At 44.9% G+C, this 144,179-nt stretch overlaps 2 protein-coding genes across 3 annotated transcripts; one reads left to right on the top strand and one right to left on the bottom strand.

Moving 5' to 3' along the window:
* Nucleotides 1-22,933: 22,933 nt before the first annotated feature.
* Nucleotides 22,934-108,949, bottom strand: LOC109894937 (zinc finger SWIM domain-containing protein 6-like). Of its 2 annotated transcripts, XM_031829746.1 has the most exons (15): nucleotides 108,176-108,949; nucleotides 57,171-57,527; nucleotides 56,598-56,746; nucleotides 55,397-55,547; nucleotides 51,327-51,506; nucleotides 50,042-50,212; nucleotides 48,429-48,575; nucleotides 48,064-48,210; nucleotides 45,711-45,971; nucleotides 41,554-41,689; nucleotides 33,468-33,625; nucleotides 33,212-33,375; nucleotides 33,024-33,105; nucleotides 28,124-28,979; nucleotides 22,934-27,981 (listed from the first exon to the last, which is right to left on the bottom strand). In XM_031829746.1, the coding sequence occupies exons 1-15, from the start codon at nucleotides 108,600-108,602 to the stop codon at nucleotides 27,972-27,974; spliced, it is 3,396 nt and encodes a 1,131-aa protein (XP_031685606.1). In that variant the 5' UTR covers nucleotides 108,603-108,949; the 3' UTR covers nucleotides 22,934-27,971. The 2 variants fall into 2 exon arrangements, with proteins under 2 accessions (XP_031685606.1, XP_031685605.1); XM_031829745.1 differs by having other exon boundaries at nucleotides 22,934-28,979; nucleotides 108,176-108,948.
* Nucleotides 108,950-112,671: 3,722 nt separating this feature from the next.
* LOC109895152 (small integral membrane protein 15-like) lies at nucleotides 112,672-114,309 on the top strand. Its single transcript, XM_020488810.2, has 2 exons — nucleotides 112,672-112,802; nucleotides 113,632-114,309. Exon 2 carries the CDS (start codon nucleotides 113,664-113,666, stop codon nucleotides 113,886-113,888), a length of 225 nt encoding a protein of 74 aa, XP_020344399.1. The 5' UTR covers nucleotides 112,672-112,802; nucleotides 113,632-113,663; the 3' UTR covers nucleotides 113,889-114,309.
* Nucleotides 114,310-144,179: the final 29,870 nt, after the last annotated feature.

Below are 144,179 nucleotides of genomic sequence, written 5' to 3'. Positions count from 1 at the left end.
CTCCTCCTCTCTCTCCTCTATTTAATACCCCACTTTATGTTCTCCTCCTCTCTCTCCTCTATTCAATACCCCACTTTATGTTCTCCTCCTCTCTCTCCTCTATTCAATAACCCACTTTATGTTCTCCTCCTCTCTCTCCTCTATTCAATACCCACTTTATGTTCTCCTCCTCTCTCCTCTATTCAGTACCCCCACTTTATGTTCTCCTCCTCTCTCCTCTATTCAATACCCCACTTTATGTTCTCCTCCTCTCTCTCCTCTATTCAATACCCCACTTTATGGGGTACTTTTCTTTCCCCTTCCCTCTCTCATTCTACTTGTCCTTTCTTCCCCCTTCCTTCTCTCATCCTACTTGTCCTTTCTTCCCCCTTCCTTCTCTCATCCTACTTGTCCTTTCTTCCCCCTTCCCTCTCTCAATCTACTTGTCCTTTCTTCCCTCTTCCTTCTCTCATTCTACTTGTCCTTTCTTCCCCCTTCCTTCTCTCATCCTACTTGTCCTTTCTTCCCCCTTCCTTCTCTCATCCTACTTGTCCTTTCTTTCCCCTTCCCTCTCTCATCCTACTTGTCCTTTTTTTCCCCCTTCCTTCTCTCATCCTACTTGTCCTTTCTTCCCCCTTCCTTCTCTCATCCTACTTGTCCTTTCTTCCCCCTTCCCTCTCTCATTCTACTTGTCCTTTCTTCCCCCTTCCCTCTCTCATTCTACTTGTCCTTTTCTTTTGCCCTTCCCTCTCTCATTATACTTGTCCTTTCTTCCCCCTTCCTTCTCTCATCCTACTTGTCCTTTCTCCCCCCTTCCCTCTCTCATTCTACTTGTCCTTTCTTCCCCCTTCCTTCTCTCATTCTACTTGTCCTTTCTTCCCCCTTCTCTCTCTCATTCTACTTGTCCTTTCTTCCCCCTTCCTTCTCTCATCCTACTTGTCCTTTCTTCCCCCTTCCCTCTCTCATTCTACTTGTCCTTTCTTCCCCCTTCTCTCTCTCATTCTACTTGTCCTTTCTTCCCCCTTCCCTCTCTCATTATACTTGTCCTTTCTTTCCCCTTCCTTCTCTCATCCTACTTGTCCTTTCTTCCCCCTTCCCTCTCTCATTCTACTTGTCCTTTCTTCCCCCTTCCTTCTCTCATCCTACTTGTCCTTTTCTTCCCCCTTCCCTCTCTCATTATACTTGTCCTTTCTTCCCCCTTCCTTCTCTCATCCTACTTGTCCTTTCTTCCCCCTTCCCTCTCTCATTCTACTTGTCATTTCTTCCCCCTTCCTTCTCTCATTCTACTTGTCCTTTCTTCCCCCTTCCTTCTCTCATTCTACTTGTCCTTTCTTCCCCCTTCTCTTCCCCCTTCCTTCTCTCATCCTACTTGTCCTTTCTCCCCCCTTCCCTCTCTCATCCTACTTGTCCTTTCTTTCCCCTTCCTTCTCTCATCCTACTTGTCCTTTCTTCCCCCTTCCCTCTCTCATTCTACTTGTCCTTTCTTTCCCCTTCCTTCTCTCATCCTACTTGTCCTTTCTTCCCCCTTCCCTCTCTCATTCTACTTGTCCTTTCTTCCCCCTTCCCTCTCTCATTCTACTTGTCCTTTCTTCCCCCTTCCCTCTCTCATTATACTTGTCCTTTCTTTCCCCTTCCTTCTCTCATCCTACTTGTCCTTTCTTCCCCCTTCCCTCTCTCATTATACTTGTCCTTTCTTCCCCCTTCCTTCTCTCATCCTACTTGTCCTTTCTTCCCCCTTCCCTCTCTCATTCTACTTGTCATTTCTTCCCCCTTCCCTCTCTCATTCTACTTGTCCTTTCTTCCCCCTTCCTTCTCTCATCCTACTTGTCCTTTTCTTCCCCCTTCCCTCTCTCATTATACTTGTCCTTTCTTCCCCCTTCCTTCTCTCATCCTACTTGTCCTTTCTTCCCCCTTCCCTCTCTCAATCTACTTGTCATTTCTTCCCCCTTCCTTCTCTCATCCTACTTGTCCTTTCTTCCCCCTTCCCTCTCTCATTCTACTTGTCCTTTCTTCCCCCTTCCTTCTCTCATCCTACTTGTCCTTTCTTCCCCCTTCCCTCTCTCATTCTACTTGTCCTTTCTTCCCCCTTCTCTCTCTCATTCTACTTGTCCTTTCTTCCCCCTTCCCTCTCTCATTATACGTGTCCTTTCTTTCCCCTTCCTTCTCTCATCCTACTTGTCCTTTCTTCCCCCTTCCCTCTCTCATTCTACTTGTCCTTTCTTCCCCCTTCCTTCTCTCATCCTACTTGTCCTTTCTCCCCCCTTCCCTCTCTCATTCTACTTGTCCTTTCTTCCCCTTTCCTTCTCTCAATCTACTTGTCCTTTCTTCCCCTTCTCTCTCTCATTCTACTTGTCCTTTCTTCCCCCTTCCTTCTCTCATCCTACTTGTCCTTTCTTCCCCCTTCCCTCTCTCATTCTACTTGTCCTTTCTTCCCCCTTCCTTCTCTCATCCTACTTGTCCTTTCTTCCCCCTTCCTTCTCTCATCCTACTTGTCCTTTCTTCCCCCTTCCCTCTCTCATACTACTTGTCCTTTCTTCCCCCTTCTCTCTCTCATTCTACTTGTCCTTTCTTCCCCCTTCCCTCTCTTATTATACTTGTCCTTTCTTTCCCCTTCCTTCTCTCATCCTACTTGTCCTTTCTTCCCCCTTCCCTCTCTCATTCTACTTGTCCTTTCTTCCCCCTTCCTTCTCTCATCCTACTTGTCCTTTTCTTCCCCCTTCCCTCTCTCATTATACTTGTCCTTTCTTCCCCCTTCCTTCTCTCATCCTACTTGTCCTTTCTTCCCCCTTCCCTCTCTCATTCTACTTGTCATCCCTCCCCCCTTCCTTCTCTCATCCTACTTGTCCTTTCTTCCCCCTTCCTTCTCTCATTCTACTTGTCCTTTCTTCCCCCTTCTCTTCCCCCTTCCTTCTCTCATCCTACTTGTCCTTTCTCCCCCCTTCCCTCTCTCATCCTACTTGTCCTTTCTTCACCCCTTCCCTCTCTCATTCTACTTGTCCTTTCTTCCCCCTTCCTTCTCTCATCCTACTTGTCCTTTCTTCCCCCTTCCTTCTCTCATCCTACTTGTCCTTTCTTCCCCCTTCCCTCTCTCATTCTACTTGTCCTTTCTTCCCCCTTCTCTCTCTCATTCTACTTGTCCTTTCTTCCCCCTTCCCTCTCTCATTATACTTGTCCTTTCTTTCCCCTTCCTTCTCTCATCCTACTTGTCCTTTCTTCCCCCTTCCCTCTCTCATTCTACTTGTCCTTTCTTCCCCCTTCCTTCTCTCATTCTACTTGTCCTTTTCTTCCCCCTTCCCTCTCTCATTATACTTGTCCTTTCTTCCCCCTTCCTTCTCTCATCCTACTTGTCCTTTCTTCCCCCTTCCCTCTCTCATTCTACTTGTCATTTCTTCCCCCTTCCTTCTCTCATCCTACTTGTCCTTTCTTCCCCCTTCCCTCTCTCATTCTACTTGTCCTTTCTTCCCCCTTCCTTCTCTCATCCTACTTGTCCTTTCTCCCCCCTTCCCTCTCTCATTCTACTTGTCCTTTCTTCCCCCTTCCTTCTCTCATTCTACTTGTCCTTTCTTCCCCCTTCTCTCTCTCATTCTACTTGTCCTTTCTTCCCCCTTCCTTCTCTCATCCTACTTGTCCTTTCTTCCCCCTTCCCTCTCTCATTCTACTTGTCCTTTCTTCCCCCTTCCTTCTCTCATCCTACTTGTCCTTTTCTTCCCCCTTCCCTCTCTCATTATACTTGTCCTTTCTTCCCCCTTCCTTCTCTCATCCAACTTGTCCTTTCTTCCCCCTTCCCTCTCTCATTCTACTTGTCATTTCTTCCCCCTTCCTTCTCTCATCCTACTTGTCCTTTCTTCCCCCTTCCCTCTCTCATTCTACTTGTCCTTTCTTCCCCCTTCCTTCTCTCATCCTACTTGTCCTTTCTCCCCCCTTCCCTCTCTCATTCTACTTGTCCTTTCTTCCCCTTTCCTTCTCTCAATCTACTTGTCCTTTCTTCCCCCTTCTCTCTCTCATTCTACTTGTCCTTTCTTCCCCCTTCCTTCTCTCATCCTACTTGTCCTTTCTTCCCCCTTCCCTCTCTCATTCTACTTGTCCTTTCTTCCCCCTTCCTTCTCTCATCCTACTTGTCCTTTCTTCCCCCTTCCTTCTCTCATCCTACTTGTCCTTTCTTCCCCCTTCCCTCTCTCATTCTACTTGTCCTTTCTTCCCCCTTCTCTCTCTCATTCTACTTGTCCTTTCTTCCCCCTTCCCTCTCTTATTATACTTGTCCTTTCTTTCCCCTTCCTTCTCTCATCCTACTTGTCCTTTCTTCCCCCTTCCCTCTCTCATTCTACTTGTCCTTTCTTCCCCCTTCCTTCTCTCATCCTACTTGTCCTTTTCTTCCCCCTTCCCTCTCTCATTATACTTGTCCTTTCTTCCCCCTTCCTTCTCTCATCCTACTTGTCCTTTCTTCCCCCTTCCCTCTCTCATTCTACTTGTCATTTCTTCCCCCTTCCTTCTCTCATCCTACTTGTCCTTTCTTCCCCTTCCTTCTCTCATTCTACTTGTCCTTTCTTCCCCCTTCTCTTCCCCCTTCCTTCTCTCATCCTACTTGTCCTTTCTCCCCCTTCCCTCTCTCATCCTACTTGTCCTTTCTTCACCCCTTCCCTCTCTCATTCTACTTGTCCTTTCTTCCCCCTTCCTTCTCTCATCCTACTTGTCCTTTCTTCCCCCTTCCTTCTCTCATCCTACTTGTCCTTTCTTCCCCCTTCCCTCTCTCATTCTACTTGTCCTTTCTTCCCCCTTCTCTCTCTCATTCTACTTGTCCTTTCTTCCCCCTTCCCTCTCTCATTATACTTGTCCTTTCTTTCCCCTTCCTTCTCTCATCCTACTTGTCCTTTCTTCCCCCTTCCTTCTCTCATCCTACTTGTCCTTTCTTCCCCCTTCCCTCTCTCATTCTACTTGTCATTTCTTCCCCCTTCCTTCTCTCATCCTACTTGTCCTTTCTTCCCCCTTCCTTCTCTCATTCTACTTGTCCTTTCTTCCCCCTTCTCTTCCCCCTTCCTTCTCTCATCCTACTTGTCCTTTCTCCCCCCTTCCCTCTCTCATCCTACTTGTCCTTTCTTCACCCCTTCCCTCTCTCATTCTACTTGTCCTTTCTTCCCCCTTCCTTCTCTCATTCTACTTGTCCTTTTCTTCCCCCTTCCCTCTCTCATTATACTTGTCCTTTCTTCCCCCTTCCTTCTCTCATCCTACTTGTCCTTTCTTCCCCCTTCCCTCTCTCATTCTACTTGTCATTTCTTCCCCCTTCCTTCTCTCATCCTACTTGTCCTTTCTTCCCCCTTCCCTCTCTCATTCTACTTGTCCTTTCTTCCCCCTTCCTTCTCTCATCCTACTTGTCCTTTCTCCCCCCTTCCCTCTCTCATTCTACTTGTCCTTTCTTCCCCCTTCCTTCTCTCATTCTACTTGTCCTTTCTTCCCCCTTCTCTCTCTCATTCTACTTGTCCTTTCTTCCCCCTTCCTTCTCTCATCCTACTTGTCCTTTCTTCCCCCTTCCCTCTCTCATTCTACTTGTCCTTTCTTCCCCCTTCCTTCTCTCATCCTACTTGTCCTTTTCTTCCCCCTTCCCTCTCTCATTATACTTGTCCTTTCTTCCCCCTTCCTTCTCTCATCCAACTTGTCCTTTCTTCCCCCTTCCCTCTCTCATTCTACTTGTCATTTCTTCCCCCTTCCTTCTCTCATCCTACTCGTCCTTTCTTCCCCCTTCCCTCTCTCATTCTACTTGTCCTTTCTTCCCCCTTCCTTCTCTCATCCTACTTGTCCTTTCTCCCCCCTTCCCTCTCTCATTCTACTTGTCCTTTCTTCCCCTTTCCTTCTCTCAATCTACTTGTCCTTTCTTCCCCCTTCTTTCTCTCATTCTACTTGTCCTTTCTTCCCCCTTCCTTCTCTCATCCTACTTGTCCTTTCTTCCCCCTTCCCTCTCTCATTCTACTTGTCCTTTCTTCCCCCTTCCTTCTCTCATCCTACTTGTCCTTTCTTCCCCCTTCCTTCTCTCATCTTACTTGTCCTTTCTTCCCCCTTCCCTCTCTCATTCTACTTGTCCTTTCTTCCCCCTTCTCTCTCTCATTCTACTTGTCCTTTCTTCCCCCTTCCCTCTCTCATTATACTTGTCCTTTCTTTCCCCTTCCTTCTCTCATCCTACTTGTCCTTTCTTCCCCCTTCCCTCTCTCATTCTACTTGTCCTTTCTTCCCCCTTCCTTCTCTCATCCTACTTGTCCTTTTCTTCCCCCTTCCCTCTCTCATTATACTTGTCCTTTCTTCCCCCTTCCTTCTCTCATCCTACTTGTCCTTTCTTCCCCCTTCCCTCTCTCATTCTACTTGTCATTTCTTCCCCCTTCCTTCTCTCATCCTACTTGTCCTTTCTTCCCCCTTCCTTCTCTCATTCTACTTGTCCTTTCTTCCCCCTTCTCTTCCCCCTTCCTTCTCTCATCCTACTTGTCCTTTCTCCCCCCTTCCCTCTCTCATCCTACTTGTCCTTTCTTCACCCCTTCCCTCTCTCATTCTACTTGTCCTTTCTTCCCCCTTCCTTCTCTCATCCTACTTGTCCTTTCTTCCCCCTTCCTTCTCTCATCCTACTTGTCCTTTCTTCCCCCTTCCCTCTCTCATTCTACTTGTCCTTTCTTCCCCCTTCTCTCTCTCATTCTACTTGTCCTTTCTTCCCCCTTCCCTCTCTCATTATACTTGTCCTTTCTTTCCCCTTCCTTCTCTCATCCTACTTGTCCTTTCTTCCCCCTTCCCTCTCTCATTCTACTTGTCATTTCTTCCCCCTTCCTTCTCTCATCCTACTTGTCCTTTCTTCCCCCTTCCCTCTCTCATTCTACTTGTCCTTTCTTCCCCCTTCCTTCTCTCATCCTACTTGTCCTTTCTCCCCCCTTCCCTCTCTCATTCTACTTGTCCTTTCTTCCCCCTTCCTTCTCTCATTCTACTTGTCCTTTCTTCCCCCTTCTCTCTCTCATTCTACTTGTCCTTTCTTCCCCCTTCCTTCTCTCATCCTACTTGTCCTTTCTTCCCCCTTCCCTCTCTCATTCTACTTGTCCTTTCTTCCCCCTTCCTTCTCTCATCCTACTTGTCCTTTTCTTCCCCCTTGCCTCTCTCATTATACTTGTCCTTTCTTCCCCCTTCCTTCTCTCATCCAACTTGTCCTTTCTTCCCCCTTCCCTCTCTCATTCTACTTGTCATTTCTTCCCCCTTCCTTCTCTCATCCTACTCGTCCTTTCTTCCCCCTTCCCTCTCTCATTCTACTTGTCCTTTCTTCCCCCTTCCTTCTCTCATCCTACTTGTCCTTTCTCCCCCCTTCCCTCTCTCATTCTACTTGTCCTTTCTTCCCCTTTCCTTCTCTCAATCTACTTGTCCTTTCTTCCCCCTTCTTTCTCTCATTCTACTTGTCCTTTCTTCCCCCTTCCTTCTCTCATCCTACTTGTCCTTTCTTCCCCCTTCCCTCTCTCATTCTACTTGTCCTTTCTTCCCCCTTCCTTCTCTCATCCTACTTGTCCTTTCTTCCCCCTTCCTTCTCTCATCTTACTTGTCCTTTCTTCCCCTTCCCTCTCTCATTCTACTTGTCCTTTCTTCCCCCTTCTCTCTCTCATTCTACTTGTCCTTTCTTCCCCCTTCCCTCTCTCATTATACTTGTCCTTTCTTTCCCCTTCCTTCTCTCATCCTACTTGTCCTTTCTTCCCCCTTCCCTCTCTCATTCTACTTGTCCTTTCTTCCCCCTTCCTTCTCTCATCCTACTTGTCCTTTTCTTCCCCCTTCCCTCTCTCATTATACTTGTCCTTTCTTCCCCCTTCCTTCTCTCATCCTACTTGTCCTTTCTTCCCCCTTCCCTCTCTCATTCTACTTGTCATTTCTTCCCCCTTCCTTCTCTCATCCTACTTGTCCTTTCTTCCCCCTTCCTTCTCTCATTCTACTTGTCCTTTCTTCCCCCTTCTCTTCCCCCTTCCTTCTCTCATCCTACTTGTCCTTTCTCCCCCCTTCCTTCTCTCATCCTACTTGTCCTTTCTTCCCCCTTCCTTCTCTCATCCTACTTGTCCTTTCTTCCCCCTTCCCTCTCTCATTCTACTTGTCCTTTCTTCCCCCTTCTCTCTCTCATTCTACTTGTCCTTTCTTCCCCCTTCCCTCTCTCATTATACTTGTCCTTTCTTTCCCCTTCCTTCTCTCATCCTACTTGTCCTTTCTTCCCCCTTCCCTCTCTCATTCTACTTGTCCTTTCTTCCCCCTTCCTTCTCTCATCCTACTTGTCCTTTTCTTCCCCTTCCCTCTCTCATTATACTTGTCCTTTCTTCCCCCTTCCTTCTCTCATCCTACTTGTCCTTTCTTCCCCCTTCCCTCTCTCATTCTACTTGTCATTTCTTCCCCCTTCCTTCTCTCATCCTACTTGTCCTTTCTTCCCCCTTCCCTCTCTCATTCTACTTGTCCTTTCTTCCCCCTTCCTTCTCTCATCCTACTTGTCCTTTCTCCCCCCTTCCCTCTCTCATTCTACTTGTCCTTTCTTCCCCCTTCCTTCTCTCATTCTACTTGTCCTTTCTTCCCCCTTCTCTCTCTCATTCTACTTGTCCTTTCTTCCCCCTTCCTTCTCTCATCCTACTTGTCCTTTCTTCCCCCTTCCCTCTCTCATTCTACTTGTCCTTTCTTCCCCCTTCCTTCTCTCATCCTACTTGTCCTTTCTTCCCCCTTCCTTCTCTCATCCTACTTGTCCTTTCTTCCCCCTTCCCTCTCTCATTCTACTTGTCCTTTCTTCCCCCTTCTCTCTCTCATTCTACTTGTCCTTTCTTCCCCCTTCCCTCTCTCATTATACTTGTCCTTTCTTTCCCCTTCCTTCTCTCATCCTACTTGTCCTTTCTTCCCCCTTCCCTCTCTCATTCTACTTGTCCTTTCTTCCCCCTTCCTTCTCTCATCCTACTTGTCCTTTTCTTCCCCCTTCCCTCTCTCATTATACTTGTCCTTTCTTCCCCCTTCCTTCTCTCATCCTACTTGTCCTTTCTTCCCCCTTCCCTCTCTCATTCTACTTGTCATTTCTTCCCCCTTCCTTCTCTCATCCTACTTGTCCTTTCTTCCCCCTTCCCTCCCCCATTCTACTTGTCCTTTCTTCCCCCTTCTCTTCCCCCTTCCTTCTCTCATCCTACTTGTCCTTTCTTCCCCCTTCCCTCTCTCATTCTACTTGTCCTTTTCTTTCCATCTCCCACCTAGGATTGAATTAGTACGTTTGGATATCTTCCTGTAGAAGACCTGGCCCAGAGACAACCTAAAGTAATAAATCTGGAACTGGCATCGGGCGCACTCACACACGTACACTGGCACAAGCTTGCATCGACACACTCATTCACACACTCATTCACACAAACACATGGTCACCTTATCTCTCAGTGAAAATAAAAGGAGAGGAGAAGAGGATAGGGAAGTTTAAAAATAGGGATGAGTGATAGAGAATCAATGAGAATTAAAGGGAGGAGTAGAAGAAATTAAATGTAGTATCTACATATAGGGTGTGTTCATAAATTCACTCTGGAGTGCCAGAGTGCGCTCAGAGTGCGCTCTGGGCCTTCATAAATTCAGAGCATTGTTCATAAATTCAGAGCATTGTTCATTAATTGAGAGGTTTTGCTCTCGGGGCATTCAGAGCACACTGGATGCTCTGGCCGAGGAGTAGGGTTGATCAAAGCGTTCTGACCTCACAACGGCAGTCAAGCACCCAAGCTAACTGGCTAAAGTTGGCTAGCTTGCTATCTAGCTACTTCCAGACTCAAATGAGAGAACAAATGAGAGTTACATTCTTATGCTGTGGCTAAATGAAACATTATTCTTTTGTTTCCTCACAGTCAATAAATGTCCATTAATTGAATGACAGGCTGAAAGTACAGGAAATATTCAGCCACCATTAAAAAACATGTTCCCTCATTAAAAGCCTTCTTCAGGGTGCCTGGTCCAATCACAACCCTCCATACTGAGTGAGTGACTTCCATAGGGACACAGTGGCAGCTTGTTAAGGGGAACAGTTTTTAACAGTGGGGGGAAATGGTGTGTAACTCCTGTCACTGGTTCTGCATAAAAGAGAAGCAAGGGACTAGCCTGGGGACATCTGCATTTGCGGGTGGGGGAAGGGAATGGGGTAGTGATGAAATTTGCATCCCTTTGACTCCGTATCTCTGTACAGCAGAGAAAGAGAAGACGGTGACTGGTAGGGAGGCACAGCATGTCAGCGGTATAGGATATCCAAATTTGGGTTAGTACATAGTGTGAAAAGCGTGTGAACCATGCAAGTTCTAAATTCTTTACTACGTGTCATATCTGTAGAACAGCAACAGACCCATGCATTTCATACAAATAACTATAGTATTCAATCAACTAATTCGTTGTATTTACATAGCTAACACTTTTCACATCTTCATTTGCCACAAAGTACTGACTGAGCAGCGTAGGCCAGCACGCTCAAAAGAGCTAGCAACAGGTGACAGTTAAGTCCTACCGGTGTTAATGTCCCTACCACCTAACACCAGTAGTTTTGTCTTTACACAGAAATGCAAAGATGTTCAGTCCCCAGATGATATAGCACAAGGAAATATTGTTAATGACCATGGTTTGTTATTCTGTAGTCTTCATGACTATTCTACATTGTGCGGAAATCTTGCTGACTGAAAATACATGCTCTTGTTTATTTCTCACTCTATCCCTCTCTTTCCTTCCTGTGTTTCTGTTAATTGGACACAGAAAGCCTGCTGCAGAGGAGAGAAGGCTGGCTAACCGCAGAGCCGATCTCAGTTTCTTATTTAGCCTTGTTGTCACACATGAAATGTAAATTATATCTCCAGCTCACGTTACGAACACCTGCTCTTTCCATGACATTGACTGACCAGGGGAAAGCTACGATCCCTTATTGATACCACTTGATAAACCCACTTCAATCAGTGTAGATGAAGTGGAGTAGACAGGTTAAAGAAGGATTCTTAAGCCTTGAGACATGGATTATGTACTATGTGTGCCATTCAGAAAGTGAATGAGCAAGACAAAAGATTTAATAGCCTTTTTTTCCCACCTTTATTTAACCAGGTAGGCCAGTTGAGAACAAGTTCTCATTTACAACTGTGACCTGGCCAAGATAAAGCAAAGCAGTGTGACACAAACAACAACACAGAGTTACACATGTAATAAACAAGCGTACAGTCAATAACACAATAGAAAAAAAGAGTCTATATACAGTGTGCAAATGGTGTGAGGAGGTAGGCAATAAATAGGCCATAGTATCGAAGTAATTACAATTTAGCAGATTAACACTGGAGTGATAAATGAGCAGATGACGTGCAAGTAAAGATACTGGTGTGCAAAATAGCAAAAATAGCAAAAAAGTAAATAAAAACAATTATGGGATGAGGTAGGTAGATTGGGTGGGCTATTTACAGATGGACTATGTACAGCTGCAGCGATCGGTTAGCTGCTCAGATAGCTGATGTTTAAAGTTAGTGAGGGAAATATAAGTCTCCAGCTTCAGCGATTTTTGCAATTCGTTCCAGTCACTGGCAGCAGAGAACTGGAAAGAAAGGCGGCCAAATGAGGTGTTGGCTTTGGGGATGACCAGTGAGATATCCCTGCTGGAGCGCGTGCTATGGGTGGGTGTTGTTATCTTGACCAGTGAGCTGAGATAAGGCAGCGCTTTACCCAGCATAGACTTATAGATGACCTGGAGCCAGTGGGTCTGGCGACGAATATGTAGCGAGGGCCAGCCGACTAGCGCATACAGGCCGCAGTGGTGGGTGGTATAAGGGGATTTGGTAACAAAACGGATGGCACTGTGATAGACTGCATCCAGTTTGCTGAGTAGAGTATTGGAAGCTATTTTATAGATGACATCGCCAAGGTCGAGGATCGGTAGGATAGTCAGTTTTACGAGGGTAAGTTTGGCGGCATGAGTGAAGGAGGCTTTGTTAAGAAATAGAAAGCCAATTCCAGATTTGATTTTGGATTGGAGATGTTTAATATGAGTCTGGAAGGAGAGTTTTACAGTCTAGCCAGACCTCTAGGTATTTGTAGTTGTCCACATATTCTAAGTCTGAAGCGTCCAGGGTGTTGATGCTAGTCGGCTAGGCGGGTTGAAAAGCATGCGTTTGGTTTTACTAGCGTTTAAGAGCAGTTGGAGGCCACAGAAGAAGAGTTGTATGGCATTGAAGCTCGTTTGGAGGTTAGTTAACACAGTGTCCAAAGAAGGGCCAGATGTATACAGAATGGTGTCGTCTGTGTAGAGTTGGATCAGGGAATCCCCCCAGCAAGAGCGACATCATTGATATATACAGAGAAAAGAGTCGGCCCGAGAATTGAACCCTGTGGTACCCCCATAGAGACTGCCAGAGTTCCAGACAACAGGCACACTGAACTCTGTCTGCACGTAGTTGGTGAACCATGCGAGGCAGTCATTTGAGAAACAAAGGCTATTGAGTCTGCCGATAAGAATACGGTGATTGAGTCGAAAGCCTTGGCCAGGTCGATGAAGACGGCTTGAGCGTGGCTGAGGTGCACCCGTGACCAGCTCGGAAACCGGATTGCACAGCGGAGAAGGTACGGTGGGATTTGAAATGGTCGGTGATCTGTTTATTAACTTGGCTTTCAAAGACTTTAGAGAGGCAGGGCAGGATGCATATAGGTCTGCAACAGTTTGGGTCTAGAGTGTCACCCCCTTTGAAGAGGGGGATGACCGCGGCAGCTTTCGATTTTTTAGGGATCTTGGACGATACGAAAGAGAGGTTGAACAGACTGGTAATAGGGGTTGCAACAATGACCGCGGACAGTTTTAGAAAGAGAGGGTCCAGATTGTCTAGCCCAGCTGATTTGTACGGGTCCAGGTTTTGCAGCTCTTTCAGAACATCTGCTATCTGGATTTGGGTGAAGAAGAAGCTGGGGAGTCTCGGGCAAGTAGCTGCGAGGGGGCGGAGCTGTTGGCTGGGGTTGGGGTAGCCAGAAGGAAAGCATGGCCAGCCGTAGAGAAAAGATTATTGAAATGTTGATTATCATGGATTTATCGGTGTTTACCGTGTTACCTAGCCTCAGTGCAGTGGGCAGCTGGGAGGAGGTGCTCTTGTTCTCCATGGACTTAGTGTCCCAAACTTTTTAGAGCTAGAGGATGCAAATTTCTGCTTGAAAAGGATAGTCTTTGCTTTCCTGACTGACTGTGTGTATTGGTTCCTGACTTCCCTGAACAGTTGCATATTGCAGGGCCTATTTGATGCTATTGCAGTCCGCCACAAGATGTTTTTGTGCTGGTCAAGGGCAGTCAGGTCTGGAGTGAACCAAGGGCTATATCTGTTCTTAGTTCTACATTTTTTGAAAGGGGCATGCTTATTTAAGATGGTGAGGAAATTACTTTTAAAGAATAACCAGGCATCCTCGACTGACAGGATGAGGTCAATATACTTCCTGGATACCCGGGCCAGGTCGATTAGAAAGGCCTGCTCGCAGAAGTGTTTTAGGGAGCGTTTGACAGTGATGAGGGGTGGTCGTTTGACCGCGGATCCATAGCGGATACAGGCAATGAGGCAGTGCTGAGATCCTGATTGAAAGCAGAGGTGTATTTGGAGGGCAAGTTGGTCAGGATAATATCTATAAGGGTGCCCATGTTTACGGATTTAGGGTTGTACCTGGTGGGTTCCTTGATGATTTGTGTGAGATTGAGGACATCTAGCTTAGATTGTAGGACTGCCAGGGTGTTAAGCATATCCCAGTTTAGGTCACCTAACAGAACAAAACTCTGAAGATGGATGAGGGGCAATCAATTCACATATGGTGTCCAGGACACAGCTGGGAGCTGAGGGGGGTCGATAACAGTAACAGTGAGAGACTTATTTCTGGAGAGATTCATTTTTAAAATTAGAAGTTCAAACTCTTTGGGCATAGACCTGGAAAGTATGACAGAACTTTGCAGGCTATCTCTGCAGTAGATTGCAACTCCTCCCCCGTTGGCAGTTCTATCTTGATGGAAAATGTTGTCGTTGGGTATGGAAATCTCCAAATGTTTGGTGGCATTCCTAGGCCAGGATTCAGACACGGCAAGGACATCAGGGTTGGCGGAGTGTGCTAAAGCAGTGAGTAAAACAAACTTAGGGAGGAGGCTTCTGATGTTAACATGAAACCAAGGCTTTTTCGATTACAGAATTCAACAAATGAGAGTGCCTGGGGACACGCAGGGCCTGGGTTAACCTCCACATCACCCGAGGAACAGAGGAATAGGATGAGGGTACGGCTAAAGGCTATCAAAACTGGTTGTCTAGTGCGTTGGGGACAGAGAATAAAAGGTGCCGATTTCTGGGTGTGGTAGAATAGATTCAGGGCATAATATGCAGACAGGGGTATGGTGTGGTGCGGGTACAGCGGAGGTAAGCCCAGGCACTGAGTGACGATAAGAGAGGTTGCATCTCTGGACGTGCTGGTTATACTGGATGAGACAGATAAACAAAAAAATAAACAAAATGGAGTACCGTGATAAATGAACAGTCCAGCAGGCATCAGCTATGTAGCCAAGTGATCATATGGTCCAGTGAACAGCAATAGATAGAGCAGGGACACCCTAGAGCACTATTTACATTTGAATGCTTAACAGGACAGGAAAATTGTCAAATTCACTCACTTATCAAGAGAACATCCCTGGTCATCCTTACTGACTCTGATCTGGCGGACTCACTTATTAACACAAATGCTTTGTTTGTAAAGATGTTGGAGTGTTCCCCTGGCTATCCGTATATAAAAGTAAACAAGATAATGTTGCCGTCTGGTTTGCTTAATATAAGGAATTTGAAATGATTTATACTTTTGATACTTAAGTATATTTTAGCAGTTACATTTACTTTTGACACTTAAGTATATTTAAAACCAAATCGTTTTAGACTTTTACTCAAGTAGTATTTTACTGGGTGACTTTCACTTTTACACTCAAGTATGACAATTGGGTACTTTTTCCACCACTGGGTAGGAGGGTCCAGGCGCACCAGTTTGTGGCAAGAACTGCAACACTGCTGGGTTTTCACGCTCAACAGTTCCCGTGTGTATCTAGAGTGGTCCGACACCAAAAGGACATCCACCACCCAAAGGACACAACTTTGGAAAGCATTGGATTCAACACGGGCCAGCATCGCTGTGGAAAGCTTTCAACACCTTGTAGAGTCCTTGGTCTGACGATTTGAGGCTGTTCTGAGGGCAAATGGGGTGCAACTCAATATTAGGAAGGTGTTCTTCATGTTTGGTATACTCAGTGTATTTTCCACTGTGTTATTTATCATGCCTTTGGCCAATCACCATACTACTCAGTTTATTATTCACTGTGTTATTTATCATGCCTTTGGCCAATCACCATACTACTCAGTGTATTTTCCACTGTGTTATTTATCATGCCTTTGGCCAATCACCATACCCTGAATACATGTACAAAGTCTGACTTCTCTTACCTACACTATTACAAAAAAATGGTTCCTAATGGGTTCTTCGGCTGTCCCCATAGAAACCCTTTTTGGTTCCATATAGAACCCTCTGTGGAAAGGGTTCTACATGGAACCCAAAGGGGATTTACCTAGAACCAAAAGGGTTATTCAAAGGGTTCTCCTATGGGGACAGCCGAAGAACACTTTCAGGTTCTAGATATCACCTCTGCAACTCAGCGTATGTATCACATTGTTTGAAAACACGTTGTTTGAGAAAGAACACATTTTCTAATGAAAATCCATCTAGTCAATAACTGAACACAGCGTAACTTCTATACATTTTCTTTTTAAACATTCTTTACTGTGGTCCTTTACTGTGAACAGTAGGACTGGTAGAGCCAAGTGGCAGAAAGGCATTGAGAAGAGTGTTTTTACTCTATTTATCCCTTTCCATATAACACGATTTCCTCTTGTTAAAATGACCATCCTGGGGATGTTGAAACTGCACTTGGTTGCCCTGTTACTATGCATAACCATTCTGACTAGCTCTAATGGAACAGATTTGACCTTTGTGACCCCTTGATTGTGAAAGTATAAAAATAAATGCTACGTGTAACACTGTTCTGTCAAGTTTATAGGCCTCTAAATGTTATCCTGGCTTTTTACAAGGTTTATTTGTCAAATGAATAAAAAGATGAGTCTGTTGTGTTTCCATGGGGTATAACTTATGGACAACTTTCTCACTGTGTCATGCGCTTTAACTCTCTGTCCTGGAGGACATATTCATTTGGTACCCTTAAATAAAGTCCTTTATATAAAGCTGGAGTTAAATAATGAGAGCTGCTCCCGCCCTGAAGTCCCCCCTTCGGCTTGAAATTAACTTCTCGCTTTTATTAATGTCCCCTTATCGCTCATCGCGCTCACTGACCCGTCTCGCCCCTTCCCACTCAACCAGAGAGAGCGCTCTAGCAAGTGGTCGCTCTCTGCAAATGTAATTGAGGGCAATTTTCAAATTAAATTTTCAAAACCCTCCTCGATCTCCGTGAGGCAGGTGGCGGGAGGGGAGTGGAGAGTGGGGAGCGGATGTCTTGATCGGGTTTTGTGGGCAGGTACCCCGGGTCGAAGAGGTGGAATGATGAACGAGGGGCATTAATCTCCATGACAGGGAGAGGAGTTAGCGCCAGTGATAGCACGGCTAACGGCTTTAATTAGCATTTAATCAGACGCCCCGGGGCCGTTGGAGGGGAGAGGAGAAGATCAAACTGTAGCAGCCATAGAAGAGGAGAAAGAAGACAGTCCCACTGGTGACCAAACTGCTGGCAGCACTGCTCGCTAGCATATCACGAAGAGGCCTATGATCTCTCCTCATGTATGGTGGTTTAGATGAGTACAATGACTAGGTAACTATTCTCTTGTGCCATAAAGATCCCGACCTAATATAAAGGTCTATCAAATTTAAACAGCCAGAGAAGAGGAGGAGGTCCCACTGGTGATCAGAACAATACGCACTGCTGCGGAGTAGCCCTAGTGAGCATGCACACTTGCTTTTCATAGGTTGTTGTAATGCTGTCCTTGGGTAGGTTCCTGGTTTAAATCTGGCTCAAAGAACCATGAAAAACTGATGCCACCATGAAACCATCGACACCTCTTTCGGAGTCCCCCGATTAACAGGTCTTCATATATAGTCATTGTACAAGGGGCCACTCATTTCCAGAGAGGATAGACTCAAAGACATGCATCAAGACTCACCACATACCTTTTCCCATTCTAATGTAGTATCCTTGATTTCACCCTGACACTTGTGACAAGATGCATTAGGTATGTCTGTGTCTGGAAAATGTTTCTAGTGTAGAACTAATGGTTCTCCCCACTAGACATGTAGGATTAGGGTGATATCTGAAAGTGATTTGGCGGATGAGTGAGTGAGTGAGTGAGTGAGAGAGAGAGACGTGTGAGTTGATGGTAATGGGGATGAAAAGGGCTTTTGGCACAATGTCATTAGAGGTATACAGTGAGACCTGTCTGTTCAGGCTGCCGTCCTGTTACTGAACAGGCTGCCGTCCTGTTACTGAACAGGGTCCTATGCTATGGTCAGTACCACGTACACACATAGACACAAGAACACAGCTAACTGACAAGCCATTTTCTCTCAACGCCGTCAATGTTACAACACAACAAATGGACAGGTCAACTTCTCTTTGTTTGTAAAGTGTACACTGGGAGTCGGGAAGCACGTTCAGGGAGTGAATCATTTAACAAACTAACATGGACAAAACAAAAAACACGAGCAATGCACAGACATGAAACACTGAAAAGGAAACAATGCCTGGGGACGGACCTAAAGAGAGTGACACATATAGGGAAGGTAATCAGGGAAGTGATGGAGTCCAGGTGAGTCTGATGAGGCGCTGGTGCGTGTAACGATGGTGACAGGTGTGCGTAATAATGAGCAGCCTGGTGACCTAGAGCGCCAGGGAGAGAGTATACGTGACAATGTTATTTTCATCAGGAAGATATACATTCTGAGTATCCATGTGCACTGCCAACAAATTAACCTAATTACAGTACCAACACACACACACACAGAGTAGGCCTACATTCGGAAAGTATTCAGAGACCTTCACCTTTTCCACATTGTTATGTTACAACTTTATTCAAAAATTGATTCAATTTACACCCAATACCCCATAATGACAAAGCGCAAACAGGTTTTTAGAAATGTACCTTATTTACCTAAGTATTCAGACCCTTTGCTATGAGACTCGAAATTGAGTTCAGGTGCATCCTGTTTCAATTGATCATCCTTGAGATGTTTCTACAACTTGATTGGAGTCCATATGTGTTAAATTCAATTGATAGGACATGATTTGGAAAGGTCCCACAGTTGACAGTACATATCAGAGCAAAAACCAAGCCATGAGGTTGAAGGATTTGTCCGTAGAGCTCCGAGACAGGATGGTGTCGAGGCACAGATCTGGGGAAGGGTACCAAAACATTTCTGCAGCATTGAAGGTCCCCAAGAACACAGTGGCCTCCATCATTCTTAAATGGAAGAAGTTTGGAACCACCAAGACTCTTCCTAGAGCTGGCCGCCCGGCCAAACTGAGCAATCGAGGGAGAAGGGCCTTGGTCAGGGAGGTGACCAAGAACCCGATGGTCACTCTGACAGAGCTCCAGAGTTCCTCTGTGGAGATGGGAGAACCTTCCAGAAGGACAACCATCTCTGCAGCACTCTACTAATCAGACCTTTATTGTAGTGGCCAGGCAGAAGCCACTCCTCAGTAAAAGGCACATGACAGCCCGCTTGGACTTTGCCAAAAAAGGTACCTAAAATGACTCTGATGAAACTAAGATTGCACTCTTTGGCATGAATGCCAAGCGTCACATCTGGAGGAAACCAGGCACCGCTCATCACCTGGCTAATACCATCCCAAGCATGGTGGTGGCAGCATCATTATAAAAATATACAGCAGAAAATATAAAAAAAACTATCGGCCTATATCGAATCTTCCATTCCTCTCAAAAATTTTAGAGAAGGCTGTTGCGCAGCAACTCACTGCCTTCCTGAAGACAAACAATGTATACGAAATGCTTCAGTCTGGTTTTAGACCCCATCATAGCACTGAGACGGCACTTGTGAAGGTGGTAAATGACATTTTAATGGCATCGGACCGAGGCTCTGCATCTGTCCTCGTGCTCCTAGACCTTAGTGCTGCTTTTGATACCATCGATCACCACATTCTTTTGGAGAGATTGGAAACCCAAATTGGTCTACACGGACATGTTCTGGCCTGGTTTAGATCTTATCTGTCGGAAAGATATCAGTTTGTCTCTGTGAATGGTTTGTCCTCTGACAAATCAACTGTAAATTTCGGTGTTCCTCAAGGTTCCGTTTTAGGACCACTATTGTTTTCACTATATATTTTACCTCTTGGGGATGTTATTCGAAAACATAATGTAAACTTTCACTGCTATGCGGATGACACACAGCTGTACATTTCAATGAAACATGGTGAAGCCCCAAAATTGCCCTCGCTAGAAGCATGTGTTTCAGACATAAGGAAGTGGATGGCTGCAAACTTTCTACTATTAAACTCGGACAAAACAGAGATGCTTGTTCTAGGTCCCAAGAAACAAAGAGATCTTCTGTTGAATCTGACAATTAATCTTAATGGTTGTACAGTCGTCTCAAATAAAACTGTGAAGGACCTCGGCGTTACTCTGGACCCTGATCTCTCTTTTGAAGAACATATCAAGACCATTTCGAGGACAGCTTTTTTCCATCTACGTAACATTGCAAAAATCTGAAACTTTCTGTCCAAAAATGGTGCAGAAAAATTAATCCATGCTTTTGTCACTTCTAGGTTAGACTACTGCAATGCTCTATTTTCCGGCTACCCGGATAAAGCACTAAATAAACTTCAGTTAGTGCTAAATACGGCTGCTAGAATCCTGACTAGAACCAAAAAATTTGATCATATTACTCCAGTGCTAGCCTCTCTACACTGGCTTCCTGTCAAAGCAAGGGCTGATTTCAAGGTTTTACTGCTAACCTACAAAGCATTACATGGGCTTGCTCCTACCTATCTCTCTGATTTGGTCCTGCCGTACATACCTACACGTACGCTACGGTCACAAGACGCAGGCCTCCTAATTGTCCCTAGAATTTCTAAGCAAACAGCTTGAGGCAGGGCTTTCTCCTATAGAGCTCCATTTTTATGGAATGGTCTGCCTACCCATGTCAGAGACGCAAACTCGGTCTCAACCTTTAAGTCTTTACTGAAGACTCATCTCTTCAGTGGGTCATATGATTGAGTGTAGTCTGGCCCAGGAGTGGGAAGGTGAACGGAAAGGCTCTGGAGCAACGAACCGCCCTTGCTGTCTCTGCCTGGCCTGTTCCCCTCTTTCCACTGGGATTCTCTGCCTCTAACCCTATTACAGGGGCTGAGTCACTGGCTTGCTGGGGCTCTCTCATGCCGTCCCTGGAGGGGGTGCGTCACCTGAGTGGGTTGATTCACTGTTGTGGTCATCCTGTCTGGGTTGGCGCCCCCCCCTTGGGTTGTGCCGTGGCGGAGATCTTTTTGGGCTATACTCAGCCTTGTCTCAGGATGGTAAGTTGGTGGTTGAAGATATCCCTCTAGTGGTGTGGGGGCTGTGCTTTGGCAAAGTGGGTGGGGTTATATCCTTCCTGTTTGGCCCTGTCCGGGGGTGTCCTCGGATGGGGCCACAGTGTCTCCTGACCCCTCCTGTCTCAGCCTCCAGTATTTATGCTGCAGTAGTTTATGTGTCGGGGGGCTGGGGTCAGTTTGTTATATCTGGAGTACTTCTGTCCTATTCGGTGTCCTGTGTGAATCTAAGTGTGCGTTCTCTAATTCTCTCCTTCTCTCTTTCTTTCTTTCTCTCTCTCGGAGGACCTGAGCCCTAGGACCATGCCCCAGGACTACCTGACATGACGACTCCTTGCTGTCCCCAGTCCACCTGGCCATGCTGCTGTTCCAGTTTCAACTGACCTGAGCCCTAGGACCATGCCCCAGGACTACCTGACATGATGACTCCTTGCTGTCCCCAGTCCACCTGGCCATGCTGCTGCTCCAGTTTCAACTTCCACCTGACTGTGCTGCTGCTCCAGTTTCAACTGTTCTGCCTTATTATTATTCGACCATGCTGGTCATTTATGAACATTTGAACATCTTGGCCATGTTCTGTTATAATCTCCACCCGGCACAGCCAGAAGAGGACTGGCCACCCCACATAGCCTGGTTCCTCTCTAGGTTTCTTCCTAGGTATTGGCCTTTCTAGGGAGTTTTTCCTAGCCACCGCTTCTACACCTGCATTGCTTGCTGTTTGGGGTTTTAGGCTGGGTTTCTGTACAGCACTTTGAGATATCAGCTGATGTACGAAGGGCTATATAAATAAATTTGATTTGATTTGATTTGATCATTAATTGGGGATGTTTTTCAGTGGCGGGGACTGGGAGACTAGTCAGAATCAAGGGAAAGAGGAACGGAGCAGAGTACAGAGAGATCCTTGATGAAAACTTGCTCCAGAACACTCAGGACCTCAGACTGGGGTGAAGGTTCACCTTCCAACAGGACAACGACGCTAAACACACAGCCAAGACACCGAAGGAGTGGCATCGGCCAAAGTCTCTGAATGTCCTTGAGTGGCCCAGCCAGAGCCCAGACATGAACCATATCAAACATTTCTGTAGAGATCTGAAAATAGTTGTGCAGCGACGCTCCCCATCCAACCTAATAGAACTTGAGAGGATCTGCAGAGAATGGTAGTAACTCCCCAAATACAGGTGTGCCAAGCTTGCAGCATCATACCCAAGAAGACTCAAGGCTGTAATCGCTGCCAAAGGTGCTTCAACAACACTGTGTCATGCCTTGGTCGTTGTGTTTTGTGTTTTCGTTATGTGTTTGGTCAGGCCAGGGTGTGACAGGGGTTTATGTTATTGTATTTCGTATTGGGGTTTGTAGTATTTGGGATCGCGGCTGATTAGGGGTGTTGTATAGGCTTGGCTGCCTGAGGCGGTTCTCAATCAGCAGTCAGGTGATTCTCGTTGCCTCTGATTGGGAACCATATTTAGGTAGCCTGAGTTTCGCTTTGTCTTTCGTGGGTGATTGTTCCTGTCTCTGTGTAGTGTTCACCAGATAGGCTGTATTAGGTTTCACGTTCCGTTTGTTGTTTTTGGTATTTATAGTTATTTCATGTACCGTCATTTCTTCATTAAAGACATGAGTAACCACCACGCTGCATTTCGGTCCGACTCTCTTTCTACAAACGAAGAACGCCGTTACACACTGAGTAAAAGGTCTGAATACTTCAACTGTTTTTGCTTTGTCATTATTGATGAGGGGAAAAATGACTTAATCCATTTTAGAATAAGGCTGTATCGTACCAATGTGGAAAAAGTGAAGGGGTCTGAATACTTTCCGAATGCACTGGTTACACACACACACACACACACACACACACACACACACACACACACACACACACACACACACACACACACACAGCTTGTGCTGCTGTGTTGCTGTACCCACCTCTGTGTGTTTATGCCTTATTACTGTTCATACACAGACAGTTTCAGTGTTTGTGTCAATATTTAATGAGTGACGGGAGTCTGGGGACCCCACGGCTGTCAGGAGTCTGTCTGGAAGTACCACCTGTTCCCAAATCCCCAAACACACACACACACTAACTAATAAACCATGTTCTCTCAACACTGTGGGGAATTGGGGATGCTGTGGCAACATTGTCCATGCTACATACCTGTAAACAGGTGTGTGGTATAGACTGGTCCAAATTTGATTCACAAACTATGGATGTCATTGAATTCTATTGTGATAGAGTTGAAAACTGCATACAGAACAACTGGATCCAGTGAGTGATTCTTAGTGATTTTCCTGATTGAGCTGCACTCGCTGGTCTGTTTCTATGCCGACCATCCTTTCGAGCCACCTTGTGTATCAGAATGAGATGTACTGTAACCACATGAATACAAAACCAAGGAGCCCAAAATGTACCTTTAAAAAAAAAAACTTTAATTAAAACAAACAAAAAAAGATTATAAAACAGTGATTTTAGTTACATAAATAAATTGATATCGGTGTATCAAATCTTAATTTCATAAGCATGTATACATGGATCATTATAATAAATAAAGTGGGAAAATAGAAGATTCCATTTCCTACACGAACAGAAGAAAAAAAACAGCTGGAGAGAAAGAGGAGGACCATTCATTAGAGGACGAGACACACAGGACAAAGTTTTCCACCAATCACACGAGGAAATGCTTCGTTAAAAGCACAGTGTTTACAGAGCCATTCAGTTACTAATTAAGGACACTGGGACCAAGGTGCTTGGCTTTTACTTCTTGGAACATGTTTGGTTGTTAGAACTCCTGTTTGGTTACTTCAAAACAAGGCAAGAGAGAAGGCTGTTTATTCTTTAAAGAACAAAAGAGAAAGCACTTCAACAAAAACCTGAAAAATAAAGAAACAAGACAAGTTATTAGTACAATAGCCGGACCTCGTACAGGAAGACACACACACTGGTCTGGTCTGTGGCGTGTTCAGATGCAAGCGGACATTTCAGCAGACCACAACTGACTGACCTAGCTTTCACACCACTGATTAGCCAGATATAACTCTAAAGTCTGGGATTACCAGATAAGGAAGAGAACCAGCAGACCCCGTGGCCTTCGAGGACCAGAGTTATACACAACTGGATGTTGGTCATTTCTCATCAGCTGATCAATGTTATGATGCCACGTAATGAAAAATCAATGCTCGGGTTATCATATGACATTTCAATGGAATACTGTACATCAGTCAAATACATACATCTGTTCATTGTGAAAAGTAACCCGTGAGAGAACAAGATAATATTTTCACTGTGCTCCAATACCTTGAATAGACACCAAATCAAACTGTTGATAGCAGTTCAATAATCTGAACCAATGTCTTAGTACTGACACTACCCTTGTGAGGCTACAGTAACCCTCCATTAGCAAGGCCAACGTGATGTGTTCTGTGGTAAAAAAAATAAATTGAAAGAAAAAACACTAAGAGAAAAAATAGCAAGCTACAGCGGCTTCAAGTATTTCACATTACATAGAATACTCTGTATAAATGAGTTAACATATACTTTTGAATCCTCCATATTCAGACTTACACTATCGTAGATATACACAGTACAATACATGCTTGCTCGTATCATTGTTTCCTGTACTCATTCCTTCTTCCTTTTTCCTGTTAGTTTTAGAGAAATCCCTGAGAACGTCTTTTGACAGTTGCTGAAGGTTATACACATAGAATAGGCCTATTAAAACTGTATTATAATGGAATTCTAATTATCCTATGGTTCCACATGCACAGAAGTATTGACACTGGCCCATTCTGGAGCTACACTCACCAATTCTACAGATGTGGGATCCTAATTTGAGCCTGTTTGCTTCAGCAGGAAAATAATCCTGCAGCAACAGGAAATTTGAACTATGTATAAAATAAATGTACATTTTTGTAGGGGTTGATACGTTTTTCATAAGGGAAAATCAAGTCAGAAATTGTGGAAAAGTGGAAATTAAACCACTTTAAACCTCAAAATACAAGTAAAACATTTCCTGTATTCCAGGTGATCCAATTAAGATCCTACATCTGTACAACTAGAACCCTGGTAACTTTGGCACTGTAATTAGTTACCCAGCCTGTATTCTTGTGAACACAGAAACAGCCAGGTCACCAGGTTAGTTTTGTGAATACATAAACAGTCAGGTAACCCGACTAGTCTTGTGAAGGTTAGTCTTGTGAATACATAAACAGTCAGGTAACCCGGCTAGTCTTGTGAAGGTTAGTCTTGTGAAGGTTAGTCTTGTGAATACAGAAACAGTCAGGTAACCCGGCTAGTCTTGTGAAGGTTAGTCTTGTGAATACATAAACAGTCAGGTAACCCGGCTAGTCTTGTGAAGGCTAGTCTTGTGAAGGTTAGTCTTGTGAATACAGAAACAGTCAGGTAACCCGGCTAGTCTTGTGAAGGTTAGTCTTGTGAATACATAAACAGTCAGGTAACCCGGCTAGTCTTGTGAAGGTTAGTCTTGTGAAGGTTAGTCTTGTGAATACATAAACAGTCAGGTAACCCGGCTAGTCTTGTGAAGGTTGGTCTTGTGAATACAGAAACAGTCAGGTAACCCGGCTAGTCTTGTGAAGGTTAGTCTTGTGAAGGTTAGTCTTGTGAATACAGAAACAGTCAGGTAACCAGGCTAGTCTTGTGAAGGTTAGTCTTGTGAATACAGAAACAGTCAGGTAACCCGGCTAGTCTTGTGAAGGTTAGTCTTGTGAAGGTTAGTCTTGTGAAGGTTAGTCTTGTGAATACAGAAACAGTCAGGTAACCAGGCTAGTCTTGTGAATACATAAACAGTCAGGTAACCCGGCTAGTCTTGTGAAGGTTAGTCTTGTGAAGGTTAGTCTTGTGAATACAGAAACAGTCAGGTAACCCGGCTAGTCTTGTGAAGGTTAGTCTTGTGAATACATAAACAGTCAGGTAACCCGGCTAGTCTTGTGAATACATAAACAGTCAGGTAACCCGGCTAGTCTTGTGAAGGTTAGTCTTGTGAAGGTTAGTCTTGTGAATACATAAACAGTCAGGTAACCCGGCTAGTCTTGTGAAGGTTAGTCTTGTGAATACAGAAACAGTCAGGTAACCCGGCTAGTCTTGTGAAGGTTAGTCTTGTGAAGGTTAGTCTTGTGAAGGTTAGTCTTGTGAATACAGAAACAGTCAGGTAACCAGGCTAGTCTTGTGAAGGTTAGTCTTGTGAATACATAAACAGTCAGGTAACCCGGCTAGTCTTGTGAAGGTTAGTCTTGTGAAGGTTAGTCTTGTGAATACAGAAACAGTCAGGTAACCCGGCTAGTCTTGTGAAGGTTAGTCTTGTGAATACATAAACAGTCAGGTAACCCGGCTAGTCTTGTGAATACATAAACAGTCAGGTAACCCGGCTAGTCTTGTGAAGGTTAGTCTTGTGAAGGTTAGTCTTGTGAATACATAAACAGTCAGGTAACCCGGCTAGTCTTGTGAAGGTTAGTCTTGTGAATACAGAAACAGTCAGGTAACCCGGCTAGTCTTGTGAAAGTTAGTCTTGTGAATACATAAACAGTCAGGTAACCAGGCTAGTCTTGTGAAGGTTAGTCTTGTGAATACAGAAACAGTCAGGTAACCCGGCTAGTCTTGTGAAGGTTAGTCTTGTGAAGGTTAGTCTTGTGAAGGTTAGTCTTGTGAATACAGAAACAGTCAGGTAACCAGGCTAGTCTCCAGCAACTGTTCATACTAATAATACTTGAGCCAGTAACTAACCCACAATTACAGGTTTGTTGGTTTTAAGTACATTGTGCACTGTAAAAAAAAAAAATATATATATATATATCCTGTTGTTTTTACGGTAACTTACTGGCAGCCAGTTAGTTACCTGTAAGTTACTGTAAAAAAGCTTACCATAAATTCCAAAGAAACTTTTGTTTAACGGTACATTACTCTAAACTTTACTGTAAACATGATTTGTTGTTACAGTGTGGGATATTTCTGGCATAATACATCAAATGCTGGTACTCTTGATAATACTCCATATCCTCATCTTATGGCCCATGTGCCATTACTGTAGTCCTGCATTGTTGTCCTTAATCTAACACAGATAGTTATGATTACTGCATCTGAAACAACACCAGTCTGTTAAGACTATTTTTCCAAAACTATAATCTAACTAATACCTATGACACAGAGAAAACACAAGTGACGAGTCAACAGAAATACTAAATGGTGGTTTTCTCATGGAGCCGAGCTGTACAATGCTTCCAATAGTCAGGTCTGTGTGGTTTTAAAGCCATAGTGTCTCTTTGAGGCTGCCAATGTGTTTTTACACAAGCGCTTTCGCACAAGGGACTTTAAGCCACTTGACATATACTCAGTATAAAACCAAGATATAAAACAGGGGGATGCTAATAATAATAAACGTTTCTGTTATCTGCTTTTTCCTCTCGCACACACATGGAAAAACACACGCAACATTCACAACGTGACATTTCCTCTTCTGAAAATAAAACACACATAGTACTGTACACAGTAATAACAATAATGGTAATCATGTTTATAACAATAACAGCAAGAATGATAATACTGTGTGGCTCTGGAAATAGTTTTTTCCTTCTTCTTTTGCTTTGTCCTCCAACTCTTTACTTGTCCATGTTTAAGTCCAAAGAAGTTCAAAAGGCAGACTCAAGTTAATATAAAAGTACTAGCGGCCGACCCTGGTCAGCCGAACCTCCCCCCCGGGACCGACCCTGGTCAGCCGAACCTCCCCCCCGGGACCGACCCTGGTCAGCCGAACCTCCCCCCCGGGGCCGACCCTGGTCAGCCGAACCTCCCCCTCGGGGCCGACCCTGGTCAGCCGAACCTCCCCCTCGGGGCCGACCCTGGCCAGCCGAACCTCCCCCTCGGGGCCGACCCTGGCCAGCCGAACCTCCCCCTCGGGGCCGACCCTGGTCAGCCGAACCTCCCCCTCGGGGCCGACCCTGGTCAGCCGAACCTCCCCCTAGGGGCCGACCCTGGTCAGCCGAACCTCCCCCTAGGAGCCGACCCTGGTCAGCCGAACCTCCCCCTCGGGGCCGACCCTGGTCAGCCGAACCTCCCCCTCGGGGCCGACCCTGGTCAGCCGAACCTCCCCCTCGGGGCCGACCCTGGTCAGCCGAACCTCCCCCTCGGGGCCGACCCTGGCCAGCCGAACCTCCCCCTAGGGGCCGACCCTGGCCAGCCGAACCTCCCCCTCGGGGCCGACCCTGGTCAGCCGAACCTCCCCCTCGGGGCCGACCCTGGTCAGCCGAACCTCCCCCTAGGAGCCGACCCTGGTCAGCCGAACCTGTCCCTAGGGGCCGACCCTGGTCAGCCGAACCTGTCCCTAGGGGCCGACCCTGGTCAGCCGAACCTGTCCCTAGGGGCCGACCCTGGTCAGCCGAACCTGTCCCTAGGGGCCGACCCTGGTCAGCCGAACCTGTCCCTAGGGGCCGACCCTGGTCAGCCGAACCTATCCCTAGGGGCCGACCCTGGTCAGCCGAACCTATCCCTAGGGGCCGACCCTGGTCAGCCGAACCTAGCCGAACCTGTCCCTAGGGGCCGACCCTGGTCAGCCGAACCTGTCCCTAGGGGCCGACCCTGGTCAGCCGAACCTCTCCCTCACCAGCATCATGAGTTTCTTCTTTCCCTTATAGATCTGTTTGAGGTTGTCTATGAACTGTGTGAACTGGATGTGTCCATCTTGGGCCATGAGGAACGTCTCCCGGGTCTTCCCCAGGAACTCTATAAACTCGCTGTAGTGGCGTGGGCTGATGTGCGTGAGGCGAGAGTGCGTGGTGTTGATGTAGGCCCCGATGGTAGCATCCAGCAGCTGCCTGAGAGGAGCTTTGTCCAGTGACATCAGCTTCCCAGAGTTCCTACGGCTGTGCAGTGCGGACACCAGCCCCGGCGTGGTTAGTGTGCACCGCCGCAAAATATCCGACAGCACCGTGGCACACTTCACACTCTTCACCACCAGGGGGATGACGGCGGCCAGCTCGTTCTTTCCCAGCGAGTGACTCAGAGCGCAGGCCCACAGCACGTCGTTGATGGCTGGGTGGGTATCCTGGTTGTAGCTGAGGTTTAGATGAGCCATGGCTAGCGTGGCTAGCTTGTACGCCCTCATAGGGTACCCCCTGTGCTCCATGTACCTGGCTATCGTGAACAGCTGTGTGTAGCTCATCCCCGTGGCGGCCGCGTCCAGAACGATCTGGTAGGCCGTCTCGAAGGCTATGTGGTCCTTCTCGCAGAGCGTGAGGGCGGAGAGGGCACAGTTCTGGGGGTCCTTCATGGCACACTGCAGGGCCAGGGTCCGGGCGGAGGAGGCCAGGTTCTCCTGCTGGTGACAGTCCAGGTGCAGCCGGACGATGGTGGTGTTGGACATGACGGTGGTGGCCACGATGCTGGTGGCCTCGGTCGGGGTGAAGAGGGTGAACCAACTCTGCATGATGCTGTCCAACGCATACACCCCTGACACACACACACACACACACACCACACACACACACAAGAACGAGAAGTCAAAGAGTTAGCAGAGTCATTTGAATAACAATATTTATTTTGAAGCCCTCATACTGAACTAAATATATACTTAACTAAATATGAACTAAATACAGTGAGCTCCAAAAGTATTGGGACAGTGACACATTTTATGTTGATTTGGCTCTGTACTCCAGCACTTTGGATTTGAAATAATAAAAAGGGGGTTCTACTAAACTAATATACGGAATTGTTTTAAGATGGCCATATCAAGGATCATTTAGCTGAAATTTAAGACCCCTTAAGGGGTTTATTTGATGAAACATTGAATTTGGCATCACCGCTATTAACAGATTCACTACATGGAACAAGATAGTCCCCCCAAAAAATCTAAAGGAAGTTTGTTCTGAAGTGACTGTCCTATATCTGAGTGAGATACAGTATAAGAAAGATCAGGAAACATTTTACACTTAAATGTATATATATTAGTATATATATATATACTAAATATATATATAAATACACAGTGCCTTGCGAAAGTATTCGGCCCCCTTGAGCTTTGCGACCTTTTGCCACATTTCAGGCTTCAAACATAAAGATATAAAACTGTATTTTTTTGTGAAGAATCAACAACAAGTGGGACACAATCATGAAGTGGAACGACATTTATTGGATATTTCAAACTTTTTTAACAGATCAAAAACTGAAAAATTGGGCGTGCAAAATTATTCAGCCCCCTTAAGTTAATACTTTGTAGCGCCACCTTTTGCTGCGATTACAGCTGTAAGTCGCTTGGGGTATGTCTCTATCAGTTTTGCACATCGAGAGACTGACATTTTTTCCCATTCCTCCTTGCAAAACAGCTCGAGCTCAGTGAGGTTGGATGGAGAGCATTTGTGAACAGCAGTTTTCAGTTCTTTCCACAGATTCTTGATAGGGTTCAGGTCTGGACTTTGACTTGGCCATTCTAACACCTGGATATGTTTATTTTTTAACCATTCCATTGTAGATTTTGCTTTATGTTTTGGATCATTGTCTTGTTGGAAGACAAATCTCCGTCCCAGTCTCAGGTCTTTTGCAGACTCCATCAGGTTTTCTTCCAGAATGGTCCTGTATTTGGCTCCATCCATCTTCCCATCAATTTTAACCATCTTCCCTGTCCCTGCTGAAGAAAAGCAGGCTCAAACCATGATGCTGCCACCACCATGTTTGACAGTGGGGATGGTGTGTTCAGGGTGATGAGCTGTGTTGCTTTTACGCCAAACATAACGTTTTGCATTGTTGCCAAAAAGTTCAATTTTGGTTTCATCTGACCAGAGCACCTTCTTCCACATGTTTGGTGTGTCTCCCAGGTGGCTTGTGGCAAACTTTAAACAACACTTTTTATGGATATCTTTAAGAAATGGCTTTCTTCTTGCCACTCTTCCATAAAGGCCAGATTTGTGCAATATACGACTGAGTCTCCCACCTCAGCTGTAGATCTCTGCAGTTCATCCAGAGTGATCATGGGCCTCTTGGCTGCATCTCTGATCAGTCTTCTCCTTGTATGAGCTGAAAGTTTAGAGGGACGGCCAGGTCTTGGTAGATTTGCAGTGGTCTGATACTCCTTCCATTTCAATATTATCGCTTGCACAGTGCTCCTTGGGATGTTTAAAGCTTGGGAAATCGTTTTATATCCAAATCCGGCTTTAAACTTCTTCACAACAGTATCTCAGACCTGCCTGGTGTGTTCCTTGTTCTTCATGATGCTCTCTGCACTTTTAACGGACCTCTGAGACCATCACAGTGCAGGTGCATTTATACGGAGACTTGATTACACATAGGTGGATTGTATTTATCATCATTAGTCATTTAGGTCAAGATTGGATTATTCAGAGATCCTCACTGAACTTCTGGAGAGAGTTTGCTGCACTGAAAGTAAAGGGGCTGAATAATTTTGCACGCCCACTTTTTCAGTTTTTGATTTGTCAAAAAAGTTTTAAATATCCAATAAATGTCGTTCCACTTCATGATTGTGTCCCACTTGTTGTTGATTCTTCACAAAAAAATACCGTTTTATATCTTTATGTTTGAAGCCTGAAATGTGGCAAAAGGTCGCAAAGTTCAAGGGGGCCGAATACTTTCGCAAGGCACTGTATATATATAGTTTCAACTGTTCTGCCTTATTATTATTGGTACATGCTGGTCATTTATGAACATTTGAACATCTTGGCCATGTTCTGTTATAATCTCCACCCGGCACAGCCAGAAGAGGACTGGCCACCCCACATAGCCTGGTTTCTCTCTAGGTTTCATCCTAGGTTTTGGCCTTTCTAGGGAGTTTTTCCTAGCCACCGTGCTTCTACACCTGCATTGCTTGCTGTTTGGGGTTTTAGGCTGGGTTTCTGTACAGCACTTTGAGATATCAGCTGATGTACGAAGTGCAAAATATAAATAATTTTGATTTGAATTTTTATTTTTTATACATTTAACCCCTTATTTTAGGCACTAAACTATATCCATATACACATAATTTTTTACAACTGATACCGGGGACCTTTAGATGAGTCTTGTGAGCTTGTAGAGCAAAACAACCAACATGTACGTGTTCTTGAGAGACTCACCTTCCCTCCGAGGGGTCATATTAGTGTGTACTCAAACACTACAGACATAAGTTGGCAGATTGGCTGTACCGACTTCAGACCAGTCCCAAGACGCTTGTGGGGGGTCGTAGAGCAAAACACCAAGTTCGCGAGAGTCTCATCTTTGTTTGTAGGCCAAACCGTTTGGATACTACAGACTTTATGTGAGAAGACAGATTTTCAGGATGTCTCATGGTCTGACAAACACCGCTCTAGCTCTGTCACCTTTCACCACAGATGTCTCATGGTCTGACGAACACCGCTCTAGCTCTGTCACCTTTCACCACAGATGTCTCATGGTCTGACGAACACCGCTCTAGCTCTGCCACCTTTCACCAGATGTCTCATGGTCTGACAAACACCGTTCTAGCTCTGCCACCTTTCACCACAGATGTCTCATGGTCTGACGAACACCGTTCTAGCTCTGCCACCTTTCACCACAGATGTCTCATGGTCTGACGAACACCGCTCTAGCTCTGCCACCTTTCACCACAGATGTCTCATGATCTGACGAACACCGCTCTAGCTCTGCCACCTTTCACCACAGATGTCTCATGGTCTGACGAACACCGCTCTAGCTCTGCCACCTTTCACCACAGATGTCTCGTGGTCTGACAAACACCGCTCTAGCTCTGCCACCTTTCACCACAGATGTGGAAGGGCAATATCGGCGGATGCAGTAGATTGAGCCCATGCAAAATAGCAGATATCTCTAGCTTAAACGGGTGTTCATGAGGATTTTTGTATTATGTTAATTCAGCTTTAATTTGGGGGTATTTTTATCCATATTGGGTGAACCGTTTAGAAATGAAAGCACTTTTTGTACATAGTCCCCCCATTTTAGGGGACCAAAACTAAATGGGACAATTTCACATGGGTATTAAAAAAAGTATCATATTTGGTCCCATAATCATAGCACACAATTGTGACTCTACAAATTTGTCAGATGCATTTGCGGTTTGTTTTGGTTGTGTTTCAGATAATGTTTTACGCCCAATAGAAATTAATGGTAAATAATGTATTGTGTCATTTTGGAGTCACTTTTATTGTAAATAAGAATAGAACATGTTTCTGAACACTTCTACATTAATGTGGATGTTACCATGATTACGGATAATCCTGAATTAATTGTGAATAATGATGAGGGAGAAAGTTAGAGGCATAAATATCATACCCCCAAGACATGCTAACCTCTCACCATTACAATAACAGGGGAGGTTAGCATTTTTGGGGGGGTATGATATTTATGCCTCTAACTTTTCATACATTCGTTTAGTAGAACCCCCCTTGTATTATTTCACATCCAAAGTGCTGGCGTAGAGAGCCAAAACAATCCGACATGTGTCACTGTCCTGATCATTCTGGAGCTCACGCTTTGTGGTATATCATAGGAAGGGAAACGTTGTACACTTACCTACTTCAGTGGCACAGGTAACTAACCACCGTACCATCTCCCTCCTCCTCCAGTTCAACGTAGACAGGGTTATCCTCATCACCTGTGAATGAGAGACAGTTAGGGATGGTAGAGAGGTGTAAGTGTGTGTGTGTGTGTGTGTGTGTGTGTGTGTGTGTGTGTGTGTGTGTGTGTGTGTGTGTGTGTACCTGCAGCCCCAGCTCCAGTGAGACTTTGAGCAGTGTGATGTCTGGCAGGCTGTCCATCAGAGTAGCGATCTTGAAGGCATCCTGGCCCAGTTTAAAGATGTGAGATGAGGAATGGATGTTCTTCTGGATGGACTCTAGTACAGTCTCCAGCTTACGACTATCACCTGGACCAACAGAACAACCACATACAGTACAATGACAAAGGGACCAAAATGTATGTATGTATGTATGTATATGTGTGTGTGTGTGTGTGTACCTTTGGCTGCAGTGAGCATGGTGGAGGCCAGTTCACACTGCTGGGACTCTATGTGGGTGAGTGTGAACCAGCGAGGGTAACGGTTAGGGACCACAGACACCATGTGATGGGGTCGCGACAGGTCACCTGACGAGGCTGTGGACTCCAACACAGGCAACCTGAGGAGCACAGAAAAACCACAAGGCTGATTTGGATCACACACACACAAACACAAGCACAAAGTATAATCAGCAAGATTGTGTCAGTGTTCTGGAGTACATTAAAGGTTATGGCATACTGCAATTTACTTCCAACCAAGTCCTTCACCACAGAACTGAAGCAACAGTAGCATAATGACTGTTTTCTTGACTTGAATTACTGGTAATTAACTTCTTGGATATAGGGGGCGCTCTTTTAATTTATGGATAAAAAAACGTGCCTGTTTTAAGCGCAATATTTTGTCACGAAAAGATGCTCGACTATGCATATAATTGGCAGCTTTGGAAAGAAAACACTCTACGGTTTCCAAAACGGCAAAGATATTATCTGTGAGTGCCACAGAACTCATGCTACAGGCGAAACCAAGATGAAACTTCAACCAGGAAATGGGCAGAATTTTTGAAGCTCTGTTTTCCATTGTCTCCTTATATGGCTGTGAATGCGCCGGGAATGAGCCTGCCCTTTCTATCGTTTCTCCAAGGTGTCTGCAGCATTGTGACGTATTTGTAGGCATATCATTGGAAGATTGGCCATAAGACACTACATTTACCAGGGGTCCGCCCGGTGTCCTTTGTCTAAATTGGTGCGTAATCTACAAGCTGCACGCAGTCATCCAGTGATTGAGAGGAGAGAGGAGGCTTTCAACGAACGATATATCATGAAGAGATATGTGAAAAACACCTTGAGGATTGATTCTAAACAACGTTTACCATGTTTCAGTCGATATTATGGAGTTAATTTGGAAAAAAGTTCGGCGTTTTGAAGACTGAATTTTCGTTTTTTTTTGGTAGCCAAACATGACGCACCAAACGGAGCAATTTCTCCTAAACAAATAATCTTTCAGGAAAAACTGAGCATTTGCTATCTAACTGAGTCTCCTCATTGAAAACATCTGAAGTTCTTCAAAGGTAATGATTTTATTTGAATGATTTTCTGGTTTTTGTGAAAATGTTGCCTGCTAATGCTAACGCTAAATGCTACGCTAGCTGCGCCAGCTGTTACACAAATGCTTGTTTTGCTATGGTTGAGAAGCATATTTTGAAAATCTAAGATGACAGTGTTGTTAACAAAAGGCTAAGCTTGAGAGCTAGCATATTAACTTCATTTCATTTACGATTTTCATGAATAGTTAACGTTGTGTTATGCTAATGAGCTGCGGGGATAATTACACTCCTGGATACAGGTTTTTTTCGTAGCTAAACGTGACGCACCAAACGGAGCGATTTCTCCTAAACAAATAATCTTTCAGGAAAAACTGAGCATTTGCTATCTAACTGAGAGTCTCCTCATTGAAAACATCTGAAGTTCTTCAAAGGTAATGATTTTATTTGAATGATTTTCTGGTTTTTGTGAAAATGTTGCCTGCTAATGCTAATGCTAAATGCTACGCTAGCTGCGCTAGCTGTTACACAAATGCTTGTTTTGCTATGGTTGAGAAGCATATTTTGAAAATCTGAGATGACAGTGTTGTTAACAAAAGGCTAAGCTTGAGAGCTAGCATATTAATTTCATTTCATTTGCGATTTTAATGAATAGTTAACGTTGCGTTATGCTAATGAGCTTGAGGCTGTATTCACGATCCCGGATCCGGGATGGTTCGACGCAAGAAGTTAAGAACATAGGCCTGCTATACCTGCTGGCCAAAATATATCACAATATTTTTCTTATTTTTGATGGCATTTTCTGTTTCTGAATAATAAAAGTCTAAATATGTTATGAGTAGTGCATGACCCTAGGATGCCAGTAAATTAATTATAAGTTGTTTTAATGTCTTTCTCTATTCTGATGGTTTAATACTCAACCAAACTGACAGTTAAGTAGTCCAATTTGTAGAACTTTTCATTTACTTAGCACTTTATACAAATACCGTTTTAGACAGTATTGTAAAGATCCATACCAGTATGTGGATCCATACCAGTGTACATTAAAAGACGATGCATCACGCAGCCCTAGTGTAAACAGGCTTTATAGGTCTTACGCATCTGCAGACAGACAGACATTGAAGTATACAATATTCTTGTCTTTATGTGTGCTACTGTGGGCAGCTCATCTCAGTTTCAAACCTCATCTTCCAGCCCAGTTGCAAAGGTCTCTTGCTGCCTTGGAAAGAGAAGAGAACCTGGGCAGATCTCAACCAATCACAAAGCTAATTGAGTCCATGGGGAAATGAGCGGATTCACCTTCCAGCCCTCTATGCCTGGACACACATCAAACCCATACGCACCCACCCACACACACCCACCCACCCACCCACCCACATAAAAGCAACGTTACAAGACTATGCTAAATGGCAGTTTGATTTCAGAGAAAAGGGCCAGAGACACTATTGCTACGTGAGGAATACCTCCAAGTCTGGTTCTAATGTTGATTATTAGCTGAAGTATGTCAGGCCCAGACAAGGTAAACGCCTGGCCAACAGTCTGACTAGATAAAGGTGAGAGAAAGCAAGACGAGACTTGGTGTGAAATGGAGACGTGCCGATGCCAAAGAGACAAGGGGTTCGTTCCAAACACATCTAAAGATCTGCTTAAACACTGGGGGATTCTGGACCTTTGTGGGGTGGAACTAAGCAAAATGTCTCTCCCTAAAGATGGAACCCTCGTCAACATTCCTACCTTTGTGTGCCTTACAGAGACCCACTGGTGGGGACTGATTGTTTGCCACCAATTCTCCTTATAGGACACATCACTGCACTCTATACTCCTCTGTAAACTGGTCATCTCTGTATACACGTCGCAAGAACCACTGGTTGATGCTTATTTATAAAAACCCTTTTAGGCCTCATTCCCCCCTATCTGAGATATCTACTGCAGCCCTCAACCTCCACATACAACACCCGTTCTGACAGTCACATTCTGTTAAAGGTCCCCAAAGCACACACATCCCTGGGTCGCTCATCTTTTCAGTTCGCTGAAGCTAGCGACTGGAACGAGCTGCAACAAACACTCAACCTGGACAGTTTCATCTCAATCTCTTCATTCAAAGACTCAGTCATGGACACTCTTACTGACAGTTGTGGCTGCTTTGTGTGATGTTTTGTTGTCTCTACCTTCTTGCCCTTTGTGCTGTTGTCTGTGCCCAACAATGTTAGTACCCTGTTTTGTGCTGCTACCATGTTGTTATTGTGTTGATACCATGCTGTGTTGTCATGTGTTGCTGCCTTGCTATGTTGTTGTCTTAGGTCTCTCTTTGTAGTGTTGAGTTGTCTCTCTTGTTGTGATGTGTGTTTTGTCCTATATTTATATTGTATTTATTTATTTTAATCCCAGGCCCCGTCCCCGCAGGAGGCCTTTTGCCTTTGGTAGGCAGTCATTGTAAATAAGAATTTGTTCTTAACTGACTTGCCAAGTTAAATAAAGGTTCAATAATTTAAAAAATATATATTGTTGTTCAATGCAATGACACAGAAGCGGCATCATCTATTCCACATCAAAACGAATCCATTGCTAGTGTAAAGTACGTCACACTGCTCACTTCCTCCCATACCTAGAGCAAACTCGGGACCTCTGCCTTGTTAGCACACATGACCGCCCTCCTGATGCGTTTACCAGTCGGCGTCCGACGAAAAGCTAGCTATTCACTGGCACAAGTGGGAACACGCATACTTTCATGAAGACACTTAGCCTTGACTTGAATCCATTTAACAGTGAGCCATAACACACCATCAGTCCCAAGCGACTGATGAGGGCAGCTGTGGTGTCAGATTGGTCCTGTGGCACTATAGCGCCCTGTCACAGCAGGGCAGGATGCTTTGATAGAGAGAGAGGGGGAGAGGAACATATATTGTCCCGAAGCCACTCACGCGTTGTCTTGGCTGTGTGCTTAGGGTCGTTGTCCTGTTGGAATGTGAACCTTCACCCCAGTCTGAGGTCCTGAGCGCTCTGGAGCAGGTTTTCATCAAGGATCGCTCTGTACTTTGCCCCGTTCATCTTTCCCTCGATCCTGACTAGTCTCCAAGTCCCTGCCGGTGAAAAATACCCCAACAGCATGATGCTGCCACCACCATTCCATCTCTGCAAGCGGGCTGTCATGTGCCTTTTACTGAGGAGTGGCTTCCGTCTGGCCTGATTGGTGGAGTGCTGCAGAGATGGTTGTCCTTCTGCAAGGTTCTCCCACCTCCATAGAGGAACTCTGCTGCTCTGTCAGTGACCATAGGGTTCTTGGTAACCTCCCTGACCAAGGTCCTTCTCCCCCGATTGCTCAGTTTGGCCAGGCGGACAGCTCTAGGAAGAGTCTTGGTGGTTCCAAACTTCTTCCATTTAAGAATGATGGAGGCCACTGTGTTCTTGCTGACCTTCATTGCTGCAAACATTCTTTGTTACCTTTCCCCATATCTGTGCCGACAATCCTGTCTCAGAGCTCTACGGACAAATCCTTCGACCCATAAGGTCGTGGGACCTTATGTAGACAGGTGTGTGCCTTTCCAAATCATGTCCAATCACTTGAATTTACCACTGTTGGACTCCAATCAAGTTGTAGAAACATCAAGGATGATCAGTGGAAACAGGATAAATCTGAATTCAATATAGAGTCTCATAGCAAAGGGTCTGAATACTTTCTGTTTTTTACATTTGCAACAATAAAAAAAAAACTGTTTTTGCTTTGTCATTATGGGGTATTGTGATGTCCTTATGGGGTATTGTGTGTAGGTAGATTGTGATGTCATTATGGGGTATTGTGTGTAGGTAGATTGTGATGTCCTTATGGGGTATTGTGATGTCATTATGGGGTATTGTGATGTCCTTATGGGGTATTGTGATGTCATTATGGGGTATTGTGATGTCCTTATGGGGTATTGTGATGTCATTATGGGGTATTGTGATGTCATTATGGGGTATTGTGATGTCATTATGGGGTATTGTGTGTAGGTAGATTGTGATGTCATTATGGGGTATTGTGATGTCATTATGGGGTATTGTGATGTCATTATGGGGTATTGTGTGTAGGTAGATTGTGATGTCATTATGGGTTATTGTGATGTCATTATGGGGTATTGTGTGTAGGTAGATTGTGATGTCATTATGGGTTATTGTGATGTCATTATGGGGTATTGTGTGTAGGTAGATTGTGATGTCATTATGGGGTATTGTGTGTAGGTAGATTGTGATGTCATTATGGGATATTGTGTGCAGGTAGATTGTGATGTCATTATGGGGTATTGTGTGTAGGTAGGTTGTGATGTCATTATGGGGTATTGTGATGTCATTATGGGATATTGTGTGTAGGTAGATTGTGATGTCATTATGGGATATTGTGTGTAGGTAGGTTGTGATGTCATTATGGGGTATTGTGATGTCATTATGGGATATTGTGTGTAGGTAGATTGTGATGTCATTATGGGATATTGTGTGTAGGTAGATTGTGATGTCATTATGGGGTATTGTGTGTAGGTAGATTGTGATGTCATTATGGGATATTGTGTGTAGGTAGATTGTGATGTCATTATGGGGTATTGTGTGTAGGTAGGTTGTGATGTCATTATGGGGTATTGTGATGTCATTATGGGATATTGTGTGTAGGTAGATTGTGATGTCATTATGGGATATTGTGTGTAGGTAGGTTGTGATGTCATTATGGGGTATTGTGATGTCATTATGGGATATTGTGTGTAGGTAGGTTGTGATGTCATTATGGGGTATTGTGATGTCATTATGGGATATTGTGTGTAGGTAGATTGTGATGTCATTATGGGTTATTGTGATGTCATTATGGGGTATTGTGTGTAGGTAGATTGTGATGTCATTATGGGTTATTGTGATGTCATTATGGGGTATTGTGTGTAGGTAGATTGTGATGTCATTATGGGTTATTGTGATGTCATTATGGGGTATTGTGTGTAGGTAGATTGTGATGTCATTATGGGGTATTGTGTGTAGGTAGATTGTGATGTCATTATGGGGTATTGTGTGTAGGTAGATTGTGATGTCATTATGGGGTATTGTGTGTAGGTAGATTGTGATGTCATTATGGGGTATTGTGATGTCATTATGGGGTATTGTGATGTCATTATGGGATATTGTGTGTAGGTAGATTGTGATGTCATTATGGGTTATTGTGATGTCATTATGGGTTATTGTGATGTCATTATGGGGTATTGTGTGTAGGTAGATTGTGATGTCATTATGGGGTATTGTGTGTAGGTAGATTGTGATGTCATTATGGGGTATTGTGATGTCATTATGGGGTATTGTGTGTAGGTAGGTTGTGATGTCATTATGGGGTATTGTGTGTAGGTAGATTGTGATGTCATTATGGGATATTGTGATGTCATTATGGGATATTGTGTGTAGGTAGATTGTGATGTCATTATGGGGTATTGTGATGTCATTATGGGGTATTGTGTGTAGGTAGATTGTGATGTCATTATGGGGTATTGTGATGTCATTATGGGGTATTGTGATGTCATTATGGGGTATTGTGTGTAGGTAGATTGTGATGTCATTATGGGGTATTGTGTGTAGGTAGATTGTGATGTCATTATGGGGTATTGTGATGTCATTATGGGGTATTGTGATGTCATTATGGGGTATTGTGTGTAGGTAGATTGTGATGTCATTATGGGGTATTGTGTGTAGGTAGATTGTGATGTCATTATGGGGTATTGTGATGTCATTATGGGGTATTGTGATGTCATTATGGGATATTGTGATGTCATTATGGGGTATTGTGATGTCATTATGGGGTATTGTGATGTCATTATGGGGTATTGTGATGTCATTATGGGGTATTGTGTGTAGGTAGATTGATGAGGAAAAACATGTATTTAATCTATTTTAGAATAAGGCTGTAACGTAACAACATGTGGAGAAATGGAAGGGGTCCGAATACTTTCAGAATGCAAAATAGATAGAAGTGAAAGAGAGCAACTATATATCCAGTTCTTTCATAGTCTGGTCCTGGTTTCTGGTGAACATCAGTGAGACTACTGAACTCTTTACCTCCTGGTTTTCACCCTCAGACAAAGTAAACACTTCACAAACGTCATTTCACTTCCCCAATCTATCCATCACAGGAGCCGCTGGAAGACCTCTTCTCAAGACATCTTCCTGATATACAAAAGCTCCCCAAGCCACCGCAGACTAGCAGTGGAGGCTACATGGAACAGTCATTTCACACTAGCTGGATACCAATCTTCATAAATTCAGGTGATATTCCAACACCCCTGCACTAGTAAAATCAGCAGGGTGTGTGTTCAGTACATACACACTACTTCCTTGAGCTGAATAGAACTCCTTAGCACTAAGCAGTGGTTTGAATAAGGAGAGGCTGTGTAAGTCTATCAGAGTGTTCTAATGGGTTGATAAAAGCCAGTCCTTTTACCTGGCCTCTATATTTAACCAGCAGCCCCTGTCCCGTGGGAGTGGGAAGGTATACGCTGCTATCATATTAAACCAGCACCACATTGAACACATTTATTATGTGACAGACAGACAGACACCCAGGTCCCTGGAGTAGCTAGACGTGGCCACAATATTCAACCTCACCCTCTCTTTCCACAGGGCTGGGTGGGGAGAGAGGCGGGTTGGGAGGGCGGGATGCGAGGCCTGACTACGGTATAGTTTGGGCACTACTCAAGCCAAAGTTTTTCGACTTGCATATTTCAGTGCCCAATGATACGTGACGTAGCTCTCATTCATTGACAATCATTACGCGTCACCAGTGATAGCAGTGTTCACAAAGCATCTCAATGAGAAGCCAATGGCAGAGAGGTTTTGGTGTTAGCCATGTAGCTGTCCTGACACTGTTGACCAGGTGTGTGAGAGCCATCTCATAACACAGTCATTCAAATCTCGTTAACATCATTCATATTCACTGATCCAGCTCCCCCTTCCCAAAAACAATATCAAAACAGAGCCACTCCGCAACTAATAATAAAAGAGAGCCTCACCGCATGGCTCTGAGTGCAATCTTGTACGCCAGTTCAGCGTCGTGAGGTAGGAGAGAGGTGAAGAGGTAGCGGGTGAAGGTGTGCATGGGAACACTCTCTCTGTGGACAATCTCTCCGTGGCCGCTGTACGGCCCACCTGGAGGTACAAGGAGAGAAGAACAACACGGGACAGAAGACACGTGGTTCAGACAGGAAGTCAGGGTGAAACAGTTCACTGATGGAACAAAGACAGAAATATCAGTTGCAAAAACAGGAAATGCATTTAATTTAACATTGGTGGAGTTAAGGAGAATGTTTTAATTTCTAAATTGTAATTACTTCGCCATGGCCTATTTATTGCCTTACCTCCCTAATCTTACCTCTTTTGCACAAACTGTATGTAGATTTGTTTTCCCTATTGACTGTATGTTTGTTTATCCCATGTGTAACTCTGTGTTGTTGTTTGTGTCGCACTGCTTTGCTTTATCTTGGCCAGATCGCAGTTGTAAATGAGAAATTGTTCTCAACTGGCTTACCTGGTTAAATAAAGGTGAAATATATATACAGTATATCACAAAAGTGAGTACACCCCTCACATTTTTGTAAATATTTGAGTATATATCTTTTCATGTGACAACACTGAAGAAATGACACTTTGCTACAATGTAAATTAGTGAGTGTACATCTTGTATAACAGTGTAAATTTGCCGTCCCCTCAAAATACCTCAACACACAGCCATTAATGTCTAAACCGCTGGCAACAAAAGTGAGTACACCCCTAAGTGAAAATGTCCAAATTGGGCCCAATTAGCCATTTTCCCTCCCCGGTGTCATATGACTCATTAATGTTACAAGGTCTCAGGTGTGAATGGGGAGCAGGTGTGTTAAATTTGGTGTCCTCGCTCTCACACTCCCTCATACTGACTGGTCACTGGAAGTTCAACATGGCACCTCATGGCAAAGAACTCTCTGAGGATCTGAAAAAAAGAATTGTTGCTCTGCATAAAGATGGCCTGGGCTATTAGAAGATTGCCAAGACCCTAAAACTGAGCTGCAGCACGGTGGCGAAGACCATACAGCGGTTTAACTGGACAGGTTCCACTCAGAACAGGCCTCGCCATGGTCAACCAAAGAAGTTGAGTGCACGTGTTCAGCGTCATATCCAGAGGTTGTCTTTGGGAAATAGATGTATGAGTGCTGCCAGCATTGCTGCAGAGGTTGAAGGGGTGGGGGGTCAGCCTGTCAGTGCTCAGACCATACGCCGTACACTGCATCAAATTGGTCTGCATGGCTGTCGTCCCAGAAGCAAGCCTCTTCTAAAGATGATGCACAAGAAAGCCCCAAAACAGTTTGCTGAAGACAAGCAGACTAAGGACATGTATTACTGGAACCATGTCCTGTGGTCTGATGAGACCAAGATAAACTTATTTGGTTCAGATGGTGTCAAGCGTGTGTGGCGGCAACCAGGTGAGGAGTACAAAGACAAGTGTGTCTTGCCTACAGTCCAGCATGGTGGTGGGAGTGTCATGATCTGGGGCTGCATGAGTGCTGCCGGCACTGGGGAGCTACAGTTCATTGAGGGAACCATGAATGCCAACATGTGCTGTGACATACTGAAGCAGAGCATGATCCCCTCCCTTCGGAGACTGGGCCGCAGGGCAGTATTCCAACATGATAACGACCCCAAACACACCTCCAAGACGACCACTGCCGTGCTAAAGAAGCTGAGGGTAAAGGTGATGGACTGGCCAAGCATGTCTCCAGACCTAAACCCTATTGAGCATCTGTGGGGTATCCTCAAACGGAAGGTGGAGGAGTGCAAGGTCTCTAACATCCACCAGCTCCGTGATGTCGCCATGGAGGAGTGGAAGAGGACTCCAGTGAAAACCTGTGAAGCTCTGGAGAACTTCATGCCCAAGAGGGTTAAGGCAGTGCTGGAAAATGATGGTGGCCACACAAAATATTGACACTTTGGGCCCAATTTGGACATTTTCACTTAGGGGTGTACTCACTTTTGTTGCCAGCGGTTTAGACATTAATGGCTGTGTGTTGAGTTATTTTGAGGGGACGGCAAATTTACACTGTTATACAAGCTGTACACTCACTAATTTACATTGTAGCAAAGTGTCATTTCTTCAGTGTTGTCACATGAAAAGATATATACTCAAATATTTACAAAAATGTGAGGGGTGTACTCACTTTTGTGATATACTGTATATACACTGCTCAAAAAAATAAAAGGGAACACTTAAACAACACAATGTAACTCCAAGTCAATCACACTTCTGTGAAATCAAACTGTCCACTTAGGAAGCAACACTGATTGACAATACATTTCACATGCTGTTGTGCAAATGGAATAGACAACAGGTGGAAATTATAGGCAATTAGCAAGACACCCCCAATAAAGGAGTGGTTCTGCAGGTGGTGACCACAGACCACTTCTTAGTTCCTATGCTTCCTGGCTGATGTTTTGGTCACTTTTGAATGCTGGCGGTGCTTTCACTCTAGTGGTAGCATGAGACGGAGTCTACAACCCACAAATCAAATCAAATCAAATCAAATTTATTTATATAGCCCTTCGTACATCAGCTGATATCTCAAAGTGCTGTACAGAAACCCAGCCTAAAACCCCAAACAGCAAGCAATGCAGGTGGAGAAGCACAGTGGCTAGGAAAAACTCCCTAGAAAGGCCAATACCTAGGAAGTGGCTCAGGTAGTGCAGCTCATCCAGGATGGCACATCAATGCGAGCTGTGGCAAGAAGGTTTGCTGTGTCTGTCAGTGTAGTGTCCAGAGCATGGAGGCGCTACCAGGAGACAGAGCAGTACATCAGGAGATGTGGAGGAGGCCGTAGGAGGGCAACAACCCAGCAGCAGGACCGCTACCTCCGCCTTTGTGCAAGGAGGAGCAGGAGGAGCACTGCCAGAGCCCTGCAAAATGACCTCCAGCAGGCCACAAACAGAAACCGACTCCATGAGGGTGGTATGAGGGCCCGACGTCCACAGGTGGGGGTTGTGCTTATACAGCCCAACACCGTGCAGGACGTTTGGCATTTGCCTAAGAAGACCAAGATTTGCTAATTCTCCCCTGGCGCCCTGTGCTCTTCACAGATAAAAGCAGGTTCACACTGAGCACATGTGACAGACGTGACAGAGTCTGGAGACGCCATAGAGAACGTTCTGCCTGCAACATCCTCCAGCATGACCGGTTTGGCGGTGGGTCAGTCATGGTGTGGGGTGGCATTTCTTTGGGGGGCCGCACAGCCCTCCATGTGCTCGCCAGAGGTAGCCTGACTGCCATTAGGTACCGAGATGAGATCCTCAGACCCCTTGTGAGACCATATGCTGGTGCAGTTGGCCCTGGGTTCCTCCTAATGCAAGACAATGCTAGACCTCATGTGGCTGGAGTGTGTCAGCAGTTCCTGCAAGAGGAAGGCATTGATGCTATGGACTGGCCCGCCTGTACCCCAGACCTGAATCCAATTGAGCACATCTGGGACATCATGTCTCTCTCCATCCACCAACGCCACGTTGCACCACAGACTGTCCAGGAGTTGGCGGATGCTTTAGTCCAGGTCTGGGAGGAGATCCCTCAGGAGACCATCCGCCACCTCATCAGGAGCATGCCCAGGTCATACAGGCACGTGGAGGCCACACACACTACTGAGCCTCATTTTGACTTGTTTTAAGGACATTACATCAAAGTCGGATCAGCCTGTAGTGTGGTTTTCCACTTTAATTTTGAGTGTGACTCCAAATCCAGACCTCCATGGGTTGATACATTTGATTTCCATTGATCATTTTTGTGTGATTTTGTTGTCAGCACATTCAACCATGTAAAGAAAAAAGTATTTAATAAGAATATTATTAAGAATATAGAAACTATGGAGAGAGACTTGGAGAAAGGGAAGGATAAGCTATGGAGAGACTAGGAGAGAAGAGAGGAGAGAGAGGAGAGAGACTAGGACTGGAGAGAAGGAAGGAGAAACTATGGAGAGAGGGAAGGAGAAACTATGGAGAGAGGAAAGGAGAGAATAGGAGAGAGGAAATGACAGACTAGGAGAGAGAGGAAAGAAAGAGAAAAAGCCCTTTCTGCTTTCACAGCTACAGTAACACACATATCCAAAGCAACCCTATGGAAGATTATTGTACACTTTAACCAATAGTGTGTCCTCACTCTCTAACAGGAAGACGGCTTGCTTGCGGAAGATCTTGACCAGCATGTCATCCAGCTCCACTTCCTGCAGCTTGGATAATAGCTGCTCTTCGTTGCGACACACCTTCTCCTGGGCATACAGCCCGTCAGGCATCACCCTCTGCTGGCCTAAGCCAATCAGAGCAGTCTCTACGGCCAGCGCCACGTACGATTCCCCCTCGCCTAGCAAACGCTGCACTGGAAACCGCTGCAGCTCCGCATGACTCACCACGCTGGAACAGTCTGAGAGAGAAGAGAAAGAGAAAAACAAGAGAAAGAGGGGAGAGAGAGGTCAATGTTCAATAGTCAGTGTATCTGTTCTTTGAGGTTTGGAGGCTCCCTCCTATTCCACACCACTGAGGGTCAGGCCGTCCCAAATAGAACCCTATTCCACACCACTGAGGGTCAGGCCATCCCAAATAGAACCCTATTCCACACCACTGAGGGTCAGGCCGTCCCAAATAGAACCCTATTCCACACCACTGAGGGTCAGGCCGTCCCAAGAGAACCCTATTTCACACCACTGAGGGTCAGGATGTCCCAAATAGAACCCTATTCCACACCACTGAGGGTCAGGCCGTCCCAAATAGAACCCTATTTCACACCACTGAGGGTCAGGCTGTCCCAAATAGAACCCTATTCCACACCACTGAGGGTCAGGCCATCCCAAATAGAACCCTATTCCACACCACTGAGGGTCAGGATGTCCCAAATAGAACCCCATTTCACACCACTGAGGGTCAGGCTGTCCCAAATAGAACCCTATTTCACACCACTGAGGGTCAGGCTGTCCCAAATAGAACCCTATTTCACACAACTGAGGGTCAGGCTGTCCCAAATAGAACCCTATTTCACACCACTGAGGGTCAGGACGTCCCAAATAGAACCATATTTCACACCACTGAGGGTCAGGCCGTCCCAAATAGAACCCTATTTCACACCACTGAGGGTCAGGCTGTCCCAAATAGAACCCTATTTCACACCACTGAGGGTCAGGCTGTCCCAAATAGAACCCTATTTCACACCACTGAGGGTCAGGACGTCCCAAATAGAACCATATTTCACACCACTGAGGGTCAGGCCGTCCCAAATAGAACCCTATTCCACACCACTGAGGGTCAGGCTGTCCCAAATAGAACCATATTTCACACCACTGAGGGTCAGGCCGTCCCAAATAGAACCCTATTTCACACCACTGAGGGTCAGGCTGTCCCAAATAGAACCCTATTTCACACCACTGAGGGTCAGGCTGTCCCAAATAGAACCCTATTTCACACCACTGAGGGTCAGGACGTCCCAAATAGAACCATATTTCACACCACTGAGGGTCAGGCCGTCCCAAATAGAACCCTATTTCACACCACTGAGGGTCAGGCTGTCCCAAATAGAACCCTATTTCACACCACTGAGGGTCAGGCTGTCCCAAATAGAACCCTATTTCACACCACTGAGGGTCAGGACGTCCCAAATAGAACCATATTTCACACCACTGAGGGTCAGGCCGTCCCAAATAGAACCCTATTCCACACCACTGAGGGTCAGGCTGTCCCAAATAGAACCATATTTCACACCACTGAGGGTCAGGCCGTCCCAAATAGAACCCTATTTCACACCACTGAGGGTCAGGACGTCCCAAATAGAACCATATTTCACACCACTGAGGGTCAGGCTGTCCCAAATAGAACCATATTTCACACCACTGAGGGTCAGGCCGTCCCAAATAGAACCCTATTTCACAACACTGAGGGTCAGGCTGTCCCAAATAGAACCCTATTTCACACCACTGAGGGTCAGGCTGTCCCAAATAGAACCCTATTTCACACCACTGAGGGTCAGGACGTCCCAAATAGAACCATATTTCACACCACTGAGGGTCAGGCCGTCCCAAATAGAACCCTATTCCACACCACTGAGGGTCAGGCTGTCCCAAATAGAACCATATTTCACACCACTGAGGGTCAGGCCGTCCCAAATAGAACCCTATTTCACACCACTGAGGGTCAGGCCGTCCCAAATAGAACCCTATTCCACACCACTAAGGGTCAGGCTGTCCCAAATAGAACCATATTCCATATATAGTGCACTACCTTTGACCACAGTATTTGGGACAGGCCCGAGATCTCCAGATACTTTTTTTTCCATATCACTGGGCCAAGCTTAGGGTATGCCTTGACTATGTTTGACTAGGAGAGGAGAAAAGAGAAAGACAAGAGGAATGTGAGTGAATGGTGAGGGGTGAGAGGTGGAGGAAAGGGACCATCTGAGTGAGGGAGATGAGAAGAAAAAATTCAAAGAAAAGTAGAGAGAGAGAAGACTAGATGAATATGTTTAGTACCTGAAAGGTCAAGGCATGTGTTGGCCCCTTCCTCTGCCCCCCGTCCCGTCTCAGTGAGGGTGCTGAACAGGGTGCCGATGGGATCCAGAGGGTGACCCACCCAGCCCTCCATGTTGGTTATGGAGGTGATACCTTTATGGAGCAGCTCTGTCACGAACAGGACAACACATGTAAACTACCGCTCACAACCCTATTAGGCTGCAGCAACGTCCCAATTAACAACACTGTGTGCCTCAACTATTTATTGTAGAAATGTTTTCAGCAGGTAAAAGTCCCATTAAATTGGTGGACAACACTTTAGTACTTAATGGCGGTATAGAACGGTGGTATAATATTCATATTCGGTCACTTAAGGGCAGTCTGACCTTTCTTATGTCTGCGGAAATGCTCCAGCTGCCTCTGCTGCTGCCGCCGTAGTGTATTCACCACGGCAATGGCCAATCGCAACGCTTCACGGGGGTAACCATGGGAACGCAGGGCGTCCACCCGAGCACACGCCGTCGGAACGTGTTCTGAGAGCGAAAGAGACAGATACTACGTGTCTATACATTCTATAAAGCTTTTGGCTTGTGACCACTCATATTGGCAAAGGGCAACAGACACACACACGCACACACACAGACTGTCACAACGTCCACACACACACAGTCACAACGTCCACACACACACAGTCACAATGTCCACACACACACACAGTCACAACGTCCACACACGCACACACAGTCACAACGTCCACACGCACCGTCACAACGTCCAACCACACCGTCACAACGTCCAACCACACACCGTCACAACGTCAACACACACACCGTCACAACGTCCACACACACACACAGAGAGAAACACCGTCCACACACACAGAGAGAAACACCGTCCACACACACAGAGAAACACCGTCCACACACACAGAGAAACACCGTCCACACACACAGAGAAACACCGTCCACACACACAGAGAGAAACACCGTCCACACACACAGAGAGAAACACCGTCCACACACACAGAGAGAAACACCGTCCACACACACTCACACTGTCCACACACACCGTCCACACACACAGAAACACCGTCCAGACACACACAGAAAAACCGTCCACACACGCAACCTTCCATACACACACACACACAACCCGACAATGCACACACAACCCGACAATGCACACACACACCGACAGTCCAAACACACACACACACCGACAGTCCAAACACACACACACACCGACAGTCCAAACACACACACACCGACAGTCCAAACACACACACACCGACAGTCCAAACACACACACACCGACAGTCCAAACACACACACACACCGACAGTCCAAACACACACACACCGACAGTCCAAACACACACACCGACAGTCCAAACACACACACCGACAGTCCACCCCCCCCCCCTACCATCCACCCACACACACACACCGCACCCCCCCATCCACCCACACACACACCGCACCCCCCCGTCCACCCACACACACACACACCTCCCACACACACAGCCCCGCCCCTCCGCCCCCCCACACACACCACACTGCCCCCACACACCCCGCCCCCACACATACACCCCGCCCCCCCACACACATATATATACATACATACACCCCGCCCCCACACCCCCCTCCACACACACCGCCCCCACACACAGACACAACCCCCCACACACACAGCCCCCCCCACACACACACATACACACAGCCGCCCCCCCCACACACACATACATACATACATACACCCCGCCCCCCCACACACACCCCGCCCCTGCCCCACACAGACACTGCCCCCACACCCCACACACATACATACACCCCGCCCCCCCCCACACATCGCCCCCACACCCACCCCACACAGACACCGCCCCCACACACACTGCCCCCCCACACAAACACCACCACCCCACTCAAACACCACCCACACTGTCCTCTTTACACACCCATCATCCCGATACACACCCCCCAAAAAAACACACACACACTCACCGTGCCACATGGGCCATCCGCGTGTGTCGAAGAGCGAGCCATCCTGGTTGTCGTGGTAACAATAGTTGGCATAGAGGCCACTGGCGATAATGTGCTGCAGGTGACGGTCCTGCCAATGGAGGTCACAGGCCTCGATGGCCCGCGTGAACACCGTCCTGTGGGGACGCAACTCTGACAGGAGAGAAACTAGCATTAGATTGAGTGGAGGGAGGGAGAGAGAGAAACTAGCATTAGAATGATGGGAGGGAGGGAGAGAGAAACTAGCATTAGGTTGAAGGGAGGGAGGGAGAGAGAAACTAGCATTAGATTGAGGGGAGGGAGGGAGAAACTAGCATTAGATTGAGGGGAGGGAGGGAGAGAGAGAGAGAAATTAGCATTAGATTGAGGGGAGGGAGGGAGAGAGAGAGATAAACTAGCATTAGATTGAAGGGAGGGAGGGAGAAACTAGCATTAGATTGAGTGGAGGGAGGGAGAGGGAAACTAGCAATAGATTGAGGGGAGGGAGGGAGGGAGGGAGGGAGAGGGAAACTAGCATTAGATTGAGGGGAGGGAGAAACTAGCATTAGATTGAGGGGAGGGAGAAACTAGCATTAGATTGAGGGGAGGGAGAAACTAGCATTAGATTGAGGGGAGGGAGAAACTAGCATTAGATTGAGGGGAGGGAGAAACTAGCATTAGATTGAGGGGAGGGAGAAACTAGCATTAGATTGAGGGGAGGGAGGGAGGAAGGAACTAGCATTAGATTGAGGGGAGGGAGGGAGGGAGGGAGGGAGGGAGGGAGGGAGGGAGGGAGGGAGGGAGGGAGGGAGGGAGGGAGGGAGGGAGGGAGGGAGGGAGGGAGAAACTAGCATTAGATTGAGGGGAGGGAGGGAGAGAGAAATTAGCATTAGATTGAGGGGAGGGAGGGAGAGAGAGAGAAATTAGCATTAGATTGAGGGGAGGGAGGGAGAGAGAGAGAAACTAGCATTAGATTGAGGGGAGGGAGGGAGAGAGAGAGAAACTAGCATTAGATTGAGGGGAGGGAGGGAGAGAGAGAGAAAAATTAGCATTAGATTGAGGGGAGGGAGGGAGAGAGAGAGAAACTAGCATTAGATTGAGGGGAGGGAGGGAGAGAGAGAGAAACTAGCATTAGATTGAGGGGAGGGAGGGAGAGAGAGAGAAACTAGCATTAGATTGAGGGGAGGGAGGGAGAGAGTTCAAACATTAGCTGCAGGCTAACAACAGAGAGAGAGAGAAACACAGGGGAGGAGGAGAGAACGAAAGAGAAAAGAGACCTGTCTCGCACCTTGGTTGCCATGGGCACCCTGAGGCAGGGAGTGGGTGAGGTTGGGCAGATCGTTGCCATGGTTACCGTCCTCCCAGGGACACACGTCCACGCTGTTCCACCTCCTCAGCTGTTTTAGCCACCAACACTTCTGCTCCGTCTTACAGTGGGGGTTTAGCACGATGCACATCCACAGAGCACCTGTACACACACACACACACAAACAAAAATGTGTCCAGCGTTGTTATTTAGCAACACTAAAGAAATGGGTTTTAAAGTTCATCCAACTTTTCAAAGTCTAGGGTTTAGAAAGTTATCCGATCAATTCTTTCACTCCAAACAATTTGAAGGTAGTCGCATACTTAGTAGATGCAGTCTTGAACTGACACACAATACAATTGTTCACGCACTGTCACAGACACACATCAATACTAGCTAGGTAAACAGGAACAAACTAAAGACTAAAAGTGAAGAAGTCTCAGAGGATATCACAACACATTCAGGGATATATAGGACGATGGTGTCACAAAGAAAAACCAAAAACACATGCACGTGTACACACCCACAGCTATTACAACTACAATTGGACATTAGGCAACGATTGATGGACGAAAGGGGGAGAAAAATGTTGAGAAACGCGGAGAGGGACAAGGAGAGAGCGAGAGAGAGAAAAAAGAAATGGAGATGAAGTAGAGAAGGAATGAAGGAAGGCTTTGTGTCTGGAGGAGACGAGTAACGGCCCTGAGGTGGAGGGGAAGACAAAAGAAGAAAGCAGCCGAGAGGCAGCATTTGCCACACATCAAGCAGTCAGAGAAGGACTCTGGGAGAGACTGATGTCTGGACTTCAAAGCATCGTTACACTTCCAAAAACACAAACTAAAGCAGCCAAACTTCCACAATGTGGGTGTGTGTTCATGTGTCTGACGAAGCCATCCCTAAAAAGCAGAGAACAAGGCCAGAAGCAAAAGAGACAACTAAAACAAAACAACAAAGGCTGGAGATAAAACAGCAGTTATTGTAATGGTAACAGACCAGTGGGATTCTGAGTTCTGACTGTCCGTCTAGTGATTAGGAGTAAACAACCAGTAATCCATTCAAAGACCGACGCTTAGTCTCTGCACCTACCCGCTGGGGCGGTCCTCATTCACACATGAGCAGGAGAGCAGAACCAACATAACACAGGCTACACATGTGTGTGTGTGATCTGCACTAACGCGAGTACTTCCTATCCACAGTAGTATGGTGGATAGCATGTGTCGGTGACAGTGGCATAGATTCATAATAAAAACAACAGCATGCAAGGAAGATCGTTTGTTGTACAGTACATACAATTTGCCTCCAGGACAGACTGAATTCTTCAGGGCATTCTTCAGGGCATTCAAGTTGTTGAAAACGTCAAGCTGACGCAACGGCATCACGCAGTTGCTGCAGGTTGGACGACGGTGCATCCATGCTGCGAACAGCCCGTTCCATCTCATCCCAACGATGCGAACAGCCCGTTCCATCTCATCCCAACGATGCGAACAGCCCGTTCCATCTCATCCCAACGATGCGAACAGCCCGTTCCATCTCATCCCAACGATGCGAACAGCCCGTTCCATCTCATCCCAACGATGCGAACAGCCCGTTCCATCTCATCCCAACGATGCGAACAGCCCTTTCCATCTCATCCCAACGATGCGAACAGCACGTTCCATCTCATCCCAACGATGCGAACAGCCCGTTCCATCTCATCCCAACGATGCGAACAGCCCGTTCCATCTCATCCCAACGATGCGAACAGCCCGTTCCATCTCATCCCAACGATGCGAACAGCCCGTTCCATCTCATCCCAACGATGCGAACAGCCCGTTCCATCTCATCCCAACGATGCGAACAGCCCGTTCCATCTCATCCCAACGATGCGAACAGCCCGTTCCATCTCATCCCAACGATGCGAACAGCCCGTTCCATCTCATCCCAACGATGCGAACAGCCCGTTCCATCTCAAATCAAATCAAATTTATTTATATAGCCCTTCGTACATGAGCTGATATCTCAAAGTGCTGTACAGAAACCCAGCCTAAAACCCCAAACAGCAAGCAATGCAGGTGTAGAAGCACGGTGGCTAGGAAAAACTCCCTAGAAAGGCCAATACCTAGGAAGAAACCTAGAGAGGAACCAGGCTATGTGGGGTGGCCAGTCCTCTTCCCAACGATGCGAACAGCCTGTTCCATCTCATCCAAAAGATGCTCTATTGGGTTGAGGTCTGGGGACTGACCAGGCCACTCATGTAAAATGAACTCGACGTCATGTTCCAGGCAACGTTTTTCCCCTCCTCAATTGTCCAGTGTTGGTGATCGCTTGCCCACTGGAGACGCTTCTTCCTGTTTTAGCTGATAGGAGTGGGACCCGGTGTGGTCGTCAGCTGCAATAGCCCATCCGTGACAAGGACCGATATGTTGTGTGTGTTCTGAGATGCCATTCTGCACACCACTGTTGTACTGCGCCATTATTTGCCTGTTAGCTTGCACGATTCTTGTCATCATCTTCAACCTCTCATCAAAAAGCAGTTTTTGTCCACAGGACTGCCGCTGACTGGATGTTTTTCGTTTGTTGCACCATTCTCTGTAAACACTAGACACTGTTGTGCGTGAAAAGCCCAGGAGGCCAGACATTTCTGAGATACCTGAACAGGTGCGCCTGGCACCAACGATCATACCACTCTCAAAGTCACTTAGGTCCCTCGTTTTGCCCATTCTAACATTCAATCAAACCGTAACTGAATGCCTCGATATCCGTCTGCCTGCTTTATATAGCAAGCTAAGGCCATGTGGCTCACTGTCTGTAGGAGCGATCCATTTTCGTAAACGGGGTTGTGTACCTAATAAATTGTCCAGTGAGTATGTGTGTACTCACCGGCCAGGAAACACCCGTGCTCAGGTCTTTTCATCGCAGGTCTGACCAATCGGATTCCACGCTTCAAAATTGCTTCGATCACGTGGACTGGGATATGTTCCGGATAGCCTCAGACAACATTGATGTATACGCTGACTCGGTGAGCGAGTTTATTAGCAAGTGCATCGGTGATGTTGTATCCACGGTGACTATTAAAACCTTACCTAACTAGAAACCGTGGCAGCATTCGTGCAAAACAAAGCGCGAGCTGCTACTTTTAATCATGGCAAGGTGACCGGAAACATGACCGAATACAAACAGTGTAGCTATTCCCTCTGCAAGGCAATCAAACGAGCTAAGCGTCAGAATAAAGACAAAGTAGAGTCGCAATTCAACGGCTCAAACAAGAGACGCATGTGGCAGGGTCTACAGTTAATCATGGATTACAAAAAGTAAACCAGCCCCGTCGCGGACATCAACGTCTTGCTTCCAGACAAATTAAACAACTTCTTTGCTCGCTTTGAGGACAATACAGTGTCACTGACACGGCCCGCGACCAAAACCTGTGGGCTCTCCTTCACCGCAGCCAACGTGAGTAAAACCCTGCCGGCCCAGACGGCATCCCTAGCCTCGTCCTCAGAGCATGCGCGGACCAGCTGGCTGGTGTGTTTACGGACATATTCTGCAGTCTGCTGTGCCCACATGCTTCAAGAGGGCCACCATTGTTCCTGTACCCAAGAAAGCTAAGGTAACGGAGCTAAACGACTATCGACCCGTAGCATTCACTTCCGTCATCATGAAGTTCTTTGAGACTAGTTAAGGATCATATCACCTCCACCCTACCGGCCACCCTAGACCCACTGCAATTTGCTTACCGCCCCAATAGGCCCACAGATGACACAATCACAATCACATTGCACACTGCCCTATCCCATCTGGACAAGAGGAATACCTATGTAAGAATGCTTTTCATCGACTACAGCTCAGCATTTAACACCATAGTACCCTCCAAACTCATCATTAAACTTGAGACCCTGGGTCTCGACGCCACCGTGTGCAACTGGGTCCTGGACTTCCTGACGTGCAACTAGATGCACAAGCATTTCGCTACACTCGCATTAACATCTGCTAACCATGTGTACGTGAACAATAACATTTGATTTGAATGAACTAAATCTGAATTAATTCTGCTGCCCATTAGTGTGTGTGCTCACCTAGTTCATCCCAGAGCTGTCTGTACTTGTCGGTCATGGTGGTGCCCTGCTGTCTCCACAGTGCCAGGCGAGGGTCGGCCATGAACTGTTCTGTGATCAGTGTTAACATCCTGGCACCGTTGGAGTCACGCATACGAAGCATCTCCCTCACCTATGGGACAAGGAGGACAGCATCCGTGTGTGTAAAGGAATCAAAGAGCTTAAAGCAGGCAGATATTAAAACCAGGGGGGGGCAGGGGTGTTAATGGTCAGCCAGTCTTTACATAACGTTCAAGACATTAGTGCTAACAAAATATTTCCCATTAGCGCTAGGGTTTAGGCTGTGTCCCGAATGGCACCCTATCCCTATGTAATGCACTACTTCTGACCAGAGTCCATAACATATTCATTATGTAATGCACTACTTCTGACCAGAGTCCATAACATATTCATTATGTAATGCACTACTTCTGACCAGAGTCCATAACATATTCATTATGTAATGCACTACTTCTGACCAGAGTCCATAACATATTCATTATGTAATGCACTACTTCTGACCAGAGTCCATAACATATTCATTATGTAATGCACTACTTCTGACCAGAGTCCATAACATATTCATTATGTAATGCACTACTTCTGACCAGAGTCCATAACATATTCATTATGTAATGCTCTACTTCTGACCAGAGTCCATAACATATTCATTATGTAATGCACTACTTCTGACCAGAGTCCATAACATATTCATTATGTAATGCACTACTTCTGACCAGAGTACATAACATATTAATTATGTAATGCACTACTTCTGACCAGATGGGTCCAGATCAAAAGTAGGGAATTGAGTTTCAGGCTAAATATTTGACATTAGGTTAAATCTACACTAGAAGAGCAGATGACAATGCAGAAGTTGACACAGCATTTAGTCTTCTCTACACAAGAGGAGTGTAAGTGTACATCAAGGACTAAAAACAATGTCAAATCTCAACAATGGCACTGTTTAATGTACATGCCAACTGCCATGGTAATGGGCCTTCAGACTAAGAGGCTTTGATATGCAGCATTTTCATGTTAATGAGTTTGTATATGAAAGGAGTTGTGTTTCAGCTAGTAATACTAGTCGTTTTAAAGTTGTACATAGAGAAGCTGTGAGGAGGAGACTGAAAATACCAGACTGAAAATATTCAGTATCTAAAGGAGGAGAGGGGGGGGTTACCTTACTGAACAGCAGGTTGAGTTGTTTCCCAGAGCCGTGGTATCCTCCCTGAGAGAGGAAGAGTTTCACCTGCTCCTGGACCTGTTCCTCATCCAAGTGCCAACAGTTCTCATCATCTACACTGGCTCCTGCCGTGGGATCTGGGGCCCCTGCACACAGAGATACGACACAATTTATTAATTTAATAAATAACTCTAAAATAATATATCTACTCCAGGCAACTTGTGGAGCTGGGTAAACCTGAGAGAGGAGTCATATTCCTCTGTATATTATTTCTATTGTCTTCCTCTCTGCCTTGTTGGGAAGGGCCTGTGAGTAACCATTTCACTGGCTACATCGGTTGTTCACCAAGCATGTGACATATACAATCTGATTATATCCCTCCCTCGACCTCTCCTTCCTTTCTAAGGTAAATAAAACCCAGGTCTATAGTGTTGTTTAGAGATGGACAGAGTGTTTTGTTTGCAGGCAGCATCAGACTAATGAGCAGCATTGAGCTGCCTTTACCTTTAGCTCACAATCAATGTCCTCAGTGGGGCCAAAGTGCACACACACACACACACACACACACACCGTGGACCTGGTTGATCTCGGAGTTAGTTGACAGTATCTCATCAGCCAGTTTCTGTGCGGTGGGCAACACCTCCGTATGATGCACTGATATCAGGTACTGGACAAACTTCTGCAGCTGATCTCGACTCATCTGGAACAGTGTCTCTGAGATGGGCAGGTGCAGTTTGACCTGATCGGGCTTCCGTACGCGGTACAGGGCCAGCGCTACAACGTGGGCGCAGTAGAAGATGTCCTTGTTGCCGCAGCTACAGGTTACTGCGGTGATCTTACAGCGGTCGAAGCTGACGCTCACGCTGCAGATTATCTCAGGCTGAGAGGACGTGGCCGGGTCTGTTACCGTACCACTCAGATGAAACCCTGGGAAGGAAACAAAAAGAGTGAGTTTTAACAAGCCTTTATTGTACAAGCCTTCAACGTGGCATTGACTATAAAATAAAAGTGAAGGAGGGAGAGAAAGAGGAGGGAGGGAGGATATAGAGGGAGAGAAAGGAGGGAGGGAGGATAGAGTGAGGAGGGAGGGAGAGAAAGAGGAAGGATAGATGGAGAGAAAGAGGAGAGGGATAGAAAGAGGAGAGAGGGAGGATATAGAGGGAGAGAGAGGAGAGAGGGAGGATATATACATACACAAAAACATCAGGCATGGGAGATGTATATTAAATCAAACAATTCATTACAAAGCCATGTCCTCTCAATAAAGGCATGCCATGTGTAAAGGTAGACCTTCATAAACCTTATGAAAGAGGTGCAAAGATATATTCCATATACCCCTAACATCAAATTATGACCACATTGAATACAGAGCAAAGTCCTGTGGCACGGAATCAAATCAACGGAAACAGAGACTGCAGGTTGGGTCAGCAATGATAGCAAGACAGATACTGTGTGTTAGAGTGAATAATAGAGCTGGCTCATTTTAATAGTGTTTGATCTCCTGAGCTCTGCATTTCCAGAGGCGGGGGGTTACTATGCATCTATGAATATGCATGAGGAGGGCGTGGCTGCAAGTGCCAGTCTAGAACACACACTGATGAGCATATGAAAGAGACCCAGCCAGCGTGAGACCATGCATTTATTAATATTGGGGAGGGGCCAGGGAGACAGAGTGTGTTATTAATTAATTTATGCGCTGAGGAGAGAGTTCGAGAGATAAAGATGAAAACGTATCGGGGCCAAGTGGAGACATGCATGTATAAATCCACTTATCAAAGATCTGTGAGTGCTGTGATTTCAGGCGTGTATTAACAGGGATATCTAAGCTGCCACAGCTACTCGACATGGGGCCTGTGTGTGTGTGTGTGTGTGTGTGTGTCCAAAACAGGTTCAGTGTGTGTTCTCCAGCCTTTCCCAGTCCAGCTCTGATACACCCCTTTGGAAATGTAACACCTACTGTAATTTATCTTTAGCAGACCAGAAATCCACAACAGGCTGAATAGGAATAAAAAGTCAAACAAAAAGTTAAAAAGAATACAAAAACGTATGCCAATCTCTTGCAAGCAGATAAATTCCATAACATAACAAACACCAAGGTCTATCCCATTAAGACTGCTGCCGGGGCTCTTTAGTGGGTCCTCCCTCCTTTCCCTTCCCTTTCTCCATCCATCTTAGTTCTCTCCCTCTCTGTTTGACAGATGGGTCAGTAATGACCTTTCTTCTTTTTCTCCTGTACATCGGTTTGGCCACCACAAACTAGTCCCATGTGAAAAATGCACTTTTAATTGAGCTAATCGCTGAGCACAGGAATATAACTATTTACACACCCTTCTCTCCCTCTTCTTCCCATCTGCTGGTTGGTATGAAATCTTCAGTATCTCATGTGCTAGCTATTAGACTGTGTTCCCCTCCCTGCCCCCCTCAGCCCCCTCCCAAAGTGCAGCTAAGGGCTGCTGTGTGTTGGAGAGGCCAGGGCAGACATTTTTAGAACAAGGCCTGTGTGAGGTTGCCCTAGAAACACCCTCATGACCACTCTGGTGAAATCACACTTGGCTTCGAGAGAGAAACATAGAGCGTGAAAGCGCAAGAAGTAGAGAGTGTGTGTGTGTGTGTGTGTAAATGCACAAGGGCCCCCAGACCACCCATACACTTGGGGGCCCACATCAAAGCACTAGCCCAGATACTCCCTCTGCACTTTGGAAACTGCATGAGTGGTGATAAGCCAGCAAGCTCTCTTGACCAGCTACAAGCCCTCCTTCCTCACATTCAACAACATGGGGCCCCCAAAATACCAAACCCCTGCTCTCATTTCAGGGAGAAGGAGAGGCCACAGCCCCTCCAAAATTAACCCATGCAGACCCACAGGAGCAAGAATGTAGCCTTTATATATGGGGTCTTATAATAAAATTGGGTTGAGCATTCCCACATTAAGAGAACTAGTCGAGGCTGAAAGGCTGCTTGCCTAAGCACAAAAGCTCTCAGTGTACAACCATCCACTAGGATAAATTAGATTGGGGAAATATATGTGTGATGCTCAATCAAATTAAGATTCCAAGTCGATGGAGAAAATTCAGCCACAGGGGCGGTTGGCTCATTAACATTATTTGCAGAATTGGTTAGAGTGAATGTCACTTTAAATCTAATATGACACAGTCGTGTGTGTGTATCTTTTTCCTCAATTGGATTTGCTCAACTCCTGTGTCCTCTCTCCTCCGTCTTCTCTGGCCTCCTTTAAAAAAAAGGTCAAAGGTAATCGGACGAGAGGAGAGGGAAAGTGGTAGAAAATATGCTTGTATGAAATGAGACTCTCCTCCAATCGCGCGGCATCATACCAATGATGTTTACAGGGTGGAATCCAAAGTATAAAAGGTGACAACTATTTTGCTAGTAGTTGTGTATCGTAAGTGGTGTATCGTTTAAACGTTTGCATGCTTTTCTCCTTCGAAGAAAACAATAGCTGGTTCAAATGGGGTGTGGCAGATTTCAAAACTCTTCCGCAAATATTTCAGAAAGGATACACTTGTGCTTCCTCACCTAAAGGAGGCTATCGAGGAGGGGAGGACCGTCTGTTGCCTACTAATGAATTCTCCTCAACCACTTAGAGACAGAGGAGGGAAGACAGAGCAGAGAGGACGGAGGAGAGACGGCAGATTTGTCCAAATAAGAAAAGGCCTGTGTGTGAAAGAAAGAAAGATGTAGGCCTATATAGACAAGGATAGAGAGAGGACAAGAGAAGCGAGGCTTTAGCTTTGACATTTAATCACATTACCAACAGACAGACAGGGAACAGCTCAATCCAGTTCTGTACCAAAGCAAGCCAGAGCCAAGGTCCATTTCAGCTCAGTAGAAGACCACAGTAGAAGGGGAATGGATCCTATGTTAGTCAGAGGAATCCTCCAGTATATCTAAAAAAGCACAGCGCTCGTTTGGAATTCCATATGACCTGAATCAGAGGACCTGAGAGGAGATCTGACCAGCATGTGAAGAATGGTGCTCTACTGCAGGAGAGGAGAGAGGGTGGGGTGGAACCAGAGATGGGATGAATATCCCTATGGGCCCTGGTCAAAAGTAGTGCACTAGATAGGGAACAGGGCGCTATTTGGGATGGACAATTGGAGGTCTAGGGGGAAACTAAGAACCCTTTGAAAAGTGAGTGAGCAATCTGTTCAGCCCTTAGGCCTATATTAGTGATGTCATTATCTAAAACAACCTCCGAAGGGCTGGCTGTATAACTCCAGAGGAAATCTGAGAAGGAAAGATTCAGAGGTTTTAGGGTGTGGGTGTACACCTCAGTCTTACTGGGAGTGGAGGGGCTTATGTGTATTCCAGTGGTGGTTGCTGAGGGGAGGACGGCACAAATGGAATGGCATGCATTTGATACTCTTCCACTGATTCCCCTCCAGTCATTACCACGGGCCCCAATTAAGGTGCCACCAACCTGTGGTGTATTCCCATGTGAGAGAGAGCCAGAGAATGAGAGTGGTCCTATAAGGAAGCCCTCATACAGAGACCATAAACACTGATCAATACATTTACACAAGGGACGCTGCTTTAGGAGTGCTGTAGTGTGTGCGTGTGTGGTCTAGGTGAGGGTCAAGCTGGAATAGCACAGCTGAGCACCAAGGGTGGCCATGTTTGTGCTATGACCTCTCTGAAACATCAAAGGCCTTGTCCTCCACAGGAGCAGTCATACCAACCAGAGCCAGCTGTAGCCTAGAAAATTAACCCTTTTCTGATTTTTTACATTCTATGAATTTCAATTCCATTACTTCTACATGTGAATTTGACAGCAAATGTGCATATTGATCATTAGGAGTGTGTGTGTGTGTGTGTGTGTGTTTGGAGGTGTCATCCTGCGGCTACTTAAATGACAGTCGACTCTGGTCTAGCCGGGTGAAGCAGCCACGCGATCCATCAGGAATGACTTGCAATTTCCAAACTATCATGTACAAAATGGAGTCTAATTTTGTTGGATTGGACAGTCAGACCCAGTCTGTTTTACTGGCCTGTTGAGTGATTCTGGAGCTTGGCAGAGGACGGCTGTCTGACTAGCCGTGAGACATTCAACTGAATTATTTGGACAGCAGGGTTTTAGCAAGCCTCTTTGAAACCACATGCCTGCTTTGGACGCTCGGTCTATACATTCGTCACAACCATGTGAAGAGTTATGAGGGAAATTAGAGATGTATGGAAATTAGCATGTGTAATTACCAAGAAAAGTCCCTCAAGAGAGTCTCTTGGCTGAAGATGAACGCAAGTGGTTGGTGTGTGTGTGTGTGTGTGTCTGAAGATGAATGTACTGAGGATCCATTGAAAAGCCATTGTCAGCTCTTTAAAGCAGGCTAAGTGTGTTTGTAAGGACAAGCCTCTACATCAGGAGGGGGATTACAGACAGTGACACATGAGGCTAGACCTAAACAGCTACAATGTCACGAGACTGGTACAAATCCAAACAAAAGAAACACATGAAAAACATGGTTGGGTTTTGATGACGATGGCCAAGGGAAATCTGAATGTGCTTCTCACACACCTTCCAACAGAGAATCAGAGGGGAAGTAAAAAAGAGAGTGTGTGTGTTAGGGGCGACTAGTCAGGAAGTAACCTTCCCTTTGCCCCTCCCATTCCGTTGGAAAAATCAACTGACTGGCTAGACTCCCCCAAGCTCGCACACACAAAAAAATGTCCCTAAACCCTATCAAGGATAGTAAAACCAAACACACACACCTACCTGACTACTAAAGTATGCTTCCTACTCCCACAAACACAGCCCCTCTTTCTTTCTCCCTCCCCCCAACAGTCACTCAGTGCTGCCTAGCCCTAAACTGACCTGCTGTGTGTGTGCTGACGTCACACACCAGACAAGAGGCACCACTCCAGACACACACATATAACAGCCTTAGACGAGGGGAAAGCAGCATTCCAGCACTGTGTTCACAAACACACAGGAAGCACTCAGCTGTAGCAAAGGGTGAGGGATGGAGGGATTTGGCCGTGAGCCAGAGTTCCTCTGAGCTCTTCCCCTTTCTGCTCCAGCCAGCCACAGTTTGTGTAAAGTAGCCCTGCCAGTTCGGACTTAACCCCTCCCTTCCTGGAGTCACCCAGGTAATTTACCAGCATCTAGAGTGTTCCAATTCTGATTTACTGACGCCACAACCGCCACACACACAAGCAGCCCACAGTCCAAGATAACGATGGCTAAAAGCACACGCATACATTTAACAACTAGCAAAAAATATATATTTGACCTTTATTTAACTAGGCAAGTCAGTTCACTTCTTTGGGAATGGGGGGCAGTATTGAGTAGCTTGGATAATAAGGTGCCCAGAGTAAACTGCCTGCTACTCAAGCTCAAAAGCTAAAAAAAATATATAATTATTAGATTGGGATAGAAAACAATCTGAAGTTTCTAAAACGGTTTGAATGATGTCTGTGAGTATAACAGAACTCATATGGCAGGCAAGAACCTGAGAAAAAAATCCAACCAGGAAGTGGGAAATCTGAGGTTTGTAGTTTTTCAAGTCATTGCCTATCGAAAATATAGTGTCTATGGGGTCAAATTGCACTTCCTAGGGCTTCCACTAGATGTCAACGGTCGTTAGAACCTTGTTTCAGGCTTCTACTGTGAAGGGGGAGAGAATGAGAGCTGTTTGAGTCAGGTGTCTGGCAGAATGCCATGAGCTCAGTCTCGCGCATGCCCATGAGAGTTAGCTGCGTTCCTTTTCCTTTCTAAAGACAAAGGAATTGTCTGGCTGAAACATTATTGAAGATGTATGATAACATCCTAAAGATAGAAACATGTATAGAATCAACAAACTGTAATAACTTTTTTGACTTTTCATCTGAACTTTCGCCTGGACTTGCCTGCGCCTCGTGAGTTTGGATTTGTGAACTAAACGCGTGAACAAAAAGGGAGGTATTTGGACATAAATGGACTATCGAACATAACAAACATTTATTGTGGAAATGGGATTCCTGGGAGTGCATTCTGATGAAGATCAAAGGTAAATGAATATTTATAATGCTATTTCTGACTTTTCTGACACCTCTCCTTCTTTGGAAATTGGCTGTATGTTTTTCTGTGACTTGGCGCTGACCAAACATAAATCGCAAGGTGTGCTTTCGCTGTGAAGTCTATTTGAAATCTGACAGCGGTTGCATTAATTAAGGAGAAATGTATCTATAATTCCATGCATAACACTTGTGTATCTTTTATCAATGTTTATTATGAGAATTTCTGTAATTTGATGTGGCTCTCTGCACTTTCACCGGATGTTTGTTTGAGACAATGAATTTCTGAACATAACACACCAATTTCAAATGAGGTTTTTGGACATAAAGATTCACTTTATCAAACAAAACACACGTTTATTGTGTAACATGAAGTCCTGTGAGTGCTATCTGATGAAGATCATCACAGGTTAGTGATTCATTTAATTGCTATTTCTGAATTTTATGAGGGCTCTCCTTGGCTGGAAAATGGCTTTATGGTTTTCTGTGACTAGGTGCTGACCTAACATAATCGTTTGGTGTGCTTTCGCCGTAAAGCCTATTTGAAATCGGCCACTGTGGCTGGATTTACAAAAAGTTTATCTTTAAAATGTTGTGAAATACTTGCATATTTGAGGAATTTTTATTATGGGATTTCTGCTGTTTTGAATTTGGCGCCCTGCAATTTCACTGGCTGTTGGCGAGGTGGGACGCTAGCGTCCAACATATCCCAGAGGTTAAGAACAAATTCTTATTTTCAAATGATGGCCTAGGAACAGTGGGTTAACTGCCTTGTTCAGGGGCAGAACAACAGATTTTTACCTTGTCAGCTCGGGATTCAATCTTGCAACCTTTCGCTTACTAGTCCAATGCTCTAACCACTAGGCTACCTGCTGCCCCAATCCAGAATGCATGGGTGAGAGAAGGAGTGGGGATACCTTGGAACACACAAGCACGGTACCCCCTCGTCCTGTCACGCAGAGAGAAATGACACAGATAATGGCAGCTTGGAAGACAACCCCACGAACCCCAATATCTTTGTTTGGCATTTTGCATTCACTGTAGTAGTGCGTTTCCTGCTTACTGTCCTGAGAGCCCAAATCAATAAGACTCTCAAACTCCCCCACTACTCGAACATTACTCCTATCATCTCTTGGTTTGCAGTCACACAATGAATATCCATTTATGAATGACATGGTTTCAAGTGGTAGCCTATACACAATTCCTAATTCAAAAGACAAAGAAGGCTTCACAGAGGGCTCAGAAGCACAACATCCCATACACTAATTCCCTCACTGCTCCAGGAGCTGATTATCTCCCATACGAATAACAAAGGCATGTGACCACACATACGGTGCGAGACACGCGTATCACTACGCCGTCTTACCTTTACATTTAGGCGACTTCACATAGACCTACACTGAGCCCGGTTGCTCAAATGACTCCCTATTCAGTGCACTACTTTCGACCAAAGCCACTGGGGAATATGTTCAGGATAGGGTGTTATTTGAGCTCGTCTTTGTCCTTCCTGAACCTGCCTTTGTCTAGCTATGTATCCCAGAGTGGGCCGTGCGGCACTGAACCTGTACCATGTCAGAGGTAATACATCAGACATGACATCTTCTACCCCCAAACAGAGATGACAAGTGTCATTCTTCACACTAACCACACCGGACAAAGCCAGGAACAGGAGGAAGGATGGAATGGAGGGGGGATGGGGGGGGGGGGGGGGTGCTCACGTTTAATATCACTTGACACGCGTCATCTAGCATCTCTCAGCCCTCCGCTGAGGCTATGTAAAAGGCTCAGCCGTCATACACACACATCAAACAAAGACCAAAACAAACATCTCACGAGGCCAGCGCTGCTATCGACAGATACTGAGGAGGAGAAGAGAGAGAAATACAGTTCTATTTACCTGCCTGTAAATACCGTGGTCGAAACTCCTGCCTGTAGGCAATTCCTGTAAATACCGTGGTCGAAACTCCTGCCTGTAGGCAATTCCTGTAAATACCGTGGTCGAAACTCCTGCCTGTAGGCAATTCCTGTAAATACCGTGGTCAAAACTCCTGCCTGTAGGCAATTCCTGTAAATACCGTGGTCGAAACTCCTGCCTGTAGGCAATTCCTGTAAATACCGTGGTCGAAATTCCTGCCTGTAGGCAATTCCTGTAAATACCGTGGTCAAAACTCCTGCCTGTAGGCAATTCCTGTAAATACCGTGGTCGAAACTCCTGCCTGTAGGCAATTCCTGTAAATACCGTGGTCGAAACTCCTGCCTGTAGGCAATTCCTGTAAATATTGACATTGAGGTTAAGGATATTCTCTCATGGGCAGGCTATCAATGGATAGCTAACATTGTCTCTTAACACTGTAAGCATCTGACATTATACAGTACCACCTTTCTTATCTCACACAAACACATGGAGGCAAAGAGTGGGCCTACTGAATGCGTCGATGACTTGCCTAAGAGCGGTTACTAGAATAGGGAACGGAGTCCTCCAAATAGGTCTGCAGATACTTTAGGTTTCGTCTCTCCAGCTAAACGCAGACAGCTGATCTTATCAAAACCCTTTCAGAACCCTATTCCGGTGAAATGGCTCTCATTGCATGTAAATAACTACCCTTTATTGATGGATGATTGAGAGAAATTGCCCACTACTAGAGAGAAGGGAATATCTCCCCTAGAGCTCTTTGTTGACATGGGAGTAGCCATGATAATGCTGGCTGGTTGTCTAAGTGATCACCCACAGGGAGTGTTATTTGACCATCACCAGGTAGGCAGCCACAACACACCGTCTGGCAGGTCAGCCCACCAATGATTCACAAGTCTAGCTGGTGTCTATTCTATTCAATTCCATTATATTACATTAGACAACACAAGGCTATGTTATTGACTGCTTGAATCAACACTATCTGTAAATATGCTACCTCTGACTAATCATATTAATGAAATGTTTCATCTGTTGTGTGTTTGGAGATCGTCATTAGTTCCATTTGAGATGATACAGTGGATACACAGGGCAGGGATTGGGTGGGGTTGAGAGATCCCCCCCCCCCCCAGCTGATCAAGATGGCATCCATCCTTGAATTAGGTCAATGAGTTTGTCAAAATGACAGAGCGAGCGAGATCTCTGGACTAATGGGGTTATGGGAGCAGAACCAAGCAGCTGGTTTAAGCAGAGTTCATCATATTCATCACATTGGTTAGACAGCTAATTACAGATACAGGCCAATACACTTACATGTGGAAACACACACACACACTAAGGCTGGGCGAAATATGGCCTAAAAATCATGGGGGTTCAAAATATGCATCTCGATTTTTGGGCCATATATCTAAAAGGAGCTTTGTTGTACATCTAACTCTTGTCTAAGCTGGGGGGGGGGGGGGGGGGGGGGTCTGCTCAGCTAGCATATAGAATCATTTATACTGCCTTCAGAATATATTCACACCCTGAATTTGAAATGGATTCAATTGAGATGTTTTGGCCTCCGCTGGCCTACACACAATACCCCATAATGTCAAAGTGGACAGATTTTCTAGATTTTTTTTAACTAATTATTTAAAAATGCATCAATAAGTATTCAACCCCTTTGTTATGGCAAGCCTAAATTTGCTTAACAAGTCACTGTGTGCAATAATAGTGTTTAACATGATTTTTTAATGACTACCTCATCTCTGTACCCCAAACATACAATTATCTGTAATGTCCCCCAGTTGCGCAGTGAATTTCAAACACAGATTAAACCACAAAGACCAGGGATGTTTCTCAATGCATTGCAACGGGCCTCTATTGGTAGATAAACAAAAGCAGACAATGAATATCCCTTTAAGCATGGTGAAGTTATTAATTATACTTTGGATGGTGCATCAACACACCCAGTCACTACAAAGATACAGGTGTCCTTCCAACTCAGATTTCACCATGAGGCCAATGGTGACTTTAAAACAGTTAAAATTCAACAGCTGTGATGGGAGAAAACTGAGGCTGGATCAACCACATTGTAGTTACTCCACAATACTAACCTAATTGACAGAGTGAAAAGGAAGCCTGTACAGAATAAATTATTCCAAAACATGCATCCTGTTTGCAAAATGGGACTAAAGTAGTACTGAAAAAAATATGGCAAAGCAATTTTTGTCCTGAATACAAAGTGTTATGTTTGGGGCAAATATAACACATAACCAAGTATCGCTCTCCATATTTTAAAGCATAGTGGTGGCTGCATCAAGTTATGGGAATGCTTGTAATCATTAAGGACTGGTGAGTTTTTCAGGATAAAAAAATAAACAGAATAGTGCTAACCACTGTCAAAATCCTAGAGGAAAACATTGTTCAGTCGATTAATTCACCTTTCAGCAGGACAATGTACTAAAAACACAGGAAGTTTATTTTAAAGTGTCTGTCTGTCCTATTCCTGAGAGATATAAGATCAGGATTTTTTTTTTTTAATGGACACATATTTGACCCCTTTTAGGCACTACTAGGTACCAGACTACCTTCAGGTGAGTCTTGTGGGTGTTCTAGAGCAAAACAAGCAACATGTACATTCCATATAGGGGTCATAGTTTGTAGGCCAAACCGTACATACATTTTCACGAGAAGAGTGATTTTTGGGTTGTCTCATGGTCTGACACACCACTGTAGCTCTGCCACCTTTCACCGCAGATGCAGAAGGCCAAAATCGATAACTCTCGCTTAATTAGAGCTACCCCCCTACTTTTTTCAATTCCCGCCTGAAGACCTACCCAAATCTAACTGCCTGTAGCTCAGGTACAGAACCAAGGATATGCATATTATTGGTACCATTTGAAGGAAAACACTCTGAAGTTTGTGTAAATGTGAATTGAATGTAGGAGAATAACACAATAGATCTGGTTTAGATAATACAATGAAAAAAACCATACGTTTATTTTTATTGTTGTATCATCATCTTTAAAATGAACAAGATAAAACAAACATTCAGATAGGATGATGGGGACAATTTCAGTGAATTTCAGAGGGCAACAGTACTTGTGCAAAGTTTCAGAATGATAACTTCCAAAATGAGTGTGCTACATGACATTTATCATGAAGTCACCCAGGTGTCCCACACAAGTAGCCCAAATGTACCCAAGTGGCCAAATTGGTGAAGTTATACATTTTGAATGGAATAACTATATAGAAAATACCAAAATGGTATTCTAACACACACCCCCCCCCAAAAAAAAATTGGAGAAAAAAAGCATGGGGAAAAAAATATATACATTTACAAAATAACACTTTCAATATTTGGAAGACCCTCAGTCCTCTACACAATATTATGCTGCTGATGCCCGGTGCCATAGCACATCCATGCCTGCAGAAATACATTTGGGCAGATGAATCACCCTGAACACACCATCCCCACTGTCAAACATGGTGGTGGCAGCATCATGGTTTGGGCCTGCTTTTCTTCAGCAGGGACAGGGAAGATGGTTAAAATTGATGGGAAGATGGATGGAGCCAAATACAGGACCATTCTGGAAGAAAACCTGATGGAGTCTGCAGAAGACCTGAGACTGGGACGGAGATTTGTCTTCCAACAAGACAATGATCCAAAACATAAAGCAAAATCTACAATGGAATGGTTCAAAAATAAACATATCCAGGTGTTAGAATGGCCAAGTCAAAGTCCAGACCTGAATCCAATCGAGAATCAGTGGAAAGAACTGAAAACTGCTGTTCACAAATGCTCTCCATCCAACCTCACTGAGCTCGAGCTGTTTTGCAAGGAGGAATGGGAAAAAATGTCAGTCTCTCGATGTGCAAAACTGATAGAGACATACCCCAAGCGACTTACAGCTGTAATCGCAGCAAAAGGTGGCGCTACAAAGTATTAACTTAAGGGGGCTGAATAATTTTGCCCGCCCAATTTTTCAGTTTTTGATTTGTTAAAAAGGTTTTAAATATCCAAAAAATGTCGTTCCACTTCATGATTGTGTCCCACTTGTTGTTGATTCTTCACAAAAAAATACAGTTTTATATCTTTATGTTTGAAGCCTGAAATGTGGCAAAAGGTCGCAAAGTTCAAGGGGGCCGAATACTTTCGCAAGGCACTGTATATAGAGTACAGGGAACATAAGGTTGAATATATTATTATAGACCTACTAGATCTACTGTCTCATTTATATTATGACATTTCAGCTATATCTACTGGTTCTATTATATTATGACAGATCAGCTAGATCTACTGTCTTTATTATATTACAACAGACCAGCTGTATCTACTGTCTACATTTCACTTTGGCCATGGTTGTGGAACTGCCCTCCACTCAACAGCCTCAAATAGGCTATTTCATTTCATATACAGTGGGGCAAAAAAGTATTTAGTCAGCCACCAATTGTGCAAGTTCTCCCACTTAAAAAGATGAGAGGCCTGTAATTTTCATCATAGGTACACTTCAACTATGACAGACAAAATGAGAAAAAAAATCCAGAAAATCACATTGTAGGATTTTTTATGAATTTATTTGCAAAATATGGTGGAAATTAAGTATTTGGCCACCTACAAACAAGCAAGATTTCTGGCTCTCACAGACCTGTAACTTCTTCTTTAAGAGGCTCTTCTGTCCTCCACTCGTTACCTGTATTAATGGCACCTGTTTGAACTTGTTATCAGTATAAAAGACACCTGTCCACAACCTCAAACAGTCACATTCCAAACTCCACTATGGCCGAGACCAAAGAGCTGTCAAAGGACACTTGAAACAAAATTGTAGACCTGCACCAGGCTGGGAAGACTGAATCTGCAATAGGTAAGCAGCTTGGTTTGAAGAAATCAACTGTGGGAGCAATTATTAGGAAATGGAAGACATACAAGACCACTGATAATCTCCCTCGATCTGGGGCTCCACGCAAGATCTCACCCCGTGGGGTCAAAATGATCACAAGAACGGTGAGCAAAAATCCCAGAACCACACGGGGGGGACCTAGTGAATGACCTGCAGAGAGCTGGGACCAAAGTAACAAAGCCTACCATCAGTAACACACTACGCCGCCAGGGACTCAAATCCTGCAGTGCCAGACGCGTCCCCCTGCTTAAGCCAGTACATGTCCAGGCCCGTCTGAAGTTTGCTAGAGAGCATTTGGATGATCCAGAAGAAGATTGGGAGAATGTCATATGGTCAGATGAAACCAAAATATAACTTTTTGGTAAAAACTCAACTCGTCGTGTTTGGAGGACAAAGAATGCTGAGTTGCATCCAAAGCACACCATACCTACTGTGAAGCATGGGGGTGGAAACATCATGCTTTGGTGCTGCTTTTCTGTAAAGGGACCAGGACTACTGGTCCGTGTAAAGGAAAGAATGAATGGGGCCATGTATCTTTAGATTTTGAATGAAAACCTCCTTCCATCAGCAAGGGCATTGAAGATGAAACGTGGCTGGGTCTTTCAACATGACAATGATCCCAAACACACCGCCCGGGCAACGAAGGCGTGGCTTCGTAAGAAGCATTTCAAGGTCCTGGAGTGGCCTAGCCAGTCTCCAGATCTCAACCCCATAGAAAATCTTTGGAGGGAGTTGAAAGTCCGTGTTGCCCAGCAACAGCTCCAAAACATCACTGCTCTAGAGGAGATCTGCATGGAGGAATGGGCCAAAATACCAGCAACAGTGTGTGAAAACCTTGTGAAGACTTACAGAAAACGTTTGACCTCTGTCATTGCCAACAAAGGGTATATAACAAAGTATTGAGATAAACTTTTGTTATTGACCAAATACTTATTTTCCACCATAATTTGCAAAAAAAATTATTCAAAATCCTACAATGTGATTTTCTGGATTTTTTTTTTCATTTTGTCTGTCATAGTTGAAGTGTACCTATGATGAAAATTACAGGCCTCTCTCATCTTTTTAAGTGGGAGAACTTGCAAAATTGGTGGCTGACTAAATACTTGTTTGTTCCACTGTATAATATTTTATATTATTAATTTCAAACAACGGCATTAGCATGAGAAGAACTTACCAGTCAAAAACAATGTCCTCTCCATTCAAAAAATATTCCATTTGGGAATCGCTAAATGAATTGTCCTCAATCAATTTCTTCTAAAATTGTGTGTACATCTGTATATCTAGACTTAGGTTTAGCTTTCCCCGACTTAGTCGCCATACTGATTGATATACAAACAGCTGAAAATGCGCTTTACCAAAACAATGCTGTGCGCAACATGCGTGGCTCCTTCCGGTATGAATCGTCAATGGCGAATGAACCTCTTTACGCCGGAGTTTACTACATGGGTTGGTCTTCCAACACATAAACATTACATATTGCCGTTTACCTCAGCTCATTGGCTATCTACCCAGCTAGATTTCAAGACGATCAGTGGTCATTGGGTTAAAATACAGTCAATCAACGAAACAGCGGGCAAATCATTGGTGCACAATGATGTCATTACTTGTCAAATTGGTTTCTTTCAGCCCTGCGAAATGACCCATCAGGTTTGCTTGTGTTACAAACAAACCAGTTGATTGCAATGAAACCAAACATGACTGGAAAAGTCACGTTTTGTGTGTGTATTTTCCTCGAATGTGTCGTCGAAAATGGAATGAGACGGAATTCACGACACAAGCGGTTCACAAAATGTTTCGTGTTAGGCTATAAAAATGGATTTGATCAAACAAAAGACCATTCATTGTGTAACAATGAGCATTGGGACTGCAAACAGAGGAAGATCGTCAAAGGTAAACAATTTATTTTATTGCAGTTTGTGATTTTGTTACGCCTGTGCTGGTTGAAATAGTTGTTTTTTTATGGGGCTCTATCCTCAGATAATCACATTGTATTCTTTCGCAGTAAATCCTTTTTAAAATCTGACAACGCAGTTGGATTAGCAAGATTCTAGGCTTTCGAAACATGTGAGACACTTGTATTTTCATTCATGTTTAATATGACTATTTATGTAGTGATCGGGTTCGGTGCGCAGAGATGTTAAACAGATAGATTTTATTTTTATTTTTTATTATGCAATTAGATTTCCGTGGGGCTGTGGAAATTGACTCAAGAGGGCGTAAAAGGTCAAATACACAGCATTTCAAACAGTCAGCAATAATATAATGAATTCAGAGTTTGGGAAATTATACCGAGGCTGAATATAAACCTTCCACAACCTGCTTTTTTGCAATTCACACTAATTTGGCTTTCAAGTCGGCCTATAAAAATGCCCTTTTTGCTACAAATTTAACCAGAACCATGCATAATACATTCACTATTGACAAACCTCTTATAGCAGGCATTATTGAAAATGAACACAGGCCTCTTAAAACAATCTCTCAAGCACCACGTGCTAGTGAGTAGCCAGCTATGTTTTTATATTTCAAGTTTAGCCAACTTGGATCTGCTAGCTAACATGGTAGAACAGTTGAACTGTTACGAACACACCCTTCTGTCCATCTCCAACTTTTAACAGCATGTTCAATTTGTTCAGATGTTGAAATCAAGTGGCTTACCTTATTTCTCAGAATGAGAACGAGTAGCCTAGTGTACGAGTAGCCTAGTGGTTAGAGCGTTGGACTAGTAACCGGAAGGTTGCGAGTTCAAACCCCCGAGCTGACAAGGTACAAATCTGTCGTTCTGCCCCTGAACAGGCAGTTAACCCATTGTTCCCAGGCCGTCATTGAAAATAAGAATATGTTCTTAACTGACTTGCCTGGTTAAATAAAGGTAAAAAAAAAAAAAAAAAAAAAAAAAAAAAATATATATATAAATTGTGTTTTATGATTATTGCACATTTATAAAACACAGACTAGACAGCTAGTATAACATTTTTTGGCTAAAATCTTGCAGCGGTATGTGCACACGACAAACTGAACATTTATTTTCCAGAATCAATTCCAGATCAATGAATTGACAAATCTAGATACCGCCCAAGTTTAACAGGCCTTCCCTCATACCCGGATTTAAGGTATTACCAGCATAGCACACAAGGGGCTGCTAAACACACCAGAAAAGCACATGCATTACCAGAATGCTAAAAGAATTAGCACAAAGTAATAGCGAAATCACAACAACGTTAGCTAATTGCTTACTTTTTTATTTTATTTTTTATTTCACCTTTATTTAATCAGGTAGGCTAGTTGAAAACAAGTTCTCATTTGCAACTGCGACCTGGCCAAAATAAAGCAAAGCAGTTTGACACATACAACAAAAGTGTTACACATGAAACAAACAAACGTACAGTCAATAATACAGTAGAAAAAGTCTATATACAGTATGTGCAAATGAGCTAGGATAAGGGACGTAAGGCACTGGTGACCAGTGAGCTGAGATAGGGCGGGGCTTTACCTAGCAGAGACTTGTAGATGACCTGGAGCCAGGGGGTTTGGCGACGAGTATGAAGCGAGGGCCAGCCAACGAGAGCATACAGGTCGCAGTGGTAGGTGGTGTATGGGGCTTTGGTGAGAAAACGGATAGCACTGAGATAGACTGCATCCAATTTGTTGCATAGACTGTGGGGGGCTATTTTGTAAATGACATCGCCAAAGTCGAGGATCGGTAGGATGTCAGTTTTATGAGGGTGTTTGGCAGCATGAGTGAAGGATGCTTTGTTGCGAAGCCGATTCGAGATTCAATTTTGGATTGGAGATGCTTAATGTGAGTCTGGAAGGAGAGTTTACAGTCTAACCAGACACCTAGGTATCTGTAGTTGTCCACATATTCTAAATCAGAACAGTCCGGAGTAGTGATGCTGGACAGGCGGGCAGGGGCAGGCAGCAATCGATTGAAGAGCATGCATTTAGTTTTACTTGCATTTAAGAGCAGTTGGAGGCCACGGAAGGAGAGGTTTGTTAACACAGTGTCCAATGGTGTCTACGTCTGCGTAGAGGTGGATCAGAGACTCACCAGCAGCAAGAACAACATCATTGATGTATACAGAGAAAAGAGTCAGCCCAAGAATTGAACCCTGTGGCACCCCCATAGAGACTGCCAGAAGTCCGGACAACAGGCTCTCCGATTTGGCACACTGAACTCTATCAGAGAAGTAGTTGGTAAACCAGACGAGGCAGTCATTTGAGTATCCAAGGCTGTTGAGTCTGCCGATAAGAATGTGGTGATTGACAGAGTCGAAAGCCTTGGCTAGGTCGATGAATACGGCTGCACAGTACAGTCTCTTATCAATGGTGGTTATGATATCATTTAGGACCTTGAGCGTGGCTGAGGTGCACCCATGACCAGCTCTGAAACCAGATTGCATAGCGTAGAAGGTACGGTGGGATTCAAAATGGTCGGTGATCTGTTTGTTAACTTGGCTTTCAAAGAAAGGCATGGTAGGATAGATATAGGTCTGTAGCAGTCTGGGTCTAGGATGTCTCCCCCTTTGAATAGGGGGATGACCGCAGCAGCTTTCCAATCTTTGGGAATCTCAGACGATACGAGAGGGAGGTTGAACAGGCTAGTGATAGGGGTTGCAACAATTTCAGCAGATAATTTTAGAAAGAGGGTCCAAATTGTCTAGCCCGGCCGATTTGTAGGGGTCCAGATTTTGCAGCTCTTTCAGCATATCAGCTATCTGGATTTGGGTGATGGAGAAATGGGGAGGCTTGGGCGAGTTGCTGTGAGGAGTGGAGGGCTGTTGATCGGGGTAGGGGTAGCCAGGTGGAAAGCATGGCCAGCCATTGAAAAATGCTTATTGAAATTCTCAATTATCGTGGATTTATCAGTGGTGACAGTGTTTCCTAGCCTCAGTGCAGTGGGCAGCTGGGAAGAGGTGCTCTTATTCACCGTGGACTTTACAGTGTCCCATAACTTTTTGGAGTTTGTTCTACAGGATGCAAATTTCTGCTTGAAAAAGCTAGCCTTAGCTTTCCTAACTACCTGTGTATATTGGTTCCTAACTTCCCTGAAAAGTTGCATATCACGGGGACTATTCGATGCTAATGCAGAACGCCACAGGATGTTTTGTGCTGGTCAAGGGGAGTCAGGTCTGGAGAGAACCAAGGTCTATATCTGTTCCTGGTTCTACATTTTCTGAATGGGGCATGCTTATTTAAGATGGTGAGGAAGGCACTTTTAAAGAATATCCGGTATCCTCTACTGACGGGATGAGGTCAATATCCTTCCAGGATACCCAGGCCAGGTCGAATAGAAGGGCCTGCTCGCTGAAGTGTTTTAGGGAGTGTTTGACAGTGATGAGGGGTGGTCGTTTGACCGCAGACCCATTATAGACACAGGCAATGAAGCAGTGATCACTGAAATCTTGGTTGAAAACAGCAGAGGTGTATTTGGAGGGCAAGTTGGTAAGGATGATATCTATGAGGGTGCCCGTGTTTACGGATTTGGGGTTGTACCATTGTGGTTTCATTGATAATTTGTGTGAGATTGAGGGCATCAAGCTTAGATTGTAGGATGGCCGGGGTGTTAAGCATGTCCCAGTTCAGGTCACCTAACAGCACAAGCTCTGAAGATAGATGGGGTGCAATCAATTCACATATGGTGTCCAGGGCACAGCTGGGGGCAGAAGGTGGTCTATAGCAAGCGGCAACAGTGAGAGACTTGTTTCTGGGAAGGTGGATTTTTAAAAGTAGAAGCTCGAATTGTTTGGGTACAGACCTGGATAGTAAGACAGAACTCTGCCAGGCTCTCTCTGCAGTAGACTGCAACACCGCCCCCTTTGGCAGTTCTATCTTGTTGGAAAATGTTATAGTTAGGGATGGAAATTTCAGGGTTTTTGGTAGTCTTCCTAAGCCAGGATTCAGACACGGCTAGGACATCCGGGTTGGCAGAGTGTGCTAAAGCAGTGAATAAAACACACTTAGGGAGGAAGCTTCTAATGGTATCATGCCTGAAACCAAGGCTTTTACAGTTACAGAAGTCAACAAATGAGAGCACCTGGGAAGTAGGAGTGGAGCTAGGCACTGCAGGGTCTGGGTTAACCTCTACATCACCAGAAGAACAGAGGAGTAGGATAAGGGTACGGCTAAAGGCTCAAATAACTGGTAGTCTAGTATGTTCGAAACAGAGAGTAAAAGGAGCAGGTTTCTGGGCACAATAGAATAGATTCAAGGCATAATGTACAGACAAAGGTATGGTAGGATGTGAGTACATTGGAGGTAAACCTAGGCATTGAGTAATGAGAGATATATTTTCTCTAGAGACGTTTAAACCAGGTGATGTCACCGCATATGTGGGAGGTGGAACTAAATGGTTGGTTAAGGCATATTGAGCAGGGCTAGAGGCTCTACAGTGAAATAAGACAATAATCACGAACAGGACAGTAATGGACAAGGAATATTGATATTTGGGAGAGGCATGCATAGCCGGGTGATCATAGAGGTCCAGTGAGTGGTTGGGCTGGCTGGAGACACGGCGATTCAGACAGCTAGCAGGCTGGGGCTAGCAAGCTAGCAGAAGGGCCTTAGAAGGACGTCTCATTGTAGGAAAGTGTTTTAGCCGTGACGTCGACGTGCTGTGACGTCGATAGACCAGTCGTGGTGGATTAGTAGGGTTCCGAGTAGCAGAGGGGTCCACATGTCCAATTGGAAAAATAGGTATAGTGGCCCAAGAAATTGGCCGATGGATCTATTCAGCTAACAGTCCTGTATGCTCTAGACAGCTAGCTGGCCACGGCTAGCAGCTAGCAGGCGGTGGCTAGCAGATTCAGGGGACAATGCGATGTAGGGGCCAGTTGAGTACCCCCATCGAGCAGATTACGTTATAATCCAGTCGTGAAGGATCGGCGGGGTTCCGTGCCCCGTACTGGCAGTAGAAGGGGTCCAGGTATTGTAGCCCAGGAGTGGCTGATGGGCCTCTTCAGCTAGCCGGGAGAATGGGCCTAGCATGGGCTAGCTTCAGGCTAATTGGAGCTTGCTTCGGGACAGACGTTAGCCAGGAGTAGTCACTCGGGTGGCAGCTAGCTAGCTGCGATGATCCAGGTGAAAAGGTCCAGAGCTTGCGGTAGGAATCTGGGGGTATGGAGCTAAAATGAACAAACTAATTGCAGAAACAGGCAAATCCAGCTCATAAAGTTATACAAGCGTAGTTAGTAGCTACGAATGTCATTTTCGGTGTGAGTGGACATATACAAGCGAAAGTGAACAAGAGCTTCTGAAGGAAGAGCAGCATGTGTACATGGAGCAGACAGGAGAAGGAAGAGCAGCATGTGTACATGGAGCAGACAGGAGAAGGAAGAGCAGCCTGTGTACATGGAGCAGACAGGAGAAGGAAGAGCAGCATGTGTACATGGAGCAGACAGGAGAAGGAAGAGCAGCCTGTGTACATGGAGCAGACAGGAGAAGGAAGAGCAGCCTGTGTACATAATGTGACAGGTGAAATGTTCTGGGGAACTACGGTAAGCTTTATCATTTAAAATAATGTGACAGGTGAAATGTTCTGGGGAACTACGGTAAGCTTCATCATTTAAAATAATATGACAGGTGAAATGTTCTGGGGAACTACGGTAAGCTTCATCATTTAAAATAATGTGACAGGTGAAATGTTCTGGGGAACTACGGTAAGCTTCATCATTTAAAATAATGTGACAGGTGAAATGTTCTGGGGAACTACGGTAAGCTTCATCATTTAAAATAATGTGACAGGTGAAATGTTCTGGGGAACTACGGTAAGCTTCATCATTTAAAATAATGTGACAGGTGAAATGTTCTGGGGAACTACGGTAAGCTTCATCATTTAAAATAATGTGACAGGTGAAATGTTCTGGGGAACTACGGTAAGCTTCATCATTTAAAATATTGTGACAGTTGAAATGAAGAATGTGATCTTTATCTCCTGAGGTATTGCACAAGTTGCCTGCAGGTAATAACTTAAAAAAGGTAACAAAAAATATTTACATTTATTGAAAAACTGCAAATAAATAGTTGACGGTATTGAAAAACCATCCTGTGGCTAATTCCAAATACCCCAGTAAACGCTATATACGGTATACCACCCAAGCCTATTCATTGATACTCCTGTTTTAGTAGTGTCTGCTCTGTGTGCAGTTTGAGGAGTATCATTAGAAAGGGTAACTTGTCCTCTACAGTTAAATAATGTCTCTGTATCGCTCTCCATATGACCCATTCTGTTGGACCACACCTCAAATAGAGAGTTGAATCCACTTGTCCGAGAGGCACGACGACTCCCATTGTTAGGGTGGAGACATGAGCATCTCGTCATTATATATAGATCTGTAGTGGAAATGGGAAGGTGCACAGAGCACAGAAGGAGACGAGACCAAAAAAGACAACATTAGAACAAGCAGACAAACGCAAAAAAAAGGCAATAAAAACTTGATTCTGTGATAGACATTTGGACATTCGATATATCACCTAGCCATAACGCACAAGTACATACGTATGCATACATAAACACTCCCTAAACCCCAAGTTCTGACAAGTCACACAAGTCAACACAAGCAGGGAAGTTCTTAACATCAACCTTCAGCCAAAACACTTTCTCTGCCCAAAACTCTCTGATCACAAACACTCTGCATCACAGCTTTGTTTTCATTGATCAGGTTCAGTTACAACTTCCTTCCCGCCCTCTCCTCCTCCCTCCTTTCTGTTTGGTTGTTTTCGTCATCACTTTGTGTGTGTGTGTGGGGGGGGCAGGCATTTTGAAGAATCCATATATCAGGTGGGAGGTTGTTCTGCGTCGTAGTTAATAAAACTGCAGAGCAGTGAAGGCTACGAAGTCCGACAGGTTTGATTGGTTGTCATCGTCAGCGCTGTCAGTGCCGGGTTTCAAATGTTCAAAGTGGGACTCCAAAAGGTGTCCAAAAACAAATGTTGTACTGAGAATGAATATCTAATTATCAGTGTTACTGTGCAAGAACTAGGGTTACAACAGTAGGGTATATTACTGGTAACTTTCGAAGTTTACCAGTAAACTACCAGGATTTTGGTACCTTTCAAGGATTTTATCACAAGAAATCGAGTGGCCTTTTTGGGTTCTTCAGATTATCACAGGTGTCTAATTATCTCTGGCCATCTGTGTGGCATCATCACAAGTAAATATATGACAATCAAATAAGATGGGTTTAAAATACAAAAATTGAACGACAAAGCTGTAAAACATTCTCCTAAATATAAACCATAAACTTAATGAATACCATTGGTGCTTAATATATGAGGGGTTCAGCTTGAAATGTCCTTTTTTTTACTATGTCAATATGTCTTTGTTTTAAATGTTTTAGCACAAAACTGGTGCCTGTTGTGAAAAAAGTAAATAGTTGAATAAGTTGCAGAGGTAATTGAAAAATAATGACATTTTCAATAATGAGGCTATTTTGTCTATCTACCAGAAACTCATGGACAATATGGTCATATATAAAACATGTAAACTGCAGGCCTACGACATGAAGGCACGAGCACTGGTGCTCCAACTGTCAGTTGACCTTGAGGTCAGGAAGAATGTGTCAGGACTACCATAGTTACTCCTATAAACTGACAATATAATGCTTATCTATATAATGAATCCTTCCGCACGCCTACATCTGTAAATCAGACTCAGTAGCCTATCTGACAAGGATTTACAAAAAAAATTTAAATGCATGTTGTCATAGCATACCACCAGCATCTCTGTCTGTCTGGGACTAGGCCCAGCTTCTCTTCCTTTAGATGCATTTTTACATGATCATATCAAACAGTGGACTAAGCCTATAGTACTACTCATGCTACATATACATACCCGGATACATTTAGTACTCAAATCTCTGACAGCTGAACAGTGAGGTGGACAATTATTGTTTAAAAAGTAAAAAACAATAGACTATAAAGTTTGGCATATACTACACAACCCCACGCTACACAACAATATACTACACAACACCAAGCTACACAACCATATACTACACAACCCCACGCTACACAACCCAACGATACACAACCCCACGCTACACAACCCCACAACCATATACTACACAACCCCACGCTACACAACCCCACGCTACACAACAATATACTACACAAGCCCAAGCTACACAACCCCACGCTACACAACCATATACTACACAACCCAACGATACACAACCCCACGCTACACAACCCCACAACCATATACTACACAACCCCACGCTACACAACACAACCCCACACTACACAACCCCATGCTACACAACCATATACTACACAACCCCACGCTACACAACTCCATGCTACACAACCATATACTACACAACTCAACGATACACAACCATATACTACACACACTACACAACCCCATGGTACACAACCATATACTACACAACCCAATGCTACACAACAATATATTACACAACCCCACGCTACACAACCATATACTACACAACCCCGCCACAATTCTTGCAAACCCTATTACTAGCCTGTTCGACCTCTCTTTCATATCTTCTGAGGACCCCAAAGATTGGAAAGCTGCTGCTTCCCTTTGAAGAGGGGGATGACACTCGAGACCAAAACTGTTACAGACCTATATCCATCCTGCCCTGCCCTTCTAAAGTCTTCAAAAGTCAAGTGAACAAACCGATCACCGACCATTTTGAATCGCTTTGTACCTTCTCCACTATGCAATCTGGTTTCCGAGCGGGTCATGGGTGCACCTCAGCCACGCTCAAGGTCCTAAACAATATCATAAAATACAAAAATTGAACGACAAAGCTGTAAAACATTCTCCTAAATATAAACCATAAACTTAATGAATACCATTGGTGCTTAATATATGAGGGGTTCAGCTTGAAATGTAATTTTTTTTACTATGTCAATATGTCTTTGTTTTAAATGTTTTAGCACAAAACTGGTGCCTGTTGTGAAAAAAGTAAATAGTTGAATAAGTTGCAGAGGTAATTGAAAAATAATGACATTTTCAATAATGAGGCTATTTTGTCTATCTACCAGAAACTCATGGACAATATGGTCATATATAAAACATGTAAACTGCAGGCCTACGACATGAAGGCACGAGCACTGGTGCTCCAACTGTCAGTTGACCTTGAGGTCAGGAAGAATGTGTCAGGACTACCATAGTTACTCCTATAAACTGACAATATAATGCTTATCTATATAATGAATCCTTCCGCACGCCTACATCTGTAAATCAGACTCAGTAGCCTATCTGACAAGGATTTACAAAAAAATAAAAATGCATGTTGTCATAGCATACCACCAGCATCTCTGTCTGTCTGGGACTAGGCCCAGCTTCTCTTCCTTTAGATGCATTTTTACATGATCATATCAAACAGTGGACTAAGCCTATAGTACTACTCATGCTACATATACATACCCGGATACATTTAGTACTCAAATCTCTGACAGCCACGCTCAAGGTCCTAAACAATATCATAACCGCCATCGATAAAAGACAATACTGTGCAGCCATATTCATCGACCTGGATTTCAGTGTGTCAAATCGGAGGGCCTGTTGTCCGAACCTCTGGCAGTCTCTATGGGGGTGCCACAGGGTTCAATTCTTGGGCCGACTCTTTTCTCTGTATACATCAATGATGTTGCTATTGCTGCTGGTGATTCTCTGATCCACCTCTACACAGACGACACCATTCTGTATACTTCTGGCCCTTCTTTTAACTAACCTCCAGACGAGCTTCAATGCCATACAACCTCCAACTGCTCTTAAATGCAAGTAAAACTAAATGTATGCTCTTCAACCAATCGCTGCCTGGGCCCGCCAGCCGAGCATCACTACTCTGGACGGTTCTGACCTAGGTGTTTGTAGTTGTCCACATATTCTAGGTGTCTGGTTAGACTGTAAGCTCGCCTTCCAGACTCACCTTAATGACGTACCGATTCCTTTCGGTCGCGCGAGAATACAGGTTGCTCTCACGCGCAATCTGCGCCTGTGCTGTCTTTCTTTCAAGATTGATTAAACGATGCGTGTGTTTCTCTTTGTCCTGAGAATTGCGGTGAAGCTATATAGCATGCTAACGCTGTGTTCTGAACCAAGTTTGACAAGTTTAGTCGACATATAATATGTAATTTCGACGTTTTGGTGCGAACTAACTTTACTTTTTGGCTGCATTTCAACCGAAATATGTCGTGTTTGATAACCGAAAGACACAGACTTCAAAACTAAAGCTGTTTTTGGTAAGTATAAACCCTTCCAGGTCTTCTGATGGAAGAACAGCAAAGGTAAGGGAACATTTATGTGTTAAATTTGGGTTTCTGTGGAGGAGCCAAAATACTAATTCCTGAGCGCCGACTCACATTATAGCCTAGTGAACGAAATCTGTAAAGTTAAAAATAAATGTAACACAGCTGTTTTATTAAGAAGAAGTGTATCTTTCTAAGTATATGTAGAACATGTATATTTAGTCAACGTTTATGATGTGTATTTCTGTTATCTGGCAGAGTTACCATAATTTCTCCAGGCATTGTTGTAGCATTTTTTAGCCATGACCTTCTATGTAAACCGTGATTTATGGATATAATTAGCATATTATTGAAAAAAACAAATGTACTGTATAACATGTCCTATTCCTGTCATCTGATGAAGACTTTCAAAAGGTTAGTGAATTATTTTACTTTTAATCCTGCTTTTGTGATTGCATCTATTGTTCTACAAAATGGCTATGTAAATTAGCCTATCTTTGGTGGTGGTTTGACATAAATATGTGCTATGTTTTCGCCGTAAAACATTTTAGAAATCTGACTTGGTGGCTAGATGAACAAGGTGTTTATCTTTCATTTGAGCTATTGGACTTGTTAATGTGTGGAGGTTAAATATTTCTAAGAATATTTTTTGCGTTCTGTGTGCTACTGTGTCAGTTGAGCAGTGGGGGGAGGTGCCCTAGCGGGACGTGTGGTGCTAAGAAGTTAAGCATCTCCAATCCAAAATTAAATCTAGAATCGGCTTCCTATTTCACAACAAAGCATCCTTCACTCATGCTGCCAAACATACCCTCATAAAACTGACCATCCTACCGAGCCGATGTCATTTACAAAATAGCCTCCAACACTCAGACTGCATCCAATTTGCTATCTCAGTGCCATCCGCTTCATCACCTAAGCCCCATATACTACCCACCACTGCGACCTGTATGCTCTCGTTGGCTGGCCCTCGCTTCATATTCGTCGCCTAACCCACTGGCTCCAGGTCATCTACAAGTCTTTGCTAGGTAAAGACCTGCCGCCCTAGCTCACTGGTCACCATAGCAGCACCCACCCGTAGCACGCACTCCAGCAGATATATTTCACTGATCACTCATCCCCAAAGCCAACTCCTCCTTTGGCTGTCTTTCATTCTAGTTATCTGCTGCCAATGACTGGAACGAACTGCAAAAATGACTGAAGTGGAGTCATATCTTCCTCACTAACTTTAAGCATCAGCTATCAGAGCAGCTTACATATCATTGCACCAGTACACAGCCCTTCTGTAAATAGCCCACCCAACTACCTCATCCCCATATTGTTATTTTATTGCTCGTTTGCAGCCTAGTAGCTCTACTTGCACATTCATCTTCTGCACATCTATCACTCCAATGTTTAATTCCTAAATTGTAATTATTTTGCCACTATGGCCTATCTAACTCCCTAATCTTACGACATTTGCACACACTGTATATAGATTTTTACTATTGTTATTGACTGTACATTTGTTTATTCCATGTGTAACTCTGTTGTTTGTGTCGCACTGCTTTGCTTTATCTTGGCCAGGTCGCAGTTGTAAATGAGAACTTGTTCTCAACTGGCCTACCTGGTTAAATTAAATAAATAAAAATATGCTACACAGCCATGTGTTTTATGTATTTGATACCATTCCACTCATTCTGCTCCAGCCATTACAATGAGCCAGTCATCCTCAATTAAGGTGCCACTAACTTCCTGTGTGTCACAGCTATGGGTCTCTCTGAACCTTCCTTCATGTGTCAGTAATACGGTTTGATGTGTCCTGCTGCTGTTGACGAGTCTTACAGTGGGCTGTCAAACACACAGAGAAACACCGACAGGTGTCTTACGTGGTACACATCTCCCACTGATGTGCCTCCCACTGAGGCCTGGATGGGCCTCGTCACAGCATCCTCCAGTCTGACAGACAGCGATGGGGAATAAAGGCACTCCCCCTCCTGGGCAACCATCAAACTCAAGCCCCTGGTCTGGCTTGCCTCGGGAAGTGACAAGGCCCACTATTCCTGGCCATTGTGTTTCCCTACCTCTCCCACCGTCAATCGTATTTCACATGTTTCATTCCCAAAGAGTGTGTGTGTGTGTGTGTGTGTGTGTGTGTGTGTGTGTGTGTGTGTGTGCGCGCGCATGCGTTTCCAAACCTCCCCTGCTGTCAATCATATGTCACATCATATGTATTATTCTCTCTGTGTGTTAGTGTGTGGGGTCAGGGTGGGGGGGGAGACAGGTAGAACAGGCTGTGTGTGGGGTCAGGGTGGGGGGGGGGAGACAGGCACAACAGGCTGTGTGTGGGGTCAGGGTGGGGGGGGGGGACAGGTAGAACAGGCTGTGTGTGGGGTCAGGGTGGGGGGGGGGAGACAGGCACAACAGGCTGTGTGTGGGGTCAGGGTGGGGGGGGGGACAGGTAGAACAGGCTGTGTGTGGGGTCAGGGTGGGGGGGGGGAGACAGGCAAAACAGGCTGTGTGTGGGGTCAGGCAGAGCAGGCAGAACAGGCTGTGTGTGGGGTCAGGGTGGGGGGGGGGGACAGGTAGAACAGGCTGTGTGTGGGGTCAGGGTGGGGGGGGGGAGACAGGCACAACAGGCTGTGTGTGGGGTCAGGGGGGGGGGGGGGACAGGTAGAACAGGCTGTGTGTGGGGTCAGGGTGGGGGGGGGAGACAGGCAAAACAGGCTGTGTGTGGGGTCAGGCAGAGCAGGCAGAACAGGCTGTGTGTGGGGTCAGGGGAGACAGACAGAACAGGCTGTGTGTGGGGTCAGTGTGGGGGAGAGAGGCAGAACTGGCTGTGTGTGGGGTCAGGGTGGGGGGGGGGGACAGGCAGAACAGGCTGTGTGTGGGGTCAGGGGAGACAGGCAGAACAGGCTGTGTGTGGGGTCAGGGGAGACAGGCAGAACAGGCTGTGTGTGGGGGAGACAGGCAGAACAGGCTGTGTGTGGGGTCAGGGTGGGGGGAGACAGGCAGAACAGGCTGTGTGTGGGGTCAGGGTGTGTGGGGGATGGGGGAGACAGGCAGAACAGGCTGTGTGTGGGGTCAGGGTGTGTGGGGGAGACAGGCAGAACAGGCTGTGTGGGGGGTCAGGGGAGACAGGCAGAACAGGCTGTGTCTGGGGTCAGGGTAGACAGGCAGAACAGGCTGTGTGTGGGGTCAGGGGACGGTTGTCTATATTAGTTATGGTGTTGAGAGGCAGCACTGCATAAAGCATGATTTACCATGCTGTTCATACAGCTGAGTGACAATTACAGAACGCAATCAATCTGGGTCCAACCCTGCTTCTCTAGTAAGTCCCAGCCACAACGGCCCATAGGGCAGGAGCCCATCTCCTGTTTATGTAGGCTAGTGTGAGGCAGATTGTACAAGTGCACACCCTGGACAGGATGCTAGTCTGGGTCTTACCCCCAATCCATCTCCTTCATGTTGAGTCCCAAGCAGGGGCATCGCGTCCCCCACTTTTTAAATCTTCGGTACGACTTGACCCGGGATCCAATCCCGGCCCCAACCTTCCAATTGAGCCTCTCTGCCTCAATGTTAACAACAGCTAGTGGGCGAAAAAAGAACACAGTCTGGGACTAAGCACAAACACACTACCACCATGCAGACAGGTGTCTGCTACCTGCTCTTACTGAGACGGGGGGGAAAGAGACTTGTAAAACAGGTAGGAAGACCAGAGTGGCTTTGGGTGAAGCTAACTGTCCATCAGTAACGCCAAACCATCCCATATGAGTCAATCAGGGGTTTAGACTAAAGAAACAGCCCACTAGACACTAGAGGGGTTGTGTTATTTCAGATCTTTACACTACACTACACCAAACTTGTGTGATGGAGATAAGCCTCTGTAGGGGCCCCTTTTAAAATCAATTATTTTAAGGAACTCACTCCAGCTTTCACTTACTCTTGAACGTTGGAATAGTAGAAAGCACAAGGTGCAATTTCAAAATGAGGAAGTGCATCATCAGTTTTCCTCATGTCAGCCATTGCCTACCCGAGAGAGCTATCTAGAACCGATCTAGAACTTGTCAGAAATGTCCAGATCAACTGGCCCAGCAAAAAACATTTTGATAGGTTTTTTAGCCTATACATTTTGTTGTAATGTCTGAGTCAGGTATAGAATTGCAAGAAAATGAGCTTCAAAACTGCAAAACTGTTCCCTGCACCCCATGACAAAATGTGTAGAATTGCAGGAAATAAACTTTAAACCTGCTAAATTCTCTCCACCAACAAGAGGGGTGTGAACAGTTTGTGTCATGAACAGTGCTTGTGCCCCTAGAAATAGACATGGGGCGTGAGATGTTCCCCAATGTGGGAAGGTGGGCCTGAGTGAAAACGATTGGGAACCCTTGCTCTATAGGGCTGGAGCAGGACAGGGTCTGGGAGCCAGGCAACGGGAGGCTGAAGTTGAGCCATGGCTAGAGATAGCAGTCAGCCAGAGAGAGACCGGCCTGGGCTATGGCAGGGGCAAAGCAAGGGCAAGGGAGAGGTGTGTGTGTGTGTGTGTGTGTGTGTGTGTGTGTGTGTGTGTGTGTGTGTGTGTGTGTGTGTGTGTGTGTGTGTGTGTGTGTGTGTGTGTGTGTGTGTGTGTGTGTGTATGTGTGTGGGCGGGTAATTCCAGGATAACGGAATTGTGCTGACTATACTCTACTGTAATGTAATATCCAAACTTCTGAACCAATCATTGGGCCAAATGAAGGCTGGCCCCGACGCCTGCAGACTGACCAAACATCCATGGACGACATTCATTGGAGAGAAAGAGAGAAGGGAGGGAGGGGTTGTCCAGACGACAGAAGGAGAAAGTAAACAGTTATCAGCTGAACATAACAGTATGTTAGTGGAAGGGAGGACAGTAGTGCTGAACATAACAGTATGCCAGTGGAAGGGAGGACAGTAGTACTGAACATAAGGGAGGACAGTAGTGCTGAACATAACAGTATGTTAGTGGAAGGGAGGACAGTAGTACTGAACATAACAGTATGCCAGTGGAAGGGAGGGCAGTAGTGCTGAACATAACAGTATGTTAGTGGAAGGGAGGACAGTAGTACTGAACATAACAGTATGTTAGTGGAAGGGAGGACAGTAGTACTGAACATAACAGTATGTTAGTGGAAGGGAGGACAGTAGTACTGAACATAACAGTATGTTAGTGGAAGGGAGGACAGTAGTGCTGAACATAACAGTATGTTAGTGGAAGGGAGGACAGTAGTACTGAACATAACAGTATGCCAGTGGAAGGGAGGACAGTAGTGCTGAACATAACAGTATGTTAGTGGAAGGGAGGACAGTAGTGCTGAACATAACAGTATGCCCGTGGAAGGGAGGACAGTAGTGCTGAACATAACAGTATGTTAGTGGAAGGGAGGACAGTAGTGCTGAACATAACAGTATGCCAGTGGAAGGGAGGACAGTAGTACTGAACATAAGGGAGGACAGTAGTGCTGAACATAACAGTATGTTAGTGGAAGGGAGGACAGTAGTACTGAACATAACAGTATGTTAGTGGAAGGGAGGACAGTGGTACTGAACATAACAGTATGTTAGTGGAAGGGAGGACAGTAGTACTGAACATAACAGTATGTTAGTGGAAGGGAGGACAGTGGTACTGAACATAACAGTATGTTAGTGGAAGGGAGGACAGTGGTACTGAACATAACAGTATGTTAGTGGAAGGGAGGACAGTAGTACTGAACATAACAGTATGTTAGTGGAAGGGAGGACAGTGGTACTGAACATAACAGTATGTTAGTGGAAGGGAGGACAGTAGTACTGAACATAACAGTATGTTAGTGGAAGGGAGGACAGTGGTACTGAACATAACAGTATGTTAGTGGAAGGGAGGACAGTAGTACTGAACATAACAGTATGTTAGTGGAAGGGAGGACAGTGGTACTGAACATAACAGTATGTTAGTGGAAGGGAGGACAGTGGTACTGAACATAACAGTATGTTAGTGGAAGGGAGGACAGTGGTACTGAACATAACAGTATGTTAGTGGAAGGGAGGACAGTAGCAGGAGACACTATGAGCTGAACATAACAGTATGTTAGTGGAAGGGAGGACAGTAGTGCTGAACATAACAGTATGTTAGTGGAAGCGAGGACAGTAGTGCTGAACATAACAGTATGTTAGTGGAAGGGAGGACAGTGGTACTGAACATAACAGTATGTTAGTGGAAGGGAGGACAGTAGTACTGAACATAACAGTATGCTAGTGGAAGGGAGGACAGTGGTACTGAACATAACAGTATGTTAGTGGAAGGGAGGACAGTAATACTGAACATAACAGTATGCCAGTGGAAGGGATGACAGTAATACTGAACATAACAGTATGTTAGTGGAAGGGAGGACAGTAGCAGGAGACACTATGAGCTGTGCTTTGGCAAAGTGGGTGGGGTTATATCCTTCCTGTTTGGCCCTGTCCGGGGGTGTCATCGGATGGGACCACAGTGTCTCCTGACCCCTCCTGTCTCAGCCTCCAGTATTTATGCTGCAGTAGTTTGTGTCGGGGGGCTAGGGTCAGTTTGTTATATCAGGAGTACTTCTGCTGTCCTATCCGGTGTTCTGTGTGAATTTAAGTATGCTCTCTATAATTCTCTCCTTCTTTCTCTCTCTCGAAGGACCTGAGCCCTAGGACCATGCCTCAGGACTACCTGACACGATGACTCCTTGCTGTTCCCAGTCCACCTGGCCGTGCTGCTGCTCTAGTTTCAACTCTTCTGCCTGTGATTATTATTATTTGACCATGCTGGTCATTTATGAATATTTGAACATCTTGGCCATGTTCTGTTATAATCTCCACCCGGCACAGCCACAAGAGGACTGGCCACCCCACATAACCTGGTTCCTCTCTAGGTTTCATCCTAGGTTTTGGCCTTTCTAGGGAGTTTTTCCTAGCCACCGTGCTTCTACACCTGCATTGCTTGCTGTTTGGGGTTATAGGCTGGGTTTCTGTACAGCACTTTGAGATATCAGCTGAAGTACGAAGGGCTTTATAAATACATTTGATTTGTTAGTGGAAGGGAGGACAGTGGTACTGAACATAACAGTACCAGTGGAAGGGAGGACAGTAGTACTGAACATAACAGTATGCCAGTGGAAGGGAGGACAGTAGTACTGAACATAACAGTATGTCAGTGGAAGGGAGGACAGTAGTACTGAACATAACAGTATGTTAGTGGAAGGGAGGGCAGTAGTACTGAACATAACAGTATGTTAGTGGAAGGGAGGACAGAAGCAGGAGACACTATGAGCTGAACATAACAGTATGTTAGTGGAAGGGAGGACAGTAGTACTGAACATAACAGTATGCCAGTGGAAGGGAGGACAGTAGTACTGAACATAACAGTATGTTAGTGGAAGGGAGGACAGAAGCAGGAGACACTATGAGCTGAACATAACAGTATGTTAGTGGAAGGGAGGACAGTAGTACTGAACATAACAGTATGTCAGTGGAAGGGAGGACAGTAGTACTGAACATAACAGTATGCCAGTGGAAGGGACGACAGTAGTACTGAACATAACAGTATGTTAGTGGAAGGGAGGACAGTAAGCAGGAGACACTATGAGCTGAACATAACAGTATGTCAGTGGAAGGGAGGACAGTAGTACTGAACATAACAGTATGTTAGTGGAAGGGAGGACAGAAGCAGGAGACACTATGAGCTGAACATAACAGTATGTTAGTGGAAGGGAGGACAGTAGTACTGAAAATAACAGTATGCCAGTGGAAGGGAGGACAGTAGTACTGAACATAACAGTATGTTAGTGGAAGGGAGGACAGTAGTACTGAACATAACAGTATGTCAGTGGAAGGGAGGACAGTAGTACTGAACATAACAGTATGCCAGTGGAAGGGACGACAGTAGTACTGAACATAACAGTATGTTAGTGGAAGGGAGGACAGTAAGCAGGAGACACTATGAGCTGAACATAACAGTATGTCAGTGGAAGGGAGGACAGTAGTACTGAACATAACATTATGTTAGTGGAAGGGAGGACAGTAGTACTGAACATAACATTATGTTAGTGGAAGGGAGGACAGTAGTACTGAACATAAGGGAGGACAGTAGTTCTGAACATAACAGTATGTTAGTGGAAGGGAGGACAGTAGTACTGAACATACTGTTATGCCAGTGGAAGGGAGGACAGTAGTACTGAACATACTGTTATGCCAGTGGAAGGGAGGACAGTAGTACTGAACATAACAGTATGTTAGTGGAAGGGAGGACAGTAGTACTGAACATACTGTTATGCCAGTGGAAGGGAGGACAGTAGTACTGAACATACTGTTATGCCAGTGGAAGGGAGGACAGTAGTACTGAACATAACAGTATGCCAGTGGAAGGGAGGACAGTAGTACTGAACATAACAGTATGCCAGTGGAAGGGAGGACAGTAGTACTGAACATAACAGTATGCCAGTGGAAGGGAGGACAGTAGTACTGAACATAACAGTATGTTAGTGGAAGGGAGGACAGTAGTACTGAACATAACAGTATGTCAGTGGAAGGGAGGACAGTAGTACTGAACATAACAGTATGTCAGTGGAAGGGAGGACAGTAGTACTGAACATAACAGTATGTCAGTGGAAGGGAGGACAGTAGTACTGAACATAAGGGAGGACAGTAGTACTGAACATGACAGTATGTTAGTGGAAGGGAGGACAGTAGTACTGAACATAACTGTAAGTTAGTGGAAGGGAGGACAGTAGTACTGAACATACTGTTATGCCAGTGGAAGGGAGGACAGTAGTACTGAACATAACAGTATGCCAGTGGAAGGGAGGACAGTAGTACTGAACATAACAGTATGTTAGTGGAAGGGAGGACAGTAGTACTGAACATAACAGTATGCCAGTGGAAGGGAGGACAGTAGTACTGAACATAACAGTATGTTAGTGGAAGGGAGGACAGTAGTTCTGAACATAACAGTATGCCAGTGGAAGGGAGGACAGTAGTACTGAACATAACAGTATGTTAGTGGAAGGGAGGACAGTAAGCAGGAGACACTATGAGCTGAACATAACAGTATGTCAGTGGAAGGGAGGACAGTAGTACTGAACATACTGTTATGCCAGTGGAAGGGAGGACAGTAGTACTGAACATACTGTTATGCCAGTGGAAGGGAGGACAGTCGTACTGAACATAACAGTATGTTAGTGGAAGGGAGGACAGTAGTACTGAACATACTGTTATGCCAGTGGAAGGGAGGACAGTAGTACTGAACATACTGTTATGCCAGTGGAAGGGAGGACAGTAGTACTGAACATAACAGTATGCCAGTGGAAGGGAGGACAGTAGTACTGAACATAACAGTATGTCAGTGGAAGGGAGGACAGTAGTACTGAACATAAGGGAGGACAGTAGTACTGAACATGACAGTATGTTAGTGGAAGGGAGGACAGTAGTACTGAACATAACTGTAAGTTAGTGGAAGGGAGGACAGTAGTACTGAACATACTGTTATGCCAGTGGAAGGGAGGACAGTAGTACTGAACATACTGTTATGCCAGTGGAAGGGAGGACAGTAGTACTGAACATAACAGTATGCCAGTGGAAGGGAGGACAGTAGTACTGAACATAACAGTATGTTAGTGGAAGGGAGGACAGTAGTACTGAACATAACAGTATGCCAGTGGAAGGGAGGACAGTAGTACTGAACATAACAGTATGTTAGTGGAAGGGAGGACAGTAGTTCTGAACATAACAGTATGCCAGTGGAAGGGAGGACAGTAGTACTGAACATAACAGTATGTTAGTGGAAGGGAGGACAGTAAGCAGGAGACACTATGAGCTGAACATAACAGTATGTCAGTGGAAGGGAGGACAGTAGTACTGAACATACTGTTATGCCAGTGGAAGGGAGGACAGTAGTACTGAACATAACAGTATGTTAGTGGAAGGGAGGACAGTAGTACTGAACATACTGTTATGCCAGTGGAAGGGAGGACAGTAGTACTGAACATACTGTTATGCCAGTGGAAGGGAGGACAGTAGTACTGAACATAACAGTATGCCAGTGGAAGGGAGGACAGTAGTACTGAACATAACAGTATGCCAGTGGAAGGGAGGACAGTAGTACTGAACATACTGTTATGCCAGTGGAAGGGAGGACAGTAGTACTGAACATAACAGTATGCCAGTGGAAGGGAGGACAGTAGTACTGAACATAACAGTATTTTAGTGGAAGGGAGGACAGTAGTACTGAACATAACAGTATGTTAGTGGAAGGGAGGACAGTAGTACTGAACATAACAGTATGTTAGTGGAAGGGAGGACAGTAAGCAGGAGACACTATGAGCTGAACATAACAGTATGTCAGTGGAAGGGAGGACAGTAGTACTGAACATAACAGTATGTTAGTGGAAGGGAGGACAGTGGTACTGAACATACTGTTATGCCAGTGGAAGGGAGGACAGTAGTACTGAACATACTGTTATGCCAGTGGAAGGGAGGACAGTAGTACTGAACATAAGGGAGGACAGTAGTACTGAACATAACAGTATGTTAGTGGAAGGGAGGACAGTAGTACTGAACATACTGTTATGCCAGTGGAAGGGAGGACAGTAGTACTGAACATACTGTTATGCCAGTGGAAGGGAGGACAGTAGTACTGAACATAACAGTATGCCAGTGGAAGGGAGGACAGTAGTACTGAACATAACAGTATGCCAGTGGAAGGGAGGACAGTAGTACTGAACATAACAGTATGTTAGTGGAAGGGAGGACAGTAGTACTGAACATAACAGTATGTCAGTGGAAGGGAGGACAGTAGTACTGAACATAACAGTATGTCAGTGGAAGGGAGGACAGTAGTACTGAACATAAGGGAGGACAGTAGTACTGAACATGACAGTATGTTAGTGGAAGGGAGGACAGTAGTACTGAACATAACTGTAAGTTAGTGGAAGGGAGGACAGTAGTACTGAACATACTGTTATGCCAGTGGAAGGGAGGACAGTAGTACTGAACATACTGTTATGCCAGTGGAAGGGAGGACAGTAGTACTGAACATAACAGTATGCCAGTGGAAGGGAGGACAGTAGTACTGAACATAGCAGTATGTTAGTGGAAGGGAGGACAGTAGTACTGAACATAACAGTATGCCAGTGGAAGGGAGGACAGTAGTACTGAACATAACAGTATGTTAGTGGAAGGGAGGACAGTAGTTCTGAACATAACAGTATGCCAGTGGAAGGGAGGACAGTAGTACTGAACATAACAGTATGTTAGTGGAAGGGAGGACAGTAAGCAGGAGACACTATGAGCTGAACATAACAGTATGTCAGTGGAAGGGAGGACAGTAGTACTGAACATAACAGTATGTTAGTGGAAGGGATGACAGTAGTACTGAACATAACAGTATGTCAGTGGAAGGGAGGACAGTAGTACTGAACATAACAGTATGTTAGTGGAAGGGAGGACAGTAGTACTGAACATAAGGGAGGACAGTGGTACTGAACATAACAGTATGTTAGTGGAAGGGAGGACAGTAGTACTGAACATAACAGTATGTTAGTGGAAGGGAGGACAGTAGTACTGAACATAACAGTATGTCAGTGGAAGGGAGGACAGTAGTACTGAACATAACAGTATGCCAGTGGAAGGGAGGACAGTAGTACTGAACATAACAGTATGTTAGTGGAAGGGAGGACAGTGGTACTGAACATAAGGGAGGACAGTAGTACTGAACATAAGGGAGGACAGTAGTACTGAACATAACAGTATGTTAGTGGAAGGGAGGACAGTAGTACTGAACATACTGTTATGCCAGTGGAAGGGAGGACAGTAGTACTGAACATACTGTTATGCCAGTGGAAGGGAGGACAGTAGTACTGAACATAACAGTATGCCAGTGGAAGGGAGGACAGTAGTACTGAACATAACAGTATGCCAGTGGAAGGGAGGACAGTAGTACTGAACATAACAGTATGCCAGTGGAAGGGAGGACAGTAGTACTGAACATAACAGTATGTTAGTGGAAGGGAGGACAGTAGTACTGAACATACTGTTATGCCAGTGGAAGGGAGGACAGTGGTACTGAACATAACAGTATGCCAGTGGAAGGGAGGACAGTAGTACTGAACATAACAGTATGTTTGTGGAAGGGAGGACAGTAGTACTGAACATAACAGTATGCCAGTGGAAGGGAGGACAGTAGTACTGAACATAACAGTATGTTAGTGGAAGGGAGGACAGTAGTACTGAACATAACAGTATGCCAGTGGAAGGGAGGACAGTAGTACTGAACATAACAGTATGTTAGTGGAAGGGAGGACAGTAGTTCTGAACATAACAGTATGCCAGTGGAAGGGAGGACAGTAGTACTGAACATAACAGTATGCCAGTGGAAGGGAGGACAGTAGTACTGAACATAACAGCATGTTAGTGGAAGGGAGGACAGTAGTACTGAACATAACAGTATGTTAGTGGAAGGGAGGACAGTAGTACTGAACATAACATTATGTTAGTGGAAGGGAGGACAGTAGTACTGAACATAACATTATGTTAGTGGAAGGGAGGACAGTAGTACTGAACATAACAGTATGTTAGTGGAAGGGAGGACAGTAGTACTGAACATAACATTATGTTAGTGGAAGGGAGGACAGTAGTACTGAACATTACTGTTATGCCAGTGGAAGGGAGGACAGTGGTACTGAACATAACAGTATGCCAGTGGAAGGGAGGACAGTAGCAGGAGACACTATGAGCTGAACATAACAGTATGCCAGTGGAAGGGAGGACAGTAGTACTGAACATAACAGTATGCCAGTGGAAGGGAGGACAGTGGTACTGAACATAACAGTATGCCAGTGGAAGGGAGGACAGTAGTACTGAACATAACAGTATGTTAGTGGAAGGGAGGACAGTAGTACTGAACATAACAGTATGCCAGTGGAAGGGAGGACAGTAGTACTGAACATAACAGTATGCCAGTGGAAGGGAGGACAGTAGTACTGAACATAACAGTATGTTAGTGGAAGGGAGGACAGTAGTACTGAACATAACAGTATGCCAGTGGAAGGGAGGACAGTAGTACTGAACATAACAGCATGTTAGTGGAAGGGAGGACAGTAGTACTGAACATAACAGTATGTTAGTGGAAGGGAGGACAGTAGTACTGAACATAACAGTATGACTGTGGAAGGGAGGACAGTAGCAGGAGACCCAACTGTTAGTGAACTGTTAGTACTATGATTTCCCTTTGTAGCTAAGTCAATTGCAGAAATTCAGTTCACGTTTTTTCAAAATTCTGTTACCAATAACAGAAGAGTTTTAACCAATAATTAATAAACAAAAAAAACGCAGGTGTAGGCAACTACATTCAGCCAAGGGCTGATTTATGTCAGAGCAGATGCTCGACCATAATTATAATAATTTGTACACTACAAATTGAACCCCCCAAAAATAAAAGGCCAACAAATAGATTGTATTTGAAAATAACAATAATTTCATTGCTTGATTACATTGAGACACAATCACATGATGAAGAAAACACTTGTGAAAACGGTGTGTGTGTGTGTAAATTATTACTAAAAACACTTGAGATCATTTTGGCCCACCTGTCGCCTGTTGCAGATCCCTACCATAACTAATTAATAGGTGTACCTTTACTTGTTACTTCTGTGAACGTTCATTACATCCATCCTCATGAAGGAGAGAAATCAGAAAATATCTTCAAGATGTGGGTTTTGGGAAATGGAATTGACACAATACAATGTTTCTTAAACTTATAGATGGCAAATATTTTCTCCAAAATTAAATAAAAGTGTTGATATTTGTTGGCAGGGGTCTTGCCTTATTGTGTTCTGATGCATTTCTAATACCTAAGACTTTTTCTGGTAGATGTTTTGAGACTGTCACGGTCGTCATAAAGAGGAGACCAACTGGGGACCGTCGCTGGAGACCCCGGGCTGGTGACCGTCGTTTGAGGCTCCGGACTGTGAACTGATGCCGGAAGCTCTGGACTGGGTACTGTCACCGGAACCTCCAATGACGGGCCACAGTCCGGAGCCTCCAGCGGCGGTCCCCAGTCCGGGGCCTCCACAGAGGTTTGATGCCCACACAGACCCTCCCATATCGGTTTAGGTTTGCGCCCGGGAGTCCGAACCTTTTGGGGGGGGACTGTGTGGGCATCAAACCTCTCTATCTTTGTTTTCTTTATTATTTTGTCTAGGTCAGGGTGTGACAAGGGTGGTTTGTTTCGTTTTTGCATTGTCTAGGGTTTTTTGTATGTCTAGGGGTTTTTCTCGTCTAGGTGTTTATATGTCTATGGTTGCCTAGATTGATTGAGAACCAGAGGCAGCTGTTTATCGTTGTCTCTGATTGGGGACCATATTTGGGTAGCCATATTCCTTGGATAGAATAACAACCCACAAACTATGTTTAGTTGCCTGTTCTGCACTAGCCAGATTAGCTTCACGGTTAGTTTTGTTCAGTATTCGTTCTTTCATTAAATAAGTAGGTATGCTTACCACGCTGCGCCTTGGTCTCCTCATTATGACGACCATGACAGAGATCCATTTTCCATCCGTTTGACAAGAAATGAAAGCCTTTGTTCGTTCCAATTTTTCAGGATGGAAAATTGTTTAAAAATATGTCTTAATATATTTATTTGTATCTTTCATTTGACATCCAGTTTGACATGCACCTACGAACTTCACGTTGGTGCTCATTGGTCTTTTTACATGGAAATTATCATATACTGCATGAGTACGTGCAGCGTGCATGATTGTGTGTGTGAGGGAGCTAGCGTGTGGTTGAGGGGTGAAAGTGGGGGCCAGAGAGAACCAGAGCTATAGAGCCAAACGCTCAGCTGAGGCAGGACTATGGCTGGAGCCAAGGCAAGGGGCCAGGAGAGGAGGGAGGGGGCTGGGAACGAGAGGAGGCTTGGAACGGGAGGAGGCTGGGGCAGAACCAGGGGCCCCAAGCCAGTTGTGGCTCTGCAGCAGTAAAGCTATTCATTAGGCCTGTAGTCATGACACACTGAGCTCCTGAACAGGTGGAGAGAGAGAGAGAGAGAGAGTTGAAAGGGTGTGTAATTAAGGCAGAGCAGCACGTATACTGGCCTTGTTTCTAGAAAGTGTTGAGATGAGATTTGAAGACGAGGAGAGTGGTTGAGGTTTTGCCACAGGACAAGCTGCTGCTGGGAAGAAAAAAAAAATCGCTTTCCAGGCTATTATATATCCATTCAGATGAGCAAGTCACTGTGATAAAAGCATTTGTCTGTGTGTTTAATTGAGTCAGCAGTTTTTAGCCGCTGCAGGTGGACAGTCATAACTACACACTGCATATCAATGAGCTGCAGGTGGACAGTCATAACTACACAATGCATATCAATGAGCTGCAGGTGGACAGTCATAACTACACACTGCATATCAATGAGCTGCAGGTGGAAAGTCATAACTACACACTGCATATCAATGAGCTGCAGGTGGACAGTCATAACTACACACTGCATATCAATGAGATAATAGGCTATAGTGAGGGAAAGACACACACACACACCCCTCCCCTTGATTGGCATATGCAGAGGGTGCACCACAGACCCTCTCCCTCTCCTTCACAAACTAACCCCTCCACCTCTCCTTCACAAACTAACCCCTCCACCTCTCCTTCACAAACTAACCCCTCCACCTCTCCTTCACAAACTAACCCCTCCACCTCTCCTTCACAAACTAACCCCTCCAAACTAACCCCTCCACCCCCCCTTCACAAACTAACCCCTCCACCTCTCCTTCACAAACTAACCCCTCCACCTCTCCTTCACAAACTAACCCCTCCACCTCTCCTTCACAAACTAACCCCTCCACCTCTCCTTCACAAACTAACCCCTCCACCTCTCCTTCACAAACTAACCCCTCCACCTCTCCTTCACAAACTAACCCCTCCACCTCTCCTTCACAAACTAACCCCTCCACCTCTCCTTCACAAACTAACCCCTCCACCTCCCCTTCACAAACTAACCCCTCCACCTCCCCTTCACAAACTAACCCCTCCACCTCTCCTTCACAAACTAACCCCTCCACCTCTCCTTCACAAACTAACCGCTCCTTCACAAACTAACCCCTCCACCGCTCCTTCACAAACTAACCCCTCCACCTCCCCTTCACAAACCAACCCCTCCACCTCCCCTTCACAAACTAACCCCTCCACCTCCCCTTCACAAACTAACCCCTCCACCTCCCCTTCACAAACTAACCCCTCCACAAACTAACCCCTCCACCTCTCCTTCAAACTAACCCCTCCACCTCCCCTTCACAAACTAACCCCTCCAACTCCCCTTCACAAACCAACCCCTCCACCTCCCCTTCACAAACCAACCCCTCCACAAACTAACCCCTCCACCTCTCCTTCAAACTAACCCCTCCACCTCTCCTTCACAAACTAACCCCTCCACCTCTCCTTCACAAACTAACCCCTCCACCTCTCCTTCACAAACTAACCCCTCCACCTCTCCTTCACAAACTAACCCCTCCACCGCTCCTTCACAAACTAACCCCTCCACCGCTCCTTCACAAACTAACCCCTCCACCGCTCCTTCACAAACTAACCCCTCCACCGCTCCTTCACAAACTAACCCCTCCACCTCCCCTTCACAAACTAACCCCTCCACCTCCCCTTCACAAACTAACCCCTCCACAAACTAACCCCTCCACCTCTCCTTCACAAACTAACCCCTCCACCTCTCCTTCACAAACTAACCCCTCCACCTCTCCTTCACAAACTAACCCCTCCACCTCTCCTTCACAAACTAACCCCTTCCTCATTCCAACTCTCCTCCCACTCCACCCCCCCCCCCTTCCTACACAAATAAACCCCTGGTCTCCCCGCCTCTATCCCCATCGCTCCCCTGGTCCTCTTCTCTCCATGTGGGGGTTGATGGCGGAGGGAGGGTGTGGAATATAGATCATTGGGAGATGGATAGTCGACCAAGAGCTCCGCTCGATCCTGCAGGTCCCAGACCAGAGATTAACTAAATATTAACTGACACAAACACAGGGGACAGACACAGCTGCTGCTACTGCCTGTAGGACTATGGAGAATGCTTTTATCCTCCATATTCACTGGAGAGAGACGCACACATGCAAACGCAACACACCGGCAGACACACACAATACACACAGAGACATGTTAACTGCAAAGTGCACACACACCAGGGGCAAGCTGGTAATCACAGTCTCTCCTCCCCCTCCCGGCCAGGGCGAATGGAGCGAATGAAAAAAGGAATAAATCTTTATTAGGAGACATGTCCCTACTCTATCGATCGACCGCTCCCTCCCTCCCCTCTCTCTCTTTGCTTTCTTTTGTTTTTATAGGCGTGTCTGCCATCCATCCAGTCCAATAGACTCTGACTGTAAGTCAGAGAGAAGGCCATTACCCATCACTCCCTGGATTACACGTGTCTCAGTACAGAGCCCTGGGTTCTGCTGGGAGGAGGGCCTGACTGGGTTCTGCTGGGAGGAGGGCCTGACTGGGTTCTGCTGGGAGGAGGGCCTGACTGGGTTCTGCTGGGAGGAGGGCCTGACTGGGTTCTGCTGGGAGGAGGGCCTGACTGGGTTCTGCTGGGAGGAGGGCCTGACTGGGTTCTGCTGGGAGGAGGGCCTGACTGGGTTCTGCTGGGAGGAGGACCTGACTGGGTTCTGCTGGGAGGAGGACCTGACTGGGTTCTGCTGGGTGGAGGACCTGACTGGGTTCTGCTGGGTGGAGGACCTGACTGGTTTCTGCTGGGTGGAGGGCCTGACTGGGTTCTGCTGGGAGGAGGACCTGACTGGGTTCTGCTGGGAGGAGGACCTGACTGGGTTCTGCTGGGAGGAGGACCTGACTGGGTTCTGCTGGGAGGAGGACCTGACTGGGTTCTGCTGCTTAGGGGAACATCCAGGCCAGAATGGGCCACATCAGACAGACACAGCCCACATCTAGATACATGTATCAATTATGCTAATCAAGCACTCCAAATGGTAGCCTGTAACAAATATGGCCACTGGTGTCCCCCACTCCCCACCACTGAATGTTGCTTTGGATAGGAATGGTGTGGTTCAGAGAGCAAAGAGCCCCAGGTCAGGTCTGGCTCATGGTACTAGAGCAGAGTTTCCTGTGGGAGCCTCATGGACACAGGAAGTAGAAAGGCCTACAGTGTATTTCCATTCTAGATGGATGAGCATAAATAAGATATGAGCTTCTATTAACATTACAGGAGGGTAACTAGCTCCGACTTTGCTGATTGCTACTTTGAGGGAAATGTATTTACTATAACTGTGATATGTGCGTCTCCTAAATGACTCAAATGTAAATGGAGAAAAATATGAGCTTCTATTAACATGCTTACTGGAGGGAAACTGGAAGATATGAGCTTCTATTAACATGCTTACTGGAGGGAAACTGGAAGACATGAGCTTCTATTAACATGCTTACTGGAGGGAAACTGGAAGACATGAGCTTCTATTAACATGCTTACTGGAGGGAAACTGGAAGACATGAGCTTCTATTAACATGCTTACTGGAGGGAAACTGGAAGATATGAGCTTCTATTAACATGCTTACTGGAGGGAAACTGGAAGACATGAGCTTCTATTAACATGCTTACTGGAAGATATGAACTACTATTAACATGCTTACTGGAGGGAAACTGGAAGACATGAGCTTCTATTAACATGCTTACTGGAGGGAAACTGGAAGACATGAGCTTCTATTAACAGATATTCCGCCAGTTAGGATGTGTTTATTAGAAAACAGTCATGTGCCTGTGGACAGTCCCTGGAACGGAATGACACAGCTGGGGACAGTCTGACCTTTGACCTAGTCCCCGAGGGGTCAAGTGATGAGGTCAGACTGAGGCCAGCTCCGTGGAGGAGGAGAGTGAGTGAACACCTCCACCCCTTGAGTGTGTGTGAGGGGTCATCGCCAGGTAAACTGTTCATTCTGAGGGGCCAAACAAAAAAGGTGCCAAAATAAAACTAAATAGCCTCAGGGCGCCAGGCAAGTTATGAGACAAGTGTGTGTGTGTGTGTGTGTGTGTGTGAGAATGGAAACAAGATAGGATGAGAACGAAGATTGACAGGAATGCCATCCACCCTCATCTTTAGAATGCCTAGACTCTATCCAGGCTGAAACACACACACACACAGCCATATTTACAATTTTGCCTACCTTTAACAACATATCAAATTATTTCAGATTTGCATAAAATTCTCCAAACACAACAGTAACCGTTGAGCCGTAAACAACCCAAACCAGTTGTGGTTCAGATAGGGACAGGGAGAAACCTTCACACCACCCAGCCCTCCAGTGGCCCCGGTGGTCGCTCGCCATGTTTGTTTTTGGGCAGATAGAGATGTTTGTTCTCAAATCAGTAACGACAGCAGGTAGGATAACCATCAACCACTTTACTCCAGGCTTACAGACTGGGGCACGGATGGGGGCCCGAACGTACACACACAGAAACGGGATCCAGGCAGGATGGGGGCCCGAACGCACACACACAGAAACGGGATCCAGGCAGGATGGGGGCAGGGTCCAGCTTAGTGCTTATTTCAGCAGCAGCACATTGGTGCAAAGAGGAATTCATTATCAAGAAAAAGATAGAGCCAAATGCTGAGTTTGGCATTCCTCTGCTGTTATTATTGCCAAATTGAGAGAAGAGAGGATTGGTAATAAAAGTAATGAAATGAAATTGAGAACATTTAAATGGGGTCTTGTCATTGGTGCTATAGCCATCTCTCTTTGTTCCCTCCCTCTCTCCTCTGGTTTGAGACGAGAGCATATGAGCGCCATTCTGGGGAAGACCGGATTCTTGGAAAGTGTCATGACACAACCCAGCCACGGGCCAAGACTGGAGACAGGAAAACACCACAGGCTGGGGCTGAAGACTGAGGCTGGAGAATGGAACTGGAGAAGGGGGCTGTATGACTGGAGAAGGGGGCTGTATGACTGGTGGTTAGGGCTGGAAGATCCATAACAGTTGGGCCTGAGGCTATAGGGTGAGGAGCTGAGGGCTGGAACATGGAAGGTGGAGAGGGGAACAACAGCTGAGGTCTGGAAGGTGGGGAGGGGAACAGGGGCTGAGGGCTGGAAATAAATAATAATAATAATAAATAATAATTTAGCAGATGCTTTTATTCATAGCGACTTACAGTCATGTGTGCATACATTTTACTGGAAGTTGGGGAGGGGAATATGAGCTGGGAACTGGAAGCTGGAATACAGCTGAAGTATCTGTGAGCTTCTTCAGAACTAGGCTACACCCTTTGTGTATCCTCTGCCTATCCCACCTCGGTTAATGTGTTTCCATGACAAAGCAGCTGAAACGAAGCCCATCTTGTATCCAGTTAGCCATACGAATGAAACGGAGTCGTAGGATACCGGTTTTCCCTAAAACACTCCTTACCCTTGGATGGTGCTCCCAAAGATGATGGATGAATGAAGATTGTAAACGGCCTGAGTGAACTAATGAAAAGAAATAGTGCGTTCAGGTCTACTTAACTGTGTGTGTATAGACAACAATGCTATAGCAGCTGGGCCTGGTCTACTTAGTTCATTTACGATTATTGAACCAGAAAAAAGAAAATGAAAAAAAGAAACTGCGAGTGTGGTGTCTCACTTCCTCTTCAGTCTCTGGTGTGCTCATGTTCCCTTTGGAAAGACAGTTGTTTACACTAACCCAGACCCGGCCATAACCCAGACCCGGCCACGATAGGATCCCAGGGTCGGTCACATGGCATGGGGAAAAGGGAGTCCCAGGGCCCAATCCAATCACAACAAGCTAACCATGTTACTGGGTTAACAGAATGGTTAACAGAATGGTGTGGGCGTACCTTAACAGAATGGTCTGGGCGTATAACGGTCCTTAAAAATATTCATGCGAGTAGACCGCTGATTGGTCAGCTGATCCTCCTCAGCAAGATGGCATCAGATACAAGTTTGAGGTGGGGGTTTGTGGGTTGTCTCCAATTAATGCTTTGGCCACAAATATGAGTATAGGATGAGTCAACAACATTATTTGGGTATGAGTTAACAGAATATTTCACTGAACAGTTAGCATACTTTAAGAAGTGGCCATGAAGGAGATACATCTAAACAACCCTTAGGCCAGGTGGTTGTTTTAAAAGAAACTGTGCTCAGATAACTAACCTGAAATAAATAATGGAATCAACCATAAGGAAATAAAGGCTCCTCTACAACAGGAGAGTGTAGAGGCCTAGAGCTTTCTGCTTACATAGTACCCAAATCAAATCAAATGTATTTATATAGCCCTTTGTACATCAGCTGATATCTCAAAGTGCTGTACAGAAACCCAGCCTAAAACCCCAAACAGCAAGCAATGCAGGTGTAGAAGCACGGATGGAGCCACAGAGAGACTCAAAGACAACATGGTCATGCAACATTTAAGTTCCAGATCATAAATCATGCACTTCTGTGAACCAAATACCTTTCATTCAATCAATGGAGAACAAACTGGATGAACTCTATCTTATCAACAGGACCTGAAGAACTGTAATATCCTAGCCAGACTGAAGCAACTCTTCAGTAAAAAGGCACATGATAGCCCGCTTGGAGTTTTCCAAAAGGCACCTAAAGGACTCGCAAGACCATGAGAAATAAGATTCTCTGGTCTGATGAAACCAAGATGGAACTCTTTGGCCTGAATGCCAAGCGTCACATCTGGAGGAAACCTGGCACCATCCCTACGGTGAAGCATGGTGGTGGCAGCATCATGCTGTGGGGCTGTTTTTCAGCATCGGAGACTGGGAGACAAGTCAGGATCGAGGGAAAGATGAACGGCGCAAAGTACAGAGAGATCCTTGTTGAAAACCTCCTCCAGATCGCTTAGGACCTCAAACTGGGGCGAAGGTTCACCTTCCATGTGGACAATGACCCTAAGCACACAGCCAAGACAATACAGGAGTGGCTTTGGGACAAATCTCTGAATGTCCTTGAGTGGCCCAGCCAGAGCCCGGATTTGAACCTGATCGAACGTTTCTGGAGAGACCTGAAAATAGCTGTGTCATGTTAAAATAGCGTCATGTTATGGGTATGCTTGTACTTGTTAAGGATTTCAGGAGTTTCAGGATTTAAAAAAAAGTATTTTCAGGATTTAAAAAAAAGTAACTGGAGCTAAGCACAAGCTAAATCCTAGAGGAAAACCTGGTTCAGTCTGCTTTTCACCAGACACTGGAAGGTGAATTCACCTTTCAGCAGGACAATACCTTAAAACACACGGCCAAATCTCCCCTGGCGTTGCTTACCAAGAAGATGGTCAATGTTCCTGCGTGGCAGAGTCACAGTTTTGAATTAAATATTTGTGCAAATATCTTAAGAGACTTACCCAGATAGACTCAGAGCTGTCATCGCTGCCAAAGGTTATTCTAACATGTATCGACTCTGGGGTGTGAATACTTACGAAAATTAGACGTTTCGGATTTGATTTATTTATTCTATTTATTCTCTGTTTTCACTTTGTCTTTGTGTGCATTGTGTGTAGACGGGCGAGGAAAAACAAAAACAATTTCATCCATTTTTGAATAAGACTAACCTTACAAAATGTGGAAAGTGAAGGGATCTGAATACACTATCTACCTCAATTTCCTTGTACCCCTGAACATGGTACGTCCTCTATATAGCCAAGTTATCGTTACTCATTGTGTATGTAATTACTTTTATTATCACGCGCTGTTACTTTTCTATTACTTCTTTAATTTTCTTTCTCTCTGCATTGCTGGGAAAGGCCAGTAAGTCAACTTTTCACTGTTCGTAAACACCACATGTAGACTAAGCATGTGACGGATAAAAGGCTTTCATTTGACAATGCCTGAAATGTCAAAGCAGGCCCCTGAAGAACTGAAGAAGCTTTTGCTGAAGAACTGAAGCAGACAAGTGAGGTTGTGTGTTCTCAATACACACATGCTCAATGTCACTGTCTTAGTCACAGGCAGAGACATTTAAACCCATGAACGCGTACGCCAATTCTCATCCTCTCATGCACGTGAGTAGTAACCCTAAACCTAGCCGAACTCTGCTAGCCAAACCGACCTTCGCTTGAACAACGAGAAAACAGCAGTAATAGAAATCTGTCATTCATTTTGACATAGTCAAATAAAAATGTGCCTGAAAACGAGTCATCTCGTTGAATGACAACAAAGACTCTATAGAAGAATGCCTACTGTTGACCAATCACCGATGAAGGGGTGTAGACTTCAGATCCGAACTTCAGCTTGCACAAAAATGTTGTGCCCGAACAGTCAAATTTTCTTTTTTTAATTACCCAAGTCCTAACCTAACAAAAAAAGTAACATAATGTCATCATAATATAAGCACAAACTCTTCTGAACTATTAAGTATTAATAACTCACTGTTGTTTTTTCACCTGCTAATGAGTCTAGTTCCCCCCCTCACACCACCTTCCTCCATCTTTCTCTCTGGAGTGACTTACCCCGTGCTGTGCCCATGACATAGTGCCCAACGTTCAGCTCAATGCTGCTGATAAATAAAGGTGATTTATAGGCGATATGAAGTCGATGTGAAGGCCTAAATTGGGATGAAATACAAACTGATGACACTACTGCTTGTGCACTCATTATTGCTGTATAAATGCTTAAGACATGGTTTACTAGGAGGCGCACACACGTGCACACAGCAAAAGCATGAAGTCAACTACTTTCAGATAACTGCAACATGATGTCATAATCCACTCCATAGCTCATAATTAGGGCCAGGAGTTTTGGGGCACTTTGAGGCACTGTGCTTTTACAGGCTTTTCAGCATTGTCCACTAGTGTTGCTGCAGATAGGAATTCCTTACAGTGTTGTAACAATGTGCAAATAGTTACTGAGTCTGTACATAGTCAATGCCATATAGCATTTTTGTTTTGTCATGATTTGGTTGGGTCTAATTGTGTTGCTGTCCTGGGGCTCGCTCTCTCTCCATCTCTTCTACCCATTCTCTCCTTATACTGCATCCCCCATCCCTCCCCCTGGTCTATTCTTCAAACTCAGCATTGATGTACAGGGGGGTGATTAATGTCTTTGAGAAACAGATAAATAATCAGGAGAGCAGGGGGCTGGTAGTTGGCCTTAGGGGAGTAAATATGGAGCATTTTATAGCTGTTCACCGGGGAGAGGGGGAGAGTACAGACTCATTCAACTAGATTAGCTTTTACACACAACAACCTCTGCCTTCTCGCTCTGTTCATGTACTGTCTTTCATCAACACCCCAATAGTGTACACACACACACTTTGGACAAATCCTCCAGCGGTTGACAGCCCCCTCCCATGTCACCCTGCTTTTAAGCCGTTCCTCCTGTGGCAGCCTATCCCCTGGGAGAAGATTGCATCTTTTATTTATCACTTTATTTTACCTTCAAAAACTCAGGGGCGAAAATTGCAATCAGCACAACAGGCCCTCCTCCTGCTAAGGGTTCACCTGTCATCCTCCCTCTCCCTGCTAGCATGCAGAATGAGACAGACAACACACAAACTCCTCTTTCCATCCATCTCCCTCTTTTACACACACACACACACACACACACACACACCTCACCAAATCTGAACCAACACTCATTTGCTAACATGGCAACATGGCAGGCAGCACACAAATAAGCATTAATGCTAAGGAATCTGGTAAACAGCTAGGAGCTGGTGGAGGGATACTGTTGTGCACAACATATGATCCAAGACCCAAAGAGCTGGAGAAATACAGATCCTTCTGAAGGGAGAGAACCAGGGGAGGAGGGACGGGGAAAGATCCTGCATATGTAATCAAGTTTGCAGATTGCATTAGAATTCAGATGAACTGGGGAGGGTAATGAAATTAAAATGCTGAAGCGTTTCCAAGGATGGGGAGGCAGAGTGACAGCTGAGCCTATTGCACTGATGAATGCAGGAATATTATGGCTCTGGTAAAGGGAGGCAGGAGGGTTGAGGCCACAGCAGGCTAAATGCCTATATTTATTTAGACTCGATATCCTACAAATAATGCATTATGGAATAGGACGCATAACTGTACGATATTGGCAATGGCATAGCCTACACTAGCTCATGCCATCTCATAGCCTACTCATTTTCTCGTGCATGGAAAAATCTCCCACGAAAGCTGAAAAGCAGTAGGAAAAAAGCTTACATCTCACAAAAGGTGTTTGGCAAACAAAATAGAAGCGCTGTGGCTTTAAATCGCTGTCCCTCCCAACCATTCTACATATATACAATTTATCCAGTGGTGAAAAGATATAGGGGCTTTTGTTTGGTTACCCATTGGAGGTGGACAGAAAGCTGAAAAGACAAACGATCACGAAAATATGAACAAAGTGCTATGCGTTCAAATGGGAACGGCTCAGGGAAATTTTATATGCGCACTGGGCAAAAACAAAGGGAAAACTGTTCGTTACTCTGCCCCCTTCACTGGAAATGACAGAATAGCATGGAATGAATGCGGGTAGATCATGTCAATTCTCTCTCCCACATGACAGATATACCAACGTGGGTTAGCTAACTGTTATTCCCCGGCAAGCATCCTATTTCCCAGTAGCCTAGCGATAGATACTCACCGACTTGCAGTACGTTGTCCACCCAGCCGCCCTCCAGCAGAGTGACACCCCGTAGGAAAGGCAGCTGAGTCTCTTCATGATTTTCCCCGCTAGTTCCACTCTCTTCTCCTCCGGCGTTGAACGAAGAATACATGCAGATCTCCTTTTCGCTCCTCGGAAAGGACCAGTACACGATCCTTCTCTGGACGGGTTCTGGAATACGTTCGAACCGTTCCTCCACCCGTTGGAAGGGCCACTTCTCCGCGACTCTCCGCGCCGCTATGTCTAGCAGCGATTCGGGGTTGTGTGTTTTTCCCGATCCCCCTGGAGCGGACCCCGGACCGCCACACAGTACTCCTCCAGCCCGCTGCCCCTGTCTGCATGCCGGGTTGTAGCCGGGCCTGCAGCAGAGCCGCTTGGCCGGGGGCTGCTGGACTCGCTCCGCCATGATTGCACCGCTGTAACTTGCAGCACAGTCTCCCCGATCATATAAACGGGATACGGAAGAGAAAAGGGCACTCCAGCCGATTGTTTGCCGTACATGGAGAGACGACCCTTATTTGGAATAGTAGGCGGTTTCTTTTGGGTTCGGCGAAGTCCTTTGTGTTGTCAAATTAACCGAGATGGGTGGGATCCTTGGTCATCCTGGGCCGATTCCAGCGCACAAGTGTCGGTAAAAAAGGAGCTATAGGCGGAATTCACAAACGTCGGCAAATCCTTTGTGAAGCCATTCCGGAGCGAGAAGGCGGGGCCCCAGTGTGTGGTGGTGGGGGGATACTAAAAGACGAAAATACTCTGAAGTTTGTTAGTGTTTGAGTTTAAAGGCGGGGTCTTATCCAAGGGCGGTCTTATAGTTTCCCACAGGGGTTAAAGGGGCAAGAGTTGAAGCCGCATTTTTGGTATTGAAGAAGACATCTACAACCGTAGGCTCTCTCCTCTCAATAACATCACGAGTGACTGGGTTGTTTTCTTAGCAAGTTCAGAGGGCTCAACTGTCAGTGAGGGAGAGGGCGTGGGAGGAACGTAAGGATATGGACGGCTCGTCCATTCTCTAATCATTTTATCAATAAAGGCCTTATTCAATTAACAATGGCCTCTCTCTCTTTCTGTCGAATGAACAAAAGTAAATACCAAGAATGCATTCCAACATTGCATTCTAGCTCAAGGACTCACAAGCACACGCACACACGTTTGACAAAAGTGCCTTCATTTTATTTTCCAGTGTTGTAAGTTAACTGGGGTACCTTTTTATGAATGCCCATATTTATAAAGGGTTTGTGAATAGATTAACGTTATAACTAGCCTATAGGCCTAGACTTTGGTATAGGCTGATAGAATAACATGCTATGTTGAAACAATAGGCTGGTTTAGAAATGGAACAATAAATACGTATATTTATCCAGTTCATAGCAGCCTTTTCATCCATCTCACAGCTCAAGCACCAACATGACTGAGTAAAAAAAATGTTATATTACTGATTAAAGAAGGAATATTCTGTTAACAACGTACCAATACATATCATTTGTAAAGTCAACTAAGCTTAGGCCCAGAAAGGTTCACATTCCAAGTGGGCAAATCATAATTTGATCTAGTACAAACATATGGTCTCTTGCATGCTGTGATTTTTATTTTATTTTCTATTTTACAAATTTGACATGACAAAAATACATGGAAACTCATGGACTCATTCACTGAACAGGAAAGAAAAACCTTGCCGTCTAATAATGAGAATTATTAATCCCAACTAAAAGCAAACTCTCTGCTTGGTATGTGCATTTGCCTGTCTGGTTGTCCTGCATGCGTTTCAGGCGAACCCCCTCTCCTCCCCTGTGTACAGAAGCCTTTGAACTGCAGGTGTGACCAACCCCGATTTGGTTTCAATACTTCCACACAGGAAGTTCAGACAGCCTGATGCTCCTTTGTTGTGAAGTTCAACTTTTTTATTTTCTCTTTTTTATTTTCTCTTTTTTATTTTCTCATTAATTATTTTCTCATTTTCTCATTAATTTTCTTATCAGAAAACTGGTGACCAAAACTTTTGGCCATCGATTCAAATGACATTTAACACTGCCTTCTATGGTTTAAACTCAAATAAACAAACACTGATGCAGATAAAGTTACATAGGCCTGCGTTTTGAGCACTTTCCAACATTGGCCTACCCCAAACAGTTGTCAAAACAGCATGGTCTCAAGATGGTTGCCTTCAAAGAAGCACACTTGTAACCAGTGTTGGGGAGTAATGAACTACATGTAGTTCCACCAGTAAGTTAACTACATTTTGCAGCAGCTTGGTGGCAGTTTAACTCATTTCAAATCTAGGTAGTGTTTTCAGTAGTTAAATGTTTTTGCCATTTAAAGGTGTAGCTAACTACTGGAACTACACTACTTTTTTCCCCAAAATAAAATATGGGTGAAGTAGGCGATCATTTCCTTTTGCATCACATTTGCTCGAATTCTAATTGTCATTGGAAATGTAGTTGTGTTTAATAAGCTAATTTACACATTATGTTAACATGTGACCGCAAAATGATTTGTTCTTGCAATTTGTAGTCATTGACATTTCAGATCTACCCATGATAATTTTTCAGAAAGTCATTTGGAGGTAGTGAACTACTTTTTCAAAGTAACTTTACTTAAGTAAATTATATTTACCTTAAGGGTAGCTTAAATAAAAGTTGTTCCTTTTAATGTCGAAATAAACATGTCTCCAACCCCCTGATCACACAATAACAAACTGAAATATATGTGCGTCAGGGGAGGATGACTCATAATAATGTCTGGAATGGCGAGAATGAAATAGCTTCGAACACATGGGAAGCCATGTGTTTGGTGTATTAGTTACCATTCCACTGATTCCACTCCAGCCATTACCACGAGCCCGTTCTCCCAAGTTAAGGTGCCACCAACCTCCTGTGGTGTGTGTACATTGTATAATCAATTAGTGAGAGAGAGCCTCAAATATCACATAATATTTGTATATCCACTCTATTGTTGACAATAGAGCCTCCCACAATGCAGGCGATGACTGCAGCATGAAGTTGGTTAACAGCAAATGCAGAAACTTGCAGTAAATTGCAGTCAAAACTTCAAATCAAATCAAACTTTATTTGTCACATGTGGGGTAAATATAATAGTACAAAACAAATGGGGGGGGGGGGTCAATGTAAATAGTCCGGTGGCCATTTGATTAGTTGTTCAGCAGTCTTATGGCTTGGGGGTAGAAGCTGTTAAGGAGTCTTTTGGTCCTAGACTTGGCGCTCTGGTACCGCTTGCCGTGCGGTTGCAGAGAAAACAATCTATGACTTGGGTCACTGGAGTCTCTGACTATTTTATGGGCTTTCCTCTGACACCGCCTATTATATAGGTCTTGTACTGCAGGAAGCTTGGCCCCAGTGATGTACTGGGCCGTACGTACTACTCTCTGTAGCGCCTTTAGGTCAGATGCCGAGCAGTTGCCAAACCAGGCGGTGATGCAACCATGCTCTTGATGGTGCAGCTGGAGGACAATTTGAGGATCTGAGGACCCATGCCAAATCTTTTCAGTCTCCTGAGGGGGAAAAGGTTTTGTCGTGCCCTCTTCACGACTGTCTTGGTGTGTTTGGACCATGATAGATCGTTGGTGATCTTCATGCAGTCGACATTTAGGTGCAAGTCAGACAATTTTTATTCCCACAATGCAACATACTTTGAAAGTCAGTGACTAACGATGGTCACCGACTTGACAAAAGTGATCCACTCAAAAGCACCCAATAGGCCGTGTTCGATAGCATCAAATCCATGATGTATTGTTGGTAAATGGTGACTGAATGAGCTACAAATAATAATGAGTAGCGTGATTTGAGTAGTAGACGGCACAATATATATTTATATATATATTTTAAAAAATAAGGATAACCAGGGTCACACTCAGACATAATTTACAAACAAAGCGTTTGTGTTTAGTGAATCTGCCAGATCAGAGGCAGCAGGGATGACCAGGGATGTTCTCTTGATAAGTGTGAGAATTTGACAATTTTCCTGTCCTGCTAAGCATTTGTAATGTAAAGAGTACTTTTTGGTGTCTGTATGTATGGAGTAAAAAGTAGATTATTTTCTTTAGGAATGCAGTGGAGTAAAAGTTGTCAAAAATAGTGAAGTACAGATACCTCCCAAAACTACTTAACTAGTATTTTACTACTTTTTTTCTTAAGTACTTTACACAACTCTCAGTCAATAAGCAGTCGCCTGTACTATCGGCTTCAACATCGAACAATGCCAATTTTGGGACCTATAATACAATACACTTTGAAAGGTACTGACCGACGATTGTCACCAACTTGACAAAAGTGATCAGCTCAAGACCATCAAATCCATGATGCATTGTGTAAATGGTGATTGACTGACTGATCTACAATGTTGAACAAGCCCACTTTTGGTCCAGTAGTGCAACACAATGAAAAGCGGCATGACAAAAGGGATCTGCTCAAACGCACGCATGAACTTTCTTGAATTTGTCTAGTCTGAGGTCACTGGTATTCTTGTATCACAATAAAACTACAATTCCATACATGCCATGCCAGGCTGTACACGTCATAACCACTAGCAAGAACCAACTTCCTGGTGGTAGGGTGCCGGATCAGCGTGGGATAAAAACAAAAATATCTGTTAAGTGAGTATGTTAACCTAATTATACCACTGTTATATAGCCTTGATTTAAATAGTTGTCGCTGTGTTTACTGCGAAACTAGATCAAAGTTGCTAGGGCGATGAGGTTGTTTTACAATGTAAATAAGCTAGCTAGCTACCTAACGTTAGCTTAATTGATTACAGACGCTAACTGAGTTTGTTATGTAGCTAACGGTTAGTGGCTAAGCTAATGTTAGTTGTAAAGAGGCAATCTGTCTTTTGCTTCTCCAGTACTAAAGTAATGTGTATATTCAGTGCGTTGTGCATAGGCTATTTCATGCTCATGGAATAACTCTTTTGGGCGTGGAACTATCTGTGGTTGAGACTTTAAAATTACAGAGGCAGTTTGACTGTTCTTCACTCGTATACCAGTACACGGTAGGTATATAATCTAGCATACAAGACATCCAATGTAAACATAACATTGGTTAGATTTTAAATTAAAAGATGTCACCAGATTCTGAAACTGTGTGTGGCTGTAGCAACAGAGCCGAGGCTACTTCCATTTGACATTTTAAGTCATTTAGCAGAGGCTCTTATCCAGAGCAACTTACAATTAGTGCATTCATCTTAATTAAGGTAGGTGAGACCACATCATTTGTATAAAGTACATTTCCCCTCAACAATTTATCAAAGTCGGTGCTAGTAGGAAAAGATAAGTGTGTTTATTTTTGGGGGGAGTAGCAGCACCTGTTGGTGGTAAGTAAATTGTACCCAGTCAGCAGTTTAATGTTCAGCAGGGCAACAGTGTGTAGGCAATGTTTTGTTGCAAGCTTCTTGTGTTTAAATAATAAACCTTCTCCTCGTTCCAGGTTTGGGATTGGAGTTGCTGTTGGCGATCAGGATGATCGACATGCGGGCGTGGGCGGAGTACCTGGTGGAATGGGCGGCCAAGGACCCGTACGGCTTTCTGACCACTGTCATCCTGGCACTTACACCCCTCTTCATCGCCAGTGCCCTGTTGTCGTGGAAACTGGCCAAGATGATTGAAGTGCGCGACCGCGAACAGAAGAAGAAGCAGAAACGTCAGGAGAATATCGCCAAGGCCAAGAGGACCAAGAAAGACTGAGCTGTGGAGGGAGAAAGAATAGCTACAGTACACAGCTATGCTCAACACTCTCTTCACTTGCAACACCGCTCCCCCTCGCCTCCTCAACCCAGTCCAGTGCAGGACCACAGACCATCACTCCTGTCCAGTGTAGGAAGGATTGTAGGCCCTACATGGTGGCCTTAGAGCTGAGAGGGAACTGTATAGACAGAGGAGGCTCATTTCATTGGGCTATCAGCGTGTGAACCGGGATTCTGATTATGGTGGTGTTGCAGTACTTAGCATTCCATTTGTAACAACTCCATTCCAATGATTTCATAAACTACTTTGATTGTTTATCTCCATTTTAAATGACTTGTTAAATTTCTGAATCACTTGCATGTTTTTATTAAATGAAGTTCTAAATAAAATAGGCTTGTATTTCTTGCAAAACATAATTCCCCATAACTCTGCCTGTATGACGCTTAATTGAAAACGGTTGAGTTCCGACCCGACTTGATGCGCAGGCATTGTACTGCATCAAACAATGGTTTTATGTCATCAACTGTTCAGTCGGGCATAGACTGCTATATCATAGCTGATAATTAAACACCTATCCAATCGTTTTGAGATCTGGCAGGAGTCTGGTATGGACTCGGGCAGGAACTCGACCAAGATGTGTTCCAGGCAGTTGTCATGCATGGGCTTCATGTAGTCCCAAAAAATATTTGGTTAAAAGGTTTGTAGTGTCAGATGATGAGGTGTTTATCATACATGTGTAAAGACAAATGTGTCACACTGAAAATATTTATATGTATGCCATTTGGGCAAACACTTTATCCAAATCAACTTACAATAGTGTGTGCATACCTTTTTATATGGGTGGCCCCAGCGGGAATCAAACCCACCATTATGACATTGCAATCGCCATGATCTACCAACTGAGAAACACTACCACCTACTTGCCAGCACTTACATCACATCCCAGTTTGCTCAAGCCTGGTAGCTTAATTTACAATCCACAAAAAAATCATCAAATATACCTTGATTACCTACAACACAACTCCTATACAAAACCTTTACAGTTGGGGAGATCAGAAAATGTGTCTTCTACACCCCATGAATGTCACGCACTATATCAAGTATTCCCTGATTCAACACAAAAGGTTTTTCATGTAAGAGAGCTCCCATTAGTATACATCATGTCCGTTGTATTCATTACTGCAAACCGTAATAAAACGTGTTGCGGTTGGAAACCACTTATGTTAAACTTGTTTGAAATGACCGGTTTCCATTGCCAAGTATTTTGCTAAGGTGTGCACTAATGAATACGATCCAGTCCACCTTCCAGCCCCAAGTTCCCTATACTAAAGGAGAGGGATTATGAAGCTTCCTTCCTCTACCTTGCTGCTTTCAATTGACCAGTCTTTTCAGGTGGGTCACTGAACAATGGTGGCGAGGATGGAAGGAAACTTGTGAAGTTCTATTTCGTGTATATACTGTATTGTGTGTGTACCATAGTGTGCGTTAGGTACCAGTATCATGGCAAGGAAATAAGGATCCAAACATAGGCAGACATTTCTTAATAAGGTAAACAGTTCACACAACAGCAGGTTTTTAAAAGACAGAGTTCAGACTGCTTCGGGTTTTATGTTTTACACTGGAAAATCCAGTATCGCAATACTGTTGTTTTTTGTGTGTGTATATCTTGGCTGTGGGTGTCCAGGAGTCAGGCTGGAATATGTTAGCTGTTCTGACATGCTCCTCGCTGGTCTTTGGCTGGCCGAAGCTGAAGGCGGCGTGGCCCTCGGCTATGGTCTGAGTAGGCCAAGCCACCAGCCCCTCCTCGTACTCCTTAGGAAGCAGCTCTCTCTCTCCTCCACCTCCCTCGCCTTGCCTTCTGTGTGCTCCCTGTAGTTCTGGTTCCTCACCAGCTACTGTGAAGGGCGCACGCACGCACGCACGCGCGCACACACACACACACACACACACACACACACACACACACACACACACACACACACACACACACACACACACACACACACACACACACACACACACACACACACACACACACACACACACACACACACACACACACACACACACACACACACAGATTTAATATCAGAGGTAAAACCAAGGCTTTTGAACACACTCTTTTTGAGGGGATAGTTAGGAGTCCTCTAACAACTCATCTGTAAGAGCTCAACCCTGAACGTCACACATCAGCGGCAGCTAAAGCTACTATCCAGTCCATGGTGTTAGTTATGCCTTGGCAGAGCCAGAGAGCCATGGCCAGGGAGGGATGTCTGGACTTCTTACTGTTGTGTGTTGGCAGCAGAACTAGCAGGCTGTGAAGGGAGAGGGGAGACCAGGGCCAAACAGCTCTGCTTTGGGGAACGAGGCGAGCATATGCAACCGCTTTTCCAGCCTGTTAATGACATGATTTAATCCAATCAATTTATGTCAACTTGGACAGGGACAAAATTAAGCGTTAAGGAAGCGGGGGGCATAAAGTGCCAGGGGAGCGGTTTTGGCTACACCACTGTCCAGCTGTGGACGACTGCACTGGGCAGACAGTACACAGAAAATTGGAATAGAATGTTCTGGCAACACTGAGGTAGGAACGGCATTGGCAATTGGCATGGAGTATACAGAGAGGGGCTGCCTGGGTATTAGCCTTGTAGAGGCTTTCCCATAGCCTCCATGTTTGAGAATAGGAAAGTTAGCAGGCTAACCCTTTGATCCTGTTCTGTGACGTAGGCATAGCCTTTGACGTCTAGCTATGGGCCCTGGTCTAAAGTAATGCACCACATAGGGAATAGGGTGCAATTTGGGACACCACCAAAATGAGAAGTGTGACTGTTGAGCCCATAGAGATAGATAGAGGGCTCATCTTTGTATCTGTGCCATTATAGCGTCTGTGACAGCATGGGCAGCGCCATTGAGGCAATCTCCCTTTTGAAGTAGTCAATTATCTTCTTCACGATTGGCTGATCCTTCCTGATGACCCGGTTGGACATGACTCCAACAGGGTCACCAGGAGGGATCAGACAATGAAGTTGAAAGTCCCACCCAGTTGACTACATTAAAATGGTGGAAGTCCTCAATGGTGCTACCCATGCTATAACACAGCCTTTTAGCCACAAGAGGCCTCTATCATTCTCTATGATTTACTCCCACCACAACCTGTTCCATCGTCTGCCAAACAGACAGACGGACACAGAAAGACAGAGCTATTTACTCAACACCCGTCCCCCAAAATTTTGTGGCTCTGTTGAAAATTGAGAAAAAGCTAAACAAAGTGTTTCTCCTAGACTCTTCCCTCCCCATACCCAGTCCCCAAGAGCTCCCACAAACACAGCAGGGGTACGCCCTTCAATGGAGGGAGCTGTTCCTTGCTTCCTGGAGAAGGGAACAGACAGACGAGAGTTAGAGCACCCATACCACTGCACAAACAAAATGAACAGTTACCGGTCATTTACACTATAGAAGCAGCACTAGCTTGGCCACGCTAGTCTCGCCCTCATGTGGGTGCTACGTACCAACAGCCATTGTCAGTCAATCCAGCAGGGGTTGAAAGCTATGGTCAGTCGCGTCGCAATATCGCAGAAGATATGAATAAAGTTCAGCTTTCCCTAATTTTAGTCCGGCCCTGTTCAGCTCCCTCGCCCTTGCTCGGATCGCTCAACGGTCCCCTTCCCACTCCGTTCTCTCGCTTTCCTACCATTGAAAGGGAATAGCGGGCCTCCCGGGTGGCGCAGTGGTTAAGGGCGCTGTACTGCAGCGCCAGCTGTGCCATCAGAGACTCTGGGTTCGCGCCCAGGCTCTGTCGTAACCGGCCGCGACCGGGAGGTCCGTGGGGCGACGCACAATTGGCCTAGCGTCGTCCGGGTTAGGGAGGGCTTGGTCGGTAGGGATGTCCTTGTCTCATCGCGCACCAGCGACTCCTGTGGCGGGACGGGAGCAGTGCGCGCTAACCAAGGTTGCCAGGTACACTGTGTTTCCTCCGGCATATTGGTGCGGCTGGCTTCCGGGTTGGATGTGCGCTGTGTTAAGAAGCAGTGCGGCTGGTTGGGTTGTGTATCGGAGGACGCATGACCTTCGTCTCTCCCGAGCCCGTACGGGAGTTGTAGCGATGAGACAAGATAGTAGCTACTACAACAATTGGATACCACGGAATTGGGGAGAAAAAGGGGTAAAAAAAAGAAAGAAAAAAAGAAAAGAAAAAACAAGAAAGGGAATAGCTTCAGATGTTTCACCGTGCGATGCCGTGTGATGCCGTGCGATGCTACTGTGTAGTTAAAGTAACACAATATCTAACTAAATAGTAAGTGATCTAAACAGAATTTTGCCTGTTTCCTTTCTTTAGAATTCCAGTGTGATACATGACACGATAACATCTAGAATATGGCATCTCTGTGATTTACCAGTCTAAGCAGATGTAGTAATGTACACATTTAAACTACTATACAACATAAAGAAAGAGACAGTAGATCTCTTCTACTCTGATCCCTGGATTAACCTCTCTCTCTCCATCTATCGCTCCCTCCTTCTCCAAAGCAAGTCAGAGACAGTAGATCTCTTCTACTCTGATCCTTGGATTAACCTCTCTCTCTCCATCTATCGCTCCCTCCTTCTCCAAAGCAAGTCAGAGACAGTAGATCTCTTCTACTCTGATCCCTGGATTAACCTCTCTCTCTCCATCTATCGCTCCCTCCTTCTCCAAAGCAAGTCAGAGACAGTAGATCTCTTCTACTCTGATCCCTGGATTAACCTCTCTCTCTCCATCTATCGCTCCCTCCTTCTCCAAAGCAAGTCAGAGACAGTAGATCTCTTCTACTCTGATCCTTGGATTAACCTCTCTCTCTCCATCTATCGCTCCCTCCTTCTCCAAAGCAAGTCAGAGACAGTAGATCTCTTCTACTCTGATCCCTGGATTAACCTCTCTCTCTCCATCTATCGCTCCCTCCTTCTCCAAAGCAAGTCAGAGACAGTAGATCTCTTCTACTCTGATCCCTGGATTAACCTCTCTCTCTCCATCTATCGCTCCCTCCTTCTCCAAAGCAAGTCAGAGACAGTAGATCTCTTCTACTCTGATCCTTGGATTAACCTCTCTCTCTCCATCTATCGCTCCCTCCTTCTCCAAAGCAAGTCAGAGACAGTAGATCTCTTCTACTCTGATCCCTGGATTAACCTCTCTCTCTCCATCTATCGCTCCCTCCTTCTCCAAAGCAAGTCAGAGACAGTAGATCTCTTCTACTCTGATCCTTGGATTAACCTCTCTCTCTCCATCTATCGCTCCCTCCTTCTCCAAAGCAAGTCAGAGACAGTAGATCTCTTCTACTCTGATCCTTGGATTAACCTCTCTCTCTCCATCTATCGCTCCCTCCTTCTCCAAAGCAAGTCAGAGACAGTAGATCTCTTCTACTCTGATCCCTGGATTAACCTCTCTCTCTCCATCTATCGCTCCCTCCTTCTCCAAAGCAAGTCAGAGACAGTAGATCTCTTCTACTCTGATCCTTGGATTAACCTCTCTCTCTCCATCTATCGCTCCCTCCTTCTCCAAAGCAAGTCAGAGACAGTAGATCTCTTCTACTCTGATCCCTGGATTAACCTCTCTCTCTCCATCTATCGCTCCCTCCTTCTCCAAAGCAAGTCAGAGACAGAGAACTTTTCCTATCTAGTTGTCTGGAAAATGGAAACAGTTTTTGAGATTGTCAGATAGGGTGCCCTTGATACATTCATGAATACATTTCTGAATAAATAGGTGATTCATGTTTGTTCTAGTACAGTTTGTTGTTGCCTAGCACTATTGTGTAATCTGTACTACAGTGGTATTCCAAGCCCCAGATTCACAGGTCCCTTGACATAGACTGTAGCATGGAGACTAGCAGGCATCCATATAGCATACAGCTAAAGTGTCAGTAACCCACCCAGAGATGTCCCCACATTACCATCTCACTCTGAGGATATGCTGCCTTCCAGGTACTCAAACTCTGTAGCATTAACCGCCACCACCACCCACTTGGCCCAGACTATCCACCCTGAGAAAACAATGAGAGAGAGAAAGAGAGATCATTTTTAAAACATCAATACAGGAAAATAGACATGTAATCAAGTGCATAAAAAACAACCCACACAGACAAACACAATTGAGATCTCACACACATGCATGCACGTATGCGAAACGCACGCACGCACACACACACACACACGAGGGGTGACAGTATTCTGACAGGCCATGGATGATTAGCTCGTGGCCCTCAGGCCTGCTCCTCAGATCTCTCAGAGTGTGTCCAAATCTGGGCTAAGCCTTATGTAAATCAGCCCCCCTAAATGTAAATCAGCCCCCCTAACCCACCAACCACAGCCCCCCTAAATGTAAATCATCCCCCCTAACCCACCAACCACAGCCCCCCCCCTCCCCCCCTCCCCCGCCCTCACTGACACCCTCATCTAATTGCAGCCCTCTGCTAACAATGCCCTCCAAATCAACGTCAAGCCGTATAGGAGACAAGATAGGTCAGATATCACAGGCAACAGAAGAGAGATGAGCTGAGAGGCATACTAAAACCCTATGTCCCATTCTGTATTCTACAGCACTACTAGCAGGACCAACACCAATTTTTGGGGGGGGAAACTGCTGATTAAACAAGTCGAGCAGGCACAGTGACATCCAGATGAAGAGAGGGATAAAGGGATGAAGAGAAAATGATTGAGCAGTAAAGGTTCTCACAACATTCCTTAATGATGTCTGTTTCACATTCCCAGAAGTGTGTGTGTGAGAGTAAGAGTGAGAGTAAGAGTGAGAGTGAGAGTGAGAGTGAGAGGGAGAGTAAGAGTAAGAACCGTAGTCCGAATGAGACCAAGATGCAGCGTGAGGTAGGTTACTCATATTCTTTAATGATAACCAGGAAAAACAAGAAAGAGAAAACCAACGAAACGTACAGCCTTGTAGGGCTCAACAGCAACAATACAAGAACAAGATCCCACAACATAGGTGGGAAAAAAAGGCTACCTAAGTATGATTCCCAATCAGAGACAACGATAGACAGCTGCCTCTGATTGGGAACCACGCTCGGCCAAACGCAAAGAAATACAAAACATAGAATGCCCACCCAAATCACACCCTGACCAAACCAAATAGAGACATAAAAAGGCTCTCTAAGGTCAGGGCGTGACAGTGAGAGTAAGAGTGAGAGTAAGAGAGTGAGAGAGTTAGAGAATGAGAGAGAGTGAGTGAGAGTTAGAGTGAGAGTTAGAGTGAGAGTGAGAGTGAGTGAGAGTGAGAGTGAGAGTTAGAGTTTGAGAGAGGTTGGGCTCTACATTATGAATGTAGCGGCTAGAGAGAGATGATCTGTGGCGAATGCAATGCACATTTGCTGTTGTGAAGGATGAATGGATGGACAAGCTTCAAGCAACATCAATCTGTCAACATTCCATCACCATTCCACTCCAGCCGAATCCATTAGTCTTCACAGAGCTGAAGACAGTGGACATTGACAAATGGCACCACTACACAGACACACACGCTACCCACGCGCGCGCTGTTGGTCCAGGGATAACAGATAGATTAGACGTGTGGATGGATGAGGCAGTAGAGGACTATGTCCAACATACATGGCCTCTTCTCTTCATCTCCTTTCCTTCGTTTGCACGGATCTTAAGACACAGGACAGGTGAAAGCAATAAGATTCAGGCCAAGTAGGTCCATTTGTTTCACCTGTCACATTTTCCATCACATCAGTGCAGATCAAATCAAATTTTATTTGTCAAACACATGATTAGCAGATGTTAATGCGAGTGTAGCGAAACACTTGTGCTTCTAGTTCCGACAATGCAGAAATAACCAACGAGTAATCTAACCTAACAACAACTACTACCTTATACACACAAGTGTAAAGGGTTAAAGAATATGTACATAAAGATATATGAATGAGTGATGGTACAGAACAGCATAGGCAAGATGCAGTAGATGGTATCGAGTACAGTATATACATATGAGATGAGTAATGTAGGGTATGTAAACAAAGTGGCATAGTTTAAAGTGGCTAGTAATACATGTATTACATAAAGATGGCAAGATGCAGTAGATGATATAGAGTACAGTATATACAGTGGGGCAAAAAAGTATTTAGTCAGCCACCAATTGTGCAAGTTCTCCCACTTAAAAAGATGAGAGATGCCTGTAATTGTCATCATAGGTACACTTCAACTATGACAGACAAAATGAGGGAACAAAATCCAGAAAATCACATTGTAGGATTTTTAATTTATTTATTTGCAAATTATGGTGGAAAATAAGTATTTGGTCAATAACAAAAGTTTATCTCAATACTTTGTTATATACCCTTTGTTGGCAATGACAGAGGTCAAACGTTTTCTGTAAGTCTTCACAAGGTTTTCACACACTGTTGCTGATATTTTGGCCCATTCCTCCATGCAGATCTCCTCTAGAGCAGTGATGTTTTGGGGCTGTTGCTGGGCAACACGGACTTTCAACTCCCTCCAAAGATTTTCTATGGGGTTGAGATCTGAAGACTGGCGAAGCCACTCCTTCATTGCCCGGGCGGTGTGTTTGGGATCATTGTCATGCTGAAAGACCCAGCCACGTTTCATCTTCAATGCCCTTGCTGATGGAAGGAGGTTTTCACTCAAAATCTCACGATACATGGCCCCATTCATTCTTTCCTTTACACGGATCAGTCGTCCTGGTCCCGTTGCAGAAAAACAGCCCCAAAGCATGATGTTTCCAGCCCCATGCTTCACAGTAGGTATGGTGTTCTTTGGATGCAACTCAGCATTCTTTGTCCTCCAAACACGACGAGTTGAGTTTTTACCAAAAAGTTATATTTTGGTTTCATCTGACCATATGACATTCTCCCAATCTTCTTCTGGATCATCCAAATGCTCTCTAGCAAACTTCAGACGGGCCTGGACATGTACTGGCTTAAGCAGGGGGACACGTCTGGCACTGCAGGATTTGAGTCCCTGGTGGCGTAGTGTGTTACTGATGGTAGGCCTTGTTACTTTGGTCCCAGCTCTCTGCAGGTCATTCACTAGGTCCCCCCATGTGGTTCTGGGATTTTTGCTCACCGTTCATGTGATCATTTTGACCTCACGGGGTGAGATCTTGCGTGGAGCCCCAGATCGAGGGAGATTATCAGTGGTCTTGTATGTCTTCCATTTCCTAATAATTGCTCCCACAGTTGATTTCTTCAAACCAAGCTGCTTACCTATTGCAGATTCAGTCTTCCCAGCCTGGTGCACATCTACAATTTTGTTTCTGGTGTCCTTTGACAGCTCTTTGGTCTTGGCCATAGTGGAGTTTGGAGTGTGACTGTTGAGGTTGTGGACAGGTGTATTTTATACTGATAACAAGTTCAAACAGGTGCCATTAATACAGGTAACGAGTGGAGGACAGAGGAGCCTCTAAAGAAGAAGTTACAGGTCTGTGAGAGCCAGAAATCTTGCTTGTTTGTAGGTGACCAAATACTTATTTTCCACCATAATTTGCAAATAAATTCATTAAAATCCTACAATGTGATTTTCTGGATTTTCTTTCCTCATTTTGTCTGTCATAGTTGAAATGTACATATGATGACAATTACAGGCCTCATCTTTTTAAGTGGGAGAACTTGCACAATTGGTGGCTGACTAAATACTTTTTTGCCCCACTGTACATATACATATGAGATGAGTAATGTAGGGTATGTAAACATTAAATTAAGTGACATTGTTTAAAGTGGCTAGTGATACATTTTTTACATCAATTTCCATCAATTCCCATTATTAAAGTGAGCTGGAGTTGAGTCAGTATGTTGGCAGCAGCCACTCAATGTTAGTGGTGGCTGTTTAACAGTCTGATGGCCTTGAGATAGAAGCTGTTTTTCAGTCTCTCTGCCCTCGCTTTGATGCACCTGTACTGACCTCGCCTTCTGGATGATAGCGGGGTGAACAGGCAGTGGCTCGGGTGTTTGTTGTCCTTGATGATCTTTATGGCCTTCCTATGACATTGGGTGGTGTAGGTGTCCTGGAAGGCAGGTAGTTTGTCCCCGGTGATTTGTTGTGCAGACCTCACTACCCTCTGGAGAGCCTTACAGTTGTGGGCGGAGCAGTTGCCTTACCAGGCGGTGATACAGCCCAACAGGATGCTCTCAACTGTGCAGCTGTAGAAGTTTGTGAGTGCTTTGGGTGACAAGCCGAATTTCTTCAGTCTCCTGAGGTAGAAGAGGCGCTGCTGCGCCTTCTTCACAACGCTGTCTGTGTGGGTGGACCAATTCAGTTTGTTCGTGATGTGTAAGCTGAGGACCTTAAAACTTACTACCCTCTCCACTACTGTCCAGTCGATGTGGATAGGGGGGTGTTCCCTCTGCTGTTTCCTGAAGTCCACAATCATCTCCTTTGTTTTGTTGACGTTGAGTGTGAGGTTATTTTCCTGACACCACACTCCGAGGGCCCTCACCTCCTCCCTGTAGACCGTCTCGTTGTTGTTGGTAATCAAGCCTACCACTGTAGTGTCATCCGCAAACTTGATGATTGAGTTGGAGGCGTGCATGGCCACGCAGTCGTGGGTGAACAGGGAGTACAGGAGAGGGTTCAGAATGCACCTTTGTGGGGCCCCAGTGTTGAGGATCAGCGGGGTGGAGATGTTGTTACCTACCCTCACCACCTGGGGGCAGCCCGTCAGGAATTCCAGTACCCAGTTGCACAGGGCGGGGTCGAGACCCAGGGTCTCAAGTTTAATAATGAGTTTGGAGGGTACTATGGTGTTAAATGCTGAGCTGTAGTCGATGAACAGTATTCTCACATAGTTATTCCTCTTGTCCAGATGGGTTAGGGCAGTGGGCAGTGTGCAGTGTGGTTGCGATTGCGTCGTCTGTGGATCTATTGGGGCGGTAAGCAAATTGGTGTGGGTCTAGGGTGTCAGGTAGGGTGGAGGTTATATGGTCCTTGACTTGTCTCTCAAAGCACTTCATGATGACGGAAGTGAGTGCACGGGGCGGTAGTCGTTTAGCTCAGTTACCTTAGCTTTCTTGGGAACAGGAACATTGGTGGGCCTCTTGAAGCATGTGGGAACAGCAGACTGGGATAAGGATTGATTGAATATGTCCGTAAACACACCAGGCAGCTGGTCTGCGCATGCTCTGAGGAAGCGGCTGGGGATGCCGTCTGGGCCTGCAGCCTTGCGAGGGTTAACACGTTTAAATGTTTTACTCACATCGGCTGCAGTGAAGGAGAGTCCGCAGGTTTTGGTAGCCGGCCATGTCAGTGGCACTGTATTGTCCTCAAAGCGGGCAAAGAAGTTATTTAGTCTGCCTGGGAGCAAGACATCCTGGTCCGTGACGGGGCTGGTTTTCTTTTTGTAATCAGTGATTAACTGTAGACCCTGCCAAATACCTCTTGTGTCTGAGTCGTTGAATTGCAACTCTACTTTGTCTCTATACTGACGCCTAGCTTGTTTGATTGCCTTGCGGAGGGAATAGCTACACTGTTTGTATTCGGTCATGTTTCCGGTCACCTTGCCCTGGTTAAAAGCAGTGGTTCATGCTTTCAGTTTTGCGTGAATGCTGCCAGTAATCCACAGTTTCTGGTTTGGGAATGTTTTAATCCTTGCTGTGGGTACGACATCGCCGATGCACTTTCTAACGAACTGGCTCACTGAATCAGTGTGAAGAAAAGGAGACGAGGAAAGGAAGAAGACGAGGAAAGGAGGGAGATGAGGAAAGTAAAGCCCATAACGCTATTGAGATACACCCATAATAATCAGGCTAAATAGCCTACCTCTCTTTAGTTCTTCGCTATAGTCAAGACTAATGGATCATTTTAAAGGCAGAAAAAATCTCGTAGGGTAAGAGTTGAGACCCCTGGTCTAGACCCCTGGTGTACAGTAGTTACTAAGCTATATAGGACCCACTGCAGGGTAGCCTACATAGTAGCTGGGCCTATCAATTTGTTCAGCCTATGAGAATAGAGATTGTATAATTGTTCTATTTGTTTACATGCATGTCTTTATCATTCAGCTTAGAGCAGCTTCATAGAAAAACCGCCACGACCTACAATTCAAACATAAGCCTGGCATCTCTAGGCAATACCAACAAATACATTAAAACAGGTAGTAAGCTAATTATAAACAGGTCTTATCCACATTTGCATTGGGTGTGTGTGGTGGAGGATACATTTATGGTGGAATTATCCTACAGTCCCTACAAGCGTTATATTAAGCTAGCGCTTAGCTAATAAGAATGAATAGAAGCAATCACTCCCTCTTTCTCTAACACATCTACCTCTCTCTCTCTCTCTCTCCAACACCCTCCCTCTAGCATGGCTTACATGTACATTTGACATTTTACTCATTTAGCAGACACTCTTATCCAGAGTGATTTACAGGAGCAATTAGGGTTAAGTACCTTGCTCAAAGGCACATAGACAGTTTTCACCTAGTTGGCTCGGAGATTCAGTTACCGGGCCAATGCTCTTAACTGCGAGGCTACCTGCCGCCCTAGGCTTCCCTAGTGTCCCCTCGCCTTGCATTGCAGGCATGACTAAATCCTTCCACCATGGCTTTTATCCTTGGATTTGAATAACAAATATGTACATATATATTTATGAAACAAGCCCATTCCTCCCACCACACTGAAACCCGTGCCCACATGCACACACACACACACACACACATAGACACGCACACGTACGCACACACACACAGACACGCATACACACGGGAGATCCGTCCATCCGTCTGTACATCTGTCAGGGGTAAACCTCTCTCCGCTGTCTGTTTCAGGGTAAGATAAACACATTTTTTATGCACTCCATCCAATTACAGCTGCAACAGAACCCACAATCAAAACAGATCCTCCGAAATAACTATGGCTTGATTTGATTTAATAGGGTCGTCCCTTCTGAACATTGACCTTGTTGTAATACAAATACTCCTTCTAATAATACATAATACAGGCTATAATATAATAATGCACAACAATACTACCCAAACAGGCTCACAGAGGAGGAACAGTATAGGCTACACACACTGTTACATGTTTTTGTGCTTCAACAGAGAAGAGAGTTAACCCATCATCACATGAAAAATGGATCTACGCCAGTTTTAAGAAAGGAGCATTCTGAGACAATAACGTGAAAAATCCCCCACAGTATTTCTGTCAGCCATTTTCATCACAACCACCTCAGAGCGGAGCTCTCAGTCTCAACAAAGCATGCAGGCAGGCTACACACGGAGTATGCCTACCTTTAGTGAATAGACTATGTACCTTAGCCCATGGGCTGGGCAACCCTGGTCCTGGAGTGCTGCAGGCACTTCATATTTTTGATTTAACCGACCTGGTGAGTGGGGGAGGGGTGTGCGGTGCTCTTTCTCTCAGTGGGACCATATGACAGGCCTGCCTCACCCACCCTCACTAGGGGGGCACAGAGTCACCCATCACACACACACACACACACACACACACACACACACACACACACACACACACACACACACACACACACACACACACACACACACACACACACACACACACACACACACACACAGAAGGCCCAGGTTAACCTGCAGGATGGAAGGGAGGACACAGTGCTGCTCACCATGAAGGACGAACGCAGCACAGTGGAGAAGAGTGGAGAGGGGAAGGGGCCACGTACAGTCAGATGAAGTCCCTCCTCATGAATATTGATGAGCCATCTCACCTGTCTGAGCGATTCATCTGCCAGGCTGCGATGAGTCCAGGGGGAGGAGGGAGGAGCAGAAGGGAGGAGGGAGGAGGGGAACGGATGTTTGAGGGGTTACTGTGGCAGTAGGGACGGCAGCCAGTCAGTGATTCTCCTCTGTTACGAGGGATGAGCTGTGTGTGCTCGTTGAACCCTGAACAGACCCTGTTAAACTCCATCACCTGCTTTAACACACCCCTACGCCACGCACACACACACACCACACACATACACACACGCAAACACACATACACACACGCACACACGCACACACGCACACACACACCACCCACAGTCCCAGAGAGGTTCTATTGACGGGGACCTTGCCCCTTAGTAATGCCAGCCATGGCACAAAACTGGGACAGTACTCTACAGGGCCGGCTCAAGCCTTTTGGGGTAAAATATTTAGTGGCCACCCCCGACGGCAGAGAGACATTTTTTAATTTTTAAAGTAAATTTCCTGCAAAAGGGTCAATGCAGATAGTTCAATAGTAAACCAAATAGCTACCCGGATGAACTATTACCAAGCGGTGATGGAGCCAGTCAAGATGCTCTCAATGGTACAGCTGTATAACTTTTTGAGGATCTTGCGGTCAAATGCCAAATAATTTCAGCATTTCAGAGTGAGAAGAGGCCATTAATGTTGTGCCCTCTACACGACTGCGTTGGTGTGTGTGGACCATGACAGATCCTTAGTGATGTGGATGCAGAGGAACTCTCGACCCACTTCACTACAGCCCCTTTGATGTTAATGGGGGCATGCTCGGCCTTCCGTTTCCTGTAGTCAACTATCAGCTCCTTAGTCTTGCTGACGTTGGAGAGGTTATTGTCCTGACACCACACTGGCAGTTCTCTGACCTCCTCTCTTCAGGCAGTCTCATCGTTTTCGGTGATCAGGCCTACCACTGTGTCTTCAGCAAACTTAATGTGGTGTTGGAGTTGTGCGTGGCCACACAGTCGTGGGGGAACAGGGAGTAAAGGAGGGGACTAAGCACGCACCCGTTTTGAGGGTCAGCATGTGTTGTTGCCTACCACCTAGGAGTGGCCCATCAGGAAGTCCAGGATCCAGGTGCAGAGGTAGGTGTTCAGTCCCATGGTCCTTAGCTTAGTGATAAGCTTGGAGGGCACTATGGTGTTGAACGCTGAGATGTAGTCAATGAAAAGCATTCTCACAGGTGTTTCTCTTGTCCAGGTGGGAGAGTGCAGTGCGGAGTGCAATAGAGATTGCCTCATCTGTGGATCTGTTGGAGCAGTATGCAAATTGGAGTGGGTCCAGGGTGTCTGGGATGACGGTGTTGATGTGAGCCATGACTCAACCTTTCAAAGCATTTCATGGCTACAGATGTGAGTGCTATGGGGCGATATTCATTTACCCTGGCATTCTTGGTACAGGGATTATGGTGGTCTGCTTGAAACATGTAGGTATTACAGACTCTGTCAGGGAGAGGATGAAAATGTCAGTGAAGACACTTCAAATCAAATCAAATTTAAATCAAATTGTATTTGTCACATACACATGGTTAGCAGATGTTAATGCGAGTGTAGCGAAATGCTTGTGCTTCTAGTTCCGACAATGCAGTAATAACCAACAAGTAATCTAACTAACAATTCCAAAACTACTGTCTTATACACAGTGTAAGGGAATAAAGAATATGTACATAAGGATATATGAATGAGTGATGGTACAGAGCAGCATAGGCAAGATACAGTAGATGATATCGAGTACAGTATATACATATGAGATGAGTATGTAAACAAAGTGGCATAGTTAAAGTGGCTAGTGATACATGTATTACATAAGGATGCAGTCGATGATATAGAGTACAGTATATACGTATGCATATGAGATGAATAATGTAGGGTAAGTAACATTATATAAGGTAGCATTGTTTAAAGTGGCTAGTGATATATTTACATAATTTCCCATCAATTCCCATTATTAAAGTGGCTGGAGTTGAGTCAGTGTCATTGTCAGTGGGTTGGCAGCAGCCACTCAATGTTAGTGGTGGCTGTTTAACAGTCTGATGGCCTTGAGATAGAAGCTGTTTTTCAGTCTCTCGGTCCCAGCTTTGATGCACCTGTACTGACCTCGCCTTCTGGATGATAGCGGGGTGAACAGGCAGTGGCTCGGGTGGTTGATGTCCTTGATGATCTTTATGGCCTTCCTGTAACATCGGGTGGTGTAGGTGTCCTGGAGGGCAGGTAGTTTGCCCCCGGTGATGCGTTGTGCAGACCTCACTACCCTCTGGAGAGCCTTACGGTTGAGGGCGGAGCAGTTGCCGTACCAGGCGGTGATACAGCCCGCCAGGATGCTCTCGATTGTGCATCTGTAGAAGTTTGTGAGTGCTTTTGGTGACAAGCGCCTTCTTCACGATGCTGTCTGTGTGAGTGGACCAATTCAGTTTGTCTGTGATGTGTATGCCGAGGAACTTAAAACTTGCTACCCTCTCCACTACTGTTCCATCGATGTGGATAGGGGGGTGTGTTCCCTCTGCTGTTGCCAGCTGGTCAGCGCAAGCTCTGAGTACGTGTCCTGTTAATCCATCTGGCCCTGCGGCTTTGTGAATGTTAACCTGTTTAAAGGTCTTACTCACATCAACTATAGAGAGTGTGATCACACAGTTGTCTGGAACAGCTGGTGCTCTCATGCATGGTTCAGTGTTGCTTGCCTCGAAGCGAGCATAGAAGGCATATAGCTTGTCTGGTAGGATCGCATCACTGGGCAGCTCGCGGCTGGATTTCCATTTGTAATCCTTAATAGTTTGCAAGCCCTGACACATCTGACGAGCGTCAGAGCCGGCATAGTAGGATACGATCTTAGTCCTGTATTGATGCTTTGCCTGTTTGATAGCTGTTCAGAGGTCGTAGCGGGATTAATTTCCCATTCTTTGAAAGTGGCAACTCTAGCCTTTAGCTCAGTGTGGATGTTGCCTGTAATCCATCGCTTCTGTATGGGATATGTACGTATGGTCATTTTTGGGACGACATCGTTGATGCACTTATTAATTGTTAAAGGAATTAAATGACTCTATGTTTTAATATCCAATTAAATTAAACACTGTCCATTCATAAGAACTTGTAAGACCCTTATTCTATAATAATAGACAGAGCCCAGTCTCAAAATCAAACAGCAGAGTTTATTCTCGAGAGTACTGAATACTATACAGTTTTACCACAGGTTATAAACTGAAAATGACGTCCTTAGTTCCAGCCCCAACCCGTGCCATCTCCGTTCCAGTACAAAGGCTGTATCTCAAGCCTTCCCACATCCGTCTCCCTACCAATTTAATATAATTTACGAGTCAAGGTTCTCTCGTGTAGATAAGCATTCTAGCCAGTCTGATTCATTTGTACCAAGGAACAGACAGTCATTGTTCTAACACTTGACCACATTCACACACATTATATTCAGTACTGGGATCAAGAAAGAAAATTCATACATATACAGTAACATAATAGTATTCTGATTAGTACATATACAGTAACATAATAGTATTCTGATTAGTACATCCTGATTGAAATGTATACATAGTCATTATAGATAAAAATTCCCTTAACATTAATGAAGCTGGTGACTGATGTGGTAAACTCCTCAATGCCATCGAATGAATCCCAGAACATATTCCAGTCTGTGCTAGCGAAACAATCCTGTAGGTTAGCATCCGCTTCATTGGACTTATTCGTTATTGGACGCCTCACTGGTACTTCCTGTTTGAGTTTTTGCTTGTAAGCAGGAATCAGGAGGAAAGAGTCATGGTCAGATTTTCCAAATGGAGGACAAGAGAGAGCTTTGTATGCGATTCTGTGTGGGAGGTAAAGTTGATCTAGAGTTTCTTACCCAAAGCTACTGTTCTGTCCTGCCGATGCATAGACAAACAGTTAGATGTATATTATCCATGTCCTTGTTCAGCCACGACTCTGAGAAACAGGATATTTCAGTTCTTCAGGTCCTGTTGATAGGATAGTCTCGAACGGAGCTTGTCCAGTTTGTTCTCCAGTGATTGTACGTTGTACGTTCGCCAATAGAACGGAGGATAGAGGCGATTTATCTACTCGCCGACGTAGTTTCGTCAGGGTGCCCGCATGTCGGCCTCTCTTGCACTCTTGTCTCTTTCTCTTCCAAGTCTCTAAGATTAGGGCCTGATCCCAGGTAAGTAGTATGTCCTGCGCCGCAGACTAGAAGTAGAAATCTTCATCCACATTTTTGGTCAAAGGAAACAGGAGAGAGATGGAGGAAACATGTAAAATTTTTTTTGCTAAGATCAGTGTAAAAAACACTATTCCAGCGCCATTCTTTCCTGGGCATGTGCCCAGTCAGTATTGCGTGCCCGGTCAGTATTCGGCCATGGTTACTACAAGTTTAGATAGCTGGCTAGACTAATTTACCCATCTAAAAATTGTTAGCTGACATGGCTAATTCAATGAATGTGTGAAAAACTGCTGATGCACCAAATATCTGAATTGCATCTTGTGTATTCTACTATTCTAACTCTAACAGTTATTTGAGACCTCAACTGAGTTCCCAATTATTATTTTTTATTATTATTAACATCCATCCATCCATCCATCCATCCAGGCAGCACTCCAAATCTTGAATTCAAGACAAAAAAGTTGCCACCAAATGTTACATATTTTATTGTATTCTTTTTCTCCAGAAACCTTGACCAGGACCTTTCTCCTGCCTTAGCTGTGTGCTGGCTGTAGAGTGAGTAGTCCTGTCCTGTCTAAACCCTCTGTATGGCAATGGACAGCTTCATGAAGACAGAGTGACCTGATAAGTAGAAGAAATACGGGTGCCGCCCCACCTCACCCACCCAGCCTGCCAACTAGTGTAGTAGAGGTTACCCTACCTTACCCACACCTTCCCCTAAATATCCTCCCTGGAAAAGGTTGCTGCAAGGGGCAGTTGCCATGGTGACTGCTTTGCCCTGACAGGATGAGGTTTGATGGTTGTAACTAACAGTGAGTGATCAGGAAAACAAAGAAAAGCAAGGAAAAGAAGACATGGGTTTTAGAGGTAGGTCAGTTTCATGTCTGTGTTCATATTTGAACTGACAGTGTGAATGAACTACTGTAACCTCAGGCTGGTTTCACAAGGCTAGAAAATGTCAGAAAAGCACAAACACACAGACACTACTGCTTGCATACTCAACATTGGTGTATAAGTGCTTAAGACATGGTTTACAAGGAAGCACATACACATACTTTTCAGTCAGATAAATAGCCTAGATTATGATGCAACCTTCACATGTAATCTGTAGCGGTGAGCTCCACTCCGAAGCAGCCTGTAGTGTCATTGTTCACCTAATAACACACTCTAAAGGGCAGTCGGTATCATTCACCCCTCAAACCACTGCATCTTACTGTTATGTTGTTGTGGAACATCGACTATACAGCAGGTAGTGAAGCCAGTCTTGTATGGTTACTGACCTCTTTCTCTCTCTGAGCTGTAGGTTGCTTCTCCCTCCCAGCACATGATGTCCATGAAGAGAGCTGTCCACCCCTTTCTATTCTCCTCCAACCATCACACCATTCAACTAACCCCTCTCTTTCTGCTTCCTTCACCTTCCCTCTATCTGTCAGCTTGCCCCCTCACTCTCTCTCTCTCTGTACTCATCCGTGTCTTCCAACCTCTCATTTCATCCTCTATCTGTCAGTATCCCCCTCACTCTCTCTCTCTCTGTACTCATCCGTGTCTTCCAACCTCTCATTTCATCCTCTATCTGTCAGTATCCCCCTCACTCTCTCTCTCTCTGTACTCATCCGTGTCTTCCAACCTCTCATTTCATCCTCTATCTGTCAGTATCCCCCTCACTCTCTCTCTCTCTGTACTCATCCGTGTCTTCCAACCTCTCATTTCATCCTCTATCTGTCAGCTTGCCCCCTCACTCTCTCTCTCTCTCTCTGTACTCATCCGTGTCCTCCAACCTCTCATTTCATCCTCTATCTGTCAGCTTGCCCCCTCACTCTCTCTCTCTCTGTACTCATCCGTGTCCTCCAACCTCTCATTTCATCCTCTATCTGTCAGCTTGCCCCCTCACTCTCTCTCTCTCTGTACTCATCCGTGTCCTCCAACCTCTCATTTCATCCTCTATCTGTCAGCTTGCCCCCTCACTCTCTCTCTCTCTGTACTCATCTGTGTCCTCCAACCTCTCATTTCATCCTCTATCTGTCAGTATCCCCCTTCTCTCTATTTCTACCTCTCTTCCGCCACATTATCATTTCATCCTTTTTGTCAGTAATCCTCCCTCTCTCCCCCTACCGTCTCATTTCACCTTCTCTGTTAGAATTCCCTGTGTATCTCTCTCCCTCTATCTCTCTCCCTGTATCTCTCTCCCTGTATCTCGCAGCCTGTCTGTTTTAAGAGAATACTGTGAATTCAATAAGCAGAGAAGGTTTGAGGAGGGGAGGAGGCTGTCTGTCTTTTCTGTCTGACCTATTCTGACAGACAGAAGTGTAAAGCCCTATCAGTCCAGAACTAATCTAACTGAGGACAGAGTGAAGCCAGCCAGCTCCGTGCAGCACACAGCTCAACTGAAAAACAGCATCTAAATAGCCTTATTTATTTTCTCTCTCTCCACACTAAAAGTCTCTCCATCTTCCTTATTTATTTTCTCTCTCTCCACACTAAAAGTCTCTCCATCTTCCTTATTTATTTTCTCTCTCTCCACACTAAAAGTCTCTCCATCTTCCTTATTTATTTTCTCTCTCTCCACACTAAAAGTCTCTCCATCTTCCTTATTTATTTTCTCTCTCTCCACACTAAAAGTCTCTCCATCTTCCTTATTTATTTTCTCTCTCTCCACACTAAAAGTCTCTCCATCTTCCTTATTTATTTTCTCTCTCTCCACACTAAAAGTCTCTCCATCTTCCTTATTTATTTTCTCTCTCTCCACACTAAAAGTCTCTCCATCTTCCTTATTTATTTTCTCTCTCTCCACACTAAAAGTCTCTCCATCTTCCTTATTTATTTTCTCTCTCTCCACACTAAAAGTCTCTCCATCTTCCTTATTTATTTTCTCTCTCTCCACACTAAAAGTCTCTCCATCTTCCTTATTTATTTTCTCTCTCTCCACACTAAAAGTCTCTCCATCTTCCTTATTTATTTTCTCTCTCTCCACACTAAAAGTCTCTCCATCTTCCTTATTTATTTTCTCTCTCTCCACACTAAAAGTCTCTCCATCTTCCTTATTTATTTTCTCTCTCTCCACACTAAAAGTCTCTCCATCTTCCTTATTTATTTTCTCTCTCTCCACACTAAAAGTCTCTCCATCTTCCTTATTTATTTTCTCTCTCTCCACACTAAAAGTCTCTCCATCTTCAATCTCCTGTTGAAATAGTGGACTCCTGGGTTAGACTAGGAGGGTCGTCTCTAGTGGTGAAGCAATAACCATTGAGGCCAGCCTACAGCGTAGCCTACGTAGCCTACATGCTACCACATCTACTGAGTCACACTCACACAGGCCTGGCTTATATAGCTCTTTTCTGTCAATCATGTCCTTTTGGGGCAGGACCAAAGGAGAGGGCAAACCAATGAGAGAAGCTTGTCAGAACTTGCTTCACAGGAAATACACAAGGTTCAGTAAAATATATGAACTCCAATTTACTTCTATGGTCATAATGTAGGCTTACTCCTAATGCATTTGTAATACAGCCAAGTTATTAACTCTGAGCCAGTTCCTATAAAAGAACACTTATGGCCTGGCGAATGTGTGTCCATATCACTGCTAGATGAAATGTAGTTTATGAAAGATCAATAAGGAAGGTTGGTCTGAATGCTCATTTAACTTCATCCAGTAAGGATAACATAACACTTTTGTTTCCTATTCTAAGGGCATAGTGGGTGTGAATAGAAACGTATCACTGTCAGCATAGCCTCCTGTTCCTTCTCCTCTTTTCTGTTTTTTTAAATATATTTTTTTATAAATAATCTTTATTTAACCAGGTAGGCTAGTGGAGAACAAGTTACCATTTGCAACTGCGACCTGTCCAAGATAAAGCATAGCAATTCGACACATACAACAACACAGAGTTACACCTGGAATAAACAAAACACACAGTCAATAATACAGCAGAACAAAAGAAAACAATAAGTATATAGACAGTGAGTGGAAATGAGGTAAGATAAGGGAGGTAAGGCAATAAATAGGCCATGGTGGCGAAGTAATTACAATATAGCAATTAAACACTGGAATGGTAGATGTGCAGAAGATGAATGTGCAAGTAGAGATACTGGGGTGCAAAGGAGCAAGATGGTTATGTACAGGTGTAGTAATCTGTAGGCTGCTCTGACAGCTGGTGCTTAATGCTAGTGAGGGAGATATGAGTCTCCAGCTTCAGAGATGTTTGCAGTTCGTTCCAGTCATTGGCAGCAGAGAACTGGAAGAGAACTGGAAGGAAAGACGACCAAAGGAGGAATTGGCTTTGGAGGTGACCAGTGAGATATACCTGCTGGAGCTCGAGTGGGTGCTGCTATGGTGACCAGTGAGCTACGGCGGGGCTTTAACTAGCAGAGACTTGTAGATAATCTGTAGCCAGTGGGTTTGGCGACGAGTAGGAAGCGAGGGCCAACCAACGAGAGCGTACAGGTCGCAATGGTGGGTAGTGTATGGGGCTTTGGTGATAAAACGGATGGCACTGTGATAGACTGCATCCAGTTTGTTGAGTAGAGTGTTGGAGGCTATTTAATAGATGACATCACCGAAGTCGAGGATCGGTAGGATGGTCAGTTTTACGAGGGTATGTTTAGCAGCATGAGTGAAGGAGGCTTAGTTGCGATATAAGAAGCCAATTCAGATTTAATTTTGGATTGGAGATGCTTAATGTGAGTCTGGAAGGAGAGTTTACAGTCTAACCAGACACCTAGGTATTTGTAGTTGTCCACATAATCTAAGTTAGAACCGTCCAGAGTAGTGACGCTGGATGGGCAGGCAGGTGCAGGCAGTGATCGGTTGAAGAGCATGCATTTAGTTTTACTTGCATTTAAGAGCAGTTGGAGGCCACGGAAGGAGAGTTGTATGGCATTGAAGCTCGTCTGGAGGTTAGTTAACACAGTGTCCAACGAGGGGTCATAAGTATACAGAATGGTGTAGTCTGCGTCGAGGTGTACCAGAGAATCACCAGCAGCAAGAGCAACATCCTTGATGTATACAGAGAAGAGAGTCGGCCCGAGGATTGAACCCTTGTGGCAACCCCATAGAGACTGTTAGAGGTCCGGACAACAGGCCCTCCGATTTGACACACTGAACTCTATCAGAGAAGTAGTTGGTAAACCAGGCGAGGCAATCATTTGAGAAACCAAGGCTGTCGAGTCTGCCAATAAGAATGCCGTGATTGACAGAGTCGAAAGCCTTGGCCAGGTCGATGAATATGGCTCCATAGTAATGTCTCTTATCGATGGCGGTTATGATTTCGTTTAGGACCTTGAGCGTGGCTGAGGTGTACCCATGACCAGCTCTGAAATCAGATTGCATAGCGTAGAAGGTACGGTGGGATAAGAAATGGTCGGTGATCTGTTTGTTAACTTGGCTTTCGAAGACCTTATGGTGGGGGCTTTGGCGGGTTGCTGTGCAAGGTGCCGGTCAGTTGACCGGGGTAGGGGTAGCCAGGTGGAAAGCATGGCCAGCCGTAGAGAAATGCTTATTGAAATTCTCAATTATAGTGGATTTATCGATGGTGACAGTGTTTCCTAGCCTCAGTGCAGTGGGCAGCTGGGAGGAGGTGCTCTTATTCTCCATGGACTTTACAGTGTCCCAGAACCTTTTGGAGTTAGTGTTACAGAATGCAAATTTCTGTTTGAAAAGCTAGCTTTAGCTTTCCTAACTGCCTGTGTATATTTCTTCCTAACTTCCCTGAAAAGTTGCATATCACCGGGGCTATTCGATGCTAATGCAGAATGCCACAGGATGTTTTTGTGCTGGTCAAGGGCAGACAGGTCTGGAGTGAACCAAGGACTATATCTATTCCTAGTTCTACATTATTTGAATGGTGCATGCTAATTTAAGATGGTGAGGAAGGCACTTTTAAAGAATAGCCAGGCATCATCTACTGACGGGATGAGGTGAATGTCATTCCAGGATACCCCGGCTAGGTCAATTAGAAAGGCCTGCTCACATACTGTAAGTGTTTTAGGGAGCGTTTGACAGTGATGAGGGGTGGTCGTTTGGTCGCAGACCCATTACGGATGCAGGCAACGAGGCAGTGATCGCTGAGATCTTGATTGAATGCAGCAGAGGTGTATTTGTAGGGTGAGTTAGTTAAGATGACCTCTATGAGGGTGCCCGTGTTTACGGATTTGGAGTCGTACCTTGTAGGTTCATTGATCATTTGTGTGAGATTGAGGGCATCAAGCTTGGATTGTAGGATGGCCGGGGTGTTAAGCATGTCCCACTTTAGGTCACCTAGTAGCACAAGCTCAGAAGATAGATGGGGGGAAATCAATTCACATATGGTATCGAGAGCACAGCTGGGGGCAGAGGGAGGTCTATAGCAAGCGGCAACAGTGAGAGACTTGTTTCTGGAAAGGTGAATTTTTAGAAGTAGATGCTCGAATTGCTTGAGTACAGACTTGGATAGTAATACAGAACTCTGCAGGCTATCTTTGCAGTAGATTGCAACACCGCCCCCTTTGGCAGTTCTATATTGGCGGAAAATGTTATAGTTAGGGAGATTTCAAGGTTTTTGGTGGTTTTCCTAAGCCAGGATTCAGACATGACTAAGACATCCGGGTTGGCAGAGTGTGCTAAAGCAGTGAGTAAAACAAAGTTAGGGAGTATGTTAATTAACATGCATGAAACCAAAGCTTTTATGGTTACAGAAGTCAACAAATGAGAGCACCTGGGGAGTGGAGCTAGGCACTGTAGGACCTGGATTAACCTCTACATCACCAGAGGAACAGAGGAGAAGTAGGATAAGGGTACGGCTAAATGCTATGCGAACTGGCCGTCTAGCACGTTCGGAACAGAGAGTAAAAGGAGCAGGTTTCTGGGCACGATAGCATAGATTCAAGGCATAGTGTACAGACAAAGGTAAGATAAGATGTGAGTACATTGGAGGTAAACCTGGGCATTGAGTAATGATGAGAGAGATATAGTCTCTAGAGACGTTTAAACCAGGTGTTGTCATCGCATATGTAGGAGGTAGAACAACATGGTTGTTAGCCGTGTGTGGAATGTCATTCACTATTTACCTCATTACCTACACTACCGTTCAAATGTTTCAGGTCACTTAGAAATGTTCTTGTTTTTGAAAGAAAAGCACATTTTTGGTCCATTAAAATAACATCAAATTGATAAGAAATTGATTGTAAATGACTATTGTAGCTGGAAATGGCTGATTTGTAATGGAATATCTACGTACAGAGGCCCATTATCAACAACCATCACTCCTGTGTTCCAATGGCACATTGTGTTAGCTAATCCAAGTTTATAATTTTAAAAGGCTAATTGATCATTAGAAAACCCTTTTGCAATTATGTTAGCACAGCTGAAAACTGTTGTCCTGATTAAAGAAGCAATAAAACCGGCCTTCTTTAGACTAGTTGAGTATCTGGAACATCAGCATTTGTGGGTTCGATTACAGGCTCAAAATGGCCAGAAATAAAGACTGAAACGTTTGAGAAACAGACGCCTCACAAGTCCTCAACTGGCAGCTTCATTAACTAGTATCCGCAATACACCAGTCTCAACGTCAACAGTGAAGAGGTGACTCCGGGATGCTGGCCTTCTAGGCAGAGCTCCTCTGTCCAGTGTCTGTGTTCTTTTGCCCATCTTAATCTTTTATTTTTATTGGCCAGTCTGAGATATGGCAGAGTCGCCTCTGTGGAGTATTTTTCTGCTCTAACAAGGCAGGAAAGACAACAGGGGAAAAAAACATGTTTACAGATTCTCCGCAATCATGAAACACCATTGGTGACACAAGACTCAAGAACTGTCAGAAAAGTGAAGAAACATTTTTGCCCGTCAAGACCTGAACCCAGGCAGCTGTCAAAACAGGGTTTGCTTTATAATTGAATCACTGGGAAATAAAGTTTGATCGATTTCGAGATTAGTTTTGCAGTTATGCTAACCAGGTGTTAACAACAACACTAAATTAGCCAAAATGACATCGATAATGTGTAGTCTAGCTATCAGCATGTGTCGCGTGAGTTTTTTCACCATTGAAATTCCCCTTTATAACAAAGGATTGTATGCCTCTATCATTGCATTACAGACTAATGTAAGCCTACTATTCCTAATATGATGAGTAGATTGGATGGTGATCATTTAGGTTATTAATTAGTGTGCAGTAGCATAGGTTTATAGGCTGTCAGATACATTTCTTTCCTTTGCACAGAAGAAATGTGGCCTTTCATAAACATTTCATGCATTTCTACTACACTTTATATGACTGGAGACATTAGCAGAATAATTTTTAATACGATGGTATTCTAGGCCTACTCTGACACTGACAACAGATCAACCAAAATTACCTCGTTTTGAAAGATGTATTCTATGTATTCTAGGGAAAAGGGTCCTAGCTAAAAGGGATATGTAGCTTTTGTCAAATTAATGTAGAAAGTTATATTTTTGCATTTTAGCTAAACATAACTTTTTTTCCAAACCTGCTAAATTATCCTAATCTACTATGAAATGTCAAATATTACTTTAATTTGACAAAAGCTGGAACCATTCTAGCCATGACTGTGAAAAGGGGAGAAGCAAATTGTACAATATGATGTCCATATAGCCTGAAGGACATTATTATCCAATAAAAGTCCAACACAATGATAATTTGATAACTTCATTCATGAGGGAAGACGTATGGACATTACAGCATAGGACAAAGGCCTCAATGAGATAACACATCAGGTTATCCAAGCCCAACAATAGATTCCATCTTTAACACTAAAACACCTTGAATGAATTTAAAACAACCCTGATAGTGTAGGTGACCTGAAGAAGACACCCATGTCAACTGGATTCCCACTGTGAAAATGAGCAATTCTGCAGTAGCATCAGTTTCTACTTGGTCCTTTTCCAGATATGAAATAAGAAATCCCTCAGTTATATGAGATGGTTGTCATAGGCTGTGCTTCGGACAATCTGAATTACTTTGTTGTGTCATTTACGTAGAGAGCACCTTCACCTCGTCATCATGACAAAAGTGCCGCCTTAAACCAAAAGTGCCGCATTAAACTATTAATATATGTCATGTAATTTTGTCACGTTCGTTAGAATAACTGGGAACCATACCAGGCCAACATAGAAATATAATTACCTAGATGACCCATCCTAGTCACACCCCGACCTAACCAACATAGAGAATAAAATGCTCTCTATGGTCAGGGCGTGACAAATTTAGGATGTGTAAAAGACAATTGTTGATATTGTAAACATTCTGTACTTTAATAATAGACTATTGTTGTATAGGTGAAATGAAAAGTATTTTGTAATCTCTGTTTTGACTGGCCCCATTTAATACAAATGTTTATTATAGCACAACTATTGTATTTCTTTTACAATTTAAACACATTTAGCATAGACAATGTAATTGTTGTGGTAGTTTTAGGCAAACCATCTTCATTATCACAGCGGCACCTCCAAGTGCCACTCAGACCTTCTGGGGAAAAAAAGTATCTGGCATTGAACTTGGTTGTAGTTGTATGTTGAAAGCTAAAGACCCCATCATCTCCTGCTTCAAGACATTTCACAACCTAGATCACAAGGGTTGGATTTGCACAAAACAATTTCATGTCAGCACAAGGCATGTACAAAATCCAGTATAATGATTAGCCTCATACATTGTCTACTGGTATCGTTTTTAAAATGAGAACATATAGCTGAACAATTCAAACAATGTGTGAGTTAAACTATTCTCTAACAGTAGCAAACATTACATTAGCAGCTCATTTGAGTTAGCTAGTTAATAATACATCATTTTTTATGCATATTTTGGAATGTATTTACAGTGTCTTCAGAATGTTTTCAGACTTTTTCCACGTTTTGTTAGGTTACATGGTGACAGGTTTCCCTCCAGATGTGATGCTTGGCATTCAGAGTTCAATCTTGGTTTCATCAGATCAGAGCATCTTGTTTCTCATGGTCTGATTGTCTTTATGTGCCGTTTGGCAAATTCCAAGCGGGCTGTCATGTGCCTTTTACTGAGGAGTGGCTTCCGTCTGGCCACTCTACCATAAAGGCCTGATTGGTGGAGTACTGCAGAGATGGTTGTCCTTCTGGAAGGTTCTCCCATCACCACAGATGAACTCTGGAGCTATGTCAGAGTGACCATCGGGTTCTTGATCACCTCCTGATCAACGCCCTTCTCCCCTATTGCTGTTTGGCCGGGTGGCCAGCTCTAGGAAGAGTCTTGAAGGTTCCAAACTTCTTCCATTTAACAATGATGGAGGCCACTGTGTTCTTGGGGACCTTCAATGCTGCAGAAATGTTTTGGTACCCTTCCCCAGATCTGTGCCTCGACACAATCCTGTCTTGGCGCTGTACAGACAATTCCTTCGACCTCATGGCTTGGTTTTTGCTCTGTCATGCACTGTCAACTGTGGGACTTTATATAGACAGGTGTGTGCCTTTCCAAATCATGTCCAATCAATTGAATTTACCACAGGTGGACTCCAATCAAGTTGTAGAAACATATCAAGGATGATCAATGGAAACAGGATGCACCTGAGCTCAATTTCGAGTTTCATAGCAAACGGTCTGAGTACTTATGTAAATAAGATCTCTTTTTATTTTTAATGAATGTGCAAAGAATTCTTACAACCTGTTTTGTCATCATGGGGTATTGAGTAGATTGCTGAGGATTTTTATATTGTTTATCCATTTTAGAATAAGGCTGTAACTTAACAAATGTGGAAAAAGTCAAGGGGTCTGAATACTGACTTTATATGTCAACTTACCCTCGTTCTCTCACTTGCTGTTTTTCAGCAGCAGTCTTTGACAGCCATCCACCTCCCCACCATCACCAGCTAGAATAACCTTAAGACTCGTCATTGGAACTCCTTTTCCCCAGTGTTTTTTTTTATGCCAGCAGCACTGCGTAGAGCACCTGCCATCACATCATCTGCCTCTGAGGATCTTCCCTTGGAGACGAGGCCATTCCCCAAACTATTTAATAAAATGTCATATTCAATCTGTGTTGTTCATTCAGTTAAGCCTGTACTCGATTGAACTTGGCATGATGATGGGTATTGGAAAAACAAACTTAATTGAAAGCCCATGCATGGCAACGTTGCTAATCAATGAAGATTATGTCCCAAGCAGCTCTGGCCATAGGCCTCCATGATAAACTCAGTGCTGAAAAGAGGCATCTTCCTTCATCTACCCCTAGGGACAGCTTGTGGTGGAGTAAACAGCCTCCCTCTGCTGTTACTTCTTCCATGCATACTGTATGTGCAGCCTGAATGAATGCTCTGATGACACACAGCCATCTGTTGTTGTGTTAAGTGTGCTGAGGCATGGAGTGTTGAGAATTCACTAGCTCTCTCTCTCGTTTGCACGCACACACAGTCGCACAACAACAACCAAAAATATCACAACTGGAAGCATAAAACGCACACTTACTTCCTGGAACAGGGCCTCAGAATCACCTAATCACTCCTAGGGACGCGGCTCTGTTGCATCTTGCAGTGTGTGTGATGTTTGGTGTGGCGTTCTTTTATGTTTTTAATCAGGCCTGGATGAGATCTTTAAGGTCAGGTCCCTCCGCAAGGCTCACAAAATCATTTTAGACCCAAGCCACCCACTGTACCCGGACTTTGAAATACTCCCCTCTGGGCGCAGGTATAGGGCACCCCTTAGCAGTAAAAACAAAACCAGACAATCATTTGTGCCAGGTGTGATATCCCTCCTAATTAGCTCGGGCTAATGTTCCTATCGACTCAGTAAGGCCAGCAGGCTAGTTTTTATTTATTTTATGTTTTATTGGTATGTAACTGTTATGAAAGATGTATTGTCAATTTGGTATTGTATTTAAATGCCACTTTAAATGTGTACATGACACTGCAATAAAATTTCCCCATGGGGACAATAAAGTCAGTAAGTAAGTAAATAAGAGAGAGACAAGTCAATATCTCTTTTCTCTCACACATCGTGGTACACCTCTGAAGCCCTCGGATCCAAATCAAAGTTCATTGGTCGCAAACACAGAGTAGCAGATGTTATAGTGCTTCTGTTACTAGCGCCTAACAATGCAGTAAAATGGCAAATCCATTTAAAAACTTGAAAGAACAACAAGAAATCAAGAAATGTATACGTATCTACACCAGATGAATGTACACAAGATATACTAGGAATGATATGTACAGCATTAGATATATTAGAGTGAGCTATGTCAAGAATCCAGCAGATAAATACACAGTACAAGGCTACTTAGCAAAATGGATAGAATTTCATAAATTAGCTTCCGGACCTGAGAATATCAATAATATGTCTGTGAATGGTGTGTATAGACAGTATGTGAATAGAAAAGGTCTGTATAGCAGTAGTTATATAGGATGAGTCTTGACTAGAATACAGTAAAACAAATCTGAAGGGGGTAAAACTGTATGTAAACATTATTAAAGTGATCATTGCTCACTAACAATGTACATAGGGCAGC

The sequence above is a fragment of the Oncorhynchus kisutch genome, linkage group LG8 (assembly GCF_002021735.2).
Source record: "Oncorhynchus kisutch isolate 150728-3 linkage group LG8, Okis_V2, whole genome shotgun sequence".
NCBI classification, from domain to species: domain Eukaryota; kingdom Metazoa; phylum Chordata; class Actinopteri; order Salmoniformes; family Salmonidae; genus Oncorhynchus; species Oncorhynchus kisutch.
Note: the sequence above shows the minus strand (reverse complement) of the source record. Positions and strands in the feature narration are given on the sequence as shown.

What these genes read in the sequence shown, in the direction of transcription:
- LOC109894937 (XM_031829746.1), bottom strand. Translation starts at nt 108,602, where the DNA reads ATGGCGGAGCGAGTCCAGCAGCCCCCGGCCAAGCGGCTCTGCTGCAGG. An exon ending in GGACAACGTACTGCAAGTCG is followed by an intron (nt 57,528 to 108,175) that starts GTGAGTATCTAT and finishes TTTCCTTCCCAG; the next exon opens with GGTTTCATCTGAGTGGTACG. An exon ending in TTTCCGCAGACATAAGAAAG is followed by an intron (nt 48,211 to 48,428) that starts GTCAGACTGCCC and finishes TGTTCGTGACAG; the next exon opens with AGCTGCTCCATAAAGGTATC.
- LOC109895152 (XM_020488810.2), top strand. Translation starts at nt 113,664, where the DNA reads ATGATCGACATGCGGGCGTGGGCGGAGTACCTGGTGGAATGGGCGGCC.